General features: G+C 34.7%; 11 protein-coding genes, 5 long non-coding RNA genes and 1 other non-coding gene across 25 annotated transcripts; 5 read left to right on the forward strand and 12 right to left on the reverse strand.

Moving 5' to 3' along the window:
• Positions 1-2,449: 2,449 nt before the first annotated feature.
• LOC144566641 (small nucleolar RNA Z103) lies at positions 2,450-2,553 on the reverse strand. Its single transcript, XR_013515242.1, has one exon. It is a non-coding gene; the product is annotated as a small nucleolar RNA Z103 (small nucleolar RNA).
• Positions 2,554-3,521: 968 nt separating this feature from the next.
• LOC144557975 (uncharacterized) lies at positions 3,522-8,528 on the reverse strand. 2 transcript variants are annotated; one of them, XM_078306661.1, is made up of 11 exons: positions 8,345-8,523; positions 8,125-8,227; positions 7,684-7,971; positions 7,420-7,578; positions 7,004-7,144; positions 6,834-6,890; positions 6,016-6,154; positions 4,963-5,067; positions 4,395-4,594; positions 4,082-4,120; positions 3,522-3,888 (listed from the first exon to the last, which is right to left on the reverse strand). In XM_078306661.1, exons 1-11 carry the CDS (start codon positions 8,479-8,481, stop codon positions 3,778-3,780), a joined length of 1,479 nt encoding a protein of 492 aa, XP_078162787.1. In that variant the 5' UTR covers positions 8,482-8,523; the 3' UTR covers positions 3,522-3,777. The 2 variants fall into 2 exon arrangements, with proteins under 2 accessions (XP_078162787.1, XP_078162796.1); XM_078306670.1 differs by lacking the exon at positions 4,082-4,120 and having other exon boundaries at positions 3,569-3,888; positions 8,345-8,528.
• Positions 8,529-15,208: 6,680 nt separating this feature from the next.
• LOC144557989 (histidine acid phosphatase family protein) lies at positions 15,209-21,237 on the forward strand. Its single transcript, XM_078306677.1, has 11 exons — positions 15,209-15,384; positions 16,178-16,265; positions 16,768-17,064; positions 17,330-17,488; positions 18,159-18,299; positions 18,414-18,470; positions 18,824-18,962; positions 19,762-19,866; positions 20,272-20,471; positions 20,701-20,739; positions 20,888-21,237. The coding sequence occupies exons 1-11, from the start codon at positions 15,266-15,268 to the stop codon at positions 21,062-21,064; spliced, it is 1,521 nt and encodes a 506-aa protein (XP_078162803.1). The 5' UTR covers positions 15,209-15,265; the 3' UTR covers positions 21,065-21,237.
• Positions 21,238-23,343: 2,106 nt separating this feature from the next.
• LOC144557996 (putative xylan O-acetyltransferase 10) lies at positions 23,344-27,550 on the forward strand. 3 transcript variants are annotated; one of them, XM_078306688.1, is made up of 6 exons: positions 23,344-23,598; positions 23,873-24,107; positions 25,291-25,468; positions 25,609-25,808; positions 26,294-26,452; positions 27,050-27,550. In XM_078306688.1, exons 1-6 carry the CDS (start codon positions 23,415-23,417, stop codon positions 27,387-27,389), a joined length of 1,296 nt encoding a protein of 431 aa, XP_078162814.1. In that variant the 5' UTR covers positions 23,344-23,414; the 3' UTR covers positions 27,390-27,550. The 3 variants fall into 3 exon arrangements, with proteins under 3 accessions (XP_078162814.1, XP_078162821.1, XP_078162829.1); XM_078306695.1 differs by having other exon boundaries at positions 23,344-23,578; positions 23,871-24,107; XM_078306703.1 differs by having other exon boundaries at positions 23,344-23,572; positions 23,871-24,107.
• Positions 27,551-29,818: 2,268 nt separating this feature from the next.
• On the forward strand, positions 29,819-32,796 carry TBL34 (TRICHOME BIREFRINGENCE-LIKE 34). The gene is made up of 6 exons (XM_078315896.1): positions 29,819-29,953; positions 30,113-30,426; positions 30,664-30,835; positions 31,407-31,603; positions 31,745-31,903; positions 32,308-32,796. The coding sequence occupies exons 1-6, from the start codon at positions 29,906-29,908 to the stop codon at positions 32,651-32,653; spliced, it is 1,236 nt and encodes a 411-aa protein (XP_078172022.1). The 5' UTR covers positions 29,819-29,905; the 3' UTR covers positions 32,654-32,796.
• Positions 32,797-32,920: 124 nt separating this feature from the next.
• On the reverse strand, positions 32,921-35,420 carry LOC144566048 (uncharacterized). Its single transcript, XM_078315908.1, has 2 exons — positions 34,077-35,420; positions 32,921-33,723 (listed from the first exon to the last, which is right to left on the reverse strand). Exons 1-2 carry the CDS (start codon positions 34,931-34,933, stop codon positions 33,084-33,086), a joined length of 1,497 nt encoding a protein of 498 aa, XP_078172034.1. The 5' UTR covers positions 34,934-35,420; the 3' UTR covers positions 32,921-33,083.
• Positions 35,421-36,160: 740 nt separating this feature from the next.
• LOC144558016 (uncharacterized) lies at positions 36,161-39,658 on the reverse strand. Of its 3 annotated transcripts, none has more exons than XM_078306720.1 (2): positions 37,028-39,658; positions 36,161-36,387 (listed from the first exon to the last, which is right to left on the reverse strand). In XM_078306720.1, the coding sequence occupies exon 1, from the start codon at positions 39,625-39,627 to the stop codon at positions 37,222-37,224; it is 2,406 nt and encodes an 801-aa protein (XP_078162846.1). In that variant the 5' UTR covers positions 39,628-39,658; the 3' UTR covers positions 36,161-36,387; positions 37,028-37,221. The 3 variants fall into 3 exon arrangements, with proteins under 3 accessions (XP_078162846.1, XP_078162839.1, XP_078162855.1); XM_078306713.1 differs by having other exon boundaries at positions 36,924-39,658; XM_078306729.1 differs by lacking the exon at positions 36,161-36,387 and adding an exon at positions 36,419-36,848.
• A 1,329-nt stretch (positions 39,659-40,987) lies between these two features.
• Positions 40,988-42,306, forward strand: LOC144556724 (uncharacterized). Its single transcript, XM_078305170.1, has 3 exons — positions 40,988-41,305; positions 41,793-41,946; positions 42,061-42,306. The coding sequence occupies exons 1-3, from the start codon at positions 40,988-40,990 to the stop codon at positions 42,141-42,143; spliced, it is 555 nt and encodes a 184-aa protein (XP_078161296.1). The 3' UTR covers positions 42,144-42,306.
• Positions 42,307-42,692: 386 nt separating this feature from the next.
• Positions 42,693-43,572, reverse strand: LOC144566056 (uncharacterized). Its single transcript, XR_013515108.1, has 2 exons — positions 43,220-43,572; positions 42,693-42,885 (listed from the first exon to the last, which is right to left on the reverse strand). It is a non-coding gene; the product is annotated as an uncharacterized LOC144566056 (long non-coding RNA).
• Positions 43,573-46,860: 3,288 nt separating this feature from the next.
• LOC144566062 (CASP-like protein 4B3) lies at positions 46,861-48,944 on the forward strand. Its single transcript, XM_078315928.1, has 3 exons — positions 46,861-47,220; positions 47,557-47,692; positions 48,611-48,944. The coding sequence occupies exons 1-3, from the start codon at positions 46,973-46,975 to the stop codon at positions 48,800-48,802; spliced, it is 576 nt and encodes a 191-aa protein (XP_078172054.1). The 5' UTR covers positions 46,861-46,972; the 3' UTR covers positions 48,803-48,944.
• A 230-nt stretch (positions 48,945-49,174) lies between these two features.
• On the reverse strand, positions 49,175-58,820 carry LOC144558031 (uncharacterized). Of its 4 annotated transcripts, none has more exons than XM_078306754.1 (13): positions 58,533-58,820; positions 57,700-57,987; positions 57,225-57,357; positions 57,064-57,125; positions 55,857-56,671; positions 55,128-55,361; positions 54,778-54,957; positions 54,158-54,361; positions 52,520-53,674; positions 50,718-52,426; positions 50,253-50,339; positions 49,690-49,797; positions 49,175-49,469 (listed from the first exon to the last, which is right to left on the reverse strand). In XM_078306754.1, exons 1-13 carry the CDS (start codon positions 58,685-58,687, stop codon positions 49,419-49,421), a joined length of 5,181 nt encoding a protein of 1,726 aa, XP_078162880.1. In that variant the 5' UTR covers positions 58,688-58,820; the 3' UTR covers positions 49,175-49,418. The 4 variants fall into 4 exon arrangements, with proteins under 4 accessions (XP_078162880.1, XP_078162885.1, XP_078162873.1 ...); XM_078306759.1 differs by having other exon boundaries at positions 54,823-54,957; positions 58,533-58,813; XM_078306747.1 differs by having other exon boundaries at positions 50,718-53,674; positions 54,823-54,957; positions 58,533-58,813.
• Positions 58,821-82,152: 23,332 nt separating this feature from the next.
• LOC144566070 (uncharacterized) lies at positions 82,153-83,266 on the reverse strand. Its single transcript, XR_013515110.1, has 5 exons — positions 83,053-83,266; positions 82,891-82,939; positions 82,670-82,748; positions 82,451-82,552; positions 82,153-82,361 (listed from the first exon to the last, which is right to left on the reverse strand). It is a non-coding gene; the product is annotated as an uncharacterized LOC144566070 (long non-coding RNA).
• Positions 83,267-109,697: 26,431 nt separating this feature from the next.
• LOC144566076 (uncharacterized) lies at positions 109,698-110,484 on the reverse strand. Its single transcript, XR_013515112.1, has 3 exons — positions 110,462-110,484; positions 109,932-110,005; positions 109,698-109,839 (listed from the first exon to the last, which is right to left on the reverse strand). It is a non-coding gene; the product is annotated as an uncharacterized LOC144566076 (long non-coding RNA).
• A 530-nt stretch (positions 110,485-111,014) lies between these two features.
• LOC144566083 (uncharacterized) lies at positions 111,015-112,757 on the reverse strand. The gene is made up of 4 exons (XR_013515113.1): positions 112,490-112,757; positions 112,103-112,221; positions 111,589-111,752; positions 111,015-111,076 (listed from the first exon to the last, which is right to left on the reverse strand). It is a non-coding gene; the product is annotated as an uncharacterized LOC144566083 (long non-coding RNA).
• Positions 112,758-113,797: 1,040 nt separating this feature from the next.
• On the reverse strand, positions 113,798-116,854 carry LOC144556802 (uncharacterized). Its single transcript, XM_078305290.1, has 4 exons — positions 116,845-116,854; positions 115,660-115,863; positions 115,050-115,175; positions 113,798-114,243 (listed from the first exon to the last, which is right to left on the reverse strand). Exons 1-4 carry the CDS (start codon positions 116,852-116,854, stop codon positions 113,798-113,800), a joined length of 786 nt encoding a protein of 261 aa, XP_078161416.1.
• A 127-nt stretch (positions 116,855-116,981) lies between these two features.
• On the reverse strand, positions 116,982-118,290 carry LOC144566089 (uncharacterized). The gene is made up of 2 exons (XR_013515114.1): positions 117,475-118,290; positions 116,982-117,435 (listed from the first exon to the last, which is right to left on the reverse strand). It is a non-coding gene; the product is annotated as an uncharacterized LOC144566089 (long non-coding RNA).
• Positions 118,291-141,449: 23,159 nt separating this feature from the next.
• On the reverse strand, positions 141,450-143,353 carry LOC144556882 (receptor-like protein EIX2). Its single transcript, XM_078305409.1, has 3 exons — positions 141,986-143,353; positions 141,634-141,694; positions 141,450-141,520 (listed from the first exon to the last, which is right to left on the reverse strand). Exons 1-3 carry the CDS (start codon positions 143,351-143,353, stop codon positions 141,450-141,452), a joined length of 1,500 nt encoding a protein of 499 aa, XP_078161535.1.
• Positions 143,354-144,179: the final 826 nt, after the last annotated feature.

The following is a 144,179-nucleotide window of genomic DNA, read 5'->3' on the forward strand; positions in this document are numbered from 1 at the left end:
CTCCATCCAAACTTTTAAAAAAATAGTTGTGCATAAAGGTAAAGTTTTAAAACCTTAAATTATCTTTGAAATATACACTGAATTTCTAAAATGTACTCCATCCAATTTTTTTTCTGTTTTTTTTAACAGTGTCGTATAAATATTATTACGTGTTTATAATTCGACTTTTAAAATCTGAATAGTTCAATATCAAATAGTATATATATATATATATATAGAGTTAGGCTGGGGTGCTATGGATAGCATAGAGGCCTCTATGCTACGGCTCAATATTCGAGTTTTCAAAATCCAAACGGTCGATCCGAACCGTTCATCTTATTCTCCATATTAATATCTGCTTGGAGACCAAATTTTACATTTTTCTGAATTGTTTTACTATTTATTAAGTATTTTACAAAATTGTTGATCCAACGGTGGCTGCACAAAACAGTAAAACCGTTGGATTAGCGATTTTCAAAGTGGCTTACTAAATAGTAAAAAAATTCAGAAAATTATAAAATTTGGTCTCCAAGCAGATATTATTATGGAGAATAAGATGAACGGTTCGGATCGACCGTTTGGATTTTGAAAACTTGAATATTGAGCCGTAGCACGGGAGGCCACTATGCTATCCATAGCACCCCAGCCTAACTCTATATATATATATATATATATATATATATATATATATATATATATATATATATACATATACATAAAATTATCAAGTCACATTTTTATAATTCCTACATAAATAAAATTTATAACTTATATATAAAAATTATTCTTGCGAAAATTTGTATGTTTAATCGGCTAAGTACAAATGTATTTATTTATTTCTTTACACGAGTCATTTTATTTTATTTTCAAATTCTCCTTCTAATTATATAGTTTCATAATTTATTTATATCTCGAAATTTTTAGTTTACATTTTAAATTGATAATATATTTTCTAAACGTTCATTTTATTTTTAATAGGTTATATCAATTACTAATTATTTTAAAACAATGTTGCTTAAATTAATTACTTTAAATTGCATAAATTTAATTAATATATGTATATATAATATATTTACATATAATTATATATAACTTAGGTTTTTGTACAATATATTAAGTGTTTTAAAATTTGATATACATTATATATAATGTAAGGGTTGGGGGGAAATTTTTTTGAATTTTGAATTTTTTTTTTTAAAAAAAAGGTAGACGGGTATAGGGGTACGGGCACGAGTATGGTCGGGTACGGGTATGGTCGGGTATTTGCCCAAAAAAATGTGCCCGGCCCGTTTTTTGCCCGTACCTGTGTACCCGAGTACCCGACCTATACCCAGGCTCAGGCACGAGTACCCCGGGCACAGGGGTACGGACGGGCAGGGCAGGGCATGCCCTAGGCGGGCAAAATTAATCCTCTATATATATATATATATATATATAGCACTGTTTTTTAATCATTCATTCCGCACAATAAACGTTTATCATTTAAACCTTGAGTTTTATATATCACTCTCCAAACTCAAGCAAATGAACTCAATACGGTGGACATTTGGTGATTCATGATTCCTCCCAATTAAAAAAGGGAGAATTTCGACCCAGCCCGCTTGAACTCATGACTAGTATAAAAACAATCACTCTTGTACTAGTGTTATAGACCATTTGGTTTTGGTGCGCATGCTAATCAAGGGAGGGTACCATTTGGTGCACCTTCAGTTTCTCAGGAATAGTTAGAGCACTAAACTAGTTTTATGTACTATCTGAGGAACCGTTAATGATATCTATGGAGACAAGTTGATTTAAATAGTATTTATTTAATTGAAAATTAACTATGTGGTAACCAACAAAATTTCGGTTGTCATGAATAATAATATATCGCAAATTGCGAGCGTCACTTTTTCTGTTCGCCCGAGATTTTGAGTTAAAAAAAATGTCGTCCAATCTTTACTTTTATTTTCAGTTTACCCGAGGCCGAGATAGGTTTAGTTAATTTGTTCACAAGTATTTTATTTTCTATTGAACTTGTTATTTATAATTATTATTTAATTTAGTTAATTTAATTTTATTATTTTTATTTAGGGTTAATACATCTTGCAGCTAAATTTATAAATTAAATTTAATAACATTTTTTATAAAATTCAATTTTCATTTAGACCTTTAGCCTCCTTTCCACAATAATAACTTATATGCTAATATTTTTTTAACTGCATCTGAAAATTAGTCAGATTTGATTTTTTTTTAACAGTTGATACAAATTCAATGGCCGATCAGAAACCCAAAATTAATGAAAAGTCTGAAATAAAGGACTAAATTGTGACCTTTTAAGAAAGGTGGATTAAAGGTCACACCATCTTATAAAACGCTTTACAAGAAAAACAAACTTAAAAAAAAAGGTGCTCAGAAAACCAAGCATATCATCACTGGAAAGAAACAGAGAAATAGTAGAAATCTAGTAATAATAAGAGAAATTATTTGGATGGATCAGAAATCTGGCTTGGTCTACTCCTCGAATCGAGGAGAGAGAAAGGTCGCAGATTAATATCATAGTCGATCATTTGGGGAAAGGATCATCACTTCCATCCAAATTTTAATATTATTAAGAAAAAAAACACAGAGATGGAGATGGAGATGGTACGAATTTTATCCAGATCTGCAATTTGTCTTCAGATAAAAATTGGAAGAAAAACAAATGAGATGAGATCATAGATAGATAGTTGATTTAGCGTCGCTTCATACACGGCAGATACTGCGAATAATCCGACGGTAATCAGTATTTCGACGCACTTTAAAACAAAAACAAAAACAAAAACAAAAACAAAAATGAAAATGAAAGTGAAGAAATCACCGCCGACCTGGAACTTGAGAGAGCGAGAGAGAGAGAGAGGGGTTTTATATATAAAGGTAACCCTAGAGATGAGGCCATGAGGGAAAAGAAAAATAAATAAAGGTAACCCTAGAGAAAATTGGACGGCCGCGATGATGTGCTGCCCTGCCGATGAGAAGGGATTCGAAATTGGGCCTTGGGCAGCAGGGCCTGGAATGAAATTGGGCTTTCATTCCTTCATCCTTTCCTTTTTAAATATCATTTTATCGGTTTATTCATTATTCAATGTGTACGAGTCAATACGATCAATACAATCTTTGTTTTCTAGTTGGATGACAATATGACTAACAGCTATATCGTACCTAGAAAATCATTAATAAATATAAAATTATATATGATACCAATTCTTTTTTCTCTCTATATATAACTACATAATTTAATTATTATGCTTAAATATATTTATTTTATATTTCATAATTTATGATAAATTGATTTATATTATTTTATTTAATTAATATTTTATATTTTTTGAAATAATTGGATAAAATTAATTTTTTTATATTATCTGATATATATTAGATACATAATGTATCTAATATATGTTTAAATTGAATTATATATACTAACTGAGAAGCTGAACCTTGCTAGTAAATATCTTGTAAACATCCTAACTGACAAGATATAGATACAAGTAAGACTGATAAATGATAATTATTAATTTATTATCAAAATTAAGTTTTTCACTCTCCAGCGGCACTACACACGTACGGTACACACCATCTCTTATAATTAAACACATTATAGACAAACTACAATATTATTTTTACATATATGCTATATATATTCCAAAGAATATAATAGAATATTTGCAAAGATCTTGCCAGATCTTCATACGGTTTACTGGAATATCTATTTCAATAAGCTTTTCAGAACTCGGATTTCTCCTGCCAAGAGCAGATGAGCAGATGAGAAAAATCCACTCAGAACCAAGAGCGAGGTTTCGGCACCTCCACAACAACATCTCGTACCGCATTTTGAACATCACATATGTCGTCAAACTTGTGCTCCAGGAGGGGATCAACAACTCTCTCCTACATAAATTAACCAAATTCAAGGGTCATAAAAGCTCTTCTTGCACCAATCATCCAAATTTATATTTATATTAGAGAGAGAGCAAAAGGTCAGGTGTGTGGTGTTCGAAATGTCCTATGCACCACATATGCAGGGATCAAGCCGAGAGAAAAAAGTATAATGAAAACAAAATATACACATCACATAACGTACCTTAAATACTTCAAATGGACAGAAATCCGTGCCACAGGCCTTGCAAAATAATACAAAAATCCCAGCAGATATTAGATATGATAGAAAAATCATATTATCATATTATTAGAATCAACTGTAAACACATTTCCTCTCGACACTTCTGTTCCGATGAGCCTTTTACATATTTAATTCTCTCATCAAAATTTATTTTTCTTATCTTCCTGTAAACAGTAAAAGTTGTGTTGGAAAATCTGAGATCATACAACCAAATAACTGTAATAAGGGTGAAACTTTTGAAAACACTTTTGGCTGACTAGATTGTTGATCTCACCGGTAATGAAACAGGCACTTCATTGTGAAGAACTTGAACATGGTATGAGATGTTCTGGTCTGTTTGCCTGCTACTACACTGGTACAAAACGAGCATATTGTTCCCAGCAAAAGGTGAAATTAAACTGCCCCTCCAATTTCTCTTCTGAGGCGGCTTTGGAGGCAGGTCCAGAGGTTCTGCTCTTTGAATTTTCTCATACTCTGAATTGAAATAAAGATAGATAATAACTGCTCATTTGATATTAACTTATTCAGTGGTGAATCTCAATTTTTCTTGTCCCTTCCTATCTTCAGCCATAAATAAAGGTAGAACACATAAAAAGTTCAATCACATAGAATACCAGAAAACCATGAAAGGAACCTGTTTTCCACTACCGGATCACATGTCAATACCAGAAAACTAACCCCACTTATACATGTGCAACTACCGTACAAATAGCATGTACCCAAAACTAAAGTAGGTTCAGGCTGCCTAATTTGAAATGCTCAACAGGTCAGATTGGTTTTAGGTTTCTCATGGGGTGGGTTGGACAACACTATATTCAAGTCCAATAAAATGAGAATCTCACCATCTCTGTCAAGAAAGAGCCCAAGAAGGCAGCCGAAAGAAATGATTGTTCCTGCATGTGCAAACTGGAGCTGTGCTCTCTCATACATCCCACCTGGCTGGTTCTCTACATATGCATCAGTTTACAGAATTTGTTCAAATTCAACCATGAAACATATTAACCAAGTAAACTAGTAGTGGACCTTCCACATTTGTACCAACTTTGTCATAAAGCCCTGAATAATATACACGGAAACACTAAACATACAAAAAAACCAACACCAAGTCATACATAGGGAAAAAATTAATAAATAAGAGAGTACCGCCTCTAAAAGCCCTACCCCACTCCCCCACCCCCGAGTTCAGATCTAGTCAGGTGCCTGACTTGGTAGAATGAGATCTGGACAGTTTATTTTAATCTGGCACGAATCTCAAAGACCCCAGTGCATCTAAGGTAGACCCAAATTAAAAATTGCTTGGCTGGGATTATCTCAGGTAGATGTGATACCTGAGGGGATCCGCATTCGCATTCGCCTCCCCCTATCACGAGTTAACATGGTCAACAATCACTTTTGGAAGGAAATGACTACAATATTTTGGTAGTCTATTAAGTTAAGTTTTTTATCAAGTTTATTATTCAAGAGGTTTCCTTAGGATAGCCTATAGGCTATAGCCATAGCAGTTTTAACTAGATTAATCTCCTTTTGCATATAAAGTGCAGATATCAGCCAAACTTTTTTATTGGTCAAACTATATTCTTTTTGTGAAAGAGAAAGATGTGAAATGAAATATATATTCAGAAAAGCAACAATCAATTGTCTACTGCTGCAATGTGAATATGTGATGGACCATTTTCTTAACTCTTTATCTATTTTGCTGCAAAATTAAGAGAAACTTTAAATATGGCAAAACAGAATTTTAGGAACATTTTAGTCATTCTTTATTTGAAAAAATAATAGGCACTGTAATTGATATAAAAGTATCATTGAGTTTTGAGAACAGATGGGGGAGCTGCTGATTAAAATTCCAACATAGAAGGTAGGATCTAAAAATCAAAGAATAAAGGTACCGGTACCTTCATTAGCTTGGATAGCCTCTTGCATTCTCTGAAAAATGTCTCGTAGCAGAGGCACTCCCATCCAGTAATTTATGGATTTACCATAGCCTTTTAGTAGAAAAACCTCCAAGTCATCTGTCCACTCTAGCAGAAGAATCTTTCAAAGAAGAACAATTTGTGTCAAAATTGCAAAAACTAAATATATTTGTTAAGTTGTGATATTTAAGTAGTAGAAAAGCTGCATTGTTGCATGGATCAGCTTTTGATATTGAGGTGTTGGTATGTCACAATATAGTCAAGTCAACCAGAATTTGTAATTGATTTTTTTTTTCAATCAGTACTCGATCAATTTAATTGGGAAAATTCAATGGGTCACCTGACAAGGCATTTTTTTTATCATTAACTTAATAGAAGTAACTCCGTGTGTGTAGTTTCTACACAGCATGTCCCAAGCTAGGAAAAAGGAGGAGGGTTGGTGATAGGCTTGGCAAGCCAGTGGTAAAAAGACAACCTCTTTATGGAAATGAAACTCTCACGAATTGGGAAGGAGTAGTACTAGGATGGGTGACCTCCTGGGAAGCCCTTGTATTTCTGATTTCGGTTGGGTTTCATTTCTAGCCTACCCCAACTTGTTTGGGAATAAAGACTTTGGAGAAGAAGAAGAAGAAGATTATCTTAATAGAAGTGATTAGAGATCAACTTATAAAGAACTCAATACTGATATGGACACATAGGAGCAGCATAGCTTGTTACCTCTTTCTCAGAAGAAAATAATACTCAAATAAAAAAAAAAACAAAAAAAAATGAAGATATTAATGATTGGGCTTATGATGTACTTCTGTTTTGTTGAAAAGGCCACAAGCTTGATCAGTGATGTTCAACAAAGATGCTTGCTGCAAATGTAAAAAGTATTATTTGACAATCTGATAAGGAGAAATTCGAAAGAAGTTAAATCCAAATTGAAACACATAATACTAATGCAGCGCCAAATTGAAATATCAGTCACCTGCTTGCAGAGAAACCAAAGGGAGGCGACATCCTGCCTTTTGAAATCAAGATGGTGCCTAGAGATAAGTGCAGATGTAATGTCTTCAATGATCGGTGCTTTCAACTCCTCAACTTCAGGCTTTTCACTCTCCTTATAATCCTAATTGTTGGATTGTGTCAAAGAGAAATTGGATTAAACAACTTGGAGGTTTTTAAAGAAGACGATAATCCATAAAGTGACACGAAGAGGGAAAAAAAAACACTGAGTGTCACTGAATAAATTTATATTGTTAGCAAATTACTCCCTTTTAATGAACATGATACATTAACATACAGGGTTGGGTCTGGGTGGGTCAGCCAGATGGAAAGGCATTGCAAATTCATCAACACGTCACTTGCAAGGCTCTCAATAAAAAAAAGGAAAAAAATACATACCTTGTAAGTTGCACAAATTTGATTAAATCGGAGCAAGACGTCACTTGCAAGGCTCTCAGTAAGTACAGAAAAGGCACGATTGTGTCCCAGCCCAAGAGTGCCCTTTCCTGAAAATAGCCCTGTACCAAATGCCACCGCACTAGCTGCCGCCCTAGGAACCTTAATTTCATCCAGGCAGAAATTTAGAATGAATATTTTACAATATGTTTGTTCATTTATAAATAGAATTGTGTGAACAAGTAGGGTTGAGGAGTGTGACGTCACCTGAGTAGCCTTAATGGGGTAAATATGGGGGTGATAGTCCCAGCTAAAAATATCTGGGAATCGGTCTTTAACTCTGAGAGCGAGTCTGTACAACTCTTCTTCTCCCATGTCGGTGAGCTCTCCTCCCGTGACGCCTTTCCAGGGTGATTCCCATTTCTGAATCCAACCTGGGATTTTCGGTGCTTCGGAATCGGAGGTTGCCTCTTCAACGAGAGCTGCCAACCGGGTTGCCAGCCTGTCAACTTCCTTGATTCGTCTTTTGGTTGGAGAGCGGGTCCCATGCCTTGCCTGCCAAAAATTGAAAAAAATAATAATAATAAAATAAATGGGCATGTCATTGACATTAATGATTAATTACCCACATAAAATGGATGAAGAGATGGAACAATACTGGATTGCCTAAATGGCTAAAATGGATCGATGAAGAGATGGAAGAGTGACCAGAAGGTTCAAGTGGATTGGTTGACAGCCGTGTGGTATAGCACTAGCAGAAGAGGAAGAAGTAGTAGTAGTAGTACTAGTAGTATCTGTCGACATATCATATCTACAATTAATAAGAGATACAATCCTGTAAATATTAATTAATTAATTAATTAACAGTACCGTACGTTTAACCCCCAATTGACTAATTGAGAAAGAAAGAGAGATATATCATATATACCTGGTAACGGTGCAGAGGTGTCGTCGGACATCGAATGGCTTTACGGTTGCGTCAGCGGAGAAGAAACAGAGAGAGAGAGAGAGAAAAGAGAAGAGATACAAACTAAGGAGAGTAAGAGAGTGAACGGAGATGTCCATGTACGTACCTTACCGGACGTCTATCTTGCTCCAAAGATCCAATCCAATCGGCGCGGCGAGAGACTGAGAGAGGGTGGGAAGTGCTTATGGTGTAATTAATTAATAGTAATTAGTGATTGATGATCTGTGATCACTTAATTAATATCTATGACTAATGACTAATGACAGAGCGATCACGAAATTTGAGTTGCCAATCTTTAGGGGTCAACTCACGGGATTGCGCAGGGATGGTCCTACTCCTACTCCTAGCCTAGCCAGTGCCCAGTAGCCACTATTCATTTTACTCTGCTTCACCTATCACTATTCTCAAAACAAAATCACAATTCAATAAATACTCTGTCTCTCAGTAGCACGCATGCTCATACTCTCTTTTGTTTTAACTTATAAGTCGTCTACATAATTTCAAATCACTTCCTCTTCGGTTTCTAATGGGCCTTCGGCTTTGCCCCATCCACTATCCCATCAACTTTCAATTCATATCCCAAAACTCAACACACAAACTCAAATATAATTTATTATGTACAAAAACAAAATGCAATATGTTTTAGAGCTACCGTCAAGTTTAAATAAATTTTGTAATTACACAAACACTATAGTTGAAAAGGAAAATAAAATATCTGGATGGTGCAGAATTTTTTAAATCAATTGATTTTCTATCTATCTAAAAAAATAATAAAATATTTTCAAAAAATGTAAAATTTGGTCTCCAAACACATATTAATATGGAGAACAAGATGAACGGTTCGGATCGACCGTTAGGATTTTGAAAACTTGAATATTGAGTCATAACACGGTAGCCCTATATGCAACCCATAGCACCGTAGCCTTACCCTTTTAGCCGATTATGTTTGAATTTGATAACTTAATTAAAAGTCGTCGAAGAATATAAACAACTTATTTGATAACTTAATTCAAGCCTTTTTACTATTCACAGAAAAACAACAGTTTTCAAAATTGCTTAATAAATAGTAAAAAAATTCCAAAAAATGTAAAATTTGGTCTCCAAGCACATTTCAATATGGAGATCACATCTAACAGATTGAATCGGTCGTTTGGACTTTCAAAATAAAAATACGGCGTGAAGTAGAAACGCGTTTTACTTCGCAACTCACCGTAGCTCATCTCATATATATATATATATGAGGAGGAATCCAATTACATCTTTTTTGGTGACACCGGATTACACCCTATGTTTTCAAAGTCCAAATAGTCGATCCAAGCCGTTCAACATGATGGATATGTTAAAATGTGCTTGCTGATCAAATTTTACATTTTTTCTGAATTTTTTTACTATTTATTAAGATGGGTACAAAAATTCAATGGTCTAAATATAGCGATTTTGTTAAATACTTAATAAATAGTAAAAAAATTCAAAAAAATGTAAAATTTGATATGGAAGCACATTTTAACATATCCATCGTGTTGAACAATTTGGATCGACTGTTTGAAATTTGAAAACTTTAAAAATGAAGAGTGTAATTCGGTGTCACAAAAAAATATGTAATTGGATCCCTCCTCTCTCTCTCTATATATATATATATATATTAGAATTTAGAAGAATGTATCTCCATCCCATTATTAAGCATGTTGGGTGTCCGATCTGCCAACGGCTACGATTGAAAGGTGAAATTTCAAATTTAATCTCAGCCCTCCAATCACATAATTTGTCTTCTTTTGATTAAATACATGTGAATAATATGTAGAAGTCTAAATTTAGCTAAAAATATACTCTCCACACATACAGCCTCACAATGCATTACAATTAAAATTAAACAGACCCTGAAATTTAGTGATATAATTTTTTGTTTCCTTATTTGTTTCTTTCTTTATTTTTCCCTCTCCAATTGAACCGATTCCACCTTAAAAAAAGAAATCTAATAAAGCTGTGCATGTTCTAATAATTGAAATAAGGGAAGTTATCTTTGTATGGCTGACCGACATTTATTAAAAATCTGCATTCCAAATAAATTAACAACAATTTCAAAATATCTTCCAAATAGAAAGATTGAGACTCTTACTGTCACACCCCAAATCCACCGGGTCTGACAGCCTGCCGCGTGTATCTATCAGGTGTCACATATACACGCAAGGCAGTGGATCTTTTATATGCATTGCCAATATCCTCACTCGCTGTCTCCGTGTAATAAACCTGAAAAATAATCGGGAGGGTGGGGGTGAGAATAAATTCCCAGTGCGAAATTTGCCACAGTTTAGATTATTGGACTTGCAATCAGACTCTATTTTCAACAATGAAACCCAAACAATAACAATGCAAACAGATATATATATAAACATAAATAACAGAATGCCAGTGCTCGACAACAATTTATCAACCTGAAACACAGTTCACGGAATTTCCAAGATGAATTTCAAACACAACATATATTTTGGCTTAACTCAATTCAATAGGGCTTGTAGCAATTACAGATGTTCTTTCGAGCTGAACCATTATCAAACCCACATCTGTAGGGTTACAGACGCCTACAGATGGCCAACCAAGCTGGACCCTTTATCTGATACCCATCTGCAATCGCTTGGCTTAACAGTTTATTAAGGTCTGGTTTGAATCATATAAAGAAAATCCTCTCTGGAATCATTCCAATAGTCGTAATATTCAATTGACCTTTCAAATGCATTAACACGTAGGAGAATGCCACCGAGCCATAGACGTTACACATGTCACCCACGATTTCCAATCACATCTCATAACATAATCACCCTCCCTCGTCCCAACCGGTACTGGGAATATCGAGGGCCGTTCACCTAAGGCCATTTAGGATCTTGGGAATCCAAGTCAGCATACAGCCCGACTTGGCAAATTCATTGGATCCAAGTGCTTAACTTCGTAAATCCATTCACATACATATCAAATCAAATCGTGGTGACTTTCAATCAAATCAGATCATAATAGATCGACACAACCTACAACCATACCAGCATGCAAATCACTCAAGTCATATCAATTCGAGTTTAATTTGATTGGGCTATGCAAATGCTTTACACAATTCAATGATGCAATCAATGATATTCAACATGACAAACGAATACACAGTTTAATTCCTGAAAATAAAGTATCAAACAAGTCCAAGAATCCCGCACCTTATTATGACGAGCGTACCGCTTAATTTAAAGATCAAGCTTCTCGAATTGCCTCGCGAAATCTTGCTCGACTGAGCCTACACCTATATTATACGTTTACTTGGTTTAGTTCGGTTACATTATCACAACTTAAATTCCAAAAGCCGTCTTTCAATTCGTCAATTCTTTTATACCTTTCGGCTCATTTATAATCATTTTAATTCAAGTTCAATTCCAAAATTATATATATATGGTCGGCCCTTATATAAACTTTCACCTTATTACACTTTGGTCCATTGGACGTATCAATTATTTTATTCCAATTCAATTTAATTAAAGACTCATAATTTAGTAAAGGTTTACGCCTCTAATTAACAATTCACAATTTATTCCCAGTCCATTTATAACATTTCTAATGCATAGGCCGGCCATAGCCTCAAACAATTTACATCTTACAAGTTGGCCCCTTATTTTTATACAACTCATATAAGGCCTTATATTTTACAATTCATACCCCTTATTTTTATCAAAATTCCCAAGGCTTGTATTTTGCACGAAACAACCCTCAATTTCAATTTTTTTTACAGTGTTGGTCCCTGTCAAGTCAAGGGCTGGTACACACACAAAGTCAGCACCATAAAACCAGCAAAACAGAGACAAGCCACAGGTCAGATCAGAACAGGCACATCAGAAATTAATAACACGACTCAAGCCTCAAGTCAGCACCATTTACCGGGAAAATCAACAACCCGAGCAAATGTGTAATTAACTATAATCCCCTTTACAAAATCCTAACTACAATTCCCTTTAATTCATACAAATCACTATGGTCATATATTTTACAATTCCGACCATTAATAAAATCATTTTGCAATATAACCCCTTATACTTAATTTATTCGAGCAATTCGATCGAGTCGGGAAAATCAACAACCCGTACTCGAAAACTAGCAAATTCACATCCTACGACATTAATCGGTTCATCCAGACACAATTCAAGAAGTTTATAATTTAATTTAAAAATTAACCGAAAGAGAGGATGTCAAAGGAGAACGGTCGATTTCGAGGGTTTCGTCTCGCCTTGCAGCCGTCTAAAATCAGCGAGCACCACATGAAAGGGGCACTTCCAAGTACCGGGACAGCACCAATCGAGCACCGAGGCAGCACCTCTTAACCCTAATTCCTAGGGTTTCATGAGAGGGGAGGGGGAGGCAGAAACCGAGAGAGAGAGGGGGCGGGCTGGGGTTTCCTGAACCGAGAAGGAGAGAGAGGAGAGGGTGGGGTGGCGGCCGGTGGGGTAGCCGTGGCAGCGACGCAAGGGGGAGAGGCGGAGCCTCTGTTTTTGGGCGTAGAATTTCTGGCGGGTCAGGTGGGTCGGACCGAGAAGAGGAGGAGAGGGAGATGGGCTGGGGCGCGGCGTGGCTCGCTGGCGACGGAGGAGGGGAGGGGGCGGAGCCCCTCTGGTTTTGGCGTAACAGAGAGGGAAGGGGACGGGTTGGGTTGGAGGGGGGGCTCTGTCACGGTAGAGAAGGAGAGGAGAGGAGAGAAATAGAGATGGAGTGTTTAAATTGGCTGCTTTGAGATTAGTGCTAGATTAGATCCAATGGTTCACAATATATGAATTTCTAATATAGTTTCATTTAATTGATTCATGGTGCATTTACTTTGTAAAAATCGAGTCGAAGTTTCATAAAATTTTGCAATTAATTTCGCATGAATACTTCGTACTTTTATTTCTCTATTCGAAGATTCGAATCATTCGATATCAATTGTATATCTCCATATATATATTTTTATTTAATTAAACTTCCATAATTCATTAATAAACAAGAATTCTAAATTTCATAATTTATGTGTACAAATAATTCGTTCTCAATTTATATAATTTTTTTTATATTCCATTAAATCTCTAATTTTTATTATACGTAATTTCATACATTATTTATATTACGAAATTTTCAGTTTCGTTTTAGTCGGTCAGAAAATTTCTGAACGATCGTTAAGTTAATTAAACTTTTTATTTAAGCCAAATGATCAATTTAGAAATTTAATCAAGTTTTAAAATTTCGGAATGTAACACTTACTTTCAGTGTCATTGTCAAATGCGATGTTGTTCTCACAAATAAACACAAAATGCAATAGAGGAAGATATAGGATCCTATAATAACAAAGGCGCTTACCATGATCAGATTTATATTGGTACAAATCAGTAGAATGGCTTTTCATATCTCATCAATTAAACTGGATGCATACTTTTGAAAAATGTAGAAAAATAAAAATAAAGTGAAAACCATACAACCTAAAATAAATTAATTACTTCTAAAAACTTTAATTTAACAACATAAATTTGAACAGGATGTTTTAGGATGTCTGATAAATATTTTATTATTATTCTAACAATATAACTATAATCTTAAAAAAAATATACAACTCATTTAAATTAATCATAGTCAAAATTTAGTAAAAGTAAAACTTCCGTACACAATGAAATAAAATAAAAAATTAAAACTGTTTGAAAAATAAAAGTAACAAAACATTTTGAGTTTCTTTGTTAAATTGAAACTTGAGAATTTGAAATAATATGAAAAAATGTTGGAAACCAAAATAATTCCTTTATTTGCACTGACCAGTATCTTTCTTTAATCTCAATTTTTCAGCTTTATTAGTTTTCTTTTCGGAGAGAGATGACAGTATGGTCTCCAAAAAAAATATCTCTCACCTTTGATAAAACAAGAGCTCATTTAGCATTTATAATTTTATTATATATTTTTTTAATTGGAGCAATTAAAATCTACTTTTCATATTATTTTTTTGTTCATTTCAAAAATATTGAACTACATCTAAGAAGATCACACTAATAATGATACTTCAAGATTTTTTGTCATGTTATATTTGATTCATTTATTTTTAATTTGTTGTTATTTTTTTACTATTATTTATTATTTATCTCTTTTTTTTTGTGATTTGTGTTTTTCTTTATTTTGATTTATATATTTTCTTAAATCTGAATGAAATGTCATAAAAAAAGTTTCTTTATAGAGGAGGGATCAAGTTACAACACTTGAAAGTTACAACAAAGTTACAACATCTATTTTTTTCATTTTCAAAGTCCAAATCGTCGATCCAAACCGTTAGATATTCAATCTATATTAAAATGTGCTTGGAGACCAAATTTTACATTTTTTGAATTTTTTTTTTCTATTTATTAAGATGGGTACAAAATTGCTGTTTTTATTAAAATTCTGCACCATTAAAAAACAGCAATTTTGTATCCATCTTAATAAATAGAAAAAAAATTTCAAAAAATGTAAAATTTGGTATCCAAGCACATTTTAATATAGATTGAATATCTAACGGTTTGGATCGACGATTTGAACTTTGAAAATGAAAAAAAATAAATGTTGTAACTTTATTGTAACTTCCAAGTGTTGTAACTTGATCCCTCCTCTTCTTTATATTCTATCTAATTTTATGATATCCTGTTGCAACGTACGCTCACGGTACTAATAATAATATAATTAATAAAGACGCAATGTAACACAGATTCTAATCTTTAGAATTCATCAACCTCCATCTCCATGGCAGTGGCTCCATGCTATTGCTGCTAATTACCAAATAGCTAGTATTAGTATACCTTTTACTCGACTCTCTTCCTCTCCTCTCCGCTCCTCTCCTCTTCTCTCCTCTTTTGCTGATCGGATCGGAGCATGAAGATCGCCGTCTCCTCTCTTACTCTCCTTTGCATCTCTCTTCTTCTCTTCTCCGTTGACGCCTCTCCACCGTTAAACCCCTTCGACGTCCGCCGACACGTCTCCACCGTTACCAGGTCTCTCTCTCTCTCTCTCTCTCTCTCTCATCTCCTCCCCCTTTTGATTCTATTCTATTCTATTCTATTCATGAACAATAAGAATCGATTGATTTTCCCATATGCCACTACCATAACCAAAGATTTCATTCTTCTATTCCTATCTCACCTCATACCATTTCACTTTACATTTTTTTTTACCCCTAAATTCTCAATTGGGGTTAAACGTACGGTGTTAACATTTATACTAGGCTAGCCCAGCCCAGCCCATCCCAGCCCCTCCCAGCCCCACAATGATTCAACTTCTAGTGCTTAATCGCAATAACAATGGTTATCCTTTCTCTTTGTTGCCATCAACCCACAAACTTCATCATTCAAATTTTTTATTACTCTACTCCTAATTGAAAGGAATTAACACTAAATTCAAACTAATTCTAAAGTAGTAAAGATAAATCAGTAAAATGATAAAAGACGATATACTAGAAAGAAATATTTTGTTCATTCATTTTTCTCCATTCATTATTCATATGCCTTTACAAAAGATAATAAATACATATATCAATCTGCTTGGAGAAGAAGCTATATGTACTCTTCTTCTCAACTTCAAACATACTTGATCTCTCCATTACTTGTTTTATTTGCTCAAAACCAAAACAGATTCAGCCCTGTTCAGCTTCTATATTAGTACAAGGCATTGGTATTGAGATTGTAACATTTGTGTTATCAACAATGTTCCATGCTACAGTTTTTTCCTTCATAATCATTGGCCTTTTAGCTGTATTGGAAATAAGTTACTCTTATCTCTTCATTGTAGGTATGATGTGTCAAGAGATACTAGCAATGTTGCTTCTTTCTCTTCTGCAATACCAGATGGGTGCGAAGCAATCCACTTGAACCTTGTGGTTAGTCTTCCTTGATCCTTAACCTTTTTTTTACAATCTCAAAATCAGCTTTAGGCTCATTCTATAATTTGAACCAATCCAAGGTTTACCATAGGTTGTGGTGGTTGCAACTTGTATGTAATGAAACTAGCAACGATTGTGCAACCTGATTCTTTTTACCTACTTTCTGACAGAATGATGTATTATTGGTCAAGTTCTTGTTTTATTAATTCTTTTCTTTTTGTTTTTTGTGCTTTTGCTAGCTAATCGGCTAATTGTTAATAATTTTTTTAATTTGGCACAAGGATTTAGTTTGTGAAACGCTAAAATTAATCCTGGGTTTTTCCTTCTAAAATTTATACAGTACTTGGATGCCACTTTAGCCATTTAGGCAATACTCAAAGTATGCTCTGTCAAGAAGTTATAACGGTATTTTTCGATAAAAAAAGGGTTATAGTGGTACTTTTTTCCATGTGGGTAATGGCATGCCCATTTACTTTTTCCATTTTTGAATTTCTGACAGGCAAGGCATGGGACCCGTTCTCCAACCAAAAAGCGGATCAAGGAACTTGACAGGCTGGCAATCCGGTTGGCAACTCTTGTAGAGGAGGCAAACCATGAAGGCAGATTTGAAGCTCCCAAAATCCCGGGTTGGATTCGGGGATGGGAATCACCCTGGAAAGGCCGGGTGAAGGGAGGAGAGCTCATTGACTTGGGCGAAGAAGAGTTATACAGACTCTCGCTCAGAGTTAGGGACCGGTTCCCGGAGATATTTAGCAGGGACTATCACCCCGATCTTTACCCCATAAAGGCTACACAGGTGAGCACCTCCTCGAGCCAAATACTTGTTCAGAAAATTTCAAAATTAATTTCAGCTGTTTTCACAGATTCACCAGTATGTACCTGATTACAATGGTAAGTACGCCTATATATATGTATATATATTTGAATAATACTCCACACAAGCAACTATATAGCCCCAAACAAGCACATGTTAGCCATGAAGAGATGCGCAATAAAATATTTATACAAAAAAGAAAAACAAATTGTAAAATATTGTAACTTTGTGCATGGATGTAATGAAGGTTCCTAGGGCAGCAGCTAGTGCAGTGGCATTTGGTATAGGGTTATTTTTAGGAAAGGGCACTCTTGGGCCGGGAAAGCATCGTGCCTTTTCTGTGGTTAGTGAGAGCCGTGCAAGTGATTACAAACTCCGATTTCATGACAATTGTGCAACTTACAAGGTAAGTATTTTTTTTCCTTGTTTTTGTTATGTAGTTAGGTTAGTTCTATTAATTGTTGAACGGGCCTGGTTAAGATTGATCGAATGGATTAAGCTCTTGAGTTCATGTCAGGATTTCTCAACCTAGAGGTGGTTGGGTCTGGCCCAACCCATTCAGCAATTGACTTTAGTTTTGTGGACAAATGGTTTGAATTTGAAATATCCCAGTATTTTTCATTAGAAAACATGTAAAATAAGGAACTAGGTCCAGTATGCATGTATGAAGAAGAAGAACCAAATTTGATGAATTTGCAATGCGTTTCCATCTGGTTGACCCAACCCTGTATCATTAAAAAGGAGTTTTTTTTTTTTGTGGTACTGGATTTCTCAACAGTCTATAGTTTGTGGTGCTGGATTTCTCAACAGTGTTAGATGAATTTGATGGATCACGTGCACTCTATAGTTTATTGTGCTGGATTTCTCAACAGTCTAGATCATTATAAAGAAGTTTTTTTTTGTATATTTCATAGAATATTTGCCAACTGTATAAATTTATTCAGTGACACTGAGTGCGTTTGTTTCTCTTCATGCTACTTTGTGGGTTATCTGTCTTCTTTAAAAAGCCTCAAGTTGTTTAATCAAATTTCTCATTGACACAAGATAGATTCTTATAGCACCATCGAACATTTCAGAGTTATAGGGAGAGTCAAGAGCCTGAAGTTGAGAAGTTGAAAGAACCAATCATAGAGGAGATTACATCTGCACTTATCTCTAGGCATCATCTTAATTTCAAAAGGCAGGATGTCGCCTCCCTTTGGTTTCTCTGCAAGCAGGTGAATGATATTTCATTTTGGCGTTGCATTAGTATTATGTATTTCAATTTGACTTTAACTTCTTTCAAATTTATCCTTATCAGATTGTCAAATCATACTTTCTAACATTTGCAGCAAGCATCTTTGTTGGACATCACTGATCAAGCCTGTGGCCTTTTCAGCGAAACAGAAGTACATCATAAGCACTATCATTGATATTGTCATTTAGTTTGTTTTTGTTATTTAAGTATTATTTCATTCTGAGAAAGAGATAACAGGGTTTGGTGATGTCATGCGAATGTTGCTCCTATGTGTTCATACCAATATTGAGTTTTTATAAGTTGATTTCTGAGCATTTATATTAAGATTATGACAAGAAATTCCTTTGTCCGGTGGCCCATTGAATCTGCCCAATTAAATTGATTAAGTATCTAGGAGATGTGCTATTGACCTCAATATCAAAAGCTGATCCATGCAACAATGCAGACATTTTTCAGATTTTTAGTGTTTGCAAATTCGACATGCAAATTGTTTTTCTTTGTTAGATTCTTCTGCTTGAGTGGACAGATGACTTGGAGTTTTTTCTACTAAAAGGCTATGGTAAATCCATTAATTACTGGATGGGAGTGCCTCTGCTACGAGACATTTTTCAGACAATGCAAGAGGCTATCCAAGCTAATGAAGGTACCAGTACCTTTATTCTTTGATTTTTAGATCTTACCTTCTATGTTAAAAGTGATACCAGCAGCTCCACCACCTGTCCTCAAAACTCAATCATACATTTATATCAATGACACTGCCTATTTTTTTAAAAAAATGACTAAAATGTTCCTAAACTTTCTGTTTTGTCATATTTAAAGTTTTATTTTTAGTTTTCTGCAAAATAGATAATTAGTTAAGAAATTGTTCTATCATATTGCGGCAGTAGACAATTGATCGTTGCTTGTTTCGAATACTTATTTCATGTCACATCATTTTCTTTCACAAAAAGAAAATAATTTGACCAATGAAAAGGGATTTGGCTGATATCTGCACTTCATATACAAAGGAGAGATCAATCTAGTTTAAACTACTCTGGCTCTAGGTCATCCAAAGGATGCCCCTTGAATAATAAACTTGACAAAAGAATCAACTTAAAACAAAAATCCCTTAGTCATTTCCTTCAAAAAGTGATTATTGACTGTATTAACTGATGACAATAAAAAATTGAGTGGGGATATAGGTTTGGGGGAGGGGGGTTGGGCTTTTAGAAGCGTTACTCCCTTATATATATATATATATTTTTTTTTCCTCTTTAATTTTTTTTGTTTTTCTAGTGTTTCGTTGTATATTATTCAGGCCTTTATGACAATGTGGGTACAAATGTGAAAGGTTCAGTGGTATTTTGCTCAGTACATATCAGGCCTGTAATTTGTGAACTTGGTTAATATGTTTTGTTTCCTTGTTGAATTTTAACAATTTCTGTCAACTGTTGCATATGTAGAGAACCTGCCAGGTGGGATGTATGAGAGAGCACAGCTCCGGTTTGCACATGCAGAAACAATTGTTCCTTTCAGCTGCCTTCTTGGTCTCTTTCTTGAAGGAGATGGTGTGCTTCTCATTTTATTGGTTTTGAATAAATTGTTGTACAACTCACCCACCCCATCAGGGACCTAAGACCAACCTGACCCGTTGTGCATTTGAAATTAAGCAGCCTGAACCTACTTTAGGCAAAAAAAAATCTAAATTGTCAGAAAGAAACCTGAATCAACCTTCGTCCAGGTTTTAGGTACATGCTATTGGTACGGTAGTGGCACATTTATAAGTAGGGTCAGTTATGGTATTGACATGGGATCCGGTAGTGGGAAACAGGTTTCTTTCACGGTTTTCTGGTATTTTATATGATTTACATTTATTTATGGCTGAAGATAGGGAAAGAAAAGAAATTGAGATTTACTACAGAATAAGTTAATATCAAACAAGCAGTTATTCTCTATCTTTATTTCAATTGAAGAGTACGAGAAAATTCAAAGATCAGAATCGCTGGACCTGCCTCCAAAGCCACCTCAGAAGAGAAATTGGAGGGGCAGTTCAATTGCACCTTTTGCTGGGAACAATATACTCGTTTTGTACCAGTGTCGTAGCAAGCAAACAGACCAGAACATCTCATACCATGTTCAAATTCTTCACAATGAAGTGCCTGTTTCATTACCGGTGAGATCAACAATCTAGTCAGCCAAAAGTGTTTTCTAAAGTTTCTCCCTTATTATAGTAATTTGATTGTATGATCTCAGATTTTCCAATTAAATATGTAAAAGGCTCATCAGAACAGAAGTGTGGAGAGGAATTGTGTTTACAGTTGATTCTTAATATTCTATAATATGATTTTTATTTTTTATCATATCTATAATATGATTCTTATTATTCTATATTATTTGGTCAGGCCTGCGGCACAGAATTCTGTCCATTCGAAATATTTAAGGTACGCGACTTATTTTCTTCATTTTTAATAGTTCATTTCGAACCCCACTCATTCTGACCTTTGCTCTCTCTCTCCAATAGAAATAGAAATTTGGATGATTGGTGTGAAAATACCTTTATGGCCCTTTTAATTTTGTTAATTTATGTAGGAGAGAGTTGTTGATCCCCTCCTGAAGCACGAGTTTGACAACATATGTAGTGTTAAAAATGCGGTAGGAGATGTTGTGGAGGTGCTGAAACCTTGCTCTTGGTCATGTAAATTCTTCAACTTTCTGAGTGGATTTTTCTCATCTTCTCAACCTCAGCAAGAGAAATCTGAGCTCTGACAGCATGTTGATTAAATTGGAATACTTCCAATTTAAAGTTTTTGCAAATTTTGATTTTCCATGTTCAAGATTTTTTTATTTTTATTTTACTAGGAAGGTTGAATAGCGCTCGATGTGGTGAAAAACTTATGTTAACCAGGCACCATATATATTTTTTTCTCCTCTTTTCCTACTATATATATGTCCTTGTTTTTTAGTCATATTGTTCTGTACTGAAATATATGTCTAACCAATCCATGCCAGCTCATTATATGTACTGGGTTTTACAAGGCTGGAATAAAACAAAAATAACAAGAGCAATTAAAAAAGGAAATGAATCAAAGCCCAATATCATATCTCTTCACTATCATATGTTTGCCGTTGGTCGAACACATTAATTGTTTAACGATTCTGATCCATTACTTGTCATAATCTTCCACTGATCGATATTCAACTAAATCAAATTAAACAAATTTCAATACCTCTTTTTTTTTTTTATGTCTTATCGTATTTTATATTTTTGTTGTTAAAGTTCAAACTGTCGATCTAAATCACTAAAAATGATATTCATCTTAAAATCACTATCTTTTCTTCCAAACACTGGGTCTGATGACGCCAAAACATATAGCCTGATTAATTCATTTGTATTTGTATTTGTATTTTTATTTTTATTTAGCCTGATTAATTTCTTGATTCTAACTTGTATGATATGCTTCACTAATGAAAAAAAACACTCTCCTCAATTATTATTGAATTAAGCAATTAATGAATGGAGAAATTAAGTTGTAAGACAATTAATTAATTGTTAAAGATTTCTCAATGGAAAACCATGTGACCTAATTTGATGGAAATTAAGTAGTGAACATGATATATATATAGGATATAGCATAGCAATGGTCGCCAAACAAATTAAGATGACCACGTCCAATTATTATTATTATTAAATGAAAATGGTTGGAGAGTAGTCGGTCAATTAATAAGCAGTCAACAAATTAAATCATATCAAAATCAAACAAAGGAAGGGAGCCTCAACCTCAGCCTCCCATGCAATCAATCTGCAAATTAATTAAAAAAGGGAATTAATATACTTTACAACTCAATCTCTAATAATTTACTTGCAATGCCCAATATTAATTATTCTCTATTTTATTTTTAAAACAATAAATAAAACAAAATTAACAAAAAAATGAATTTTGTATTTTTATAAGAATATTAAATATTATGGTGTTTATGATAAAATTGAATATTTTAAATAATTATATGGGCACACGAGAAATTTTCCTCCTCTTTTTTTTTTTAATGGAAAAGCTGCTGAGTTTTATTGTAATCAAAAGACAAAAAATTCATTTACTTCAATTATTTGTTAAGGAAATACGGAGCCCCATTGGATTCTTGTTGCCGCGTGGCCACTATGCATGGCGACCCCCTCAAACCTCGTAATCCTTTTTAATTGTCCTTATTGAGTTTTGCTCTTGAAAATAAATTTTATAACTTCATATTTAACTTCTTCTTTTTTTAAAAAAAGGAAACAGGACATAATACTTGTAAGAGAATTATTAATAATTTTCTAAAAATGTATTTTTCTTGATCTATTTAGAATTTTTGAAAATTTAAAGATCGAAGTTATAAAATTGAACTTTAAAAAAAAAAAAAAACCTTTTTGAATAAAATTGAGAGCTGAAACCCTGTCATATATTGGTCTGAGTGGTGAGTGGTGAGTGCCTGAGTGGGGTCGTTTCACTGCCATCAAATGAAAACGCGTCATCACACTTTTCCCACTAGTGACTCAAATTCATCGGTTTTAGGAACCCCATAATCCTTTCTAGATTGACTGATGGTGCTATTTTGGAGCTTTACCTTTATCAAAATTGAAAATTGAAAAGCTCTTTGTATATTTGCTAAGTTTTTGTAATTAATGTAATAATAAGTAAGAAACTGCAAAATTGGTCAAAATGGGTTGTATGTTGTGATAAATTGATACTATCTGAAGGAGCGATGTGTAAATTGCACCGCACCTGTTGTAGTGTAACTAGTGTTGTGTTGGTCCGACAAAGACTGCTGAGATTTTCTCCCTGGCCCAGGCCCCTGGGCCAGGAGAGGAGAGGACCCATCCAAATCGGATGTTAATCGAACGGTCCTTGTACAAATTTTAAAATAAAAAAAAAATTGAGTTACTGTAGAGAATGGGACGACAAAGACCAAGTAAGACTGTCTTGGGAGTTGGGACCCCACCACTCTCACTGTCTTTTCTTCTCCATAACTCTCTCTTTCTCTCTTCCATATCTTGCTTTGCAACACTTGCCAGAAAGCATGCACCGCACCCCCTCTCCATTTCACATTCAAGAAGACAAGGAGAGAGAGAGAGAGAGAGATGAAAGCTCTTCTTCCCCTCCCCCTCCATAGAAGGAAGCGGAGTTACTTCCTCACCTTATCTTTCCTTACCTTCGCTACCCTTCTCTACTTTCAGGATTTCACTTGCCTCCTCCGCCATCCCTCCTCCTCCACACCACCCCTAAATCTAAATCTAAATCTAAATCTAAATCTAAATCTAAAAGGTAGCTTCCCTTCCCTTCCCTTCCAACAATTTAATTAATTTCTCTTCTACTTTATTTATTACCTTTTCAATTGTACTACTAGTAACTAGTAATTGTATTCAACTTACATTTCTTATTTCTTTTAATTATTGTTATATATTTTAAGACTTTAGCTATTTCGGTCTTTACAAATTGCGATCTATTCTATTTGGAAAGTTTTCTCAAACAATTTATCAATTAAATACTAGTAAGCTCAATTCAATATTAATTTAGATTTGATGTTTTTCATATATAGAAAAGGATGATTATGCGATCAATCTTCCATTCACCATTGAGAAGGGAAAGGGAAAGGGAAATAGTAGTTGTGACATCTTTGCGGGGCGATGGGTGTATGATGAGGTGGCACGCCCCTTCTATGCAGAGGAAGAGTGCCCGTACATTCAGCCTCAGCTGACATGTCAAACGCACGGCCGGCCTGACACAGGATATCAGCACTGGAGATGGCAACCTAATGTTTGCTCTCTTCCCAGGTACCTAGGCTACTACTACCTCTAATTGCAATCTCACGCAATTCAATTCAATTCAACTTTTATTATTCACCAAATAAATTAATTGTTACTTATGTGACAATTAATACTTTCATTGTTTGTAAGGCTATGCAGGATACCTTTCATTGCAAATTAAGGTATATTAAATTTTTTCAAGGTTTGGTATTTGGTAAAGCAGTTAGGCTATTTTTTCTTAAAATAAAGGTACATGATATAATTAATGGAAAGTTGGAAACAGATGGTTGATGAACCACTTTTTCACAGATGAAAAGCAAAGGTACATATTAAAATGATAGATAACCTAAGTTAATAAGAGCACGGCAGATACCTTTTTCTTTTCTGCTTGTGGGATCATGTCAAAGGACACATCATAAATTCTGTGATTTTTTACCTCATTATAATTTGCTTGATATTTTTTTGGTGGGCATGTTAGTCAGCTTGTTGGTTTCTGAATTTTGATGATAACTCTTTGTTGTCTGTATATCATATGCACTTCAATCACTTTTAAGTAATCTTTGTAGTTTGATTGAAACTTACAACTGACAAGCTATTAAATATACGCAATGCTAATGTCAAAGGCAGATGTTTTCTGCTAAAAAAAAATGTTTCCTCCATTATAACCTCTCTCTCTCTCTCTCTCTCTCTATATATATATATATGTAATTTTATTTGGTATGACTTTTTTAGATATGGAATGTCTTTAATTTATATGTTGCTATATGATGTATACTTCTGATTTAGTAATTCTCTTGTATGGAAAGCAAAATCTCATCTGTATACCCAATTACCCATAAATTATTGTTGCTTTTATTTGAATCAATATGGTAGGTACAAAGCGCAAATGTTTAAGTGATTATGTTGTTATTGCCTTTTGTGGTTCACATGGAACTTATAATCTGTGCCACACCAAAATTCCCAAACTCCACATTATTTTGTCTGACTCTTTGCAGCAATGTGGTCCTGTTCTGGCCCCACTTATTTATTAGCTGTTATATTACTCCTGAGTCCTGACCATATTTACCTTATCTTAACTAAAACCACCTCACAGGTTGGATCTTCTGTGGCCACCTCTTTGTTCTTGTGGAAATTAGAAGAATTTTAAATAATCTTGTAACACTTTGTCATATCATTTTACAAATTTGTGGCATCACCTTCAAATTGGCAGCTTCAACGCGACTTTAATGTGGGAAATGCTCCGAGGCAAGCGCTTGATGTATGTGGGGGATTCATTGAACCGAGGACAGTTTGTGTCCATGGTGTGCCTCCTGCACCGGGTCCTTCCAGAGGACGCAAAGTCCTGGGAAACCTTCAACGGAGACTCTCTCACTGTTTTCACAGCCAAGGTAATGTTGCGGTCCACACTCTTGAATTGATTACCTTTATAACCCTTCAAGTTCACTGATTTTCACTATACCCCAAAAAAGTCTAAAGGTTTGCTAAATGAAACTTATCTCAGATACTAAGATTAGTTCAATTCTTTCAGGAATACAATGCTTCAATCGAGTTCTATTGGGCTCCATTCTTGGTCGAGTCAAATTCGGACAATGCTGTTATTCACAGAGTCACGGATCGAATTGTTCGTGCTGGGTCAATCAATAAGCATGCAAAATATTGGAAAGGAGTTGATATTTTGGTGTTCAATACCTATCTATGGTGGATGACCGGAGCCAAGATGAAAATTATGTAATTCTTTCCCCCTTGAAGTTAATTTATGATTATTATTAATTAAATCACCCAGTAGATTTCTAAGTTACTTTGTTTTCTATTTTTTGTTTTTGTTTTTGTAACGTATTAAATAACTGTCTGAACATTTCATTTATCATCAAAGGGAACACCTTAAATAACCATCCGAAAAAGGGCGGAACTATTTGAGTCATTGCTATTGATTGCATGCTATTGAATAATTACTGAAACTTTGTTAGAATTCATTGTTGCATTTATTTAAGTTTGATTTTTGCTAAGGTGACACCCTTTGATTCAAATTGAAAGAAGAATCCTTCTGATTTTAAATGTGCATCTCTGTGTGCTCATGACCTATGTGCCCGACAATGCTTTGCCCCAATATTTCCTTGTAATTAGTTTTAATTTTGAAGGATTATCTTTGCACTAAGAAATACAAATAAGTAAATAACAATATCCATTCAAACTTTGTCCTTGCAAATTTTTAGGAGGGGATCATTTGAAAGTGAGACGAAGGACATAACAGAGATGGAGACCGAGGATGCATACAGATTGGCATTGGGGAGATTGGTGATGTGGTTGGAGAAGAATGTCGATCCAACCAAGACTCGTGTTTTCTTTGCCACCATGTCACCCTCTCACACAAGGTTAACTGAAACAATTTATTTTATGTATATTGAAGAGTGTTTTTTTATTTGATGAAAAGATTCAAGAGTTGAGTGAGGCTGCGATACTATGCATAGCGCATATTGGTCCGTACTATGGGTTAATATCTCAATTTTCAAAGTCCAAACCGTCGATTTAAACCGTTCAACACAATGTCCATGTAACTATGTATTTGTAGATCAAATTTTATATTTTTTAGAATATTTTCTTTCTGATAAATAGAAAATCACTTGATCTAAAGATGATTCTAAACCATTTAATAGTAGTAGTTTTCTACCTATCTAAAAAAATAGTAAAAATATTCTAAAAAATGTGAAATCTAGTCTGCAAGTACTAGTACATATTCATATGACGATCATGTCAGACGGTTCATATTAACTGTTTGAACTTTGGAAATGAAGATATTGATCCATAGTATGTACCAATCTGCACTATGCATAGTACCATAGTTTCTCTCTTGAAGAGTTTGCAAAAGACCAGAAACAATTTCAATTGTCTTTAATGATAATGAACACATATTAATAAACCTCGACCCAATTATTATTTTAATTTAATTTACCTGTGAATTTGCAATACAGGAGTGAAGATTGGGGAGGTGAGGCAGGTGGGAACTGCTACAACCAAACAACCCCAATCGACAACCCGACTTATTGGGGACCGAGCACAAGCAAGAGCATGATGCAAGTATTGAAGGAGATTTTTAGTGCTTCGAGAGTACCCGTGACTGTGCTTAACATTACACAACTCTCGGAGTACCGTAAGGACGCGCACACACAGATATACAAAAAACAATGGAATCCACTGACACCGGAGCAACTTGCTAATCCACGTAGCTATGCAGATTGCAACCATTGGTGCTTGCCCGGTCTTCAGGATACGTGGAATGAAGTTTTGTACGCCAAGTTATTCTTTCCTTGATAAAATAAAAGGTGGCACAAGTGTTTTATTTATTTCTTTTCTTTCCTTTCTTTAGCGTGTGTGTGTGTTTTGCTTTTGTTTTTTTTAGGTTTTTAAGTGTACCTCAAATTAATTTTCTGATCAATTGATATATATATAATATATGTATATTACAAGTGTTAGAGGCGTTGAAATGAAATGAAATGAAATGAAATGAATCAATATATAATATGTATTACATAACCTCGCTAGCTCTACAGTCTAGACTAGACTGACTCTAGATGGACAAGCGGAGAGGGAGAGTTCATGGGATATAAAATGGGTCTGAATTCAATTGACAGAATCTGCTCTCTCAGTCTCAATTCATGTTTTAAGGGCCCAAAATCTTCTGTAGCAGAAACAGAGCAGCATTCGGTGTAATGATTCTTCAACATCTACAAATTAAACACCAATTTAATTTCAAGTTCCAAGTCTTTAAGCAAATATAAAACCCATCTGAAATATAAAATATTAATGCATGTTACGCGCTGTACAAAACACAAAATAAGTAATTAAAAAAAAATATAATACTGATACATGAAACTTATGAAGGTCAATAAAATAATTAATCCAATTTAAAGTCAATTACGATGAATTACATCATTTGAAATCAGCTTGAAAGGTAGTTTGACATGCATGTTTGAATCAATATTTTAAACTGATAAGGGAACATCTGAAACTCTGAAATTGTAAAATTTATTTTATGAATCTAATTGTCTGATCGGAACATCTGAAGATTTGTCTGACTCTAAATAAAAGACAAGCGAATTTAACTAATTTAATTATTTTAATAAATTGGTCCTAATGGGCCCTAGCCCCTATGTTAGCCATAGAATTCACATCCTCTCCAATACCTGATAAGGGAATCTTTTACAATTACTAGATCTGAACCGTTATTTTTAACTTGGCACGAATCCTCTGCAATACCTCAGAGGATACAAACTCGTCTTCATAACCCTCCCACTTTCTCCTGATATCTGGACGCTCATAAAATTATGATGTATTTATATATAAAATTTATATAATTTTGAATTAATTTAGTATCTTTTTTTATAAATTATATAAATGCATATATTATTCATTATGTTTTGTCTGCTTCAGTTTATATTAATAATTAGTTTTAAAAATTATAAATCTTGTATGTCAATGCATGATTTATGAAGATATTTGGTTTCAATAATTTAAATTTGTTATTTAAAACTAATTTGATAGATTTTAGAATTAATTACCTCAAAAAAGAAACTTGATGAACCTTAATTAGAACCTTGATATATAATTTGTGGCAGATTAATTGTTACATCTCTCTACTGGCCCCGGTGTGACACTGTCATATATAATTCAATGAATAATATGCATCACAATTAATTATTAAATAAGCCACTTTCCAGTCTATGTGAAGCTTAAAAAAAAAACAATGATTACTTAAGTAGACCAGCAGATTCATTTCATTTTCCTAGCTGGAATGCGCAGAGATCTATACAAATCACGACAAATTAAAGAATACACACCAAACTTTCCTTACTTCTTATATATATATATATATATATATGTAATGTATAGTATACGCATCAGCCTATAGACATGTTACCTAATTAATTTGGTTTTGAAGATTTGCTCCCTTAATTTATATACAAAATAGAAATTAGAAATATGGGAAGTTTCAATCTTAGTACTGTGCTGATTTCCTTAATTAATTAATTATTACTTTTCCTAAAAATAAACAGGAATGAATGATATATATATATGAGTTAGGCTGGGGTGCTATGGATAGCATAGTGGCCTCTATGCTACGGCTCAATATTCGAGTTTTCAAAATCCAAACGGTCGATCCGAACCGTTCATCTTATTCTCCATATTAATATCTGCTTGGAGACCAAATTTTGTAATTTTCTGAATTTTTTTACTATTTATTAAGCCACTTTGAAAATCGCTAATCCAACGGTTTTACTGTTTTGTGCAGTCACCGTTGGATCAACAATTTTGTAAAATACTTAATAAATAGTAAAAAAATTCAGAAAAATGTAAAATTTGGTCTCCAAGCAGATATTAATATGGAGAATAAGATGAACGGTTCGGATCGACCGTTTGGATTTTGAAAACTCGAATATTGAGCCGTAGCATAGAGGCCACTATGCTATCCATAGCACCCAGCCTAACTCATATATATATATATATATATATAGCAATTATCAAATGCCCTCCCAATTGCTAGTAATTAAAGAAAGCACATCAATATATATATATCCAATGAGTGAATATTAATTAATTTCCTTTTTGAATACTCCTGCCTATCATATTTTGTAAGGATATATATATATCAGGTGATGGAGCAGCTTCAGATTGAATTCCCTTTTTATAAAAATTGTTTTGACACGAAGTTTAGGTACACCAGCTGATGCATTCAAAGTATTCAACAACCCTCACCTAAACTCAACCCTTCCACAGGAAGCAAAACCTTGGAAACCACCTAAATAGCCTGATTTATCAACCAATCAAATATGCCTACTTCAAAATTCAAATCTTCTCCCTTGCCTCTCAATTTAAAGGTTTGTTTGTTTGTTTGTTTTTCAGTATACTCTTCAAACCTACCATATATGCACAGATATATAACCACTATATGTGAATATGCATGTAATGTAATACAATAATGTCCTTAATTAATTAGCTTTAATATCTAACACTAATTCTTTTTTGTTCCTCCTAAGATGATGAAACTAAGAAATCAGTTCAATTCCCTAGTAGCATTCTTATTTGGCCTCTTAATATTCCTTGCTGCATCCTTTCGACTGCAAAATGGCAATTGGAAGGCCATTAATAATGCAATAACATCAAGAAAAGAAAATAAGGGAGACTGCGACTTCTTCTCTGGTCGTTGGGTCTATGATGACATGGAGTACCCGCTTTATAATGAGAGGCAATGCCGGTTCATGTCTGATCAATCGGCATGCATGAAGTTTGGAAGATCGGATTTGGTGTATCAGAAATGGAGATGGCAACCAGATGGGTGCAACCTTCCTAGGTACGTATATAATATATATATACATTGATCACATAAATATATTTTTCATTTTCACAACGAATTTCCTATCTCACATAAATCGACCTTCTTAGAGATCTTCACATGAATGCGAAAGTCAGCATTTTAAAATATATGCTTCTTGTTAGTACTGAATCCGAGTAAATGAGGGTGCTATATATTGTTTTTGGGTAATAGAAATGAGAATTCTCAGGTGAAGTTTTGCATGAATACAAGCAGATTCAATGGAAAAAAGTTGCTGGAGAAACTAAGAGGGAAGAGGATGGTATTTGTTGGAGATTCACTGAACAGAAACCAATGGATCTCCATGGTTTGCCTCCTTGATACCTCCACACATGGCTCCAACAACACCATGGAAACCCATAAAAACCTAATGTCCTTTAAGATCAAGGTATACTTAATTAATACATTATTAATTTGTATCTGTATATACACTAATCATAATCTTCTTCTTTTTTTCTTTTTTTAAATTGTTACCAAATGGTTACAACATATGGATAGATTGCCTTGCTCCTTCCATTTGTGAAATATAGAGTAATACACAAATAAAAAAGAGAGCAAAACTAGGGTGTGATGTGCTCACTAAGACGGGTTGGTGAGTACATCTCCAAAAGACTATCAGATTGACTTTGAACTACCAATTCAAATCATTGAAATTCAAGTACTTCGTGAGTGATGCATATACATGCAAAAATTTTAAAGTCTTGAATTAATTTAGTATATGATCAAGCGGTCAAAAAAATGATAAAAAATTAATACATAAAACAATTAAAAAATTAATACATCAATTGCACTCTTTTGGTGAGCACATCACACCCTAGTTTTGCTCAATATAAGAAAAGTAAAGAAGTTACTCAAAAGAGTTACTCTCTCAAAGAGAAATTTGTTTTCTTGGGAAAAGTTATAAGAAACAACTACTAGAATATGTTAAAACATGACAATGAAGTTGATAAATATGGCAGGATTACAATGCATCAGTTGATTTTTACTGGTCCCCACTGTTAGTGGAGTCAAACTCAGACCACCCAGTGCTCCACCGTGTGCCAGACAGAATTGTCAGAGCACATTCGATCGAAAAACATGCAAAACACTGGACTGATGCAGATATATTGGTTTTTAACACTTACCTTTGGTGGAGAAGGAGAAATATGAAGATCTTGTAAGTTCTTTTGTTCTGCATTTTACATTTGCTCAAGCATTCACTATCTATATATATATCTCAAACTATGTTAATTATTCAGTATAAGTTATTTTTAGTTCTTTATTTAAAATTGATTCGGTTAATTTTTTATGTTCCCAGGTGGGGCTCATTTGAAGAGGATGGTGGCGTCTACAAGGAGATTGAGAGTTTAAGGGGTTATGAGTTAGCGATTAAAGCTTGGTCTGATTGGCTTGAATTTCACATCAATCACACAAGGACCGAACTCTTCTTCATGAGCATGTCACCGACCCATTCATTGTAAGTATAGTAGGTTCATTCCAGCACTAGATCACAATGTGGACATATGCTGGTATTACCCATTTTATCATTTTCCCTAGTATGCACATAAATAGAAAACCCATGGAGGTTGAGAAAGCTTCAATTGAACAATAAAACCCCAGTTCACTGCAAATTTGCACCAGTTAAGCCGCAGCTCAGCAACATTTTGGTAATTTCATAACTCAATTTAACCTGATCAACTGAATTTTGCCCCAATTTACCTCAAACAAAGTTTTCAGAGAAATAGAAAAGTAAACCTATACTACTTATTTACATGCAAATCTTAGCAGAAGTTGGTACTTTTGGAGTGAGTACCAAATTTTTTCTGTGGTAACCAATAGAAAAATTCATGCAAATCTTAATCACACTTATATATTCTATAGAGGAGATGAATGGGGGACTGATAGTGGCCACAACTGCTACAATGAAACCTTACCGATATTACGAGATGGATACTGGGGTGAAGGATCCGACCCGAGATACATGCATGTGGTAGAAACCACTATTCAAGATCTAAAACAAAAGGGTGTGAATGTGAAATTCTTAAATATCACACAGCTGTCGGAGTACCGTAAAGACGCACACCCTTCCATATACAGGAAGCAGTGGGACCCACTGACAGAGGAATCACTGAAGGATCCGAGTAGCTACGCTGATTGCATACACTGGTGCCTTCCTGGTGTTCCTGACATATGGAATCAGATATTGTATGCAAATATTTTTCCATGAACATAAAAGATTTTGGTTTTCTTTCTTTTTAACCAGTTTTTTAACTTTTTTTTTCCACTGAAATTATTCAATTGTAAGATAATGTTAACGCATAGGTGGAAAATTAAGGAGTATGAGAATAAATCAAGGCAATGACTTTTTTTTATATCTGTGCAGCAAACAGACTGGTAACATAGTGTGATATTGTAGGAAACTGGATATGACTTGTGAGAAGAGAGAGGCAAAGCTTGTACTATAGATAGCTTCAAATACTAAAGACTCATATTCTTTATATGGTGAAAACTTCACATTTGCACATAAGAACAAAGAAAATAATCTCCAAATCTATATGCCATTCGAAATACACACTATGAATTTATTCAAACAATTATGACATACAATTTTTCATCTTCTTCAATTAACCTAAGGTTTTAAAATTAACTAATTAGCCTCACTTTTCTACAGTGAGATACACTAATTCTTTAAATTCTAAGAATCTAGTCTCACTATAATGCGTCCTTCGCTTGTTCGGCCAATATGTCAACCAAATCTTCCCTTTTATCTCCCACTCCATAGTCTTTCCTATAACTGCTGCTCCTACTTTCCAACAAACATTCTCCCCATACTCATCTTCGGCAAATATGACACCTCCTTCCCTTGTAAACGGCCGGTGCGCACTGGTATACCTGTTTTGAAACCACGATTTTGGCTTGAACAATGCACATTTCGGTGGTTTCGACGAAAATACTTCTCTCCCGTTGACACCATCATGCAGAATCCAGTTGAGAATTGCACTGTCACCATACACCGACTGTTCAAATTTCCAAGGCTTTAGGCTTAATACTATGGTTTCTTGTGATGATATGGAGAGTCCGATGGATCTTGGGGGCTCAAAGGTGCTTTCCATTGTTTTTGATATGCCGACCTCGTGGGCAGGATTGTCTGTGGATTTGCTCACTGTGACTGAGAGTATGTCAGATTGGAGCAGAGGAGTGAGTTGCAAGCAAATGCGGGACGGGAAGTGTTTTTCATCAGAGCCATAGCCTTGCTTTTCCATCAAGGTTTCAGATACCAACCTGATCAGATTACACCTAAGAAAGAGATACATGTGTGAGTCTGAGATCAATTGATGAAATAGAGTTTACAAGGTTGAGTTTGTGTGAAGTATATTTTAATTAAATAGAGTTGTTCACGAATATTGGTTAGATGTATAAGCGAACCATAACCATTGTATTACGATTAGTACTAGCTTGTGCTACTCTTTCAGCAATTTGAGTGATAAAAAAAAATAAAAAAAGTTAATTACGGTTCGGGTGCCTGTGAACCTAAAAAATTATAGTTTGCAATAGTTGACGAGTTAAGATTCTTGAAGCATTTCAGACCTATTGCACAGAACTAGTAGAACTCAAAAAGGTGATTAATTAAGTAATAGTTCTGTACCAACCTTATGTTATCCACATTCACGTTTATATCGATCCAATCCTCCTTGAATTTCAACTTGTACTGAAATTGAATTACACTCTCAAATTGTTGGTAGTTGAGAGAGAATTGCAGCCTTGTGTCCTTGGTGCTACTGCTAGTAAATTCTGTGGCCATCAGAACCATAGGATAATACAATTGAACTTTCCATAGATTACTAGGTGAAATAGCATAGGAGAACAAAGGAGAACATGTCGATGTCATCAACTCTTCATTGCCCAAAGCCTTCAACTCAAGTATCCAATTTGTAAACCCTAGGTTTAATGACCTCATCCATTGCTCCTCAATGTTTGATCCTAAAACCCGCATGAGTTTCTTTGATGCTTCCCTCATTTTTGTAGTCGCCAAGCAAACTCTAATTGTTTCCACAAAACTGCGCCTAGGATCAAGTGGGGCTTCATATACACAAACTAGGAAAGCAAGGGTGAGGAATGCAATGTCAAATGCATCTGCGAAACTCTCGCATGCATCCAATGCAATTGTTCTCAAGGTATATTTGTTCTGATGGCCGTACTTGAGTACAGCAGATACTATGTTGAAGAAAAACTTTCGCATAATTTCTTCATCGATTCGATGGCCATTCAATCGGAAGGAGTTGGAGGTCCAAAGTGAGGTCGGCATATGGCTGGTAGAAAAGATGGAGAAAGAGAGGTTTGATGGTAGGTGTAGTTTGGGGGGTTTGTTGATGACTAGGGTTAGTGAATGGTTTCCTTCTAGAGAGGTACATATCTGGAGTGAGAGAGAATTTGAATACCATTGGTGGATTGGTGGGAGGGTTGTGATCCATTCCCAGATGTCAGGTACAAGGGAATTAGTAGCCATTTGTAATGAGGTTGTGATCCACTGCTACGTATTGAATTGATGGATATATATATATACATAGAAAATACTAATTATCTAGATAGTGTTAGTACTTGGTAGAGAATAAAAGTTGTTGTTATCAATTAGAAGTGTAATTTCTATATAGTGCAAACTTTTATAGCGTGACTGAATCATGTTAATGTTATAAACGGTTGAGATCAAGGAAAGTTGAAGACTCGCTATCATAGTCTAGTGGTGTTTTGCCTTACTCCTTGAGAGAGAAAAATTGACTAGATACTGGATGTAATCTGATCTCCTCCAGTCACAGAAACAACTCGATCCTCTCCCATTCTGACATGCAAAAAAGATGTATCTGATTGAAATGGAGGGGGAATGAAATCGGCACATAATACGGCGGAATCCAGTTCTGGCAAAGAAATTGATCTCAGATTCTCACTTTCGTACCAGATAGAGCTCCAGATCATCAAAGCTTGTGGGGTTGTTCAACTAAACATGACATTAGCCAACATTCCTTTTGAGTTTCTTCAAAGAAGATAAGTTGCATATTCTTTTAGGAAGGCACCAATGAGACCTTTATTCCAACCAACATTCCTTTGAGTTTCTTCAAAGAAGATAAGTGGCATATTCTATTAGAAAGGCACTAATGAGACCTTTATTCCAACCAACATTCCTTGGCGTAGTTACTAACCATTCTTATATGACAAAATGGTGCTTCACTTGGAAAGTTAGAAAGTAGTCAATTTATCAAAGCATAATACCTTTTAGAATGGTAAAAAGTGATAATTTGTATATAAGAACAAGGAACTGAAAACAGCAGTTCAGTCATTTCAGGTTTATAAATAGTCATGACTTGTGAACCCCATTTGAACTATCACTTGGCTAAACAGTACCACTCAAGTTTTTATACTGGTTAAATTACTCATGTCTCTAAGAATGGAAGATCAGAGAGAAGTAGCCACACGATGGCCTTATTTTAGTTTCATAAAACTAAATGTTAGAAATTCAATTAAACCTACAAAAACCAAGCAAAAACATTTAAAAATTTAGAAAGGGACGCAATCGCATCTCAAAAGAGACTGTAACCCTCACTAAAAGCTTGTGTAGGTGAATTTTTAGTGGGGCTAGGGTAGTAACAGTGCACTCAATTGTTCAAATTAGTAAGGTAAATTATCAAACAATACACACAGAACAACAGGGGGGAGAAGAAAAAAAATCAATCCAACAAGGTGAAATCAACATCTTAACTACATAGTTCGAATCAAAATCTGTTGTGTTTATACATTTGTGTTATTCAAATGAAAAAAAAAAGACAGTAAAAGAAAACAAAAAGAGATTACATTTACAGGTGTAAAGAAAAACAAATACCATCAAATTGTTGCTACTGGTGCAATTCATAACCTCCTCTATACTAGTAATGCCTCAGTCATTACCTTCACTGTTCTCTCTCTCTTGACCTGAATACATACAGCAATAAACAGTTGGCACACCTCAAGTAATTCAATATTTCTTTACAAGTTTGTCTACCATGTACTTTCTTTTATTTTGCTTAATGCTTAGCACTGCAGCTAATTTTTTTTTTCTTTTCAGGAATGACTGTTCATACAATAGTGAAAAAGGTTATGTAAACCCTAAAAAAGAAGCCTACGAATGAACTGGCTGGTACAGTTGTATTTAGTTTTGGTCTACAAGCTAATTATAAGTGGGAGAGGAGGGGTTCTGATGGGCATCCAACCAAAATCCGCCCGATGCCTGGTTTAAGCCGTCCAATCCGCATTGAGATTCACGCAGAAAGTTTGATTCACAGGACGACTTAGACTGGGCATCAGACAGATTTCGGTTTGATGCCCATTGGAAAACCCCCGCTCCCATTATAAGTACCTCCAGTAGGTAATACTCTGATGAATTTGGCAATCTTCTGAAAAAATGTCAAGAAAAGCAAAAGAAGAAACTAAGAAAATAAATACTAGGAAAAAGGAATTACATTACTAACCTTAAAGTAATGCCAACAACAGGTGAGCTGTTAAGACTTAAGACTCAATTTCTCACCATGCAATCCCATCAACATAAATAAGTTTAACAATGTTTAACTTGGACCTGGATTTATAGATCTGAACCTGACCACCTGAGCAGATATACCTCACCAAAAATGATCCAGTAAGCTCACTGTCGCATTTCCAGATCTTGCACTTTACACAGATCAAGTAGCATTCTGAATTCATTTATGGATCAAGCCCGATTTGGCTCGTAACAAATTTCAACCCATCAGCAAAAGGTTGTAGGATCTAGGGTCAAGGGCCAAAACTCTGATTAGAAAAGCCTTCTTGTTCGGTGGATGAGACCTCATGCTTCCAGGGTTTAGTAATTCCATGAACCAAAGTTGTATAAGAGACCTCGTCCAATACAAACCCCCTCTCAGACAATACCTCGAGAATCTTGTCCGAGTTGTCTGAAACACCATTTTCACAATAACCTAAAATCAAACTATTATAAGTAATATTATCTGGCACCACACCACTCTCTACCATCTCACTAAAAATTGCATTTGCCTCTTCATTCTTTCCGATTTTAGAGTAACCATGAATAAGCACGGTGTAAGTGATCTTATTTGGAGCAATCCCATTTGTGCACATTTCATCGAATAACTTACGGGCTTCAACCATTTGTCCCATTTTACAACAGCCAGTAATAATGGTAGTATAACTTACCACATCTGGCTCTAACCCATTGTCCCTCATATTCCCCAAAATACCCCTGGCCTCTTCCAAACGGCCAAGAATGCAAAACCCATTCATTAGTGTGCAATAAGTCACCTTGGTTGGTACAATTCCTTTACACTTCATATCATCAAATAGTTCTGTAGCCTTCCAGACATTACCTTCTCTGCAATATCCTCCAATAATCAAATTGTATATAATACCATTCGGTTTTAGCCCCAAATCAATCAACTCTTGCAAATAAATCAGAGCCTGGTTTACATCCTTCATTTTGCAATAACCATGTATGATTGTACCAAATACCACAATATCCACGGGTAACCGTGAAGTTTTCATCTCGTTCAAAACCCGTACTGCCGCCTCCATCTGACCCAAATTGCAATATCCAAAAATCAGAGAATTATATGTGTAACTGTCTGGTTTAAACCCTTGTTTAATCATGTCATCACAAAGTTGCATCCCTTGGTCCACTTTGCCCTCTTTACAACAGCCGTATATTAGAGTATTATATGTCACCTTATCCAAAACCAAATTTTTGTCTATCATTTCTCTTAACACAGCAACTGCCTCTTTCATATCTCTCAATTTACAAAGGCCGTGAATCAATGCATTAGAGGTCTCAACATTAACCCCAAAACCTCGCTCTAGTAAATCTAACCACACAGCTTTTGCCTCCTTCCACATCCCCTTTTTACAAAGTGACCTTACAAATGTAGTCATGAGAGAATCATTCGGCTTCAATTTCCTAGACACCATTTCGCTAAATAGTCTTAAAGCTGAGTCCAATCGAGAAGCCCTTGCAACAAGCCAAAATATCATGGTATTAAATAAGCCCACATGTATAATCATTCTCTTTGATAACATCACCTCAAAAAGTCGTTCAGCTTGGTCGAAATTGCCTTCCTTGCACAATCCCTTTACAATAGAGTTGTAAGTAATTGAATTTGGTGTCATTTTCTTAGAAGACATTTCATCGATTAACTCCATTGCATACCTGCAATTACCTACTCTGCAATGCCATCCAATTAAAGTGTTGTATACAAACTCATTTGGTGTAATACCCATTGCTTGCATTTCCTTTAAAAGAGCATCTACACCTTCAAACCTATTAACCTTAACCAATCCATTGATTAAGATCCCATAAGTGACTACATCAGGTTTTAATTTTCTCTTAATTATCTCCTCCTTGTACCTAAATGCCTCATGAAGGCTCCCTTTCTTGCATAGGCCATCTATAAGCATATTATAAGCAATAATTGATGGTGGAACACCGACCTTTTCCATTTCCAAGAGAAGCGCAATTGCCTCCTGTAGCTCTCCTTCCTTACACCTCAAGTGAATCAAAGGGGCGTAAGAATAGGAATTCGGAGCAACCCATTTGCGCATTTCGTCGAGCACCTCACGTGCAGCGGCAAAATGACCACCTTGAGCCATATTATCCAGAAGAAAATTACAAGTTTTGAGAGTCGGGCATAGCCCATGAGAAAGGAATATTCTAAAAGCCTCCAGAGGGAGGGTTGATCTTGATGGTGAAATCTTAAAATTGAAGCAACAGACATGGATGAGCGTGTCGACAGCAGGTGAAAAGGGGGAGGTTTCGGAAGGCACCGTATGAGCGACAGCATGGACCAGGTCCAGGGAAGAGAAAGGAGGAGTGTTGGATGGGTCAAGGAGGCGCACAAGAAGAAGGCGGGCGGAATTGGTTCGGTTGAAGTGGAGGAGGGAATGGAGGAGTAAGGCATAAGGTCGAGGGTTGGGGTTGGGATCGGGGGTTTGGCGCTGGAAAGAGAGGGAGAAAATGAGGGAGTCAAGGTGGAGAGAAGGGAGGCGGGAGACGGAGGAGGGATCAGAGAGGAGAGCGGAGATGTCTTTAACGGCGGAGGAGGCGGAGGAGAGGGATCGGAGAAGAGAGTAAGAGAAAGGATTGCGGCGGCGGAGGCGGAGGTGGAGAAGAGAGGGTCGTGGCCTCATGGCGGCCATTTCCTAAAGAGAGAGAGAGAGAGAGAGTCACACAGAATGACAGAAGCAAGAAAGAAAGGTATCGTTTCAGTTGGGCTGTGTGGCTGGGCCCACTTGTCGGAAGGAAAACATTTCGCAGACTTCTTTTTTTTATTCATCCTTCAAACATTTCCTAATTAGATGTGCGGCTCAGAGTAGTGTGGCAAAAATGGCATCACGAACAACGTGTGTGTCCATTACATACTGTAATTCACGTGTTTATTGTCGTAACCATTCATGTGTCATGACAACTCCTTGATATTTTGATCACAGTACGAAATGATACGAGACCATAATCACAATGTATTATTCGACTCTAGCCACTCTAGCTAAGGACCCACTGAAAGTGAAACTATTAGATTTCAATAGATGTAATCATAATCTAGCGATGAATCTTAATCTCACCACCAAACCAAAGCAAAATCTATTTAGGCTCCACAAAAATATTTGCTTGTAGGTTCCGAGTATATATTGTATTTTACGCACACCTCCACGGATTTGCGGTGACAAGTTTCATGTTTCGTGTTAAGATATGAGTAGAGTTTTTTTAGCCATGAATTAATTTTATAATCTTAATAAATGTTGAAACAAATTCAAATTTTTAAAATTTGACAGTTCGAATGTTATTGATACATTATTTGCATTATACACATAAAAAATAATAAACTTTCGTGTGTATGTCACAGTTCATCCAATTATTTGAAACTATAACGGTCTACATTATAAGACGTGATAATATAAAATGACTTTCAAATTGCATAAATTCAGGCAAACACTTTTTTTTTCTAAAAAAAAAGAGACAAAAATTAGGTTTTGGTCATTAAACTTTTTTTAGAAAAAAAAACAAATGGGTCCCTGAATAATCATTTGCAGTAAATTGGTCCTTCAAACGTTTTCAAAAAAATTCAAGTTGGTGTCAGGACTTTCAATTGCATCGAATGAGTCCTTTAGGGCCTGTTCGGCTGTACTCTGAAGATTATTGTTCACGTGGGAAAATGAAAATTCACTCGGACTGAATTTTTTTTTCCACGTGAACAGTAATTTTCAGTTCAAAATTTTTGATTCCCGTACCCATTCCTATTCCCACTAGTGCAACCGAACAGGTCCTTAAATTGTATATGGCTAATATAACTTATATTAGTGTCATTTCAGTCTATATAACACAAACTCCAAAACCTATCAAATTAATATATATATATATATATATATATATATAGAGTAAGGCTACTCTACTTTGCAAAGCAAAGAGGCTCTTGTGCTTTGCATTTTGGTTCGTTAGATCTCCTTCATGATTCGTGCAATATCAATCAGATCAGATCAGTGAATTTTCGCTGGAAATTAAATGGAGGTGGAACTGGACCCTCCAGTTATAATCTTTCGACCCCTCTTTCTTCCTCTCGACCTCTCCCTTTCTTTCTCACACGACCAGCGGCAACCACCAACAAAACCCCACGCCTTCTCTCACCCGACTCAGCGGCGACCAGCGAAACCCCCGCGGCTCTCCTCTCCTTCTTCCACGCGACTCCCTCTCCTTCCCCCGAGGCCCGCAAATGGTGTTCCAGCGCCACCTAGGGTTTCGACGCCGGCGATTTCAAACCCTACTCTTTCGGCGCCACCGATCGGAAGAGGAAACCTCAGCCCGACTATTTCGCAACACAGAGTAAGAAATATTTATATTGTCGTGAAAATATTCCAGAGTAAATGCAGCAGGTGTTTTATGCATGAGTCAGTAGTAAGATCATACCAATGGGGACATGTAGTTTTAGTTTGCACAATCATGAAATTTTCTATTAAGATCTAATGTAGCTTGAAATTTTATATTTTAATTTCTCTGTGTTGTTTGTGTTTGTTTGGCTCTGTATGTATACTTGTATTTTTTGTAGTAAAGACTCTTTTCAAATTGGACGGAACGATATACATGGTTACTTTTGTCTTTATTGATCGTACGTAGATTTGGAGTTATAGTAAAATAACTGAAGTTGGTTGATTTTCAATTTGGAATGAAAAAGTACTTGTCCTGATTGATGCTGGATTTGCAGTAGTACATTATAATTAATTAAGCTAAATTTTCTGATCTTGGTTCTTAATCTTAGTGTAACAAGCACCTCCAGTATACAGTTAATTGTTTTCTCATATTCTAAATGTAGAAGTTGCACTTTGCAAAGCACTCAAAGTCAATCTTGTCTGTTATATGCCGATCACCCATGACACGAGCAGTGAACTCTGTTGCATGCCCTGCCTTTGTGTTTTCGAGACAACTAGAAGCTGCTACTTGTTTGTTCTACGACATTCATCATACAGGCATGTGCCACCTCAGATCGGAAGAAGTATTTAATTAAGATAGTACTTAATTGAGGTATTTAGATCGCTTCATAATGTTTGCATTTCTAAATTCAATTTCTTTTTTTTTGTCAGGAGCTACTGTCATAGAAGAAACAACAATTGGGTCAAGCACAAGAACTGTTTACAATTGGGTGGATAATAAGGGTTTTGTTTAATGTAGTAGCTAGTGCTTGCTTTTTTTATGACATGGTACTGTGTTGTTTTGGAAATGTTGAATGTGAGACTTAATGTGAGAATTTATGCTGGAAATTTATGTTGAAAATGTACTATTTTGCCCAAGTTTGTTTAAATATTTATATGAAATTTATGTTGGCAATTTATGTGAGCACTCATTCTTCTTCATCAAGTCAGAATACAAATTTTAGCTTTCATACTGCCCTATAAATGGTTTTGCTTTCAATCCGATAAATTTGTGCATATACATATTGGCTTTCAAAATTTGAATAAATTTACTTGCTCAGTGTGAAGCTTGTCAAAAGCACTTATTATTTCATCTTTACTCCAAGTTATACATATAACATGTTTCTATTTCTTTGCATAAACATTATAAGGAATTACAACCCTTATCTCATTATAAAAAGGAAAAGAAACAAAAAGAAGTAAAATGCATACACTTATATATATCATCAGCATTCAATTTCCCATAACAATTTTTTCATATAATAATTTGGTCAACAAGAGTTGTTCTAAAGGACAATATAGCATTATCTTTCAAAACAACAAATAGAATCCAGACTTAACATAATCTTTATATGAAGTTCTATCATCCTTATAAATTGCACATGTCGCAAATATACATAATGAAGTAACAAAAAATGGATAAATTTAATGGAGACATTTCAGTAGCCCTTATTCGCTCTTGTAATGACACCTTGTGAGGATTAATCTCCACTATAACTGCACATTAAAAAACAAACCACGAATCAAACTGCTACTGTACATCTGTAATGCTTCCCGAGCAACAACATGTGTTTTTACTATGGTCAAACCGGTACTGTACCAGTACCATGTTTTGCATCAGGTACCAAACTGGTCCCGTACACCAAATAGATTAATTTCAAGAAAATCTACATGTGACATATTATGCAATTGAAAACATGAGTGGTCACTGATTCATACAGTGCAAATCACACTCACTTAGTGACTTCATTCAAATTACAAAAAGAGAGTAAAATTAATTCAAGCCACACAGTGCCACTGAAAATTGACACTTCAAAATAAAGTGGAGTACAATTTTCCGATCGGTGGCGCCGAAAGAGTAGGGTTTGAAATCGCTGGCGTCGAAACCCTAGGTGGCGCTGGAACACCATTTGCGGGCCTCGGGGGAAGGAGAGGGAGTCGCGTGGAAGAAGGAGAGGAGAGCCGCGGGGGTTTCGCTGGTCGCCGCTGAGTCGGGTGAGAGAAGGCGTGGGGTTTTGTTGGTGGTTGCCGCTGGTCGTGTGAGAAAGAAAGGGAGAGGTCGAGAGGAAGAAAGAGGGGTCGAAAGATTATAACTGGAGGGTCCAGTTCCACCTCCATTTAATTTCCAGCGAAAATTCACTGATCTGATTGATATTGCACGAATCTTGAAGGAGATCTAACGAACCAAAATGCAAAGCACAAGAGCCTCTTTGCTTTGCAAAGTAGAGTAGCCTTACTCATATATATATATATATATATATATATATATATATATATATATATATATAGAGGAGGGATCCACTGCCTCAATTTTTTCCTGCCTCCATTAAACCTCCAAATCTAAGCCGTATATCAACCAACTTAATCAACGGTATGGATTAGAAGACTCATCAGCGAAAGAAATCTTCATTTCACCTCCAGTTTTTTCTTTCTTGCTTTTTCACTTGCCCTCCCGACCTTCCCTCCAGTCCTCGCATCCCCTCATCAGCGCACCTTCGTACCCACCCTCCGGCGACGCTCCGTGCCAGCCCAGCGCCCCTCCCCGGCCTCTATTCTTAATCCCGATCTCTATCCCAAAGAAAAAGAAAAAAAATAATCCTTAACCGCCTTCGTTGTTGGCCCCTCCTCCGACATCAAATTACAACTTAATATAAATTGCAACCTACCCTGAGAATTAGCAAAGGAAAGTGAATTCATTACAAACTGGTATCCTGCTCCCACTTGTAGGCCTGTAATGAAACACCAGTATACCAAGAATCAATTAAGTAAATTTCTTTTCACAACTAAAAAACTATACCTGGAATCTAAATACACATGTTAGAACTCAGAAATGATTAGGGAAAGATAGGTTTATGTAATACGACTCTTTTAAAACAATGCAAAAGTCACAGTAACAGCACAATCTTTTAAAACAATTCAAAAACACATGTATGACCATTGCTTAAGGGAAAAAAAAAAAAAGCTAAGCACGACAGGGAAAAATTTGCAAAATTGGTGTTTTGATTACAGCTTTGTGATACAGTCAATGGCTGTTTTGGTGTTTTGAATGCAAGCTTGCTTCCAGAATTACCAGTATAAGCAAGTAGGTCTACTCCCACCCTTTTAGCTCAGTCTGTGAGTTTTTTTTTTAACCCATACTAGACTTACCAGTATAAGCAAGTAGGTCCAGGTCATCATATTCTTTGTACCTTCTTAAAATTATATTACCTCTAACTCCAAGTTAATGTATATTGACATCACAATTTAATTACGACAACATTTAACAAAATTAGTGAGAACGAGAGAGAGAAGTGCTTACCATAAATGGAGAGAAGATTTGAAAGGGTAAGGGAGACGGCTGGAGCGCTCCTTGTTTTCACGTGCGAGCTTAGACACGGCATAGAGTACTACTAGAGTAGTACGGAGGGGCATTGCCGTCGCAGGGGCAAAGGGAGGGGGCAAAGAGGGGCGAGAATCAGCAGTTGGTGGGGAGGGCAAGTGAAAACGCGCTGGGCTGGCGCGGAGCGTCGTCGCCGGAGGGTGGGCACGGAGGTGCGCCGATGAGAGGATGGGCGGACTGGAGTAAGGTTGAGAGGTCAAGTGAAAAAAGCGAGGAAAAAAAAATTGGAGGCGAAATGAAAGAATTTTTCGCTAATGAGCCTTTCAATCCAAACCGTTGATTAAGTTGGTTGATATACGGCTTAAATTTGGAGGTTCAATGGAGGCACGAAAAATTGAGGCAGTGGATCCCTCCTCATATATATATATATATACAGAGAGAGAGAGAGATGGGCTATGGTGCATTGCAATGAATGGAGGTGTTTGTGCATTGGATCATAAATCTAAAATTCAAAATTCAAATGGCTGATCCAAACCGTTCATCTTGTTCTCCATATTAATATGTGCTTGGAAACCAAATTTTACATTTTTCTGAATTTTTTTACTATTTATTAAGTATTTTACAAAATTGTTGATCCAACGGTGGCTTAACAAAACAGTAAAATCAGCAGCCACCGTTGGATCAACAATTTTATAAAATACTTAATAAATAGTAAAAAAAATCAGAAAAATGTAAAATTTGGTCTCCAAGCACACATTAATATGGAGAACAAGATGAATGGTTTGGATCGGTCATTTGGATTTTGAATTTTAGATTTATGGTCCAATGCACAAACCCCTCCATGCATTACAATACACCATAGCCCATCTCTCTCTCTCTCTCTCTGTATATATATATATATATATATATATATATATAGAGAGAGAGAGAGAAGTTGGCTACTCTACTTACATAAGCATATGAGAGTATATGCTTATAACTCATTTTTTCGTTTTCAAAATCCAAAAAGTCGATCTGAACCGTTAGATGTGATCTCTATATTGAAATGTGCTTGGAAACCAAATTTTATATATTTTTTAATTTTTTTACTATTTATTAAGCCACTTTGAAAATCGTTGATTCAACAGTGAGTTTACAAAACAGTAAAATCAGAACCCACCGTTGGATCAGCAATTTTCAAAGTGGCTTAATAAATAGTAAAAAAATTCAGAAAAATGTGAAATTTGGTTTCCAAGCACATTTCAATATAGAGATCACATCTAACGGTTCAAATTGACTTTTTGAATTTTGAAAACGAAAAAATGAGTTATAAGCATATACCCTCATATGCTTATGTAAGTAGAGTAGCCAACCTCAATTTTATATATATATATATATAGAGAGAGAGAGAGAGAGAGAGAGTGTGTGACTAATGTGCATTCAAATGTATATAGGCCGAAATATATACGGTCCAAATTCGACTTTTCAAAATTCAAACGGTCGATCCGAACCGTTCATCTTGTTCTCCATATTAATATGTGCTTGGAGACCAAATTTTACATTTTTCTGATTTTTTTTACTATTTATTAAGTATTTTACAAAATTGTTAATCCAATGGTGGCTTAACAAAACAGTAAAATCAGCAGTCACCGTTGGATCAACAATTTTGTAAAATACTTAATAAATAGTAAAAAAAATTCAGAAAAATGTAAAATTTGGTCTCCAAGCACATATTAATATGGAAAACAAGATGAACGGTTCGGATCGATCATTTGGATTTTGAAAAGTTGAATTTGGACCGTATATATTTCGGCCCATATACATTCGAATGCACATTAGTCACACACTCTCTCTCTATGTATATATATATATATTTTTTTTTTTTTACAAGCAGTCATAATGAAAAAAAAACCCAGTATGATATAAGTGAAACCTTGGGGATGAAAATGGACTTGAGAAAACGGCTCTCCACCTTCCTTTGATTTGTCTGACACTGGATACAAACATGCCTCTCCTCTTCCCTTGTATTATTTATATACAATCTATCTTTTCATTATGACGAACATTTTGGTAAGCAACGTGTCATTCTCACTCATTTGAATAGTCTAGAATATCATTATTTTTTTGAAACTATTTAAATAGCACTATTTTATTATTATTCTATTTTTAAGCAAAGACTTAATTGGATTACAACTCACGCCAACTCCCCTCCTCTCCCCCTTCCGTCTCCAACAAACAACAAAACCTCCCTTCCAAGGAACCATTTTTGCTCGTAACAAATTAACAATGACGACACCGGAAGTACCGGTCACGACACACCCGCTGGGAGTTACCGATGGAGGCAGCAATGTCCACTCAACCGGCAATGCCATCAAATTGACCATGGGGAATTTTTATAGAGATGATGCATTGCTTGGAAAAGGTATTGTGGTGTTGAGGCTCTTGGGTTGGCTATTCTCTCTCCTCTCTCTAATTATCATGGCATCTAACAAGCATGGTGATGGCAAGAACTTTGATCAATATGAGGAATACAGGTTAATTGTTTCCCTCTTTTTACCATTTTTTTTTCTCAAATTGATAATTTCTTTGCGACTTATGTAATGACTAGTTGGTTATAAAATTTAAAGCAAGATGAGAATTGAGACTATAAAAATGTAATTATTCTCCTCTATTATGATTTACCAAAGTAAGATATTTTTTTTCTTCTAAATAGCGTATATTATTCTTTCTAGATATTTTTTAATACAATAAATTGCTGAAAGTTGTGTTCATAACATATTCATAAACTGTAATAAAAAAAATACAACACAGCAGAATAAATTGATGTTACAAATCTTCTTCTTAATTAAAAATCGTTTTGCCTATTTTAGGTATTGTTTGGCTGTTGCTATCCTTGCATTTTTGTACACCATGGGGCAGACTGCTCTGAAATTTTATGAATCACATAAAAATAAAGGCATGTTGCCGAGAAAGACAGCGTCGCTTCTCGACTTTGCAGGAGATCAGGTAGATTTAAATTTGAGTGAGTATATGCCTCTATGCTACTATGCATAGCACGGATTGGTCCGTAATATGGAGCAATATTTTTGTTTTCTAAATTCTAACAATTGATCAGAACCATTTAATATTATACCCATATGGGGATCATGTTAAACAGTTTGGATTGATAATTAGGATTTTGAAAACGAAAATATTGATCCGTATTACAGACTAATCTGTGCTATGCATGGTACCATAGACTCACTCTTTAAATTTTATGTATATCCCTCAAAATTGTAGCTTATTACAAGTACATATTGTACCTTACAAGGTCTGACATTAATGAGAAATAAAGGAAAATGAAACTGGTATTCTTCTATGAGGAGGGTTCAAATGCACCACCCTATCCTTTTTCTCCGTTTTCAAAGTTCGAATAGTCAATCCGAACCGTTAGATGCGATTTATATATTAAGATGTGCTTGGAGACCAAATTTTACATTTTTTGGAATTTTTTTACTAGTTATTAAGCCACTTTGAAAATCGCTGATCCAATGGTCCAGAAAATGTAAAATCAGCGATTTTCAAAGTGGCTTAAAAATAGTAAACAAATTCCAAAAAATGTAAAATTTGGTCTCCAAGCACATCTTAATATATAGATCGCATCTAACGGTTCGGATTGACTATTTAGACTTTAAAAACGGAGAAAAAGGATTTGAAAGATAAGGTGCATTTGAGTGCACAAAAATTTGGGTGCATTTGAACCCTCCTCTTCTTCTATATGTTTCATAATGAAATTATCTTGAAAAAATCTCTTTTTATATGAAAATATAATGATATGACAATCAAGAAAACAAAAATATATGACAATCAAGAGAGTAGTAGGGGAAAAAACCTGTTCATGTCTGGTATGGGACGAGTAAATAGACCTCTGAAAAAACCATGCAGGTGATAGCCTACCTTCTGATATCAGGCATGTCAGCAGGGACACCACTTACAGATTACATGAGAAAAGGATCCGATAACCTGTTTACAGACTCATCAGCAGCATCCATTAGCATGGCTTTCTTTGCATTTCTGGCCATTGCTCTCTCAGCTCTCATCTCCGGGTACAAGCTTTCCCAACAATTTCTGGACTAATTTAGTTAGATTCATTTTACCACCACCACCCCCCCCACTATTGTATTCATAGATTTATTGGCTTGTGTGTAAATAATATGCCTTTCCTATATTAGTTAATGAAATATATATACTCTACTTCCACAAAGAATGTTTGAATACTTGATATTCTGTTCTTCAATAGGAGCTGTGAAAAAATAAAAAATATACGTCTTAATATTAATATTGTGAGAGCTCTTTTTGGCATCCTCTAATACTCGAGAGGACCACTAGAAGCACACACATTTAAACAGAAAGGATCCAAATAAAGAGATTAGAATACACGTTGCAACAAATAAGGGGAGCTGATGGGGAGCTTTCATGATACAAATAACTTGTTAGGTTTCGTCATAGAAAAAGTAAAAGTAAAATAGAACATGTAATGAAAGATACTCTATAATTACATACAGCTAATACAACTTGGCCTCTTTGAGGCCCAGACTAACTGTAGAGGCTCACAGTAATAACACTTGCTATAATTAGATACATCTTAACAAAAATGAATTAAAAAGTAGTACGATGAAATGATACATATTTCACAAACAAAGATTACCCTTACAGATGTCATCGGACCTCTCTCCGAATGAAGAAATGCGACTTATGCATCACTCCAACTATCTCCATCTTCTTCGTCACTTCCGACAAAAGCCTATACCGCAAAATACAAGGTCATAAATAAAGGTTCAAGCATCTCTTACTATCCTAGTGGCACAATACAAAGTACTTCTTAAGAAATCAATGGTGTCAGCACAATCGTTGCTGTACCCGTGTAGAATCAAAGCTACCTTTGTGTGCCTCGGTGACTTATGTGTTGTCTGCTAAAAGATTAAATAAAGAGGAGAAATGAATATAACTAATAAGAAGCCAACCTGACGAATAGCATTTGCTTTCTCCACAATAGCAGCTACTTTGAGATTCGTTTGTGGTGCCTTGATAGACGTAATTTTTGGAGCATCTACTGGTCTTAGGCTGAAGGACTAAAAAAAATTAAACAGAACAAGAAACTTACATCACAATGTAAAAATCAACAGTTAGATAACAGATTAACAAGCTACACAAATAAAGTGTAGATACAGATAATTTGAGCTTTTAGCTTTTTTATTTGTTTAATGAAAAATATAGTAGACTTTTAGCAAGGACTACAACATGTATTACTCCAGTTTCTTTGGTCAACATATCAGATTTTACCAGCCCTAATATACATTGCACTTTCTGTCAGCATAGTATAAGCCAGCTGGCAAGGTATACGTAAAATTGACCCCAATTAAGATGCCTTTTATGTCTTGTTTTCCGTGCTTGAAAAAAAAAACCCCAAAGGCTTAGTTTTAGGAATATGGCAAAAGCAATCTTAATTAAGGCAATGCACCATGCTTAGTTTTATGTAGGCTTGACTGAGTGGGAGTGTGAGCATGCATGCTGTGAAGTTAAATACCTTATTTCTTATCTGCTCTAGCAAAGAATTTCTTTCCTCAGCTTTTGACTTATCGTCAGGCTTAACCAACTCAGATACCTTCCTCATCTGTCAGTTTTGAAATTTGAAATATCATATCATGAACTACGAAAAGAAATTATATACTTTCTTGTGTATTCATATGCATTATTAACTACCATTAAAAATTTAATATAGTATAATATTTCTTCTTTTAAAATCACAATTTGAGTCCAAATTGCACATTTAGGGGTTACTTTGGGGGTAGTAATGGATATTTAAACTTGATACTTATTCAATTGCAAATTGATAAATAATTAAGGTTCAATTGAACAATTGATGGCACTGAAAACTTCAATTGAACTTATGTTAGGGCTTAATGAATATTTGGATGAATTTTCGGCCAAACTAGCACTGTTAAGCACAAAATCAGTCTTAGTCATAGAGATCTTAACAATAAAATATTACCGTGCTTCTATCATGAGCAGCAACAGCATCCATTAATGGATTACGAGGCATGTTACGGATTGAATGATGCTTCCTACCCAATCTCTCATCTTCAATTGATGGGCCGATGCCATATTGGGCCCACAAGTTGTCTTCCAGTGGCATTAAATAACCAGGTTGATGTGCTTGTACCAGACTAGGTCCAGTAGTCCATGCTGAAACAGGCAAAAACGGGTGCTGTGCATCGGGCCAAGCATACTGAAGTGCCCTCATTTCAGGCCCAGCTAACCCCAGATCAGCACTGGACCCATTATTATACTCCACATTTTCCACATTGGCCCCTGAAAAAGGGACTGATGCCAAATTAGGGTTTGCAAGTTCATGCTGAAATGAGAGGGGTGGTAGGTCGGACAAACTCATAACCCGTGATTTCTCTCCCTCTATTCTTCCAGAATCATCAAGATTAGCAATTGGTGGTGCCTCCATGCTTCTCATTTGCAAGGATAGGTTCTGGTTCGTTTCATCAACAGATTTGGATGAATGCCCATTTGACGGCAAGGAAGTGCCTTTTAAGAGCTTCCCTCCCATTCTCCACCCAAGAGGAGGAAGAGGCGGTGGCTTATGCTCAGATGCCAGAGAATACGCACTGAGTATGTCTACTTCGCTCTCTTTGGTCTCAACTGATACATCAGCGAGAGCATTGTTTGCAAGAACCTCATGTGATTCTATACTCTTGTTACCACTCAAAATGTTGTCGGGTTTCAAGTTGGAACCCTCTTGTGGTACCATTTGGTCTTGGTCGATAGAGGAAGAAGGAAAGTAGGATTCTGCAAGCATGATTTTGTTTGGATCAACTGCCCCAGGTTCACTGGTACCATTATGCAAGGTCTCAATAGCAATCTGATTGATATCTTCTTGCAATTTCTCCTGATTATCGTGTAAATTGGTACATGACACTGGTTTATTCAGATGACGTTCATTGAAAACGTCATCTGATAGATTCTCACTGGGGTTTGCATCATAGAGTGGGTTGTCTAGAGAAATAGTACAGGATTGAATATTGTTCCGCTTTTCAGCTGTAGAAACCAAATCAGCATACCCAATACTTCCATTGTGAAATTCTTCGTATTTCCTGCTTGGAGGAGTATCTGGCTCATGGCAACCTGAATTGGTAGCTTCTTGTAATATTTCACGGACATGATCCACAGGAGGAGTTGGTGCTCCAGTATCAGCACTCTCTTCTTCTACAGACACCTCATTATCTGTCTTGCGCTCATTTTGCAGTAGTTCATGAACATGGCCCACAGAAGGTATAGGTACATCAATGTTGCGATTATTTTCTTCATTCAATTCAAAAATTTCAACAGGCGCCACATTATTCACCAGAGAAGATGTTGGTGCATGACCTTCATCACTATCTTTTTCATTAATTTTCAAAGCTTCAATAAGCACCTCGCTTTTCACCGCCAAGGGTATTGATACACTACCTTCAGCAATACCTTCTGGTTTTAGTTGTGAAGTTTCAACAGGTACCTCAGTATTCACAGCAGAGGATGTTGATACATCACCTTCAGCACCATCTTTTTCATTAATTTTCAAAGAATCAACAAGTACCTCGGCTTTCAGTGCAAAGGGTTGTGGTACACCACCTTCGGCATTACCTTCTTCATTTAATTCCGTAGTTTTAATAAGTACCTCATTATTCACCACAGAGGATGTTGGTACACCACCTTCAGCACTATCGTTTTCATTATATTTCAAAGCTTCAACAAGTTCCTCGTTTTTCAGTGCAAAGGGTGTTGGCACGTTACTTTTGGCATTACCTTCTTCATTTAATTTTAAAATTTCAACAAGTGCCTCATTAGTCACCACAGGGGATGTTGGTACGCCACCTTCAGCACTATCTTTTTCATCATTAATTAATGCTTCAACAAGTACCTCATTTTTCACCGTAAATGATACTGGTGCACTATCTTCGCCATTATCTTCTTCATCTAATTTTAAAATTTCAACAAGTGCCTCATTATTTACCTTGCCCTCTTCAAAAATTTCCTGAGATTTAGTCTGTAAATCCTCTTCCAACAGTTCATTAACTTCAACAAACGTACTTACTGCATCATCATGAGCAAAACCATCCTCCACGGGTAATATCTCCTCACAATCACTATCAACCTTATTAGCATCACACGTGTAACACAGTTCCGAATCCTGCTCAGGCACTTGATGGTCACCAACTTCATAGTGCAGAGAAGTATCTGAAGAACCTAATGCAACATCTGTCTGAAGAACTGCACTGTTCTGAACTAAAGATGTAACAGTTTGTGGTTTACCAAATTCTGGTTCAAACTTTCCTTCACGAGGCGAACCCGTGAGTTCCCAGAGGAAATCGACTGGATTTGTACCTTCCTCTTTTGCCCCTGCTTTAAAATCTCCTGCCCATTCACATTCTTCATTCAGTGAAAAGGGTGCTGATTTTTCGGTGCACAAAGGGCTTTCTGCATATTCCTCGAGAGAACCATTGCCATTTATGGAAAGCTCATGCAACTTGCTAGAATCATTCTTCTCACAGTTAGTGTTTAAAGATCCATCAGATGATTCATGGTTGACCAGTAGAACAGTGCTTTCATCTTTATACAGGTATTGTTGGTCATCATCAGATTCATTGAATTGATTGATCTGGGTTCCAACCTCACAGTGATGCAGAGTTTCGTTTCTGTACGTTTCATCTGTAGTTTCTCCAAGATCAAGTAAACCTTCATCAGGTTCAATGAAATTATCCATGTGATATTGAAGATATGAACCCTGGATTGTAGTTTCCCCTGGAATATTGATAAGTGAGTGAGGCTCACTTGAAGAAGCCTCTAAATCTTGAATTGATGCACTTCTGCTATTATTGTCCATATAATCATCTGATGTTATTGTTGTTGGATCCTTGTTGGGTTGGATTCTAATTTCATGAAGAGCTTCCAAATCTAACCCTACAGCAAATAACAATAATACATAGTAAAACAAATGAACATTTTTGCATACAACACATATTTCTCATATTATTGAGTTACACACATCACCCTTGTTAATGCAAATAACACCAAGCCACTAAAACTGTGGTTCAGCAAAAAAAAAAAAATGAACACATCACCTAAAAATGTTTATTCTAACTTTAAAAAGGCTGTTCTGCTTGATTTATATTGATTTTTGCTCATGGAAAACAAGAGTTGATAAAGCTGACAGGATATTGAAAAAAAAAATTATATGAACCTCAACCATTACACCGAGCTAATGTTTGGGTGTTACTTGCAAGAACAACAAAAAATTGCAATATGCTGATGTTAAATATGAAAAATCAGGGTGTTATTTGCAAAGTCCACAACCAATTCGGTGCTATTTTCGGGAGATCCCAAGCAAAAAAGATAGAAAGCACACTTTTTTGCTTATATCATCAACTCTGCATAGCAATTTACCTGGCATATGTGTGCTTAAATCAGTAGCATCTTCAGTTGGGAGAGAGGTTGTGCTACCAGATAGAATTTCCTCCTCATTTGATAATAGAGAACCTTCACCGTTAAAAACATCCTCCAATTTATCACTTCTTTCATGTTGAAGTCTCTCATTAGGGTCACCAAAATTGTCTTTAAAAAAATCTTGTGTAATTTCTTCAGCATGAACTGGGCCATACAGAGGTAAATTGTTAAGCTCAATAAAGATATGTTAAATCGAGGTGGTGCTTGCAAAAGACAAGCCAAAAAAGACCTTTTATTATCAAACAGAAGTAAAAAAAAAAAAAAATCAGAAAATAGAAATTGGTCAAGGGTTGCCACATCACAGGTTTCATTACTATTTTAGCAGGCACACAACAGTACAGGGATGTACTGGCAGAGTAGTACATATCTAAAATCCATTTTAAGGGGCTTAGATAATCAATTAACATTTTATGCAGTTAGCTACGCTACTAATGAGCACCAATGGTCGCACATGCAGATCCAACTTGACCCACACTCACATAACAGAGATAGATAAGTTGTCTATTATGGTTTAAGCTTCTCATATTTTCTTAAGAAGCACTTAGTTAACTAGAAAATACCATCTAATGGGTCTTCTGCGATGACATAATTATGAGCATCTTTACCACCATGAGAGAAGATATCCTGAGAGATACTTTCATCTTTTCTGGTTGACATCAAGTATTCTTCCAAATTCAGAATGTCCTCAGAAATATTCCTCAATTCAACTTGTGAAACCTCAACAGGATCTTCATGTCGCTCTGCAAATTAAAAATAAAGAACCAAATTTTAGTAATGGACTTGAAGGCAATTCAAGTATGCTGACATGCAAATTAATGAACAAACCCAAGATACTTCAAAGCCAAAAGAGAGGAAATGAAGTTCTGACACAAGAGGTACTTCAAACTGTGAATGATTCATCTTAGGTTACCTTGAAGTCCTTCGAGACCTGTAGAGCTTCTATTAGTAACAGCATAATTATTCACTTCATGAGAACCCAACGAATCCTCAAGAATGGGTGTTTCTTCAAGGGACTTGATTTCTTGCGAATTTAAAATTACATCAGATACGTCTGATGTGTCATGAGAAGCATCAATGGGCACGTCCATATTTTCCAGATGAGAATTTGTTTGTTCCTGATGATTGCCAGTCTGAGTAGGCAAGCCTACAAATTAAATGAATTGATTATCAAGAAAGGAAATATGTATTTATAATGAAGCAAAGAGGAAAACTTTTACTTTTGTGGTGTAAGAGAAATTAAAATTAATTTGCAGCTAAATTTAGAACTTTTATCCAGCTGAATTATATCAGATACAACTTAACCCTCACTTGTCCTCAATTTACAAAACTCCCACCAATATTCACAATAGTGCAATTTGCGGGGGCGGGACAAAAAAGCAACTCAAGAAATGTATTTCTCCTTTTAAAAGTACAAAAGCAGACCATCAGTCAAATGAGTTCAGGCAGGTCCTGGCACACATAAGTTTACAGGACAAATGAAATAGAATAAAAAACCAACATCACAATCTTGCAACAGATGTCAAGTGCCAGTCTTTACCAGATATAAGTTTCATAGCTTTATTTTCCACCTTCAAGAAACAAATAGTATTGATACTTGGCTTTATATAATCATAAAAACAAACTAGTACAGTACACTTACATACTAAATCTTCAACATGCAATCGAGACTCATCGACCGTACTGGTATTCTCTAGAGCACGTAGCTCATTTTCAATATCACCAGCCGGCACCTTTGATTCATCCATTAAATTATTTCCATGTAATATAGAAAGCTGTTCTGTCTTGTGGACCCCATCTGAGTGCAAACTGGATGTAGAACTAACATCCATGAGATCATCATTGTCAAAGAACTCTGTTGCTTCCCCAAATTCAATTTCTCCATTTAATTCTAAACTCTTGTCTGTACCAACCAACCCTCCGACTGAATCTGAGACCAAATTTCCATGCACCCTTTCCTTTTGAGAAGAACTAACATTATCAGATTTGGGTTTAGTCTCATTGTCCGTTTCCACCTCCGATTCTATGATGTTAAGAGCATCCACAAAATTCTCATGTTCACTAGCCACATCATCAGAATCGGTCATAGTCTTTTCGTAAGTTTGCCTCGAAGAAAAGGTTTCAATGCCAATTTGAATTTGCTCTGATCCCGAAGAAGCTTCATTCTGCTCCTGAATTGGGTATACTTTATGCATCTTTTGTGCTTCATGTTCAGTCTCAAACGAGACTTGAACAGATGCCTGGTTGCTTAAGCCATTTGATTCTGGTTTAATGTTTGCCTGCCTTATAGAATCTTCTAGAATGATTTTCTTTTGAGATTCTATAAGTTCAAGAAGATGTAAATGGTAGATTTTTCTGGCATTATTATCTGAGTTCCGCAAATGCCGAGACTTCAATTTCACTACTCGAGATAAAAGGGCTTTGCCAGAAGATTGGTTTTCTGATGAAGGTGGAGACCTAGATATGATTTATAAAAAAGCAATCAGAAGATTGGTAACTATTTTATTGCTTAAAACGAACTTCTGAAAGATGCCATAAGCATCTGTGAATCGTTTTGAAGATTTGGGTAATTGAGGCTTAAAGACTTGTGGTCAGACCAAAAGCTCAATCAAAGGTGATGTAAAAGCACACAGTACCGTATCTGTAATGACTAAGCTCACATATTTGCTACCATTAACACCCATAAACAAACCCATTGGCAAAAAAATTATGGATGTACCATTACTACCATTAATTATCAATTCTTGATATAATAATTCAGATTAAAAACAGCAAACAGTTGATTTACGAACTTAATATTTCCTTTTGTGAAACTTCTACTAATAAAAATAAACATAAAACCCACTCACTCTGAGCTAGATATTAGTAATGATTCAAGTGTCTCTCCCTTCTTCCATCGAATTGCTTTCTTCTGAAAGGGGAAGCAAATTGGAACATTACTTTTATAGTCGAGAGAATTTTTGTGCAATTAGGATATTGTAAAATTCCTTTGTCAACTATAATCTTGTACCTTGATTTTACGGGGTTTCCTTTCTCTAAGGGCATCATCTGCTTCAATTGAACAAGAGGAAGCAAGTTCCGTTTTGAAAAATGATGGATCAGTGTATCTTTTCAAGCATGCACCAGCACCAGCTACATCAAATCTAAATCACCAAGAAGAAAGTTGTCATAAATACGATGAAGATTTAAGGTGCCCAATTTAGGAAGTTATATTAACTGGCATAGATTATTACTTAGGAAATTTCACAATTGGTACGGCTTCTTATTTATTTTATTTGTGCTGTTTTGCTTAACTGTGAACATCGAGATGCCATAATTAAGGCACTAAATCACAATTTGGGTTCATAAGGCACAACAGGTGCAACTTGGAGCTTACTGCACTGCTAAAGGTAAGTACTTGTCAAGGGTACCATTACAAATATCACTGCTTACTATTTAAATGCTACACAGATAATTAATCTAATGCAGGATTAGCAAATAAGTACTTGTCAAGGGTAAATAGCCGTGGTGGACCATGGCATTCTTCGTAAGAGTCCATAACAAAACGGGGCATATCTCCTCTTGTTATGAGATTTTGATCAATTTGAACATTGGTGTGCCATTGAATTCCTTCATTTTGTGTGACATTTGGAAGGCTAATTTGAGAAATAAGAGCATCCTCAAGTGATGGGAACTCAGCCTCGAGCTGGTGCAGACGAAGTGTGAGCCCATGCCCTCTTGAAGCCATTGCCATGACTTCTTCGTGCAAGTCGTGAAATATCTCTGCCGCAAATCTATTTTTAAGAAAATTGAGACGAGAGGAAATGATCCATCCATTGAAAAGAATAAACAAATTAGTAAATCCTGTGTGATACATAATTAAATTGTACTACCATATTAGTGGTAGCACGGACAAGTGCAGTTTCTGTATGAATTATGTAAGGGAGTTGGTAACTGTTTAGATGTTGAAGTTTCACCACTGTTGGAGCTCCAGTTGAACTTAATTAATTAATTAATGTTAGTTAAATTAAAAATTAAAATAGACTAAAGCAGCCATGCCCATGCCATGCCATGTTGTGAGAACCCCAACTAATCCCATTCAACATGTTACCACTTACCAGACTTTGGAGAAATACATTGATACATACATACATACATACATACATACCAGCTGGTATTTGGATTTAATGGGTAGGTCAAGGTGTATTTTAAATGGAATTTATTTTCTGAAATAATTAGCGCTAAATAAATCCGAAAATGCACGAGAAGAGAAGAAAATTGTAAAAGCATAAAATGAAAGAAAACCCTAAGAAATGAAATAGGCGAATACAGTACTCACTCGGCAAGATCTCCAAGCTGGCGCAAGAGACCGACGAGACCAGCCATGGCGACGCCCTCAAGCAACGCCTCTGGGTCGTCCTTCTCGGCCGCTCCATATAGCTCCGGATCCGATAACCCGTATTCGTTCCTAATTTGGTACCTGACCATCGGCATCTCTCTCTCTCTCTCTTTCTGCGCCTAGAGAGGAGGAGGGATTTGAGGAAGCTTTGATTGATTTGATTTTATAATTGATTTAAGGAAAGAGAGTGAAAAGTGTGAATATGCAGTGACACACAAGTGACGAAGAACAAGGAGAAGAAGAGTACTGTGTGTGTCTGTGTCTGTCACGGGTAGTCAATTACCTTAAAAATTAATTTATATCCCTAAAGTAACTCACATTTTGAAATTAGATCTGGACCGTCCGATCTGCATCTCGATGCACGCACGAGTAGTGAAGTGTGCCGTGCCTTTCAGTTCTCTGTTAGTCTGTCTGTTATAATAAAATTTTGGATTACTCTAGAGATGAGAAGAATTGAGGCAAGGTCCTCTACAATTAAATAAAGAAAGCTCTATCCTAAATTTATATTTGGCGTAAAAAAGAAAGAATTGTAGAATTGTAGAATTGTAGAATTGTAGAGGAAGGGAGATGGAATATAAGGAGTTGACGGTGGGGACCTGAAGCACCACCGTTGGGCGTTGGCGTTGGCACTTGGCAGTTAATAATAAATAATAATGGAATGGAGATGTTGGGGGCCAAGAGAACTCATTGCTCGTGTATTTGAGTTTGAGGCAGCGTAACGTAACGTAACGTAACGCTTAATTAATTAATGCTCTCCTTTAGTGGTAGTCGACTCGGCATTTCCATTTCCATTTCCATTTCCATTTCCACCATTTCTTGTGGCGCACGCGCAATTAATGACTAATGAGTCATTAATTAGTTAATAACCTGCATGTTTTTACATGTACATATATGTAGGATCTAATTCTAATGACAAACCCGGCCTCTTCTTCTTGCTCTTCTTTTCTCTCTTAATTTGCACATTAATTAATTAATTAATTGTTTCTTCATGTTCATGTAATCTATTTAATTGTTTCTATTTAATATATATAATTCAGCTCAAGCCTCAAGCGCTAGCTATAATTAAGCAATATTCATTTTATTTTAAAGGATAAATAGCTGGAAATTAAAACATTCCAAACAGAATACATGGCACTTCATAGTTCAATTTATATATTAAGATAATTTCAAGTACATAAATACATACATATATAACATGCAGTAAGTGTACTGTACAAGAATGCATACACCAAAATTAAATTAAAATCGCATAAATTATATATAGTGATCATCAATCATGTCATATATATTCATAATATATATATGTGTGTGTGTGTGTGTGTGTGTGCATGTGTGTTTCTGTTATTTACGGGCATTTGTAGCGATTGCCGTGAGTCTTCATGTCAGCATAACAAGGGCATTCCTCCTTGTTACCACTGGTACCACTTGGTACGCATTTGCACCTCTCACAACATGTACCACAAGCCCTATGGCACATCTTTGGCTTCCAACTCTTGCTGCACCGAACCTCGCACTTAGCTTTGCAATCTATATATATATATTTATTCACAATATTAAGGAACTTTAAAAAAAAAAAAAAATGTATATATTATATAAGAAATCAAAGTCGACAATTAATTAATTAAATTTGAATAAAATCTCGATCACCTATCGCCTCAACTCCTTGCATCGGTTGCTCAATTACATTCATCTGAACAAAACAAAAGGACTGAGAAAAGAAGAAAATCATAGATATCCATTTTTTATTTTATTTTTAATAGACACAGATGGATGGATCGAACTGACCTCAATAAGGACTAAGAAAAGAAGAAAAGCAAACAAAAAATTGCTCTTTGCCATGGTGATGGTGGTATTGGTAGGGAACTGTGCAAAGCATTATATATAAAATACAACAAATTAAAGGATAATTTTAGCGTACATCCAAATCCAACACATGCATGATGCATCTTATGTAACGGTTAATTAATAGTATAATTAACTAAGGGTTGAAATTTTTCCAACGAATAAATAAACTAACTTTCTTTTTTTACCAACAAATTAATTAATTAAAACAACACAATTGAATAATTGGATGTTTTGACTGTGCTTTTAATTTCATCAGCTAGCTAGCGTGTCACGTTAGGAGTAGGACCTAATTAATTCATCCACGTGCGGTGCTTTGGGTTCTCTTCTCTTCTCAAAGCCTCAAACCCATCAAGCATTCAAGCTAAAGCTAGCTAGGCCCAAAACACGGCTGCTTTCGGAAAGCAGACAACGTACGTCTTCCCTACTTAAAACATATTGGATGGTCAAGATTTATTAACTCAAAACATTCCCTTTTGAGTTAATGCAGAGGATACCAATTCCACAAATAGGGTTTAGGGTTCATCGGTTCAGTTCGGTTAAAACCGAAATAAATTAGGCAAATCAAAATTTTATTCGATTTTCAAAATTGAAATCGAACTGTCCTCATTAAACTTATAAACTTATTACAATCGAACCGAAGTAAATTTCAGTTTGTTCGGTTAAACCGAACAAACCAAAGTATATTAATTTGTATCACAATCAAGATTCTTTTAAAATTTATATTATATATTTATATTAATTATCAATATGATAAATATTGAAGAATTGAGGTAAAAACTAAGTGACAACTAATCTAAGTGTAGCACTGCAACAAATATAAAATATCGGTTGTGTAGATGAATTTTGTGGTTTTTGAATCCCGGTTTGCCGTCATTTGCTGCCATGCCTTCATTTTTTTCTTTTCTTTTTTATTTGTGTAGATGAATTTGTATGATCAGTAGATGCAGTGGGTCATCATCATGAACTATGGCCGTCGATTAATTGAAATTGAAATTGAACACTTGCTTGCTTGACGTTTAATTGTATACATATTTATTTTTGTGCTTCAGTACTTAATTATTTCATTTTTAACAATTACATGAAACAATTTTTTTTCTTCTTTCTCATTTTAAACATGCATCTACAATATTACAATTTCCTTAAATATATGCCCAGATAAATTAATTTTGACAAAATATATATATATATATATATATATATATATATATATTCAAATAGCTACATCATTCTAAAACAAATAAGATTACAAATATACTAAATTACCTTTAAATGACTTCCTACAGCTCGAAATTATTTTCAAGATGACGAGAACGCTGTATGAAATATGATATTATAAATTTTAGAAGGTGATATTTATAATTTTATGGTTTTCGAAGAATAATACACCCCAAATTTGTCCTTAACAATATCATTCATTTGTATGTGAGGTGGTTAAACAATATTTTTTTTACTTAACTTGTTGAAGTATTTTTTTTTTGTTTTTTGTTTTTTGTTTTTGCCTCAATTAGAAACATAAATGTTATGATCTAAATAAATTATGTATCAACGAAATAAAAGCGATATTGATATCTTTATTCTCCAAAGAAAAAACAAAGAAAAAAGTACTACTTGGGATAATATATTTTTTTGGGGAATTTCATGTATACCCCTAAAAAATCTCAAAACTACGTATCCCCCCTCTAAAAGTCATAAAATATGTACTTGGGATAGTATAGTATTGATAATACTTTTCTTGGAGAATTTCATTTGTACCCCTAAAAAACCTCAAAATATGTATAGTATTGATAAAATATGTACGTCGTTTTCTGTGATTCGTGATTGATATGTCCTTTATGGCGGTCACACCCTTTTAGCCTACAATATTTTCTCATCTTAATTTCTCAAAGTTGGTTGTTTTGGTTTGTATACAAGGAACAGGCCACAATAATAATACTTAATGGCCAACCATGACGGACTTGAAAATTTAACTAGACATACGAACATATATATAAATTCATGAAATGAAGAATAAGCTCCTAGAAATTATATCTGATTAGCTAAGTCTAACACTTATATATATGCACTTGACTTGGGTCAGCCTCATCTTTGAGAACAACTAATTATTCAATAAACAAATTTATTCGTCACAACACCCAGAATATAGTCATTTCACTTGCAAATGAGGTCCAAATTTTCCAATTTTTGCAAATGCATTCAGAAGATACTGAGATATTTTCATAACATAAGAGGAAGACCTACCTTTTGAGATATTTTCATAACATAAGAGGAGGAATTTTTTTTATAAATCATAATTAATTAAATTAATTTTAGCAAAGCAGCATGATTATTTTTTTTTTTGCAAAAATCATAAAGACCGAATCTCCAATTCGGCCTTCAAATTTACTTTTTAGAGAGACCGAATTGGGGATTCGGTCTCCACATTTTCCACTGTTTCTTCCCCTGTTTCGGCCATGTTTCGGCTTTTTTCGAACACTCTGTATTTCTATGATTATGTTTCAGCCATGTTTCTGCCAGTGACAGCCCTTGTTTCTTCCAGGAACAATCTGTTTCGGCCAGGGACAGCCCCTGTTTCAAAATAAAGGGAGACCGAATCTCCAATTCAGTCCAGAAAAAAGTAAAATGTAGAGACCGAATTTGGAATTCGGTCTATATAGTTTTTGTAAAAAAAAAGTAATCATGCTGCTTTGCTAAAATTAATTTAATTAATTATGATTTATAAAAAAAATTCGAAGAGAAGACTTACCTTGTAACCTCAACTTTCCAAGAATGAGTATGAGACCCTCAGCCTGGGGTGAGTAAATTGCTCGTAACTCGCTCATTAAAAGCTCGCTTAAATTCGCTCATTTATTCGCTCATTTAAACTCGCTCATTTATTCGCTCATTTAAACTCGCTCATTTACTTAATGAGTGAGCATGAGCATGACTCAACTCGCTCATAACTCGCTCATTAAGAATTTGTCACATCTAATCACTGCCACATTTAATCATGTGTAATTCTGTGTAACATCAACCTTGCCTCATTAAGATTGATAGATAGTGAGCTGACTGGGGTGATTAATGAGCGAGCATGAGCGAGTTAGGGTATGCTCATGCTCGCTCATTAAGTAAATGAGCGAGTTTAAATGAGCGGATAAATGAGCGAGTTGTAAATGAGCGAGTTTTTAATGAGCGAGTTATGAGCGGCTCCTGATTTCTTGGGAAAATAAAAGAATGTGTGACTTGTTTAACACGCTAGCTTCTCCTGATTTCTTGGAAGAAGATTTTGTTTTCACTTTATTACCGCTAGTCTACGCATTAAAGTCATTTATCAGTCACCTAAATATTTTAAACTAAATCTCTAAACAATCAAATCCGACATAATTAAACAAACAAACAAAATCAAAACTACATCTCTCAAAAAATTTCAACCAAGGTTCCAACGGTGTTTTTTTAATAAATTAAGCAGACTAATTTTATAGGTCATCTTTCTAAGTGATTCGATTTCGATACATCTTAGTAAATCACTAATAAATCTACAAAAGCACCAATGTTCACTAGTGGAGAACACACAATTACTGTCACCTAATTTAGCCGACACTAATACTTTAGTATCGGACATTTTGAAATAACTGACACTAATAATATTACTGTCGGCTGATTAACTTAGGCGACACTAATAACTAAGCATTACTGTCGGATCGTAATAATTAGCCGATAGTAAAAGTTAGTGTCGGGTTTTTATAATTAGCCGACATTAATGCTTAGTTATTAGTGTCGGCTAATAAGAGATAACCGACACTAATAAATTACTGTCGGCTCTTTATAATAAACCGACAGTAATACTAATTTATTAATGTCGGCTAATTATAAAAACCCGACAGTAAGTAAAAAAACCGACACTAATAAATCATTTATAGCTAGGTTTTTTTTCTGATGAACTCACCCAGCCACTTTTTGACGAACTCACCAGCCTTGCTGAGCTCCCTCTCCACTGAAATCTCTCTACGCGAAACACGGTATTTTCTAAACACTGATATCCCAGCCACAACCAAACATTGTGTAAAAGATTAAAGTTGGCCCATCCTACGTACGTACTCCAAAAAAAAGGAATTTGCAAGTGCCAGCATGATTGAACTGTGTTAGGACAGCATTTAATTGATTTAATAAATTGAACTGTGCCAGAATTTGCACAAGGTTAGCTGTATCAAATAGCTTGTTATGCACAAGCCTTCTGAATTTCAGCAATCACCTGATTCGCAGTGTCAGAATCAAACAATTTTGAACCGTTCAGCAATCATGCACCTGATTCAACTTTAATCTTCTAAACCTTGCACTTTCCTCATATTTTAACATCCGATAAATTTTTATATCAATTTTGAACCATTCCGCTATTAACAAAAACATTAATTTTAGAATTTGTGTGATTATCACTGATAATTGAATTTCTATGATGATTGAATAAAAATATACGTATTGTTTGTTTTTCAGGAAATATATAATAGTCATCTTGCTACAATTTTGAGGGATTTGGTGCCACGATCTCTTCATGTCACTCGATTTGGCATCAAAAAAAATTGTAAGTACAATATGAAACTTAGAGTGAGTCTATGGTACTATGCATATCACGGGTTGTTACCGTGCTACGGCTCTATATTCGAGTTTTCAAATCCTAACAGTCGATCCGAACTGTTCACCTTGTTCTCCATATTTATATGTGTTTGGAGACCAAATTTTACATTTTTTGAAATTTTTTTACTATTTTTTTGGATATTTAGAAAATCACTTGATCTGAAAATTCTGGACCATAAAAAAACAGTGATTTTCAATAAATTTAAAAAATTACTAAAAAAATTTCAAAAAATGTAAAATTTGGTCTCCAAACACATATTAATATGGAGAACAAGATGAACAGTTCGGATCGACCGTTAGGATTTGAAAACTCGAATATAGAGCTGTAGCACGGTAACAACCCGTGATATGCATAGTACCATAGACTCACTCTGAAACTTATGTTTATTTTTGTTCATGGATGTGTACTATGATAAATGTATGTAGTTAGTTAAATTTATGCATAGTTGGTAGGTATCGTGCTAAAGTATTGTCTTATGAGCCATAACCGAATTATTAATGCCTTTAGGTCATGATACCCGTTCAAAATTAATCCAATAGGGATTAATTTTGAATAGTCCCCGTTCTGGGACTGCTCTTTGAATATTTTGTCTCAATTAGGATGTGAACACGCGTTAGTCGCGTTTTAGTATTTAAGAAAATTTCGGCAGCATTTCCTCGAATTAGTTCCCCGGATACTCGGGGAACTAAGGGGAAATGCTGCCGAAATTTTCTTAAATACTAAAACGCGACTAACACGTGTTCACTATAGAGACAAAGTATTCAAAGAGTGGGATAGGATTGTAAACCGGCCCTATATAAGCCCTAAATTTAACATTTGACCCTAAATATGTACTTAATTGTGTTTTATTATAATTGCAGATGGACCGCAGTTGGATGTATGGAGCATCACGTGTTTCAGATGAATATTTGACTGGTATTGATGAATTTATAAAAGTTGCTATGGAAGACATGACAAATAATGGAAATGTGAAGATGGCGTGTCCTTGTCGTGATTGTAACAATAACCAGAAATGGTCTAACATCGTCCAAGTGAGGAATCATTTAATCCGCCGTGGGTTCAAAGACATTCTTAGAAAATCTCAACCGTTCAAAGACATTCTACACGAATCTCAAAGCTAAAACAATACTGGCCCCTGCGCGGCGCACCAATTCTCACTTACAAAACCCCGGAGGGGACAAAGGGTTTTTCAAAACCCCGTCGCTCTCTCCCGCCGCCAGAGAGAAAACCCTCTATCTACTCCGGCGCAGTGGTACCGACAATGTAATCCGCGTAAGTGCTTCTCTTTAGCCATTTTTTTCTCCTCCCGTTTTTATTGTGAATTTGGAATCGATGATGATCGGGTGTTAAAAAGGATTAGATGTGTGACAGAAGAAGAATCATTTTCTCTGAGGTTTGAGAAGCGGTAGAACCAAGAGGGTTGTACTCCGGTGCCAGGCCACAAATTGGAGTCTCAAGCTGAAGTTTCAGTTCTAGAACCCGGGACACACCTTGCTGATTCTGAGAGCTGATGTTCTGGTATGTACAGTTTTTGTGTTTCTGGTTTGATTTCTGTTTTTCTTACTGATTCTGGTACTAGACTGTTTCAGATCAGGCTTTTGGACTAGACTGGTTCAGATCAGACTGATTCTGGTACAGTTCAGGCTTTGGACTAGTATTCAGTGCTGGTTTGGTTTTTGATAGAATTCTGGCATTGCTGCTTTGATTTTAGATTTCATTCTTCTTGTTCTTATTCTTATATTATCAAATAAAAAGAGTGGCCCCTAACTATATGTGCCTAGATAAACCACTCCCTTCCTAGTCAGTACAAAAGCATTGGTACACCATTGGTAGAATTTGGTACCTTTTAGCTGGTACAGACCTGTCTAGAAGCTGAGATTCATGATTCTTGAAATCTAGGAAATGACAAGTAAATTTGTGCATCACTGGCTAGGTCTAAATATCATTTTATCAATTAATAGGCTAATGTTTATTTTTAACTATTGCTCAAATTAATAGGCTAATGTATCAATATATTGCTCAAATTAATGTTTTTGTTATAGTTAGTTACTGTAACTATTGTGCTATAGGTTTAAAAGTATTTAGATGGGCTATAAAGTTAATATTGATGTAATAAATGATCCATATAAGGTTTAGTGTGAAAATAGCTTTCATGAACAAGACAATAAATTAATAAAAAAAAAATAGAGCATCTAAAGCTTTTTAGCGGCCAACCTTCTAAATATCTATGTAATTTTGAATTACAGAGAGGATAGTTGGAGGCGGCAGTGATTTATGGTCGAGCTCACCTTGCTAAATACACATCGCCAGCTAGCTCCAGTCCATTAATTAACATCCGGCTGATCAATGCTGGTTTCTTAAAAGGTACACATTTAATTTATATAATTAATATATAAATAAACCTAGCTCTTATGACAAAATTAGTTCGAGATAGGAAAAGGAAAAGGAAAATGAAAAGGAAAAGGGACCAACTTTTGAGCACTCCAATTTCTGAAACAGCAAAAAATTTCTGATTTACTTCTTACTTCCTATATTCTGATTTACTTCTTTCTAAACAGCAAAAAATTTCTGAAATCTGTGAATTTTCAAGGACATTCAATTCTTATCATGTCAAGTGGTGGTGGTGATAGTGAGTCTGCTTCGACCAAAAAGAAAGGACGAGGTCCTTCGAATATTAAAGGCGTGATTAATAGGTCCAATAAGGAGTTGAAATTTGATACACTTGGGAGGGCTATTATGAATGACGAAACAACACCTTTTAGTACGCAACTTGGGATTTCAGTGAGAGCCCACGTTCCTATAAAATACCGACAGTGGCGTGACGTACCAGGTCGTATAAAGAAAACTGTTTGGCAAGAGCTACAGGTAAATAACATTAACCTACTTAATTATGTAGACCTGCTTTGTTCTGTTGATTGTGTGATTGCCTCTGACCTGCTGCCTTGCTTCTGTGCTGTTTTCGTTGTTTCTGTTCTGGTTCTGTTCTGTTCTGGCTGTTTCTGTTTCTGTTCTGTTTCTGGTTTCTGGTTCTATTCTGGTTCTGTTCTATTCTGGTTCTGTTTCTGATTTGGTACAGATTTGTACAGATGTTCTATTCTGGTTCTGATTTCTATTCTGGTGGTGAATGTTTTCTATTCGATCGGCTGAGTCCTACCTTCAAGAGTCTACGTGATCGGTTTGTTGAGCATGTAGGCAACGTATTCCACATCGATCCGCCAATGGACCTTTTCCATAGCGAGGACCTCATTTCTGTTCATGCAGACGATTTGAAGGCTTTGATTACACCAGCGACAATGCTCACTGGACCAATTATTCAGATCTTTATGATGTGAGTTAATAGTTGTAATAGTGCAAAAATTTGCTACTTGTAATTCAAATTTACTAATAATGACATTTCTGCCCTTATTTGTAGGTATGCGCATAAATACTACAAGGATGAATATCCGAATGAGCTCGTTGGTTTCATTGACCCTGCAAAAACATGTGGCCATTTTGTGGGTGGTGATGATCGCGATAGACAATTTGTCGAGGAATACCTAACAACAGCATTGAAAGAATACAGAGACAAAAAAATTATATTCTTACCATATCATGAGGGGTTAGTTCTCTCTCTCTCTATTTATATAATTTCTTCAATTTCTTTCATTTCGTAGAAATTAAAAATTATAGCATGTTTTACATAAATATGCAGTATACATTGGATATTGATTGTGCTGATGCCAAGAGCGAGCACGTTTTACGTGTTTGATTCCTTGGGTAGCCCGAAAAAAGTTTACAAGATCTTCAAAGCGCTTGAGGGGTAGGTTTTTCATATACTGCTAAGTTGAATTGTAAATCATGCTCTCTTTTTTCTTTTTTCCGATTCCATAAGGTTTGGACTTGCAAATCATGTTATCTTGCATTAGAGGACTAGACTCGGATTATTTTTAACCAGGCTTTCGAACTTATGCGCTCTCACAATTGAATTCTTTTCTAACAGTCCATTCCTAACGGATTCATGTATCGGAGGACCTGGAAAAACTAGGTGGAAGCGTTCAAATGTTAAGGTAATAGTAATTAATTAATTCAGATTTGTTCAATGGAAAAGAGATGATGTGAATAATTCATATCTTTTGACGTCATATATGTTTGTATCATTCGACATTTTGGATAGTGTCCTAATTTGAAATTTTTTAATGCAGTGCCCACAACAAGTTGGAGATTGGGAATGTGGATATTATGTCATGTTATTCGTGTATGACATAATAACTCGATTCCTTGATATTTTTCCGAACCTCACGGTATGTATATTTTTTTTGGCAAAGGTATATGCATAATTAATTTATCTTACGCCAAAAATATGAAATTTTGATCTTTTATCATTTGTCGCTACAAAATGCAGGATTTTTCCAAAGAGTATAACGGAGTAAACATCGAATACATACGAACAATGTGGGGTAAATATTTTTTTAGAGAAGTATTAGACGGGAAAAGTAAAACAATTTAGGACGTGTTGTTTAAACATGCTTAACTTAGATGTTTAATTTAGGATGTGTTGTTTTGTATTATTTGGTGAACTTTGTACGTAATTTAGGATGTGTTGTTTTGTATTAATTATTTGGTGAACTTTCTAATTTAGGATGTCTTATTTGATCTCTTTATATAGGCCAGCAAAAATATATGGTAGCTGGCCAAATAACAGATTTTATATTTTTTATTATTTTTTAACAATTAGTGTCGGTTTTTAATTATTTAGCCGACACTAATTAGTATTAGTATCGGGTAATAATTTAAAGACCGACAGTAATAACAATTAGTGTCGGCTAATAACTAAAACGCCGACAGTAATGACTATTAGTGTCGGCTAATTATCGCTAACAAGTTTTAAGTGTCGGTCTAAACTATTAGTGTCGGCCCATTAATTAAAAGCCGACAGTAATGCGTATTAGTGTCGGATTTTAATTAATTAGCCGACACTAATAGTTATTTAGTGTCGGTTAATTATTTAATAGACGACACTAATACGCATTACTGTCGGCTTTTAATAAACAGCCGACAGTAATTCCTATACATTTAATGTCGGTCATTTAGAAGTATTAGTATCAGCCCGATTAGTGTCGCCTAATATCCGATACTAATACCTATAAACATCCGACACTAATTCCAAGTTCTCCACTAGTGGTTGCAGTTTTTAATTTATAATTTATTTGGATTATATATTAATCAGAATTTGTTTTAGATTGGAAAGATAAGCTAGTTTTATTGAAATATAGAAAGAGAAAAACAGAAAAGTACTTTGATTTTTTCATGCATAGCAGGATCTGTATAACTTTTACCACTGATTTTTTGGGCCATTAGAATAGGAACATCTATATATATATACATATATAGATGCAAATTAAGGACTTCATAAAAAGACAGACTCCATAGAAACTTAATTAGAAGTGAATATGGAAATTAAAGTGGGTACATTTAAAATTATGATCTGGTTAGGGTTGGGCCATTAGACTCCAATACTCCATATATATATATATATATAGGCTGTGGCTAATTTGCTGCCGGCAGTGCTGCCGCTGTTTTTTTTATTTTTTGATGTCCAAACAATAAATCCAAACCGTTAGATGTTTAATCTATATTATAATCTACTTGGAGACCAAATTTTACATTTTTTGGAATTTTTTTACTATATATTAAGCTGGTTTGAAAACCGCTGATTTCAATGCTGCAGAAATTTACTGAAATCAGCGGTTTTCAAACCAGCTTAATATATAGTAAAAAAATTCCAAAAAATGTAAAATTTGGTCTCCAAATAGATTATAATATAGATTAAACATCTAACGGTTTGGATTTGTTGTTTGGACATCACACGGCTAAATATAGCCCCTGCAGCACATCTGCTGAAATGCTGCCAGCAGCAATTTAGACAGACGCTATATATATATATATATGTATGTAGATGCGTGTGCAACAGGGGGTTATGTAGTTTTTCTTCTATTTTCTTTTGTTCTTATCAGGACGTTGCGAAAATTTATTGACGGGACTACTGAAATACTTGTTGCTCTTGTTGACTTCAATTTAACAAACTCAATATAATATATAATATACAATGAACAACACTTGTATATAACTAATTAAGGTGATTAAATTAATGGAACCAACTCATTGTTAAAAGGAAGAGATAGTAATTTTTGGGCCAATTGATAGATCAATAGCACATATTAATTGGTCCGTATTTTAGATCAATAGCATATGGTCTTGATTATGCACACTCCACAATATATCTCCACTCAGTATTTTTTTTATTATTGTTTGGTAAAGTGCCTATTATGAATTAAATAAGACAATATGCAAGGTGAATATTGGGCCCCCAAACAAATTAAGCCCATAATTAGGTCCAATAAAATTTTAAGCAGTGCTCACTAATTGTTAGTAAAAACTTCATTTTCAATTTCATAGGATCGATGATCCGTTAAACACCATTTGGCTCAAGCAAATTGCCAACACCTAATTTCGTTAGTCCCAAATAAATTTATTCCTTGTAATTTAGTACAACAATAAATTTATTATGCGTTTGTTTTTTATTTTTATTGCAAGAACTTCAGTGAAATAATGAATTTCTCTTGGGTCATTACCATAGAAGGAAAAATCGGTATTGGTATCGGGATCGGTCCTGGCCTATACCGATTTCGAATCGGTGTATCGGTCGGTACCGGCCGATTTGGCTCGAAAAATAGAACTTTTTGGCCACAAGCTTGTTTTACAATATAAAAATAGGAAAAAAATTGATAATAAAAATAATTTGTCAATAATTTATGTTTAGATAAATGATTACAATCAAATAATCCACTAATACAATATAATACAAGCATAAAACTATAAACACACTATTTCACTGCCAGAAATTATGTTGTGCTGACTGGATCACTTCATCGTCGTCTATATTATGATAAAAATGGAGATATTATTATCCGGAACCAAAAAAGAAGACATTGTAGACCTAAATGAAGGATTGTTAATATCGTCATATCCATATGCATATGGTGGCTGATTATACCCCCCACTAAACCCTATGTACTCGACATCTCATCATAAGAACTAACATTTTGACGTCTTGTTAGTTCGTTAATATTTTTAAATCGCGTTTCTCTTAGTTCAATTCTTGAGGTAGGGCCCCGTGGTTGTTCTCTGTGCTGATTAATCATGAGTTTTCCTCTATTTAATCACGGGTTCTCCACTATTTAATCACGGGTACACAATGGATGTGCATAGTTCATTCTGTTTAAGTCGAATAATGACCAATATCATACCAGAATGGCAGAAATTGGACGAAAAACGCAGAATCCGCAGTATCGGGCTAGTATCGGATCGGTCACGGCCGATACCGATACTTCCTTCTCCCCGGGAAACCATAGAGGGGAAGGAATTCTCTTATGTAATCCCAATGAAGCCGATCAAAAGCTTTCGCTAGATTCACCTTCAAGCAAAATTCCGAGTTCTTATAATATTTTTGTTTAAAAGAGTGAAGCACCTCCTTGAAGAGAATCACATTCTCAGAGATATCAGTGATGAGAGATGAAAGCGCATTGAGAGTCAGAGATCAGTGATGAGATGAAAGGTCTCATTCGGTTTGACAGAATTTTAGAGATAGCTTGTACGTAGGTCACATTATAGACAGAAATTGGCCTGAAATGGGAGACTTGCGATGCACTCTCGGTTTTGATTATTGAGATCAAATTAGATCTAGCTACAAGTGAACTCTTTGAGCCTCTTTGAAAAAAAGCTGTTACTTCGGCCCTAATAGCTGGCCCAAAATCCTTCCACCTATCTTGCAGCAATTTCCCATTGAACCCGTTTTGGTATTCTAAATATGTCAAATATGTTTACATGTTTCAAAAGCAAACAAATATAAAAATTAGCATATTTTTTCCAAATTGAGATAACCAATTGATCTTTGAAAAAACTTGTATGATTACATGATAACTAGAAATATAGAATTAATGTTAAAAAAATTACCTCATATTTGACATATTTAGAGGATCAGAACATGCCAAACTATATATTTGTCAGCTTCTGATCAGCCTATTCACATAAGAAAACAAATACCTGTTTATGTTACAAATGAAATACTTGAATCCCCATATCTTCAAATCAAACGAAAGACATGGTATTAATTTATACTCACAGCGAGAAAATTTTCATTAAAAACCTCCAAACGATAGTTTTCTTATATTCGGCCGAATATATTATTCCGCATATTATCTATTCAGCCGAATATTTTCAAATAGAGAATAAGAATCCGAATAAAAACAGAATATGAACCGAATATTTTCGAATAGAGAATAATAATCTGAATAAGAATCGAATAAGTTATAATTTCATTTATTTAAATTTGAACTTATATTTTATTTATGCTTATTTGTAGTTTTGTAATTTGTACTGTGGATTGTTAACTTATTCTAACTTGTGTTATGTTTTATTTATGTTTATTTGTAATGTTTATCTATGTTTATTAGAGTTAATGCCTATGATTTTTCATTTGAAAATCCGAATATCCGGCCGCATACTGTATATTCAATATTCGGTGACTTTCCGAATATCGAATAAGAACCGAATATTAAAACACTGCTCCAAACGATAACATATAAGTCACCTGTGAGACAATTTAAGAAAAATGTAAAACAACAAACACGAAAACCAAATATTGCAACTTTTAGAATTCACATCTAAAGAAAACAATAAATTTCAAAATGAAAACCTTGTCTTTTCACTAGTGGAAAACTTAGAATTAGTGTCGGCTGTTTATGGGTATTAGTGTCGGACATTGGGTGACACTAATGGAGCTGATACTAATACTTTGTAAATGACCGACACTAAAAGTAAGGCATTAGTGTCGGCTATTTAATAAAAAGCCCACACTAAATGTTTTTTTTAAAAAAAAAATTAATATTTTGCCAGCATCTCCACTAGGCTTTCTATCTCTGATTTCTTTGCAGATTTAATCAGAGTACAAATAGCTAATAAACAAACTATCAAAAATTCTTAAATTATCTTAACAAATCTCTGGAACTGTACCAGTATAGTTTTTACAAACCAAATATACCTGACAGTACGCAAATCAGCCCCTAAACTTTACCAAAACAGCCTGACACTAAGCAAATCAGCAAACTATATGTCTGTCATATTGTCGTACAAAACAATTATAAAATACCTTTGGATATATGCCATGTTCATTCTGGGGACAGTTCTTGCTCAAGTGCCCTGATTGTTTGCAGATAAAGCAGCTCGAAAATTTTGTACCACCTAGAAATAGACCATTGCATCATTACACAGCAATCAAACCTCTTAATAATAACAATTTTAACACAAACCTTATTTCTCTCCCACTGTCCTTCTTGGGGCAGAGCTTGGTGTCGCCAGATAGAGGGGCGGAGGTGCAATGCGCCTGGTGTCGCGAGAGAGAGAGGCTGAGGTGCGATGCCTGGTGTAGTCACTCAGAGTGGGCACGAGAGAGAGAGACGGAGAGGGAACCCTAAGTGAGCGGCGCAAAATGAGAGAGAGAGATGGAGAGGTAATTTATTCGCGTAGGAATGGAGGGAAGGAGAATTTGACTTATTAGTGTCGGCTGTTTATAAAGAGCTGGCACTAATAACTGACAATTAGTGTCAGTTTTTTATAAACAGCCCACACTAAAGTATTAGTGTCGGGACGAGCCAGCTCGGTCGTTAACGAGCTATTTAATATACATAGTTTAATAGTTTAATCGGATCCGTTCACTTCAGATTGGGGATATTATGGTCTATGGATGTTATAGCCAATATTATGGCAATTGCACTTTGGACTGTGTTTAAGTTGATTGGTAATTTTGTATGGAATGTGTGTGAATTAATTATAAGAAATTAAGTTACTTTATATGAATTTGTTTGATTTGGTATGCATGAATTTAATCTGTAAATATGTTTGTATGAATTTAAAATTTTGATATATTTGTATGTATGAATTTAGCTGTAAAGTTAATTTATATTAGTTGATTTGTATAATTACAATTTAATTAAGAGTATTCCTCAGTAATTAGTCATATAAATATTATTTTATTTTAGTTATAATTAATAAGATGTGTTATGAAAATTTAAGATATAGCAGAAAATAAAATATACAAATTTATAAATCTGCCAAGCTAGTAACAAGCTAGGTCGGCTCGCTCGAACAAGCCACGAGTCGGTCTTGAGCAATAATTTTAGCTCGGAACCTAAAATCAGATTTTAATATTATAATTTAATTAATTCGTACAAGATAGAGTAAATTAAATTAATATAAGACTTTTAGACGCTACGATATGTGTTTTCCTTTCCACCAACCAATGCATTAATTTTATCTGTACGAACTACTTAATTAATTAAACTTCTCAACCTGTACGTGCCTGTGATGAGAAATCGAAAAGAAAGGATCAAGTACATGAATTAATTAAGACCAAAGTGAATGACAATCAATGTATACAATTAATATCGATGTATTTAATTATATGATATAGATTTATTATTAAATTAATATTAACAAATCAATGCGATTAGGTTTACCTGGACTGGACTGGAGAGAATAAAATCTTTAATTTCCAGAAACAAACTCCTGGCCCTATATCTTGTTAAAGGAGCTCCTAGCTAGCGCTTTTTTCAAGAGACGATTACGGTCCGCATGTATGTTAAATTGTTTCTATATAAGGGTGGCAAAAAAGCTCGTAGCTTGTGGCTCGATCGTAATTCGCATCTGACTCGCTTGCTAATAATTTGCTTGTTATTGGACTGAATTGTTAATGAGCCAGCTGACTACTAACTCAGTCCAGAATTAACGAGTTCAAGCTGAGGCCTAGCTTGCTCGCCAGCTAGATCGGCTAGGCATTAATTTATAAATTTGTATGCATTTTGTGTGCATTTTATACTGTATAGCTCAGTTCAGCTCGATCCAAAAAGTTTGTAGAATTTATTTTCTTCTTAAAAAAAGATCTAGACAGAGTCAGCTCATCAGCTCGCGAGCTAGCTCAGGCTGACTTGTCATGAGTTCAAGCTTAGGTTTTAACTCGGATGCTCTAGATTTAGCTCGCTAGATTATAGCTCGGTCCATAATTAACAAGCCGAGCTAGGGCCTAACTTGGACCGAGCTAGCTCGTTGACACCCTTATTTCTATACATAGTTGCAGAGAATAAGGATTCATGCTATGTGATGTGATACATTTCAGGAAATCTAATAGTTACTTGCAATTTTCTTTTTTAAGGGATCCCATATATGATCATGATCCCATCCCCCATCTTTTTTGCAGGGCTGAAAAGTAACTAGCCATTTCTTCCTTATAAATTATATATGCATACTAAACAATGAGCATACCGAATTAAAAAAAAAAATGAAGCTATATATGATCTTCAAGTTTTGAAATTAATCAAAATTGAATGGAGTTCAACAATCATAAAATGCGTTAGTAGGATAATTCATTTCCACTGTTTATTCCTTTGAGATGAATATCAACATGTCTTGGATTACAGTTTAAATCGGATACCAAGTAAACCAAATATTAGCAAGTTTCTTTTTGGTGTTAGTATTAACACGATTCATATCTTTGTTTTTAAAATTCTATTGAATTATAGTAACAGGATTCATATTTGTTAGGTAGTTGGAAAATCACTCCTCTTGGATGGTCCAGAAATTTTTTGTTTCTAATTGCCTAAAAAGATAGTAAAAATATTTCAAAAAATATAAAAGTTGATCTTTAATTATATTTTCATATGGTAGTAATGTTGAACGGTTTAGATATTTAAACTTTGATAATGGAGATATGAAATCAATTCACATACCAATCCGCACATTGCAATGTACTAAAGATCGATATTGAGATTCTTTTTTTTACTTACACATTTCGCTATATTGGGAAACTTTACAAACTAATACTTTCGAAAAAAATCAAACAAAATACCCTCTCTAATTTTGTTGACAGAATACCGCCCTCTCTCTCTCAATTAATGTTACCCTTAATTATTTTATTTATTTAAACAAAGAACATGCAATTACCAAAATTTACTAATTAGTTTGTGAAATTACTATTAAAAAACTAATATTCACGGTGCATTTTTTAAAAGTATATATACAAAAACATCTAGTTATATCTAGTATCAATACATTTTTTTTTATATATTTTCGTTAAAGTCTACCCACTGTTCAAACTAAAAAGAGAATAAAAAATTATATTAAATATCAAGTTTTACATAATTTTTAAATTAAAAGATGTTGATGCAAAAAAAAAAAAACTGAGAAATTACTTACTTTTATTCCCAATCTAAAAAAAAATTATAATTAATATATAATCCAAATAAATTCTAAATAAAAACTGGAACATTGGTGCTTTTGTAGATTTATTAGTGAGTTACTAAGATTGTATCGAAATCGAATAACTTAGAAACATGGCCTATAAAAATTAGTCTGCTTAATTTATTGAAAAAACAGCGCTGAAAACATTGGTTGAAATATTTTGAGATATGTAGTTGTGATTTTGTTTGTTTGTTTGTTTAATTATGTCGGATTTGATTGTGTAGAGATTTAGTTTACAATATTTAGGTGACTGATAAATGACTTTAATGCATAGACTAGCGGTAATAAAGCGAAAACAAAATCTTCTCCCAAGAAATCAAGAGAAGGTAGCGTGTTAAATAAGTCACACATTCTTTTCTTTTCCCAAGAAATCAAGAGCAGACTTGTTAAGAGAGAGCTAAGCCTAAGGATCTCGTACTCATTCCTGGGATGGGAAGTTGAGGTCACAAGGCAATTAAGTCTTCTCTTCTCTTGTGAAAATATCTCAAAGGGTTAGTATTCCTTTGGATGTGTGCACAATAAAAATGAGGCAGCTGCAATTCTTTGAGGGTACGGGGTAGGCTCAGTTAAAACGAGTTGTTAATTAGTCATTTCACATTCCGTTCAATTTCACTTTCAGTCATAGTAACAAGATTCGCGTTTAATTTGCAAATAAAATGTTTTCAGGAGATTTCTACACTAAACATCAAACTATTTGATTAACCAAACCTTTGACCGAATAAAATGCAAATTTTACGAATAAAACACGAATTTTACAAATTATTCGTGTTTTTTTAAAGATTATTCACGATATTTAAAGAAATTTCATTTTTGTGGGCCACTGTAAGTGCCCAGTAGGCCACGAGTCTCCTCTTGAAAAGATGACTCATTGAGGGCGGCGTGTTCGGATGTCAAATTCCTACAGGAAATTTTATGGGTTTTGGGATGTTCCTGTTATTCCCATTTGAGGGTGTTCGGCAGACCATTTTTTTACCCAAATTTTTTCTGAGGGAATAACCCACTCTTCCCATTTCAATGCATTTTTGGGCCTCAAAATTCCCGACCTCAGAGTGCATTTTTTTGTTCCCATCTACTCCATCTCCGCTGGCATGGACCCCCTAATTAAAATATTCTCTCTTTCTCCACGTGACACATGAATTTTTGACTCTCCTCTCTCCTCTCCTCTCTCCTCTCTCCTTTTTCCATCATGTTCATGGGAGATGGGTATATATAAATGATGCCTCTTCTTCTTCAAAATTGATTGTGGGACTAACCAAATTGTGGAACCGGATTTTTTTTCTTTTTTGCAATTGCTAAATTTATAAGTTGTTTGTAAAACAAATCACAAACTGTTAAAACTTTGTTCGGTGAATGTTTATTTTTTTAAATGATTTTAATTGTTGTTTTCTTATTTTTTAATTATATATTTTTAGTGTTTGTTTGTTTTCAAATTGGTTGTTTATATATTTTAAGTGTTTATTTGTTTAAAAATGTTTAATATTTTTAAATGTTTTTAAATATTTATTTTTTGTAAATGTTTCTAATTGTTATTTTCTTATTTTTTTCAAGATTTACATATTTTCTTATTTTATATGTACCCATTTTAGGAATAATTTTTATTAGATATGTTTCATCTATTTAATATTATTATTTAATCAAATTTATTTAATTACATTATTATAATTTTATTAATAAAAATAATTGTATAATTTAAAAAAAAAAGCAAACGAAAATATTGTATTAATCGTCCACAATTTTATTTAATTTCATTAATATAATTTTTTTTAAAAATATGTTTATCAAATGTTACAATTTACAACTCATTAAAATATTAAATTTATAGTATATTATTGGTCTAAATAAATAGATGGTGGCACGGAAAAAAATTTCCATTGTAATTTTATATTGAATTATTTTCTTATATTAAGTTAACTTTAATATAATTTGTTAAAATCAATACAGAACATAATGCTATACTATTCACAAAAAATCATTTATAACTAAACTAAACTAAAACAATCAAATAAATATACATATTTTAAAATAAATAAAGATTTCCCACAATTAATCCCATGATACAAACGAACACTTATTTTCTCATATTCTCATAATTAATCCCGTGCATTCCGTACCTGTGGATTCCCACTTTTTCAAAAGTGAATTCTCATTCTCATTCCTATTCTCATTCCGTAATCCCGTGACATCCGAACACGCCCTGAACCTGTTCAAATTGTACCTATTCTTATGCATCCCAACCTCCAATCAGAGGCGGAACTAGAAAATAGAGATTGGGAGGGGTTGAAAAATCAAATATAGTGTAATATCATTTTATAAAGGGGGCTAAAAGATATTAATGCATATAAAAATTACAAAATTTAATGGACCAAACTATAAATTTTCAAACTATAGGGGGTGCTTAGCACCCTTTCCCCACCACTATGTTCCGCCCCTGCCTTTTATTATAGGAACTTTAGCGCTCTCATCATATTTTTTCTTTCATGTGGGACTAGGCTTGCGCAAGAAGCAATAGAAACTGGACAAGGTTTTTGCTCCAATTTTTCAAGACATTTATATTTTTTTTCATGAGTTGGCAGAAGCTGCCAAGTAAAATTTTATTATACAAAAGTAAATAATTACACGCTGCATTGGTTTAGGGGGATTTATATCCTACACACACTGCCATCCTTCAAGGCTTTTATATTGATAGCCTAATTTCATAGAAAAGGAAGTTCAAATTCTAAAACTTTTATGTCCACATAATTCATATGGTTTAAATTCCAAATAAAACTATTTGTTAATTGATTAAGAAAATAAATTATCCACTACTCCATATATATTCAATGGTTACTGCTTTTGTAGTGATGTAAAACATCTCATCAAATGTTTTAAATTGTCTTTTTTTTTTCTTTTTTTGGGAATTAAGATTTCTGATCTGAACATAATGTATAATTTCCGAATTATATCCGAATTATACTCGACTCATGAACTTTTGACCTCACCGAACTGAACTCGAATAATTCATTTGTCACTATGCTTCCAGTTGCCTCATTCATTTATGTGGACCTCCGGACTCATCTAAGCTAGTTGTGAGCCCTCCTGTCTGTGATGGTTGGTTAAGGTGGGTGCTACCCATAGCATAGAGGGCCTCCGTGCAACGGCTCAATATTTGAGTTTTTTAAATTCTAATGGTCGATCCGAACCGTTCAACATGATATCCGTATGAATATGTACTTGCAAGCCAAATTTTACATTTTTTAGAATTTTTTTTACTATTTGTTTAGATAGGTAGAAAATCATTTGATCTGAATTTTCTTAAATTTTTGCAAAAGATATTTTTGTTAAACAAAATTGAATCTAAATAAACGAATTATTTTGGTAAATTTGTGTTTCCCTCTCTGTCAAAATTTTTTATTTGACCCTCTGCCAAAAATTTAACTCTTCTCTCTTTCTTGCTGAGTACCAAAATCTCAAAATTTCATTTTCCCAAACCTAGCCACCACCTCCGCTGCCCACTCTCTAGCGGACCAACTGTTTTTGTCCAATCAGGTAATAAGGCAGTAATTAATTTCAAAAATTACTAGTTTTATATTTTTTTGGTTTAGCACTGTTGGTTAGCATTTGAATTGAAGACTAACCAAACATAAACTCTTGGTTGAAACATTTTATCAAATAGCAAGAAAGCATGACAATTTTGAACCATTTTGATTCAGGCATTTCATCAAATTAATCAATATATAGTTCTATTGTAGGAATATGGCCAGTATCGCTGAGATAAATCAGTGAGATATCGAAATTGTTTATGATTCAGTTTAGAGAAAGCACAAGCATCTCATATATATACATGTCAAGAAGGTTTTAGGGGTTTCGCTGCAAAAATTAACTGAAGAGCAAGCATCACTATTGGCTGGTATGTAGTTATACACACATGCTCATACTCTCTGAAATTGCAATTTGTCTCAGTTGACTTTCATGAGCAAATTACCTTGATATTGGGTAATTTCTTTATGTACTGTTTTTTTAGAAAACAGAAAATGACTTGATAATTTGAATAATATTGACTCAAGTTATATTAGACATGATATTTTTAACTTAAAAGAATGCTGGCTCCTTAGGCATGATATTATGTTAACAAAGAATGCTGGCTCCTTATATCTACACAACTCAAATCCCTTATTCCCTGTCAAATTCTAACTACATGAACTGCTCCCAATATTTACCTTTTCATTTGCTTCTGATATTTATTTTAGAATCGCATAAAGCACAATAACTGTAGATGTAATTAAAATTCGTATATACTGGTTTTTGATACTTAGACAAGTTAACTTCCTTGATGTCTCTTTTCTTTCAACTAAAATCCCTTAATGATAAATTGTCAGGTACTGAATTGATTGGTACAATTTCAAAACACTTCTAGATATGCAAAATATTAACATCTTTATCAGATATATGAATTTGTCGTGAAATTCTCTGCTTAACCAGACAACATCAAACGTGGAAAAGGAACCAGGAAATTCATGTATGAGTCCCAATAAGAGAAGCATGATCTCGCATATTCCAAATAGGAGTTATTTGTATTGTGTTTTTATTTTCTTATTTGAATACCTGTGTCCTGTGAAGACTCTTAACCTTTCTATGACTAAGTTGACAATGCATTATCGAATTTTATTTGTTGCTCTCTTGATAGGTTGATAGTTTACCTTGACCAACTACTCAAGTTAGCACGAGAAAAGATAAGGAACATAGCATTGCTAGTTTTGGTAAACTTGTCTTTTTGTTTACTGGGAATAACAGGAACAATGCCATCAAAATCAATGCCATCAAGTTGTGATTTGACATCCGAACATCCGAACATCCAAAAACATCCCAAAACAATGCCATCAACTCATTGTTTACTGGCTTCTTTCAATTAGATTTGCAGTTTAGTTACCTTCAAAATCAATGCCATCAAGTTGTGCTTCTCAGCTCAGCTGCCGCGGACTCCTCCCTTCAAATATTCCCCCAGCTTCCTTCAAAATGTCACAATAAAAGCCCTTAAATTAAAATGCAACAAAAAGTGAATTCAATTGAATGGGATGATAAAACAGAAATAACTAACAAGTCACGGCCAATTCAGCTTTAGTTGACTTCTACGGGTCAGGTATATGAAACTGCACTTCTAATGGGAAGCAAGCACACAAGCCAGCAATTCCTTAGTTATCTAATGCAATAGAAAGAAGGTAAAAAAAAGTAAACAACAATAATTGAAACGTACCTTAAATAAAATATGACAAGAATAATACCTGAATCAAACCAAACAGATTTGCAGTTTAGTTACCTTCAAAATCAATGACATCAAGTTGTGCTTCTCAGCTCAGTTGCCCCGGACTCCTCCCTTCAAATATCCCCTCAGCTCCCTTCAAAATGCCACAAGAAAAGCCCTTAAATTAAAATACAACAAAAAGTGAAATCAGTTGCATGGGATGATAAAGCAGAAATAGTTAACAAGTCACGGCCAAGTCAGCTTTGGCTGACTTCTACCGGTCCGGTACACGAAACTGCACATCTCATGGGAAGCAAGCACGTAAGCCAGAAACTCCTCAGCTATCTAATGCAATTGAAAGAAAAAAAAAGTAAACAACAATAATTGAAACGTACCTTCCATAAAATATGGGAAGAAGAATACCTAAATCAAACCAAACAGATTTGCAGTTTAGTTACCTTCAAAATCAATGACATCAAGTTGTGCTTCTCAGTTCAGCTGCTGCGGACTCCTCCCTTCAAATATTCCCCCAGCTTCCTTCGAAATGCCACAAGAAAAGCCCTTAAATTAAAATACAACAAAAATTAAATTCAGTTGCATGGGATGATAAAACAGAAATAACTAAGAGGTCACGGCCAAGTCAGCTTTGGTTGACTTCTACCGATCAGGTTCACGAAACTGCACATCTAATGGAAATCAAGCACACAAGCCAGCAACTCCTCAGCTAACTATTGCAATAGAAATAACGTAGAAAATAGTAAACAACAATAATTGAAACGTACCTTGCATAAATTCTGGCAAGAAGAATACCTGAATCAAACCAAACATATTTGCAGTTTAGTTACCTTCAAAATCAATGCCATCAAGTTGTGCTTCTCAGCTCAGCTGGCGCGGACTCCTCCCTTCAAATATCCCCTCAGCTCACTTCAAAATGCCACAAGAAAAACCCTTAAATTAAAATACAACAAAAAGTGAATTCAGTTACACAGGATGATAAAACAGAAATAACTAAAAAGTCATGGCCAAGTCAGCTTTGGCTGACTTCTACCGGTCAGGTACACGAAACTGCACATCTAAGGGAAGGAAGCACACATGCCAGCAATTCCTCAGCTATCTAATGCAATAGAGAAAAGGTAAAAAAAAAGTAAACTACAATAATTGAAACTTACCTTTCATAAAATATGACAAGAATAATACCTGAATCAAACCAAACAGATTTGCAGTTTAGTTACCTTACAAATCAATGCCATCAAGTTGTATATCTCACCTCAGCTACCGCGGACTCCTCCCTTTAAATATTCCCCCAGCTTCATTCAAAATTCCACAAGAAAAGCCCTTAAATTAAAATACGACAAAAAGTGAAATCAGTTGCATAGAATGATAAAACAAAAATAACTAACAAGTCACGGCCAAGTCAGCTTTGCCTGACTTCTACCGGTCAGGTACACGAAACTGCACATCTAATGGGAAGGAAGCACACATGCCTACAATTCCTCAGCTATCAATTGCAATAGAGAAAAGGCAAAAAAAAGTAAACAACAATAATTGAAACGTACCTTTCAAAAAATATGGCAGGAAGAATACCTGATTTAAACCAAACAGTTTGCAGTTTAGTTACCTTCAAAATCAATGTCATCAAGTTGTGCTTCTCAGCTCAGCAGCCGTGGACTCCTCCCTTTAAATATTCGCTCAGCTTATTTCAAAATTCCACAAGAAAAACCCATAAACTCAAATACAACAAAAAGTGAAATCAGTTGAGTGGGATAAAAAAACAGAAATAACTAACAGGTCACGGCCAAGTCAACTTTAGTTGACTTCTACGGGTCAGGTACACGAAACTGCACATCTAATGAGAAGCAAGCACACAGGCCACCAATTCCTAACCTATCTAATGCAATAGAAAGAAGGTACAAAAAAGTAAACAACAATAATTGAAACGTACCTTTCATAAACTCTGACAAGAAGAATACCTGAATCAAACCAAACAGATTTGCAGTTTAGTGACCTTCAAAATCAATGCCATCAAGTTGTGCTTCTCAGCTCACGTACCGCGGACACCTCCCTTGAAATATTCCCTCTGTTTCCTTCAAAATTCCGCAAGAAATGCCCTTAAATTAAAATACAACAAAAAGTGAAATCAGTTGCATGGGATGATAAAACATAAATAACTAACAAGTCACGGCCAAGTCAGCTTTGGCTGACTTCTACCGGTCAGGTTCACGAAACCACACATCTAATGGGAAGCAAGCACACAAGACAGCAACTACTCAGCTATCTAGTGCAATAGAAAGAAGGTACAAAAAAGTGAACAACAATAATTGAAACGTACCTTTCATAAACTCTGACAAGAAGAATACCTGAATCAAACCAAACAGATTTGCAGTTTAGTTACTTTCAAAATCAATCCCATCAAGTTGTGCTTCTCAGCTCAGTTGCCGCGGACTCCTCCTTTCCAATACTCGCTCAGATTCCTCCAAAATTCCACAAGAAATGCCCTTAAATTAAAATACAACAAAAAGTGAAATCAGTTGCATGCGATGATAAAACATAAATAACTAACAAGTCACGTCCAAGTCAACTTTAGCTGACTTCTACGGGTCAGGTACCCGAAACTGCACATCTAATGAGAAGCAAGCACACAGGCCACCAATTCCTAAGCTATATAATGCAATAGAAAGAAGGTACAAAAAAGTAAACAACAATAATTGAAACGTACCTTTCATAAACCCTGACAAGAAAAATACTTGAATCAAACCAAACAGATTTGCAGTTTAGTTACCTTCAAAATAAATGTCATCAAGTTGTGCTTTTCAGGTCCCGTGCCGCGGACTCCTCCATTAAAATATTCCCTCTGTTTCCTTCAAAATTCCACGAGAAATGCGCTTAAATTAAAATACAACAAAAAGTGAAATCAGTTGCATGGGATCATAAAACATAAATAACTAACAAGTCACGGCCAAGTCAGCTTCGACTGACTTCTACCGGTCAGGTTCACGAAACCGCACATCTAATGGGAAGCAAGCACACAAGACAGCAACTACTCAACTATCTAGTGCAATAGAAAGAAGGTACAAAAAAGTAAACAACAATAATTGAAACGTACCTTTCATAAAATCTGACAAGAAGAATACCTGAATCAAACCAAAAAGATTTGCAGTTTAGTTACCTTCAAAATGAATGCCATCAAGTTGTACTTCTCAGCTCAGCTGCCGCGGACTCCTCCTTCCAATATACTCACTCAGATTCCTTCAAAATTCCACAAGAAAAGCCCTTAAACTAAAATTCAACAAAAAGTGAAATCAGTTGAATGGCACGATAAAACAGAAATAACTAACAAGTCACGGCCAAGTCAAATTTAGTTGACTTCTACGGGTCAGGTACCCGAAATTGCACATCTAATGAGAAGCAAGCACACAGGCCACCAATTCCTAAGCTATCTAGTGCAATAGAAAGAAGGTACAAAAAAGTAAACAACAATAATTGAAACGTACCTTTCATAAACTCTGACAAGAAAAATAACTGAATCAAACCAAACAGATTTGCAGTTTAGTTACCTTCAAAATGAATGCCATCATGTGGTGCTTCTCAGCTCAGCTGACGCGGACTCCTCCTTTCCAATACTCGCTCAGATTCCTTTAAAATTCCACAAGAAAAGTCCTTAAACTGAAATACAGTAAAACGTGAAATCAGTTGAATGGGAAGATAAAACAGAAATAACTAACAAGTCACGGCCAAGTCAACTTTAGTTGACTTCTACGGGTCAGGTACCCGAAACTGCACATCTAATGAGAAGCAAGCACACAGGACACCAATTCCTAAGCTATCTAATGCAATAGAAAGAAGGTACAAAAAAGTAAACAACAATAATTGAAACGTACCTTTCATAAAATCTGGCAAGAAGAATACCTGAATCAAACCAAAAAGATTTGCAGTTTAGTTACCTTCAAAATGAATGTCATCAAGTTGTACTTCTCAGCTCAGCTGCCGCGGACTCCTCCTTCCAATATACTCGCTCAGATTCCTTCAAAATTCCACAAGAAAAGCCCTTAAACTGAAATACAACAAAACGTGAAATCAGTTGAATGGGACGATAAAACAGAAATAACTAACAGGTCACGGCCAAGTCAACTTTAGTTGACTTCTACGGGTCAGGTACCCGAAACTGCACATCTAATGAGAAGCAAGCACACAGGACACCAATTCCTAAGCTATCTAAAGCAATAGAAAGAAGGTACAAAAAAGTAAACAACAATAATTGAAACGTACCTTTCATAAACTCTGACAAGAAGAATACCTGAATCAAACCAAACAGATTTGCAGTTTAGTTACCTTCAAAATCAATGCCATCAAGTTGTGCTTCTCAGCTCAGCTGCCGCGGACTCCTCCCTTCGAATACTCACTCAGATTCCTTCAAAATTCCACAAGAAAAGCCCTTAAACTAAAATTCAACAAAAAGTGAAATCAGTTGAATGGCACGATAAAACAGAAATAACTAACAAGTCACGGCCAAGTCAAATTTAGTTGACTTCTACGGGTCAGGTACCCGAAATTGCACATCTAATGAGAAGCAAGCACACAGGCCACCAATTCCTAAGCTATCTAGTGCAATAGAAAGAAGGTACAAAAAAGTAAACAACAATAATTGAAACGTACCTTTCATAAACTCTGACAAGAAAAATAACTGAATCAAACCAAACAGATTTGCAGTTTAGTTACCTTCAAAATGAATGCCATCATGTGGTGCTTCTCAGCTCAGCTGACGCGGACTCCTCCTTTCCAATACTCGCTCAGATTCCTTTAAAATTCCACAAGAAAAGTCCTTAAACTGAAATACAGCAAAACGTGAAATCAGTTGAATGGGAAGATAAAACAGAAATAACTAACAAGTCACGGCCAAGTCAACTTTAGTTGACTTCTACGGGTCAGGTACCCGAAACTGCACATCTAATGAGAAGCAAGCACACAGGACACCAATTCCTAAGCTATCTAATGCAATAGAAAGAAGGTACAAAAAAGTAAACAACAATAATTGAAACGTACCTTTCATAAAATCTGGCAAGAAGAATACCTGAATCAAACCAAAAAGATTTGCAGTTTAGTTACCTTCAAAATGAATGTCATCAAGTTGTACTTCTCAGCTCAGCTGCCGCGGACTCCTCCTTCCAATATACTCGCTCAGATTCCTTCAAAATTCCACGAGAAAAGCCCTTAAACTGAAATACAACAAAACGTGAAATCAGTTGAATGGGATGATAAAACAGAAATAACTAACAGGTCACGGCCAAGTCAACTTTAGTTGACTTCTACGGGTCATGTACCCGAAACTGCACATCTAATGAGAAGCAAGCACACAGGACACCAATTCCTAAGCTATCTAATGCAATAGAAAGAAGGTACAAAAAAGTAAGCCACAATAATTGAAACGTACCTTTCATAAACTCTTACAAGAAGAATACCTGAATCAAACCAAACAGATTTGCAGTTTAGTTACCTTCAAAATCAATGTCATCAAGTTGTGCTTCTCAGCTCAGCTGCCGCGGACTCCTCCATTCCAATACTCGCTCAGATTCCTTTAAAATTCCACAAGAAAAGCCCTTAAACTGAAATACAACAAAAAGTGAAATCAGTTGAATGGGACGATAAAACAGAAATAACTAACAAGTCACGGCCAAGTCAACTTTAGTTGTCTTCTACGGGTCAGGTACCCGAAACTGCACATCTAATGAGAAGCAAGCACACAGGCCACCAATTCCTAAGCTATCTAATGCAATAGAAAGAAGGTACAAAAAAGTAAACAACAATAATTGAAACGTACCTTTCATAAAATCTGGCAAGAAGAATACCTGAATCAAACCAAAAAGATTTGCAGTTTAGTTACCTTCAAAATGAATGTCATCAAGTTGTACTTCTCAGCTCAGCTGCCGCGGACTCCTCCTTCCAATATACTCGCTCAGATTCCTTCAAAATTCCACAAGAAAAGCCCTTAAACTGAAATACAACAAAACGTGAAATCAGTTGAATGGGACGATAAAACAGAAATAACTAACAGGTCACGGCCAAGTCAACTTTAGTTGACTTCTACGGGTCAGGTACCCGAAACTGCACATCTAATGAGAAGCAAGCACACAGGACACCAATTCCTAAGCTATCTAAAGCAATAGAAAGAAGGTACAAAAAAGTAAACAACAATAATTGAAACGTACCTTTCATAAACTCTGAAAAGAAGAATACCTGAATCAAACCAAACAGATTTGCAGTTTAGTTACCTTCAAAATCAATGCCATCAAGTTGTGCTTCTCAGCTCAGCTGCCGCGGACTCCTCCCTTCGAATACTCACTCAGATTCCTTCAAAATTCCACAAGAAAAGCCCTTAAACTAAAATTCAACAAAAAGTGAAATCAGTTGAATGGCACGATAAAACAGAAATAACTAACAAGTCACGGCCAAGTCAAATTTAGTTGACTTCTACGGGTCAGGTACCCGAAATTGCACATCTAATGAGAAGCAAGCACACAGGCCACCAATTCCTAAGCTATCTAGTGCAATAGAAAGAAGGTACAAAAAAGTAAACAACAATAATTGAAACGTACCTTTCATAAACTCTGACAAGAAAAATAACTGAATCAAACCAAACAGATTTGCAGTTTAGTTACCTTCAAAATGAATGCCATCATGTGGTGCTTCTCAGCTCAGCTGACGCGGACTCCTCCTTTCCAATACTCGCTCAGATTCCTTTAAAATTCCACAAGAAAAGTCCTTAAACTGAAATACAGTAAAACGTGAAATCAGTTGAATGGGAAGATAAAACAGAAATAACTAACAAGTCACGGCCAAGTCAACTTTAGTTGACTTCTACGGGTCAGGTACCCGAAACTGCACATCTAATGAGAAGCAAGCACACAGGACACCAATTCCTAAGCTATCTAATGCAATAGAAAGAAGGTACAAAAAAGTAAACAACAATAATTGAAACGTACCTTTCATAAAATCTGGCAAGAAGAATACCTGAATCAAACCAAAAAGATTTGCAGTTTAGTTACCTTCAAAATGAATGTCATCAAGTTGTACTTCTCAGCTCAGCTGCCGCGGACTCCTCCTTCCAATATACTCGCTCAGATTCCTTCAAAATTCCACAAGAAAAGCCCTTAAACTGAAATACAACAAAACGTGAAATCAGTTGAATGGGACGATAAAACAGAAATAACTAACAGGTCACGGCCAAGTCAACTTTAGTTGACTTCTACGGGTCAGGTACCCGAAACTGCACATCTAATGAGAAGCAAGCACACAGGACACCAATTCCTAAGCTATCTAAAGCAATAGAAAGAAGGTACAAAAAAGTAAACAACAATAATTGAAACGTACCTTTCATAAACTCTGACAAGAAGAATACCTGAATCAAACCAAACAGATTTGCAGTTTAGTTACCTTCAAAATCAATGCCATCAAGTTGTGCTTCTCAGCTCAGCTGCCGCGGACTCCTCCCTTCGAATACTCACTCAGATTCCTTCAAAATTCCACAAGAAAAGCCCTTAAACTAAAATTCAACAAAAAGTGAAATCAGTTGAATGGCACGATAAAACAGAAATAACTAACAAGTCACGGCCAAGTCAAATTTAGTTGACTTCTACGGGTCAGGTACCCGAAATTGCACATCTAATGAGAAGCAAGCACACAGGCCACCAATTCCTAAGCTATCTAGTGCAATAGAAAGAAGGTACAAAAAAGTAAACAACAATAATTGAAACGTACCTTTCATAAACTCTGACAAGAAAAATAACTGAATCAAACCAAACAGATTTGCAGTTTAGTTACCTTCAAAATGAATGCCATCATGTGGTGCTTCTCAGCTCAGCTGACGCGGACTCCTCCTTTCCAATACTCGCTCAGATTCCTTTAAAATTCCACAAGAAAAGTCCTTAAACTGAAATACAGTAAAACGTGAAATCAGTTGAATGGGAAGATAAAACAGAAATAACTAACAAGTCACGGCCAAGTCAACTTTAGTTGACTTCTACGGGTCAGGTACCCGAAACTGCACATCTAATGAGAAGCAAGCACACAGGACACCAATTCCTAAGCTATCAAATGCAATAGAAAGAAGGTACAAAAAAGTAAACAACAATAATTGAAACGTACCTTTCATAAAATCTGGCAAGAAGAATACCTGAATCAAACCAAAAAGATTTGCAGTTTAGTTACCTTCAAAATGAATGTCATCAAGTTGTACTTCTCAGCTCAGCTGCCGCGGACTCCTCCTTCCAATATACTCGCTCAGATTCCTTCAAAATTCCACGAGAAAAGCCCTTAAACTGAAATACAACAAAACGTGAAATCAGTTGAATGGGATGATAAAACAGAAATAACTAACAAGTCACGGCCAAGTCAACTTTAGTTGACTTCTACGGGTCAGGTACCCGAAACTGCACATCTAATGAGAAGCAAGCACACAGGACACCAATTCCTAAGCTATCTAATGCAATAGAAAGAAGGTACAAAAAAGTAAACAACAATAATTGAAACGTACCTTTCATAAAATCTGGCAAGAAGAATACCTGAATCAAACCAAAAAGATTTGCAGTTTAGTTACCTTCAAAATGAATGTCATCAAGTTGTACTTCTCAGCTCAGCTGCCGCGGACTCCTCCTTCCAATATACTCGCTCAGATTCCTTCAAAATTCCACAAGAAAAGCCCTTAAACTGAAATACAACAAAACGTGAAATCAGTTGAATGGGACGATAAAACAGAAATAACTAACAGGTCACGGCCAAGTCAACTTTAGTTGACTTCTACGGGTCAGGTACCCGAAACTGCACATCTAATGAGAAGCAAGCACACAGGACACCAATTCCTAAGCTATCTAAAGCAATAGAAAGAAGGTACAAAAAAGTAAACAACAATAATTGAAACGTACCTTTCATAAACTCTGACAAGAAGAATACCTGAATCAAACCAAACAGATTTGCAGTTTAGTTACCTTCAAAATCAATGCCATCAAGTTGTGCTTCTCAGCTCAGCTGCCGCGGACTCCTCCCTTCGAATACTCACTCAGATTCCTTCAAAATTCCACAAGAAAAGCCCTTAAACTAAAATTCAACAAAAAGTGAAATCAGTTGAATGGCACGATAAAACAGAAATAACTAACAAGTCACGGCCAAGTCAAATTTAGTTGACTTCTACGGGTCAGGTACCCGAAATTGCACATCTAATGAGAAGCAAGCACACAGGCCACCAATTCCTAAGCTATCTAGTGCAATAGAAAGAAGGTACAAAAAAGTAAACAACAATAATTGAAACGTACCTTTCATAAACTCTGACAAGAAAAATAACTGAATCAAACCAAACAGATTTGCAGTTTAGTTACCTTCAAAATGAATGCCATCATGTGGTGCTTCTCAGCTCAGCTGACGCGGACTCCTCCTTTCCAATACTCGCTCAGATTCCTTTAAAATTCCACAAGAAAAGTCCTTAAACTGAAATACAGTAAAACGTGAAATCAGTTGAATGGGAAGATAAAACAGAAATAACTAACAAGTCACGGCCAAGTCAACTTTAGTTGACTTCTACGGGTCAGGTACCCGAAACTGCACATCTAATGAGAAGCAAGCACACAGGACACCAATTCCTAAGCTATCTAATGCAATAGAAAGAAGGTACAAAAAAGTAAACAACAATAATTGAAACGTACCTTTCATAAAATCTGGCAAGAAGAATACCTGAATCAAACCAAAAAGATTTGCAGTTTAGTTACCTTCAAAATGAATGTCATCAAGTTGTACTTCTCAGCTCAGCTGCCGCGGACTCCTCCTTCCAATATACTCGCTCAGATTCCTTCAAAATTCCACAAGAAAAGCCCTTAAACTGAAATACAACAAAACGTGAAATCAGTTGAATGGGACGATAAAACAGAAATAACTAACAGGTCACGGCCAAGTCAACTTTAGTTGACTTCTACGGGTCAGGTACCCGAAACTGCACATCTAATGAGAAGCAAGCACACAGGACACCAATTCCTAAGCTATCTAAAGCAATAGAAAGAAGGTACAAAAAAGTAAACAACAATAATTGAAACGTACCTTTCATAAACTCTGACAAGAAGAATACCTGAATCAAACCAAACAGATTTGCAGTTTAGTTACCTTCAAAATCAATGCCATCAAGTTGTGCTTCTCAGCTCAGCTGCCGCGGACTCCTCCCTTCGAATACTCACTCAGATTCCTTCAAAATTCCACAAGAAAAGCCCTTAAACTAAAATTCAACAAAAAGTGAAATCAGTTGAATGGCACGATAAAACAGAAATAACTAACAAGTCACGGCCAAGTCAAATTTAGTTGACTTCTACGGGTCAGGTACCCGAAATTGCACATCTAATGAGAAGCAAGCACACAGGCCACCAATTCCTAAGCTATCTAGTGCAATAGAAAGAAGGTACAAAAAAGTAAACAACAATAATTGAAACGTACCTTTCATAAACTCTGACAAGAAAAATAACTGAATCAAACCAAACAGATTTGCAGTTTAGTTACCTTCAAAATGAATGCCATCATGTGGTGCTTCTCAGCTCAGCTGACGCGGACTCCTCCTTTCCAATACTCGCTCAGATTCCTTTAAAATTCCACAAGAAAAGTCCTTAAACTGAAATACAGTAAAACGTGAAATCAGTTGAATGGGAAGATAAAACAGAAATAACTAACAAGTCACGGCCAAGTCAACTTTAGTTGACTTCTACGGGTCAGGTACCCGAAACTGCACATCTAATGAGAAGCAAGCACACAGGACACCAATTCCTAAGCTATCAAATGCAATAGAAAGAAGGTACAAAAAAGTAAACAACAATAATTGAAACGTACCTTTCATAAAATCTGGCAAGAAGAATACCTGAATCAAACCAAAAAGATTTGCAGTTTAGTTACCTTCAAAATGAATGTCATCAAGTTGTACTTCTCAGCTCAGCTGCCGCGGACTCCTCCTTCCAATATACTCGCTCAGATTCCTTCAAAATTCCACAAGAAAAGCCCTTAAACTGAAATACAACAAAACGTGAAATCAGTTGAATGGGACGATAAAACAGAAATAACTAACAGGTCACGGCCAAGTCAACTTTAGTTGACTTCTACGGGTCAGGTACCCGAAACTGCACATCTAATGAGAAGCAAGCACACAGGACACCAATTCCTAAGCTATCTAAAGCAATAGAAAGAAGGTACAAAAAAGTAAACAACAATAATTGAAACGTACCTTTCATAAACTCTGACAAGAAGAATACCTGAATCAAACCAAACAGATTTGCAGTTTAGTTACCTTCAAAATCAATGCCATCAAGTTGTGCTTCTCAGCTCAGCTGCCGCGGACTCCTCCCTTCGAATACTCACTCAGATTCCTTCAAAATTCCACAAGAAAAGCCCTTAAACTAAAATTCAACAAAAAGTGAAATCAGTTGAATGGCACGATAAAACAGAAATAACTAACAAGTCACGGCCAAGTCAAATTTAGTTGACTTCTACGGGTCAGGTACCCGAAATTGCACATCTAATGAGAAGCAAGCACACAGGCCACCAATTCCTAAGCTATCTAGTGCAATAGAAAGAAGGTACAAAAAAGTAAACAACAATAATTGAAACGTACCTTTCATAAACTCTGACAAGAAAAATAACTGAATCAAACCAAACAGATTTGCAGTTTAGTTACCTTCAAAATGAATGCCATCATGTGGTGCTTCTCAGCTCAGCTGACGCGGACTCCTCCTTTCCAATACTCGCTCAGATTCCTTTAAAATTCCACAAGAAAAGTCCTTAAACTGAAATACAGCAAAACGTGAAATCAGTTGAATGGGAAGATAAAACAGAAATAACTAACAAGTCACGGCCAAGTCAACTTTAGTTGACTTCTACGGGTCAGGTACCCGAAACTGCACATCTAATGAGAAGCAAGCACACAGGACACCAATTCCTAAGCTATCTAATGCAATAGAAAGAAGGTACAAAAAAGTAAACAACAATAATTGAAACGTACCTTTCATAAAATCTGGCAAGAAGAATACCTGAATCAAACCAAAAAGATTTGCAGTTTAGTTACCTTCAAAATGAATGTCATCAAGTTGTACTTCTCAGCTCAGCTGCCGCGGACTCCTCCTTCCAATATACTCGCTCAGATTCCTTCAAAATTCCACGAGAAAAGCCCTTAAACTGAAATACAACAAAACGTGAAATCAGTTGAATGGGATGATAAAACAGAAATAACTAACAGGTCACGGCCAAGTCAACTTTAGTTGACTTCTACGGGTCATGTACCCGAAACTGCACATCTAATGAGAAGCAAGCACACAGGACACCAATTCCTAAGCTATCTAATGCAATAGAAAGAAGGTACAAAAAAGTAAGCCACAATAATTGAAACGTACCTTTCATAAACTCTTACAAGAAGAATACCTGAATCAAACCAAACAGATTTGCAGTTTAGTTACCTTCAAAATCAATGTCATCAAGTTGTGCTTCTCAGCTCAGCTGCCGCGGACTCCTCCATTCCAATACTCGCTCAGATTCCTTTAAAATTCCACAAGAAAAGCCCTTAAACTGAAATACAACAAAAAGTGAAATCAGTTGAATGGGACGATAAAACAGAAATAACTAACAAGTCACGGCCAAGTCAACTTTAGTTGTCTTCTACGGGTCAGGTACCCGAAACTGCACATCTAATGAGAAGCAAGCACACAGGCCACCAATTCCTAAGCTATCTAATGCAATAGAAAGAAGGTACAAAAAAGTAAACAACAATAATTGAAACGTACCTTTCATAAAATCTGGCAAGAAGAATACCTGAATCAAACCAAAAAGATTTGCAGTTTAGTTACCTTCAAAATGAATGTCATCAAGTTGTACTTCTCAGCTCAGCTGCCGCGGACTCCTCCTTCCAATATACTCGCTCAGATTCCTTCAAAATTCCACAAGAAAAGCCCTTAAACTGAAATACAACAAAACGTGAAATCAGTTGAATGGGACGATAAAACAGAAATAACTAACAGGTCACGGCCAAGTCAACTTTAGTTGACTTCTACGGGTCAGGTACCCGAAACTGCACATCTAATGAGAAGCAAGCACACAGGACACCAATTCCTAAGCTATCTAAAGCAATAGAAAGAAGGTACAAAAAAGTAAACAACAATAATTGAAACGTACCTTTCATAAACTCTGAAAAGAAGAATACCTGAATCAAACCAAACAGATTTGCAGTTTAGTTACCTTCAAAATCAATGCCATCAAGTTGTGCTTCTCAGCTCAGCTGCCGCGGACTCCTCCCTTCGAATACTCACTCAGATTCCTTCAAAATTCCACAAGAAAAGCCCTTAAACTAAAATTCAACAAAAAGTGAAATCAGTTGAATGGCACGATAAAACAGAAATAACTAACAAGTCACGGCCAAGTCAAATTTAGTTGACTTCTACGGGTCAGGTACCCGAAATTGCACATCTAATGAGAAGCAAGCACACAGGCCACCAATTCCTAAGCTATCTAGTGCAATAGAAAGAAGGTACAAAAAAGTAAACAACAATAATTGAAACGTACCTTTCATAAACTCTGACAAGAAAAATAACTGAATCAAACCAAACAGATTTGCAGTTTAGTTACCTTCAAAATGAATGCCATCATGTGGTGCTTCTCAGCTCAGCTGACGCGGACTCCTCCTTTCCAATACTCGCTCAGATTCCTTTAAAATTCCACAAGAAAAGTCCTTAAACTGAAATACAGTAAAACGTGAAATCAGTTGAATGGGAAGATAAAACAGAAATAACTAACAAGTCACGGCCAAGTCAACTTTAGTTGACTTCTACGGGTCAGGTACCCGAAACTGCACATCTAATGAGAAGCAAGCACACAGGACACCAATTCCTAAGCTATCTAATGCAATAGAAAGAAGGTACAAAAAAGTAAACAACAATAATTGAAACGTACCTTTCATAAAATCTGGCAAGAAGAATACCTGAATCAAACCAAAAAGATTTGCAGTTTAGTTACCTTCAAAATGAATGTCATCAAGTTGTACTTCTCAGCTCAGCTGCCGCGGACTCCTCCTTCCAATATACTCGCTCAGATTCCTTCAAAATTCCACAAGAAAAGCCCTTAAACTGAAATACAACAAAACGTGAAATCAGTTGAATGGGACGATAAAACAGAAATAACTAACAGGTCACGGCCAAGTCAACTTTAGTTGACTTCTACGGGTCAGGTACCCGAAACTGCACATCTAATGAGAAGCAAGCACACAGGACACCAATTCCTAAGCTATCTAAAGCAATAGAAAGAAGGTACAAAAAAGTAAACAACAATAATTGAAACGTACCTTTCATAAACTCTGAAAAGAAGAATACCTGAATCAAACCAAACAGATTTGCAGTTTAGTTACCTTCAAAATCAATGCCATCAAGTTGTGCTTCTCAGCTCAGCTGCCGCGGACTCCTCCCTTCGAATACTCACTCAGATTCCTTCAAAATTCCACAAGAAAAGCCCTTAAACTAAAATTCAACAAAAAGTGAAATCAGTTGAATGGCACGATAAAACAGAAATAACTAACAAGTCACGGCCAAGTCAAATTTAGTTGACTTCTACGGGTCAGGTACCCGAAATTGCACATCTAATGAGAAGCAAGCACACAGGCCACCAATTCCTAAGCTATCTAGTGCAATAGAAAGAAGGTACAAAAAAGTAAACAATAATAATTGAAACGTACCTTTCATAAACTCTGACAAGAAAAATAACTGAATCAAACCAAACAGATTTGCAGTTTAGTTACCTTCAAAATGAATGCCATCATGTGGTGCTTCTCAGCTCAGCTGACGCGGACTCCTCCTTTCCAATACTCGCTCAGATTCCTTTAAAATTCCACAAGAAAAGTCCTTAAACTGAAATACAGTAAAACGTGAAATCAGTTGAATGGGAAGATAAAACAGAAATAACTAACAAGTCACGGCCAAGTCAACTTTAGTTGACTTCTACGGGTCAGGTACCCGAAACTGCACATCTAATGAGAAGCAAGCACACAGGACACCAATTCCTAAGCTATCTAATGCAATAGAAAGAAGGTACAAAAAAGTAAACAACAATAATTGAAACGTACCTTTCATAAAATCTGGCAAGAAGAATACCTGAATCAAACCAAAAAGATTTGCAGTTTAGTTACCTTCAAAATGAATGTCATCAAGTTGTACTTCTCAGCTCAGCTGCCGCGGACTCCTCCTTCCAATATACTCGCTCAGATTCCTTCAAAATTCCACAAGAAAAGCCCTTAAACTGAAATACAACAAAACGTGAAATCAGTTGAATGGGACGATAAAACAGAAATAACTAACAGGTCACGGCCAAGTCAACTTTAGTTGACTTCTACGGGTCAGGTACCCGAAACTGCACATCTAATGAGAAGCAAGCACACAGGACACCAATTCCTAAGCTATCTAAAGCAATAGAAAGAAGGTACAAAAAAGTAAACAACAATAATTGAAACGTACCTTTCATAAACTCTGACAAGAAGAATACCTGAATCAAACCAAACAGATTTGCAGTTTAGTTACCTTCAAAATCAATGCCATCAAGTTGTGCTTCTCAGCTCAGCTGCCGCGGACTCCTCCCTTCGAATACTCACTCAGATTCCTTCAAAATTCCACAAGAAAAGCCCTTAAACTAAAATTCAACAAAAAGTGAAATCAGTTGAATGGCACGATAAAACAGAAATAACTAACAAGTCACGGCCAAGTCAAATTTAGTTGACTTCTACGGGTCAGGTACCCGAAATTGCACATCTAATGAGAAGCAAGCACACAGGCCACCAATTCCTAAGCTATCTAGTGCAATAGAAAGAAGGTACAAAAAAGTAAACAACAATAATTGAAACGTACCTTTCATAAACTCTGACAAGAAAAATAACTGAATCAAACCAAACAGATTTGCAGTTTAGTTACCTTCAAAATGAATGCCATCATGTGGTGCTTCTCAGCTCAGCTGACGCGGACTCCTCCTTTCCAATACTCGCTCAGATTCCTTTAAAATTCCACAAGAAAAGTCCTTAAACTGAAATACAGTAAAACGTGAAATCAGTTGAATGGGAAGATAAAACAGAAATAACTAACAAGTCACGGCCAAGTCAACTTTAGTTGACTTCTACGGGTCAGGTACCCGAAACTGCACATCTAATGAGAAGCAAGCACACAGGACACCAATTCCTAAGCTATCTAATGCAATAGAAAGAAGGTACAAAAAAGTAAACAACAATAATTGAAACGTACCTTTCATAAAATCTGGCAAGAAGAATACCTGAATCAAACCAAAAAGATTTGCAGTTTAGTTACCTTCAAAATGAATGTCATCAAGTTGTACTTCTCAGCTCAGCTGCCGCGGACTCCTCCTTCCAATATACTCGCTCAGATTCCTTCAAAATTCCACAAGAAAAGCCCTTAAACTGAAATACAACAAAACGTGAAATCAGTTGAATGGGACGATAAAACAGAAATAACTAACAGGTCACGGCCAAGTCAACTTTAGTTGACTTCTACGGGTCAGGTACCCGAAACTGCACATCTAATGAGAAGCAAGCACACAGGACACCAATTCCTAAGCTATCTAAAGCAATAGAAAGAAGGTACAAAAAAGTAAACAACAATAATTGAAACGTACCTTTCATAAACTCTGAAAAGAAGAATACCTGAATCAAACCAAACAGATTTGCAGTTTAGTTACCTTCAAAATCAATGCCATCAAGTTGTGCTTCTCAGCTCAGCTGCCGCGGACTCCTCCCTTCGAATACTCACTCAGATTCCTTCAAAATTCCACAAGAAAAGCCCTTAAACTAAAATTCAACAAAAAGTGAAATCAGTTGAATGGCACGATAAAACAGAAATAACTAACAAGTCACGGCCAAGTCAAATTTAGTTGACTTCTACGGGTCAGGTACCCGAAATTGCACATCTAATGAGAAGCAAGCACACAGGCCACCAATTCCTAAGCTATCTAGTGCAATAGAAAGAAGGTACAAAAAAGTAAATAACAATAATTGAAACGTACCTTTCATAAACTCTGACAAGAAAAATAACTGAATCAAACCAAACAGATTTGCAGTTTAGTTACCTTCAAAATGAATGCCATCATGTGGTGCTTCTCAGCTCAGCTGACGCGGACTCCTCCTTTCCAATACTCGCTCAGATTCCTTTAAAATTCCACAAGAAAAGTCCTTAAACTGAAATACAGTAAAACGTGAAATCAGTTGAATGGGAAGATAAAACAGAAATAACTAACAAGTCACGGCCAAGTCAACTTTAGTTGACTTCTACGGGTCAGGTACCCGAAACTGCACATCTAATGAGAAGCAAGCACACAGGACACCAATTCCTAAGCTATCTAATGCAATAGAAAGAAGGTACAAAAAAGTAAACAACAATAATTGAAACGTACCTTTCATAAAATCTGGCAAGAAGAATACCTGAATCAAACCAAAAAGATTTGCAGTTTAGTTACCTTCAAAATGAATGTCATCAAGTTGTACTTCTCAGCTCAGCTGCCGCGGACTCCTCCTTCCAATATACTCGCTCAGATTCCTTCAAAATTCCACAAGAAAAGCCCTTAAACTGAAATACAACAAAACGTGAAATCAGTTGAATGGGACGATAAAACAGAAATAACTAACAGGTCACGGCCAAGTCAACTTTAGTTGACTTCTACGGGTCAGGTACCCGAAACTGCACATCTAATGAGAAGCAAGCACACAGGACACCAATTCCTAAGCTATCTAAAGCAATAGAAAGAAGGTACAAAAAAGTAAACAACAATAATTGAAACGTACCTTTCATAAACTCTGACAAGAAGAATACCTGAATCAAACCAAACAGATTTGCAGTTTAGTTACCTTCAAAATCAATGCCATCAAGTTGTGCTTCTCAGCTCAGCTGCCGCGGACTCCTCCCTTCGAATACTCACTCAGATTCCTTCAAAATTCCACAAGAAAAGCCCTTAAACTAAAATTCAACAAAAAGTGAAATCAGTTGAATGGCACGATAAAACAGAAATAACTAACAAGTCACGGCCAAGTCAAATTTAGTTGACTTCTACGGGTCAGGTACCCGAAATTGCACATCTAATGAGAAGCAAGCACACAGGCCACCAATTCCTAAGCTATCTAGTGCAATAGAAAGAAGGTACAAAAAAGTAAACAACAATAATTGAAACGTACCTTTCATAAACTCTGACAAGAAAAATAACTGAATCAAACCAAACAGATTTGCAGTTTAGTTACCTTCAAAATGAATGCCATCATGTGGTGCTTCTCAGCTCAGCTGACGCGGACTCCTCCTTTCCAATACTCGCTCAGATTCCTTTAAAATTCCACAAGAAAAGTCCTTAAACTGAAATACAGCAAAACGTGAAATCAGTTGAATGGGAAGATAAAACAGAAATAACTAACAAGTCACGGCCAAGTCAACTTTAGTTGACTTCTACGGGTCAGGTACCCGAAACTGCACATCTAATGAGAAGCAAGCACACAGGACACCAATTCCTAAGCTATCTAATGCAATAGAAAGAAGGTACAAAAAAGTAAACAACAATAATTGAAACGTACCTTTCATAAAATCTGGCAAGAAGAATACCTGAATCAAACCAAAAAGATTTGCAGTTTAGTTACCTTCAAAATGAATGTCATCAAGTTGTACTTCTCAGCTCAGCTGCCGCGGACTCCTCCTTCCAATATACTCGCTCAGATTCCTTCAAAATTCCACGAGAAAAGCCCTTAAACTGAAATACAACAAAACGTGAAATCAGTTGAATGTGATGATAAAACAGAAATAACTAACAGGTCACGGCCAAGTCAACTTTAGTTGACTTCTACGGGTCATGTACCCGAAACTGCACATCTAATGAGAAGCAAGCACACAGGACACCAATTCCTAAGCTATCTAATGCAATAGAAAGAAGGTACAAAAAAGTAAGCCACAATAATTGAAACGTACCTTTCATAAACTCTTACAAGAAGAATACCTGAATCAAACCAAACAGATTTGCAGTTTAGTTACCTTCAAAATCAATGTCATCAAGTTGTGCTTCTCAGCTCAGCTGCCGCGGACTCCTCCATTCCAATACTCGCTCAGATTCCTTTAAAATTCCACAAGAAAAGCCCTTAAACTGAAATACAACAAAAAGTGAAATCAGTTGAATGGGACGATAAAACAGAAATAACTAACAAGTCACGGCCAAGTCAACTTTAGTTGTCTTCTACGGGTCAGGTACCCGAAACTGCACATCTAATGAGAAGCAAGCACACAGGCCACCAATTCCTAAGCTATCTAATGCAATAGAAAGAAGGTACAAAAAAGTAAACAACAATAATTGAAACGTACCTTTCATAAAATCTGGCAAGAAGAATACCTGAATCAAACCAAAAAGATTTGCAGTTTAGTTACCTTCAAAATGAATGTCATCAAGTTGTACTTCTCAGCTCAGCTGCCGCGGACTCCTCCTTCCAATATACTCGCTCAGATTCCTTCAAAATTCCACAAGAAAAGCCCTTAAACTGAAATACAACAAAACGTGAAATCAGTTGAATGGGATGATAAAACAGAAATAACTAACAGGTCACGGCCAAGTCAACTTTAGTTGACTTCTACGGGTCAGGTACCCGAAACTGCACATCTAATGAGAAGCAAGCACACAGGACACCAATTCCTAAGCTATCTAATGCAATAGAAAGAAGGTACAAAAAAGTAAGCCACAATAATTGAAACGTACCTTTCATAAACTCTTACAAGAAGAATACCTGAATCAAACCAAACAGATTTGCAGTTTAGTTACCTTCAAAATCAATGTCATCAAGTTGTGCTTCTCAGCTCAGCTGCCGCGGACTCCTCCCTTCCAATACTCGCTCAGATTCCTTTAAAATTCCACAAGAAAGACCTTAACCTGAAATACAACAAAAAGTGAAATCAGTTGAATGGGACGATAAAACAGAAATAACTAACAAGTCACGGCCAAGTCAACTTTAGTTGTCTTCTACGGGTCAGGTACCCGAAACTGCACATCTAATGAGAAGCAAGCACACAGGCCACCAATTCCTAAGCTATCTAATGCAATAGAAAGAAGGTACAAAAAAGTAAACAACAATAATTGAAACGTACCTTTCATAAACTCTGACAAGAAGAATACCTGAATCAAACCAAACAGATTTGCAGTTTAGTTACCTTCAAAATCAATGCCATCAAGTTGTGCTTCTCAGCTCAGCTGCCGCGGACTCTTCCCTTCGAATACTCACTCAGATTCCTTCAAAATTCCACAAGAAAAGCCCTTAAACTAAAATACAACAAAAAGTGAAATCAGTTGAATGGCACGATAAAACAGAAATAAATAACAAGTCACGGCCAAGTCAAATTTAGTTGACTTCTACGGGTCAGGTACCCAAAAGTGCACATCTAATGAGAAGCAAGCACACAGGCCACCAATTCCTAAGCTATCTAGTGCAATAGAAAGAAGGTACAAAAAAGTAAACAACAATAATTGAAACGTACCTTTCATAAACTCTGACAAGAAAAATAACTGAATCAAACCAAACAGATTTGCAGTTTAGTTACCTTCAAAATGAATGCCATCATGTTGTGCTTCTCAGCTCAGCTGACGCGGACTCCTCCGTTCCAATACTCGCTCAGATTCCTTTAAAATTCCACAAGAAAAGTCCTTAAACTGAAATACAGCAAAACGTGAAATCAGTTGAATGGGAAGATAAAACAGAAATAACTAACAAGTCACGGCCAAGTCAACTTTAGTTGACTTCTACGGGTCAGGTACCCGAAACTGCACATCTAATGAGAAGCAAGCACACAGGACACCAATTCCTAAGCTATCTAATGCAATAGAAAGAAGGTACAAAAAAGTAAGCCACAATAATTGAAACGTACCTTTCATAAACTCTTACGAGAAGAATACCTGAATCAAACCAAACAGATTTGCAGTTTAGTTACCTTCAAAATCTATGTCATCAAGTTGTGCTTCTCAGCTCAGCTGCAGCGGACTCCACCATTCCAATACTCAATCAGATTCCTTTAAAATTCCACAAGAAAACCCCTTAAACTGAAATACACAAAAAAGTGAAATCAGTTGAATGGGACGATAAAACAGAAATAACTAACAAGTCACGGCCAAGTCAACTTTAGTTGACTTCTACGGGTCAGGTACCCGAAACTGCACATCTAATGAGAAGCAAGCACACAGGACACCAATTCCTAAGCTATCTAATGCAATAGAAAGAAGGTACAAAAAAGTAAGCCACAATAATTGAAACGTACCTTTCATAAACTCTGACAAGAAGAATACCTGAATCAAACCAAACAGATTTGCAGTTTAGTTACCTTCAAAATCAATGCCATCAAGTTGTGCTTCTCAGCTCAGCTGCCGCGGACTCCTCCCTTCCAATACTCGCTCAGATTCCTTCATAATTCCACAAGAAAAGCCCTTAAACTGAAATACAACAAAAAGTGAAATCAGTTGAATGGGACGATAAAACAGAAATAACTAACAAGTCACGGCCAAGTCAACTTTAGTTGACTTCTACGGTTCAGGTACACGAAACTGCACATCTAATGAGAAGCAAGCACACAGGCCACCAATTCCTAAGCTATCTAATGCAATAGAAAGAAGGTACAAAAAAGTAAACAACAATAATTGAAACGTACATTTCATAAACTCTGACAAGAAGAATACCTGAATCAAACCAAACAGATTTGCAGTTTAGTTACCTTCAAAATCAATGCCATCAAGTTGTGCTTCTCAGCTCGGCTAACGCGGACTCCTCCCTTCCAATACTCGCTCAGATTCCTTCAAAATTCCACAAGAAAAGCCCTTAAACTGAAATACAACAAAAAGTGAAATCAGTTGAATGGGACGATAAAACAGAAATAACTAACAAGTCACGGCCAAGTCTACTTTAGTTGACTTCTACGGGTCAGGTACCCGAAACTGCACATCTAATGAGAAGCAAGCACACAGGACACCAATTCCATAGCTATCTAATGCAATAGAAAGAAGGTACAAAAAAGTAAGCCACAATAATTGAAACGTACCTTTCATAAACTCTTACAAGAAGAATACCTGAATCAAACCAAACAAATTTGCAGTTTAGTTACCTTCAAAATCTATGTCATCAAGTTGTGCTTCTCAGCTCAGCTGCAGCGGACTCCACCCTTCCAATACTCGCTCAGATTCCTTTAAAATTCCACAAGAAAACCCCTTAAACTGAAATACACAAAAAAGTGAAATCAGTTGAATGGGACGATAAAACAAAAATAACTAACAAGTCACGGCCAAGTCAACTTTAGTTGACTTCTACGGGCCAGGTACACGAAACTGCACATCTAATGAGAAGCAAGCACACAGGCCACCAATTCCTAAGCTATCTAATGCAATAGAAAGAAGGTACAAAAAAGTAAGCCACAATAATTGAAACGTAAATTTCATAAACTCTGACAAGAAGAATACCTGAATCAAACCAAACAGATTTGCAGTTTAGTTACCTTCAAAATCAATGCCATCAAGTTGTGCTTCTCAGCTCGGCTGACGCGGACTCCTCCCTTCCAATACTCGCTCAGATTCCTTCAAAATTCCACAAGAAAAGCCCTTAAACTGAAATACAACAAAAAGTGAAATCAGTTGAATGGGACGATAAAACAGGAAATAACTAACAAGTCACGGCCAAGTCAAATTTAGTTGACTTCTACGGTTCAGGTACACGAAACTGCACATCTAATGAGAAGCAAGCACACAGGCCACCAATTCCTAAGCTATCTAATGCAATAGAAAGAAGGTACAAAAAAGTAAGCCACAATAATTGAAACGTAAATTTCATAAACTCTGACAAGAAGAATACCTGAATCAAACCAAACAGATTTGCAGTTTAGTTACCTTCAAAATCAATGCCATCAAGTTGTGCTTCTCAGCTCGGCTGCCGCGGACTCCTCCCTTCCAATACTCGCTCAGATTCCTTCAAAATTCCACAAGAAAAGCCCTTAAACTGAAATACAACAAAAAGTGAAATCAGTTGAATGGGACGATAAAACAGAAATAACTAACAAGTCACGGCCAAGTCAACTTTAGTTGACTTCTACGGGTCAGGTACCCGAAACTACATATCTAATGAGATGCAAGCACTCAGGCCACCAATTCCTAAGCTATCTAATGCAATAGAAAGAAGGTAAAAAAAAGTAAACAACAATAATTGAAACGTACCTTTCATAAACTCTGCCAAGAAAAATAACTGAATCAAACCAAACAGATTTGCAGTTTAGTTACCTTCAAAATGAATGCCATCATGTTGTGCTTCTCAGCTCAGCTGACGCGGACTCCTCCGTTCCAATACTCGCTCAGATTCCTTTAAAATTCCACAAGAAAAGTCCTTAAACTGAAATACAGCAAAACGTGAAATCAGTTGAATGGGAAGATAAAACAGAAATAACTAACAAGTCACGGCCAAGTCAACTTTAGTTGACTTCTACGGGTCAGGTACCCGAAACTGCACATCTAATGAGAAGCAAGCACACAGGACACCAATTCCTAAGCTATCTAATGCAATAGAAAGAAGGTACAAAAAAGTAAGCCACAATAATTGAAACGTACCTTTCATAAACTCTTACGAGAAGAATACCTGAATCAAACCAAACAGATTTGCAGTTTAGTTACCTTCAAAATCTATGTCATCAAGTTGTGCTTCTCAGCTCAGCTGCAGCGGACTCCACCCTTCCAATACTCGCTCAGATTCCTTTAAAATTCCACAAGAAAACCCCTTAAACTGAAATACACAAAAAAGTGAAATCAGTTGAATGGGACGATAAAACAGAAATAACTAACAAGTCACGGCCAAGTCAACTTTAGTTGACTTCTACGGGTCAGGTACCCGAAACTGCACATCTAATGAGAAGCAAGCACACAGGACACCAATTCCTAAGCTATCTAATGCAATAGAAAGAAGGTACAAAAAAGTAAGCCACAATAATTGAAACGTACCTTTCATAAACTCTGACAAGAAGAATACCTGAATCAAACCAAACAGATTTGCAGTTTAGTTACCTTCAAAATCAATGCCATCAAGTTGTGCTTCTCAGCTCAGCTGCCGCGGACTCCTCCCTTCCAATACTCGCTCAGATTCCTTCATAATTCCACAAGAAAAGCCCTTAAACTGAAATACAACAAAAAGTGAAATCAGTTGAATGGGACGATAAAACAGGAAATAACTAACAAGTCACGGCCAAGTCAACTTTAGTTGACTTCTACGGTTCAGGTACACGAAACTGCACATCTAATGAGAAGCAAGCACACAGGCCACCAATTCCTAAGCTATCTAATGCAATAGAAAGAAGGTACAAAAAAGTAAGCCACAATAATTGAAACGTAAATTTCATAAACTCTGACGAGAAGAATACCTGAATCAAACCAAACAGATTTGCAGTTTAGTTACCTTCAAAATCAATGCCATCAAGTTGTGCTTCTCAGCTCGGCTGCCGCGGACTCCTCCCTTCCAATACTCGCTCAGATTCCTTCAAAATTCCACAAGAAAAGCCCTTAAACTGAAATACAACAAAAAGTGAAATCAGTTGAATGGGACGATAAAACAGAAATAACTAACAAGTCACGGCCAAGTCAACTTTAGTTGACTTCTACGGGTCAGGTACCCGAAACTGCACATCTAATGAGAAGCAAGCACACAGGACACCAATTCCTTAGCTATCTAATGCAATAGAAAGAAGGTACAAAAAAGTAAGCCACAATAATTGAAACGTACCTTTCATAAACTCTTACAAGAAGAATACCTGAATCAAACCAAACAGATTTGCAGTTTAGTTACCTTCAAAATCAATGCCATCAAGTTGTGCTTCTCAGCTCAGCTGCCGCGGACTCCTCCCTTCGAAATATTTCATCTGCTTTCTTCAAAATTCCGCAAGAAATGCCCTTAAATTAAAATACAACAAAAAGTGAAATCAGTTGCATGGGATGATAAAAAAGAAATAACTAACAAGTCACGGCCAAGTCAACTTTAGTTGACTTCTACGGGTCAGGTACACGAAACTGCAAATCTAATGGGAAGGAAGCACACATGCCAGCAATTCCTCAGCTATCTAATGCAATAGAGAGAAGTCAAAAAAAATAAACAACAATAATTGAAACGTACCTTTTATAAAATATGGATAGAAGAATATCTGAATTAAACCAAACAGATTTGCAGTTTAGTTACCTTCAAAATCAATGCCATCAAGTTGTGCTTCTCAGCTCAGCTGCCGCGGACTCCTTTTAAAATATTCGCTCAGCTTCTTTCAAAATTTCACAAGAAAAGCCTTTAAACTAAAATATAACAAAAAGTGAAATCAGTTGAGTGGGATGATAAAACAGAAATAACTAACAGGTCACGACCAAGTCAACTTTAGTTGACTTCTACGAGTGAGGTACACGAAACTGCATATCTAATGAGAAGCAAGCACACAGGCCAGCAATTCCTAAGATATCTAATGCAATAGAAAGAAAGTAAAAAAAAGTAAACAACAATAATTGAAACGTACCTTTTATAAACTCTGACAAGAAGAATACCTGAATCAAACCAAACAGATTTGCAGTTTAGTTACCTTCAAAATTAATGCCATCAAGTTGTGTTTCTCAGCTCAGCTGCCGCGGACTCCACCTTTCCAATACTCGCTCAGATTCCTTCAAAATTCCACAAGAAAAGCCCTAAAACTGAAATGCAACAAAACGTGAAATCAGTTGAATGGGATGATAAAACAGAAATAACTAACAAGTCACGGCCAAGTCAACTTTAGTTGACTTCTACGGGTCAGGTACCCGAAACTGCACATCTAATGAGAAGCAAGCACACAGGCCACCAATTCCTAAGCTATCTACTGCAATAGAAAGAAGGTACAAAAAAGTAAACAAAAATAATTGAAATGTACCTTTCATAAACTCTAACAAGAAGAATACCTGAATCAAACCAAACAGATTTGCAGTTTAGTTACCTTCAAAATCAATCCCATCAAGTTGTGCTTCTCATCTCACGTGCCGCGGACTCCTCCCTTGAAATATTCCCTCTGCTTCCTTCAAAATTCTGCAAGAAATGCCCTTAAATTAAAATACAACAAAAAGTGAAATCAGTTGCATGTGATGATAAAACAGAAATAACTAACAAGTCACGGCCAAGTCAACTTTAGTTGACTTCTACGGGTCAGGTACACGAAACTGCACATCTAATGAGAAGCAAGCACACAGGCCACCAATTCTTAAGCTATCTAATGCAATAGAAAGAAGGTACAAAAAAGTAAACAACAATAATTGAAACGTAACTTTCATAAACTCTGACAAGAAGAATACCTGAATCAAACCAAACAGATTTGCAGTTTAGTTACCTTCAAAATCAATGCCATCAAGTTGTGCTTCTCAGCTCAGCTGCCGCGGACTCCTCCCTTCCAATACTCGCTCAGATTCCTTCAAAATTACACAAGAAAAGCCCTTAAACTGAAATACAACAAAAAGTGAAATCAGTTGAATGGGATGATAAAACAGAAATAACTAACAGGTCACGGCCAAGTCAACTTTAGGTGACTTCTACCGGTCAGGTACACGAAACTGCACATCTAATGAGAAGCAAGCACACAGGCCACCAATTCCTAAGCTATCTAATGCAATAGAAAGAAGGTACAAAAAAGTAAACAACAATAATTGAAACGTACCTTTCATAAACTCTGACAAGAAGAATACCTGAATCAAACCAATCAGATTTGCAGTTTAGTTACTTTTAAAATCAATGCAATCAAGTTGTGCTTCTCAGCTCACGTGCCGCGGACTCCTCCCTTGAAATATTCCCTCAACTTCCTTAAAAATGACACAAGAAAAACCCTTTAATTAAAATACAACAAAAAGTGAATTCAGTTGCATGAGATGATAAAACAGAAATAACTAACAAATCACGGTCAAGTCAGCTTTAGCTGACTTCTACCGGTCAGGTGCACGAAACTGCACATCTAATGGGAAGCAAGCACACAGGCCAGTAATTCCTTAGCTATCTAATACAATAGAAATAATGTAAATAAAAGTAAACAACATGGCATATAATTAATGTAGTAATGATACTTGAGTAACCTAGAATTATATGATACAAGAAAATTACAAATCAATGTATACCTGGAAGATGACCAACTTCGCATCATATCTCTGTCCCATTTTTTTAAATATTGAGCCAAAAGAGCAATCTGCTGAATCAGAAAAAAAATATTTACTTGACTTAAAAGGAAAAAAAAATGCTTCCCCGACTTGCAAACTAAAACTAATACAAATGACGTACCACTCGAGAAGAGATGACATTCAATTGACAAGGCCTATTCAAGGTAATCAACTTCACATTGGCAAATTCTTCACCTAGTATAACATACGGATAGCAATTAGAGCAATTAGAAGTTAATCACATTGAATCATAGGGTGCAACCTAAATTGAGTTGTCGAATTTACATTTGTTTTATCGCTTCTTGAATTTATATTTGAATCATACGGTGCAATTAGAGCAAATTCTATTCGTTTTATCACTTATTGGCTGATATTTATTTAGCATAGGGTGCAAATAATCTAAATTGAGTTGTTGAATTTAAATTGATTTATACTATGTAAAAGTGCCAAAATTTTGAGTCAGTAATAATTTCTAATTACTAGTAAATGAAAATACAATATAATGTACCTTACTCTATGGTCATAGGTTCAGATTGAAGACTGAAAAGATTAGTTGTTCAAGCTATTAAACAAATTTATAGAAGTTATTAAAATATTTATAAAATTAGCATTTGTTGAAAAAAAAATATAAAACATAAACTTTATCTTTACCTGAAATCTCAATGTCCTTTATAACAAGTACAAATATTTAAAAAATATATTAATTACCTAAGAGAAGTATGGGAAAGAGATAAGATAAAAAGGATCAGTACAAATTCCAATAGCAAATTAGTTCTAAAAGGAAGCAAAACCGATTGTGAAATGTATCTGTACCAGCCAATTTTTTTTTACCTAATTGAACTACACTTAACAGAATTTGTTCAAAAATCTTACTAACTAGATGCATGCCTCGCTTTGCTTCGGTATCGGGTGTTGAGGCGAAAAAGAAAAATAAAAGATAGTTAGAAAGCGAGAACAATTGTACTGAGATATAACTAAAACTATATCACAAAGTATTAGATTATTATGCTACCTGAGATAAATTAACATCAACTTATCAGTTGTGTTTGGAATTGGAAGATGGATAAGCACTATGCTATATTGCTATGAGATAGCATGCTAACTTTTGTTACTATACTGCCAAACACAACTATTTTGTACAATGTTTTATCAAAAATGATTTCAAGTGTTTTGAACACAACAATATTTCTAATTAACAAAATATGTGAAATTGTTTGTATGATGATACAATATTCACTTTCTTCTCTTGCTTTGCTCCTTTTACTGCTGTAAAATGGAGAAATAAACGTGTTAGTTTGTTTTGTGGAGTGCAAGTAATGTAACAGGATATTTGGATTTTAGCATGCTTTTAATATTTGTATAAAATGTGTTTGTTTCCTTTTTATGCCTTGGTTGCGGAAGTACAACAAATGTTGAATAAGTGTGTACGAATATAGTGAACTATCATATCATTATGCTAATGGTGTTGCTATTGCTTTGGCTAAGCAAAATGCAAAGTAAAAATGGTACCATAGTTTGAAGGTTATTTCTGTCAACAAAAATTTCACAGAAAGCATTATGTTTTTACAATTAATATCAAATTTCATTTCAGTGAATGTCAAAAGAAAAGTGCCATGAAGGAAATTGGTTCACATTTTTTTTTTTAAATAAATAATTGGTGCATGTAAGAACATAAATTCCTATTTGGCCTATTTTCATTTTAAGAAAACATAAGAGTGAAGAAAGGGAAATAAACCAGAGAGTTGTATTTTAAACAAAATGAATATAAGCAAGCATACCTTGTAGTTTGCTGTACTTGATCAGATATCAAATGGCTTTCTGGTGGTCTATTAAATAGATAAACTTTCTGATTGCCCCCCTGTTGGAAAGAGAATTGTCACGGAGGAAGTTGGTTGATGTTCTTTCTTTTCCATGTATCAAAGAAAAGAGTGTATGCCATTTCCTATTTCGAATTCAAAAAGTCTTCAGTTAGTCATGAAAGATATGTCTAATCTGGTTTAACATAGACTTGCCCAGTATAGACTTGTTACACATAAACCCCTATGTGGGCTATATTTTATTTTTTAAGTATAAGAATAAAAAAGGGAAATAAATTAAAACATTTGTTTGATTTGTTTATAGCAGTCCTATGCTCCATTTCCTTGTGTTCCTATTGTGGTCTACAATGTTTTGTTGCTTTGTTCTGTAGGCTCTCTATCGAATCGGGTATTACAACGAACAGTTAATGTGCAAGGAGTAAGAAATTTCAATAAATGAATAAAGTGCATAAGAAAATGAAAGAAAAACAATTACCTAAGTGACCTCTTGAACCGCCATTAACCCAAAATAAAAAGGCCTAACCTACCCAACTGGTCCAATTGCAAATAGGGCAAGGCACAGAGTTGGAAATTGTAACTTTGCAGGCGAATGACCTCGCATGGAAAAAGCATAAGAGAAGAAAAAAATTTTGAGCATAATCAATGAAACCCTAAATTGGGCGACATAAGAGAGGCAAACAATAAGAAACAAAAATACCTTAAGATAGAATAGCAATATAGAGGAGAGAAAATTGCACAATGGTTCAACTGCTAGCAGTAGTGAACAACTGGCCTAAGCGACTCTTGTGGAAGCAATATTGTAAACCATGATCCTAATCAGCTGATTAAAAAAAAATGCAACAATAGATTTCAGAAATCTTACCAATAGAGCAAGTAAAGGTCAGCGAGAACACGACTATGCTGAAGGAGAAGAGAGGTAGACCTTTGGAATTGTTGGGCTAGCGAGAGTGTCGATGACTAAGCTGAAGGACGAGAGAAGTAAAGCTTTAGTAAATAACAGAAATCAAAAGAATAATATTCAAGATCATTAGATTAGAAAATCACATCAGACCAGTCAACATCATACCAGGTTTAAGATTGAATGTTCGAGATTCTGAAAATGTAGGAATAATACAATATTGTTATAAATAGATGTGCAACAGAAGGAAAAGGTCCACTAATTGAATGTTAAATTAAAATAAAATTATCCTCTCAAGTTTCAAACATTTCATCTGACCTACCCATTCTGCTTGTTTTACATTTCATCATTTTTGGTACTTCTCTATGCATGTCCTTTAAAAAATCGATAATTAGACAGTGTTTTTCATTGCTTAAGGTTATATACGCTGGTATGGTCCTCAAAGCAGGATAACAAAAAAGCAGTACATTCATGGTGCAAAAAAAATGAAAAAAAAAGAAAAAATTGGATATTTACCCCAATGGTACAGGCCCAACGCACAGTGTGAAACATGACATAGCAGGCATCTGAAATAATAACATTAGATCATGTCATAAAATTGGTACAGTGATATTATGAAATTTTGGTCCTGTCGACTAGATCTCCAAATAACTAACTCTATCAAATAGTATAAATTCAATGGAAAGTCTCTTACCTTTTGAATTGCTCTCATCATCAACTTTGCTTGATTGTGCAATGGATGCCTTCATTTTTAGCTCAACAAAGGAGATTGGTAAACTCTCCAACAGAGACGAATCAAGGAGGTTGCTAGCAAGGGACCAGACCCCACCTACCCTATATTGTTCAATCAGAAGAGGTTAACTGCACATGTCACCCCTCAATTGGTTGTTGTGCTTGTTTTCAGCTCTTTTCACCTGGACAGTCAAGGCACAGATCATGAGAGATTTTTTAAATTGTTCAAACAAAGGAAACCTTTTTACCCCTGGCCTGATATAGACAGTGGTGCAGCCCCAAGTGTATTATTCTTATTCCAAACCCGTCCTGACAAACATTGTAGCTATCTGCACCATTTGTACATTTCTAGCTTTCTCATTTTATAAAATTTAACATTTTTGCAAATTAAAGAAGATTCAGTTTGTTTATACTTCTCTGCTTGTTAGTGACACTCTCGAGAAACAACATGTGCTTTACAGCTTTTTTCTAGAAGTGAATCTATGCTACACTATATAATTACCATATGTACATGCATTAAGGTATGTAGTATTATTAGAATTATGACATCATTAACAAAATTCTGAGCATAATACCATAATTCAACTTCTCTCTTCCATGCGGAATACCAGATTGAGCATAATAGATGCATTCCACCTTTGGAACCTCATACTGGATGTTGATACCAGATTGAGCATTTAAACTTTCCCTGCGCACAGTGTCATGCAACTGGTGTAATAAAAAGGTATGTAGTACAGTTGGGCTTTCAAGCCAATCAGCCCAGGAATCTGGAAAATCTGCAAGATTACTTAAATTGGGCATATTATTCATTAGTTTGGCTATGGCAACTTTATTGATAAACCCGGGATGGGTTTTATATGGACCCTCTTCATAGGTCTGATCAGTGGGTGTTGTTGGAGTGCTTTCTCTTGACATAGAGCCAGTGGATGTGCTGGGTGATGCTGGTCCAATACGAAACAAGTGTATATCCTTATCTAGATCCATTTCTGCACAAGGAGAAAGAACAATCAATTAGTAAAACATGTTCAAAATTACAGGTTTAAAGAGATATTCAGCATGCAAGATTAACAAAAGATTTTCGGAAGATACCAAAAAGAGAAAGATCAGTTTTGGCTTCATGCAGCACACATACTATAGAATAAAAACATTGCTGCATAGGGTTAGTGTGCTGCATGAAGCAAAAACTACTCCGTTAAAAATTTTACCCGAAAAAACCCTGCTTCATTATGAAATCTTGGTTCGTTCAAGATTTTCAAGAATTAAGGAAATGAAGAGAGAAACAAACTATAAGATTTTAGAAAGAGAAATGGAATTTGTATTTCCTTTTTGAATGAATTTACATGTGTCTCTGTCTGCTATTTATAGCATATTACAATCCCTCTTAACCTCTGTACTAACCTTGATTACAACTCCTAGCTCTGGTTTACATAGTAAAAAAGAAAGATATCTATAGAGTTGTATATTATTTTTTCAGTAAAAGTTCCATATAACCAGAATTGCAGCTCTCTGCAATAATTCCTAGGAATGCTGAACAAGGATATATAGATTCCGATATATAGAAGTAAATGACCATTAATTACAAGGATATATTTGATCTTTTGATAGTGATTTTCAGCTTTCAGCACCATTATAACAAAAACTTATCATGCATTAGTAAATGAGAGAAAGAAAAACAAAGATTTCCAAAAGATACCAAAAGAGAAAGAACAAAAAAAAAAAACTGCTTCATTATGAAATCTTGGTTCGTACAAGATTCAAGAATTAAGGAAACAAAAAGGAGAGATGAACATACCATAGCTCCTGAGCGTATCAGGATTACTGAGGATACGACCAGTGTGAATCAAACATTGCTCATCAGAGGGTATGCCGGTCTGGTCGACTAATGCCTGCTTCAACTGTTCGACCGTCTGATCAAGCTCTGTTTGTATGGAAATTTTGTTAATGATGTCAGAAATGAGCATAATACCAGATTGAATGTATAATTACCATAATACAGCTTTTTTATATAATTTTGTTAATGATGTCAGAATTCCTTTTCTCTATCAACTATGTAGGGCTTAAGGTCAGTATATCAATGAAATCTTCTTCAATTTAGAATTTTCATATGAGAAAGTTGTTTTTATCTAGTTTTGAATGAGATTTAGTGAGAAAAATGATAAGAGCATCAAGTGAAAAGGAGAGAATAAAAACAGAAATAAACATGGAATTAATAGGAAGCTTTTATATCAATATCAGCAATGTTACCGCTTACCACCGTGACTATTATTTCGACTAGCTTAACAAATAGACCGGTTTATACGGTTCTACATCAATATCAGCTTAACAACTGAACTAATTTCTAAGAGATGGAGAGAGAGAGAGATCAGCTCCTGCCAACATTTTCAAAGAGAGAGAGAGGATACCTACTGTGGAGGAGATGAGTGAAGGGAGCTCGGAGGCGGCGGTGGAGCGGAGGCAGAGGATGGGACCACCGGAGAGGAGGAAGAGAGAACGCGGAGAGAGGAGAGCATGGCCTTTGGACAGATCGGTGGAGGAAAGGGGTTGTGATTTGGTCCGATTTGGGAAAGAGAGTTCGGGATTGAAGGACAGGAGACAAGATTCGAGAGCTGCTCCAAGCGGAGGAAGAAGACACTATTTATTTTACTGTAGCACGCCATCAACTATTAAGTATATAGAATAGATTTCCTTTCCATTTACAGAAAAAGATCTCAAAAGATGGCGATATCTCAAAAACAGAATATTTGTTATAAATGATGTGGATTCGATTTAATTTGATCTGGCGTGTAGAGCAAGCCACCAACATCAGCTCAGTTTTATTTCACTAACAAACGGAATTCAGTAAAAATGTGTATCGTTTGTAAAATAAAATTTATAAATGTAAGCTCACGTGCCAGCTATGTATCCGAAATTTTTGTTCATATCATTTAATAAAAAAAACATCTTTGAAATTGAGGAATTCCAAAAATATCCAGACTGCCAATTCAATCTGCGGCACTATTCTTAGAGAGCACAGGTTGAATTAGAGGCCTCCAAAAACCCTAAATATCATTATATTACAATATATTTTTGAATTTTTAGAGGGGCCTCCAATTAAATTTGCAGCCCTGTCCGAATGGGACCGCAGATTGAATTGGTGGCCCGGGTATTTTTATAATTCTCCAAAAAATGTGGTTTTTTGGTTAATTTGTTTTTTTGGAATATAGTATAACTAAAAATTTCGGTGCATAATTGCTTTAAGAAAAATATAATAATCATCTTAAATTCATCTTTTTCATATCATATACATACCATAAAAGCTTCAGACGGTCATTATTATGGCATCGTGTATATATATATATATATATATATATATTCATAATCACATTGTGTAGTTTCTATTATCATTCTTACTCTGATTTTTTTTTACCACGATCACCTCAGGCACATTCTTCTTTTTTTAAATATCAAAATAAAAGACACCCTCACAAAGATTTTCATTCATTTTCAAAGTTCAATTAATGACGTAGAAAATATAAATAATAGTAAATTAGAAAGAAAATATGATAATTAAGTTTAGTGGATTGTTAGTATATATATATATATATCACCTGAGCACATATCCTGTTTATAAGTGGATCATTGAATACTCTTTTTGTCTAATTAATAAAATATTAATGAATATTTTATGTTGATTATTACCGCGTCTATTTACCATAACAATATACGTAACATAAGGCATGGATCTTTTTATGCATTGCCAATAGCATCCATTATTTTTGCCACATCCCAATTTATTTACAATAATTATCTGACATTTTTATAGTGGATGATGCTAGAGATATATTCTCTGCACCCTGTCAGATATAATAAACCCAAATCTCATACCTTTAGGTGGCCTTGCTGTCAAATATTACCCGGAAGCGCTCTTTATCTTCGTATAATAAACCTGTAACCCACAAGGGGAAACGAGTGAGAAATAATAAATTATTTCTCAGTGCTGATTGCCACTCAGATTATTGGATTCGAAGGAAATCCATATTCAGAATGAAATCACCGCACTAGAAACAAATAGTTCATTTCATAATGACGAATGCAAATGCTCAATAACAGTATCCAATTGAATAACAAAAATTATATAAATAAATCAGAACTCTAAGAATCTTATCAGAATAAATGGTTTGGGTCAAAATCTTTTAATACTTTAAGTATGGTAACGTTTGAGACCTAATCTTTATAACCACTAAGTCTGGTAACGTTTGGTTTCTTAACTTTATAATTTCTAGTCTGGTAACACTGATAGATACTATAACATGTATCTGTCGTGTCATGGCTTATACCGTTCTAACTATCCCGACACCTGATTAACAGAAACAATACGGAATCAATATCATAATATTGTCATTATCGGAAAGAAAATCAATGATAAGACAGTTACCACAGTTCATTAGTCTTACAGTCACAATTCACATTTATTCAATATCCCCTATCCAACCGGTACTGGATTCAGTTGGGGCCATTCACCATATGCGCATAAGGGTCCTGGAGTAAAGTCTAGTAGCTAGCTAGACTTTACGTATAATAATCATTTTTCTCCACTATATGGAGGTTCAAGGATTTCAGTATTCAATATTTATTCAATTCAATCACTGTGGTCTCAATCAATCATTTGCAATAAAAATCAACCAATCGATAAACAATATCAACATGACAGTCAACAGGCTTACCTGTAATTCAGTTTCAGTTGTATTGGGCTATGCATATGATGCAACAGTTCAATCAATGCAGTCAATCAAATATTCAAAATGCACAGCGAGTTACGATTTAATTCCTAGTTATGAATCTCAGACTAATCCAATAACCTCGCACCTGATATCGCAGGGCAATAGATGAGGTCGCTAACAGTTTGTTCTTCCTGATCATTTTGTCTTATCAGTCTTTCTCATAATTATGCCTACGTTAACAGTAATATACACATTCTAATCAATACTTATATTTATTTTCAATATCATACGGTAACATGTAATATCAGTTAAATTCTTATACATGTAATTAGACATTTTATAAACCATCCCAACCCATTTTAAATGCTCATTATTTATTTAAATTCAATTTCAGATCAACATTTCACCTCTATCCCAATCGAATAATACGGTCCAATTTATTTTCCTTTATTTTTCAGATATAGCCTAATTTAAATTAAGCCGCATAATTTACCTTTATATAAAGTCTAATTTTCTAAACTAAGTAATAAGACCAAGCCTATTACTTTAATTATCTACTATTTTTCTCAATTCAAAATTCCAAGAGACTATGCTAAACATATTTGTGCTCTGCCTGAGATCAGGCATACAATTCAATTTCACTTAATTCAACCTTAAATCGAAACTATAGACAACCATTTTTCATTTTAGTCCTTCTGACATAATCAAATTACGTATGCATATTTAACCGATAATATCAGTTGGGTCTAGGTTTTCAATAACAACAGTTCTATTCTAGTTGAAATCTCTGAAACAGACGATTCCCAGTATTTCCAGTCCATTAAAAATAATTTCAGTATCTAGACCCCATATTCCAGTTAAATATGCTATCATAATCCGATTACCCAATCAAAATCCAATTTAATCATTCAAATTGAAAACACAGATTATAGAGAAATTCGATTACCTTATAGCAATCAGTACAGAAATCCAATTCGAGTTACCACGGCTATTCAGAATCAACGCGACGTAGTCGGAATTCCAATCGAATATATAATCAAATAAGAATTTTTATCAAGATATCTCTTTTCCCTTTTTAGATCTTCCTCTTTTCTCTTTCTTTTTCTTCCATTTTTCCTTTTCTTTGTTTTTTTTTCGGTTTAATCTGATCCCCTCTGTAATTGAATTAAAATCAATTAGAGAGGATAACACCGTGGGGGCACACCCATGGACCGCGTGGTAGCTGGCAATTGTGCCACGTTGGTCTTCGTTTCTTTCTTCTTCTTTTTTATTTAAAGTTACCTTTTTACATTTTAAACCCATATGTTTTCTTATTTTACATTTAAGTCCAAAATAATTTCAAGAAAATAAAATATTAAATTTATCGGGTGTTATAATGGGCTTTCAGAGAATAAAGCTTGTTGAGACGACTGGGAGACAAAGAGATGAAGAGAGGAGACAAATTTCTGATCGGACCAATTAAGGAAAGGAAATGGTTAGGGATTGAGGGTATTTTTGGAATATACGAAAATACTCAACATATTATGTTTATTTTTAATTACAAATGTATAATAATATGGTATTTGTGGCAATTTTCTTAATAAATGTGATTTGAAGTGGTATATAGCAAAAGGAAAATTTTGGGATGGCATTTTTCTAAATTCATCATTTTGGGGTGGCATGGAACTTATTTTCCCTTAAACAAAATATATACATGCAATGAAAACTCAAATTTAGGTATTATTTAATACGCATAGCCAGAATTTTTTATCATGGTTAAGCAAAAAAAAATATTGGTGCAACTAGCGGGTTTCAGACAATCATAATTTAAGTTTAAAAATAGACAAAATTTTCTTTAGAGTTAATCAACAATTCGATTATATATAAAACTGCCTAATCTGATTGATTGTGGCTCCGCCATTGATTTATCCCATTAAAGTTTCCTAAATTGCGTAAATTCTCTAAAAATAGTACTACAAGCATAAGCACTACTTCGTAACACTTATTTAATATTTCTCTTGTAATTGCCTTTACAGATACCCCAATATAAAAAATAAAAAAAAGCGCAAGTCAATTTGGGTTCAAATATATATATATTTTTTTAGTTATTCACAGGAAAAAAATGTTAAATGTAAATTGTTGGAACTTTTAAATCACTTCTGCATGGAAAATACGACTTTTGAATTGGCTTTGTGTTGGCATATATCATCTTTGTATTTTTGCCTAATTTGTTTATAAATGGTACTCGACAAAATTTGACCTTGGCGAACAATATGTAGCATCATAGTTTCATTACACCTTTTTAAAAAAAAAATAATAATTATTATTATTATTATATACTACACTTGAATCCCTGTCCCCCACGGTACCTGAGGTATAATTTAGAAAAATAGACAGTTCAGATTAATTCAAGCGGATCAAATTCATTCCAGTGTCTATGAAGACTGTAGAGATTCATGCCAAGTAAAAATAACGGTCTGGATTTAACACTTGCACCTCATGTACCTGAGGTGATACCGATTCGTACGGTACACCTTTTTTTTTAATCTTTTTAGGTGAGATTTATATTTTGGTTTGTTTTGTTCTATATTTTCGTGTGAGAAGGGCAGTACCGAATCTTTTTTTTTTTTGTAAAAACAAAAAATCAATTTTTTTCTATAATTTTTTTTATTTAATTATGAAAGATGAACAAAAATTGTGATGAGTTGGGCACTAGATGTAAACACTAAACACAGAAGGAGAAAGGTCTTTCTGAGATGGTGGGTCCCACCTTAGGCAAGCAAATTTAACCTTTTATTTTATTTTATTTCCTTTTTCTTCTTTCTTCCGGTAATTCGATTTGATGTCTGATTTGATTTCGTTGAATAAGATTTATGCTTTTAATTTAATACACAATTCGCAATGCAACCAATAAACACTGTTTTAAAATTTTAATGAACGACCATGGTAGAGAGGGTTCATCAACTATTGTCAGATATAAAAGTTAACCAAATTTTTAGCAACTTTAATTTCAAAATTTATTGAATTGTTTTCAAACAAGGATCTGAATCTGCTGAAATCTGGGACCAGTGAACAACAATCCGAATTCAGCCGTCGAACTGTTTCGAGATGCGTGTAAGGAAAATCCTATTGTTTCGAGATGTGTTCTCGAAAAAAATTCGATGGCAGGATTCGGATTGCAGGGGTTTCAAGTCATCAGTTCAAACACACAATAATGATTAATTACATAAAATTTTCACGTTAAGGGAGTCAGTTTTACAATACTCATATGATTTTACTCTAAACTAAACCGTTGAAACAGATCTCCTTTAGAAATGCTATATTTTTATGAACATTTTATAAATTATAAATTAAATTTATTATAAAATGAAGCTGTTAAAAAAAGAATTATAATTTATTTTCCATACATTCATTTTTTGAACGTGATTTTATACTAATTTAATTCGAAAATTTATAATTTTTGTGTAAACAGGGGCAAATAGAGTAAGAAGCTATGGGATCAATTGACCCCTTGTATTTTTTATTTTTTGAAATCATATATAATTTTCTATATAATACTATAAAATTGATCAGTACAAAAATTTTATATGATTAATTTACATTTAAATTTGACCCTCATTCTTTGGACATCTGACTCGGCCCTAATATAAATACATAACTCGATAAAACCTATTTAAATTGATCGTTTAAAATCATTTTAATAGATTTGAAACTAAATTCCTCAAGAATTCTTTATGATTTCAAAAATATCTTAGATCTACTCGTTTGTAATTCTGACGCATGCTACATGCACAATTTAAATTGGAATTTAACAGGGAGAGAGCCCAACAGCTTTCATGGATGCATAATTGGTTGACCACGTGGGGATAGCAAAAGCAAATAGGTAAAATGAACTACATGCATGTATTTAATATTTGAGGAGGGATCTACTTGTAATGTTTTTGGTGACGTCATATTATACTTTGTATTTTTTAAGTTTTCAAAGTTCGAACAGTCGATGCAAATCATTCAACATGATAGATATATTAAAATATGTTTGCAGATCAAATTTTACATTTTTTTTTCTATTTATTAAGTATTTCATAAAATCGTTGTTTTCAGACCATTGAATTTTTGTACCCATCTTAATAAATAGTAAAAATAAATAAATAAAATGTAAAATTTGATCTGCAAGCACATTTTAATATATCTATCATGTTGAACAGTTTGGATTGACTGTTTGGACTTTGAAAATATAGGGTATAATCCGCTGTCACTAAAAAACGGTGTAAGTGGATCCCTCCTCTTAATATTTATAAAATTAATTATTACTTAAATTAGAAAATAAAATTGTAAATGTGTTTATTATTTGTAAAATAATTTTGAGCGAATTTGAAAATATTAGGTTTCTATCAAACAATTTAAGTTTTTTTTGAGAGTAGAGGATTAAATAAAATTTCAAATAGATTCGATCTGATACACATCCTCCATCCGAATAATTAAAAACATGTCAACTATTTTTAATTTTAATTTAAATAATATTATTTATTGAATAAATAAAACCATTTCAAAAGTTGAACAAGAAACAACATTATGCTATCCGTTTGTCACATGCCAGCTATGTATCCGTTTGTCACATGTTCAGCCCACATTTATAAATTTCGTTGAGATTTTTTTTTAATTTCAGTAAGGATTTTCACAAATAATATATTAAATCAGATAAAATTTTAGTATTAATAACAGGCACTGAAAATGCTTATAGATCAAATGGATCTACTAAATTATTGATTTTATGCGAATAACGAAGTTGTAAATTTTATTATTATTAATAATTGTCATCAAATATACTTGCAAATATATTCTAATAGATAACGCCTACAAAGCACTTTCCAAACTATTATTAAAATCTCTAGCAAACACTTTCTGATATATACTTGTCCATAAAGCAAACTTCTGATTTCAATTCATTATTAAAAGAAACACAACATCTAGAAATATAGTTAATATAGACTAGAGCTTTTAATTTGAGACATTTCATTATCTTTAAAATAAAATAGTAAATAAAAACACAAATTCAATCAATACCCATGTTTCGTTATTATACTTTTTTTTATACCAAGAGAATAATATAATATATAATATAAGGCTGAAATCCTAATAAAACGGCCTAATTTTTATTTAATTAGTTAATTAAAAAAACATAATAATAATAATAAAATAAATGAGTTAGTTTAAGACATATTATTTAATGTTCGGATACGGATATAGATACATATAGATATGGATACTTTTAAATGCCAATTCAGATAATTTAATTTTTCACATTTGCGAATATCAATCCGCGAAGCTATTAGTAGAAATTAATGTGTTGTCGCTAGGCGCTAGCTACCCTCCGACGATTCGTTTTGTTTAATTTATTCCTTCTCTTACGCTACCCTCTGATCGATGATTCATGATTCTACTGCACAAGGCATTAATTAATTGTATTCACTGTGTCCTCCTTAATTAATTACACCATGTACATCAAAATCCCAAACACCTAAAGCCTGACACTAATTAGAACCCAACCCACAATATTACTTCTACTGCACAAGGCATTAATTATGATCGATCGAGCCACCTAATTAATTCTACTGCGCAGTTGGTTAATTTGTTTGGACATGATCGGGTGGTTAATTGTCTTGTCTACCGCAAGTCCCTCACTAAGAAGAAATTAAGAGAAGTAGACATATATATATATATATATATATGCAGTTGATATATATATATCTCTCTCTCTCTCTCTCTCTCTATATATATATATGCAATATTTTTGTACGTATTAGCATATTTGGAGAACTAAGTCCAAGAGATAACTCATGAATTTATGTACGTGTGTATTTGGTGGGCCAATTGGATGCATGCTACTTTTAATGCATGTACGTAGTCCCTAGCTAAGTGTGTGTGTGTGTGTGTGTACCCTACCCAGATTCCTCAAATTCTCTTCTGGGGCATTAATTGTGCAGGTTGAGCATGCAACGTAACGAACAGTTATTAATTTAATTTCAAGAAGATTGACCAATATCTATCACATTCACATTCACATTCACATGTTGTCCGCATTCTGTCTGAATCTTGTATTAATTTGAGTCAGTTTGACCACATCTGAGCTTAATTGGGAGCTCATTTTTTTACTTGAGATTTCTATCTTACCTGTCATATATTATATATACACACCACCAGACAAATTAATTAAAGAGTTTGAATATATATATGGGAGCACAAATCAAATCCATCATCTCTTTATATTTATATTTATATTTATATTTATGCTAGCTAGGTTTTGCAATTGAAAAGCAAAGCTATCAATAAAACAGAGTTGGAGAATATATATTTCGGCCTTATGAAATGCATTAATTATTTGTATTAGGATCAGTGTCAATTCATGATCTAGCCCAACGGATTAATTGATATATTAATTCTGATATGATTTCTTTATACACTACATAATAGATTACTGATCATATATAAGTTTAATTTTGACGATGATGGTTTGGCTACCATATATATATAATATATGACCACATCCCCTTCCCACATATATATATAAAAAAAATATTTAGGGCATTTGTTTTGGAAGTTGCACAATCTGTTCAATATCTCAAATGGATCGATCTAAATCTTTGTCTTAATTAATTTTCAATTCACAAAGTTTTAAATTTGTTTGAACTAGGTCAATAGTCTTTTAATTTGTGGAAAAATTAATTACACCTAGTTTACCACCTTTAATTTGCTATTATATATTGTTAGGTAGTAAAATGACCACCAATGACATATATATATAGAGAGAGGTTGGCTACTCTACTTCCATAAGCATATGAGGGTGTATGCTTATAAGTCATTTTTTTTAAAATTAAAAAAGTCGATCTAAATCGTTAGATGTGATCTCTATATTGAAATATGCTTGGAGACCAAATTTTACATTTTTCTGAATTTTTTTACTATTTATTAAGTTACTTTGAAAATCGCTGATTCAACGGTGGCTTCTGATTTTACTATTTTGTTAAGCCACTATTGAATCAACAATTTTCAAAATAAATTAATAAATAGTAAAAATATTCAAAAAAATATAAAATTTGGTCTCACTTACTAGAGGTAGAGGGACGGTCTCTTATTGGGAAATGTGTCAGTGAAATTATTCTTTTATTAATAAGCGGTGAACAAAGGATACAGAAAAAAGATACGACAAAATATCGAATACGCATCCTCTGAGGTACCTCATATCTCTTGTTAATTTTTAGAAAAATTGCAACCGTTCAAATACGTTCTGCACGAATCTCTACACTTAAATGATACTGGCTACCTACGTTATCCCCAAATAGGAACCGGTCACGTCGGTCACACAAAATAAATATCAAATATCTCAGAGGATACGCACTCGAGGATACTTTGGGAATATTTTAATTAAATATCCATCTTTATACAAGTGTTATACTGTTTGATAAATAGCTGATGATATTTTTAAGACAGTACACTACAAATATTTATGGAGTATATATTTTGATTAGTAAATATAAATATTACTAAAGAACAAAGTATTTTATTTCAAATAGTAAAGCAACACACAGTATCATGAAACTTTTGATAAATTAATCAAATAATGTGAATTTATCTTTATATGACAACAAATATTATAAATTAAATTGAAATTAAAAGAGAATAATTGAATCTTTAAAGAATGTTTGAAGAGTGTATGAGATTAAACTTATCAATTGAATTACTCTTAAATTTTCAAAATTTCTACATGGATTAAGATTTTATTAACAAACTTTTGATTTGTTTTGTTATGTTATGTCATAATGCAAATGTACTGGGAGCGTCTCAATTACAACGATCATAAAGAAATTAAAAACAGTTATAAACTAATATATGGAAATTAAGTTGGTTTTAATTTATAAATTTGAACATCAATGAAATGAAATTTTAGTGTCTTTTATATTAGTCTCTCTCTTATATTTTACTTTTAAAATAAAAACGATTATTTTCGCAACATGTCAATTAGAATATGTTTGCCTTAAAAAAACTTTATTTTCTAGCAATTGTTGTACATCCCAAAAATAAAAATAGAATATGCCACCTTGAATTGAAAATTGGAAATAAGACACTGTTATACACATTAGCTGAGGGAGGTGCGCCAAGTGGCGAAGAATGAAATTGCAATAATGTAAATTAGTTTTATTACATAAGATTCATCATGCTTGTTTTAATTCTTATAGGTGCAAAACTAGAAACAGGTGCCACATGCATGCAATCATTTTGTATTAAACTATTAACCACACAACAATTGCAATTTACCCATAAATATGTGCCACATGCATCTAATGACCGCTTAGTGAATTTCAACATATCTTAAAATCTTTGTGCATGTAGAACGATTGGAGTATACGTACGTAGTACGTACTCTCTTTTAGGTTTATTATCATTATTTTTTACTTTGGTTCGTTGCACAAATTAAATCAGCAAGCAACGTTTTTATTATTGAAGAAAATTAAACAACGTTGGTAAAAATAAATCCAACTGTAGAATATTTTTTATTTTAACTGTGTTCCAAGTAATACACAAATCTTCTTTAATTTGATGTAAATATGTTTTGGACTTATTTTATCGAATTCGCATTCTCTCAGTCAAATATCTCAAAAGTTGAAATAAGTTGTGCACGAATCTCAACCACTCCTTTACGCTATCCCCGAGTAGGCACCGTACACACTACACACTGGTCACTCAAAAGTTAAAAAGTTGAGGTATCTAATTGAGAGGATACGCACTTTTTTTTTTCTTCATCTCAGTAGCTTTGGTTCATATATAGTTGCAAATATTTTATCATTGAATAATAAGTTGTTCTTAAAAATATTGGAGAATGAGCGCGTCAAAATAATTTAATTTTCAGCATCTTGTTATGTTTCAATTTTTACTTGAAACGTAAGTACACATGATTTGTCGCAAAAATATAGTGTTTGGTGACAAATTAATGATTAATCTCAAATTAAACCCCACTTTGAGAAAACAAAATTACCTTCTTCAAGAATGGGAGCGAACGACCAAGGGCATAATTGACAAATTTCTTACCAACATGCAATCAATTTCAATTTTCAGCTGAGTTATAGCCTTATAGGTCATCAAGAGGTGTTGTGAAATAGCGACCATTCAGGGTCATAATTGGAAATAAAGAGTTTCATACTCAAATAAAATCTCCTTGTCTCGCTACCAATTCTCAATCTGAGAACCATCGAGCGACTTCACATGAAAATAGTGCCTGTTATATTAATTGTCCTCATTTCTTAAATTTCACATGATCTCCAGTACATTCCTCTCCAACCCACAGATCCTTCTTGATCATGTCAAATCCATAAATATAAAACATTGAACTAGATTCAAAATATCTGAAATCTCAAGGCATAGAACAGTGACAGTGACACAAGTTCTATGCCTTAAATTGATGCCGCTGCTTCAAGCAGAGATGCTAGCTTCCTAAAAGTAAAACTAAATCATTTAATTGGAAATAAACAAAAGTCCTTTTGAAAGCAAATAAAATGTAAGCTATCTTCAAAATGGGACCTTGCAATAAGAAACCAAAAAAAAAAAAAAATAGACCTGACAAATAATGCCCAATATTTGAACATAGACCAGCAGTTTTCGTATTGGCAAGTGGCAACTGATAACCAAGCTCCTTTGACATTTTTGTAAATATTGACAGCAGTATTGGCAAGTGGCAACTGATAACCAAGCTCCTTTGAAATTAAGTGGCAACTTTCTCTAGACACTTATTTGAGAATCATAAATTAAGAATAATTTATACACAGAATTTACTCATTTTCATTTTTTTTTCAAAGTTTAATATTACGAAGCAAGTAAACATGGACCAATTAACATCATAAAATGCTATAATAGCTAATTTCGTCAATTAATGACTGAATTTTTAAATATATGAAAATAGTTAGCAGACACCTAATAAACCCAAAAAAATATGTCACAAAACCTATGTTACAAGAGCTGGTACCAAACCTAATAACTACAAAATAAGAGCTGGTACCAAACCTATGTTACAAGCATCCAAAATAACTACAGATATAATCACAATACTAGAAACCATTACTAAAGCACAAAAGAAAGTTCTCCAATAGAAAGTTAAAAACAACAGTGTAATCCAGTAAGAATTCATAATGGTATCAGAATCGTAGTCTCACCTCCATCCGTGTCTTTGTTGCATGTTAGAGTATCGGTATCGGCTTTCTTGACATAAAAAAACTATATGCAAATGATCATATACAAATACAGGAAAATGGTACTTAACAAGCAGCATCCAAGAGATCACAAAAACAAAAATCTATGCTTAAATCAGCCACATCCTTACCTAGTTCATCTAATAGCAATAAATAAATTTTACAAGGTTATAATTGGGATTTGGGAGTTATCATGACTCTAGCAAATGTAAATTCACCTAAAGACTACTACATATTACAACAAAAGAGAGTTCCTCAGAACTAAAATGAATTTTTTTTTTTTAAAGAAATAAAATTAAAATTGACAGAAGACGAGAAACAAGTAATATCACATCCATAATCTTAAGTGAAACTAAATTAGTGCCAGTCATTGCTTTTGCTATGCAAACAACACATACTGCCCTCTGAGAGAGAGAAGGTCACTGACATCAGGTCTATATTCTAAATAAATAACAGGACCCTTAATTTCTATATTCTGTGTAATACCAAATACAGACTTTCCAAATTAGATGTGTCAGAGTCAGAGGGAAAGTAGAGAAGTGCTTCCTAGAGAAAGATATCCTTGAGAGAAACATTTCAAACTGATCATATTAACCTATATACTGTTGTTACATCCCTAATATGTCATTACATAGATATTTGTAATTACTAATTTGGAAGCAAAGGCAACCTCATGCAATCATATCTGATGTGTAAATAGTACAAAACAGAGAAGAACTTGCAACCAAATTTTGACAATCTAGAAAGTAAATAAAAAAAAATAATGTGCTATGTTATATGAAAATGGCAGCTGTAGCCTGTAAGGCTAAGTGAGGAGAAAAAATTTAACAGAAAGCTTGAAAAAATAAGGATACTGAAATCAAAGTTTTCTGCTGATGAGTTTTCTGTTGATGAGATATGTTATGTGCATGTAATGGGTAATAGCTTACCACTGATTTTGGTGGTTAATTTCATTTGTACCAGTGATTTTGGTGCTTAATTTCATTTGTACCAGTGAGCAGGCAATGTCGCACAGTCGCAACGGAGAAATCTGCCCAGCCGCAATGGAGATTACATTTCTAACTGTTCAAACGCTGCTGTGTAATTTCCTTCTTTCTGAACCTCCAATTGAGGGAAATGCAAGAGTTGAAAAATTAGCACAAATTAGCAAATCTGAAAGATTTGGTAAGGACTTGCGGAGGAGAATACAAATTGATGTTGGAATTAGGAAAAATCTTACCAGGCGAGTACAGCAGGGACCACCGAAGTTGGAGGCGCGGATCTATTCTAAACCGAACAGCGGTTACTGTAGGAGGAGAAGGGAGGTGGAGAAGTGGAAGAGGGGACTAACGAATTGGAGTCGCTGTCTCCAAGGTAGAGAAGCGGTGGGGAGAGGTGGAGGCCAAGCAACGATCGACAACGACGAACTGATTAGTGCGACTCCTCTCTCTTCTCTCTTGCTCTCTCGCTCCCTTGAGCTGTTAATCTCCTTTTTCTCTCCCTCTCTCTCTCAGCTCTCTCTCAGCTAGAAATGCTAGAAATGGAATGATATGCAAAATGCAAACCGACTATATTAGTATATTAATATTTTCTTTCCATTTTGAGAAAAGGATCTCAAAAGATGGCGATATATCAAAAACAGAATATCATGTAGAGCAAGCCACATACATCAGCTCCAGGCCTTGCGTGTAGAGCACGCCACATACATCAGCTCACTTTTATTTTACTAACCCTACCACTTTTATAAATTTCGTTGAGATTTTTTTTAATTTCAGTAAAAATTTTCACAAATAATATATTAAAGCGGATAAAATTTTACTATTAATGACATGCACTGAAAATGCTTATAGTTCAAATGGATCTTCTAAATTATTGATTTTACGCGAATAACGAAGTTGTAAATTTTTTATTATTAATAATTGTCATCAAATATACTTGCAAATATATTATAATAGATAACGTCTACAAAGCAATTTCCAAACTATTATTAAAATCTCTAGCAAACACTTTTCAATATATGCTTGTCCATAAAGCAAACTTCTAATTTCAATTCATTATTAAAAAAACACAACAATTTAATAATGAAAGAAAATCATATTTTGCTACCAAAAATAATCAATAACCATTCTGAAATTTTATGAAGTGGATTTAGTTACATTATTTTCATTTTTCATAAACTTTATAAGTCAATTTGTGCTCAATAACCATTACTTTTTATAAATTATAGCAATGAAATTTTCATTGGATCAGTGCCTTTATTTTCATTTTTTTAAATATGTAACTAAATATATTGCCTTTATTTTTCAATATAGACAAAAATTTTATATTATACCAAAGTCAATTTGTGCTTGCATAATTTTTTCTCTTAAATTTAGTATTTGAGGCCTAAAAAATTTACTTAAAATTTTGCTTTATACCAAATTTAATAATGTAATGTGACTAAAAGGCAACATTTTATGTGGAAAATATAAATTCGAAAGGATTCTTTGTAAATTATTAAAGTTGAAAATTTTGAGTCGAACCTTTATTTTTATTTTTTTAAATCTACTTTTGTACTCAATCATTTTCTTTTAACTTATTTCTTTTTTGGCTTAACGTAATTAATATGTACCTAATTTCACAATTTGTATTGTTCTAATCATAATTTAGCCACATCACACCTAACATAATCAAAGGCGATCAAATAACAAACTAATAGCTATTTTGAAACTTTATTAAATAGAAAAAAAAAAAAGGGGTATGAAATAGCAGTTGACAATTATAATTTTGTTTTTCAATCCTCCTTGGGCCTTGGCAGCATGTGAATTCACTTTCACCCAGAAAGGCAGGAAGCCCACTCCACTGCTCAGCAATTGAAATAAGACATGGAAAGCATGAAATTAACAATTTAATATAGCTAATAGTATAGTCAGGGGCTAATGTATAACTTTTATAAGAATAGAGTAAGAAATTATTTAATCGGATTTAAATAGCTAACTGAATTGAGCTTAAATCATCGAGTCGATCGGGCTCAAACCCATTATATTAAAAATAAATCTCAATTTTCTAATCAAATCATGATAAGTAATCAAATCTATTTTAAATAACTAATCAAATTATGGTTAAACTTAAATTAAAACCAACTCTCCAATTTATAATCAAGTATGTGCTCACGGAGATGGAGAGGAGTTATCGAGCTGTGTTGAGCAAGTCAACTAAGCGAAGGACCAAAGGAGCGCCTGATGGCATGAGGTCCTAAGCATATGAGCAAAAATTGCAGCGGTGGTGGAGGAGGCGATGCATCTCCAACATGAATTAGCTAACAGAGTCAAAACAAAGGAAATCACGAACGGAGCTATGAGAAGATAAAGAAAATCACGATGGTAGGTTGCACTTTTTTTTCAGCTACGCAAATTTTAAACAAAATAGATTGTGCATTATTTAATTTCTAAACGAAATGGACTCACCTGTACAAAGTTTTTTTTGGTTTTTTTTTAAAGCAGCATTTGAGATTGAACTCAGCTCGATCATAGTAGAGCAAACTTATTTTCAGAATACGATAAATCTAAAAACTCTTATCTGTAAATTGAATTTTAGAATCTAAGATAGAACAACTACCTAATATAATTGATAATGAATACAAGATAGAACAATTACCTAAGTATAATGAGGATAGAACAACTACCTGAGTTTAATGATTGATAATTGGATGGCTGGAGATTCAATTGCTAGTATATGTTCTTCTATGCAACGAGACATTGTTACATTATAAAACTCTTCAAATCGTACACTGTCAGAATTGGAAATACATTGTCCAATTTTCATAAAATTAGAATTGGTATAAATTTTATGAAATTGTCATAAAAACATTAAATTTTAATGGTAGCAAAACATGTTTGGTCAATTGTAGTCCAAGTGTGTGGTAGTTGAAACTGAAATAACGTCAGAGGCTCGTATTGAGAAGAGTAAGCATTAGCTTCAGAATTTTTTTCTGAGTAAAATTAATTTGCTTATTTCTATAAAAAAATGAAAATAAACCTTATCAATTCAATATTTCTATAAAATATGTAGATGTGTAAAAAAATATTCAATTCCAATAGGTTAGTTTGTGAGGGCAAATAATTTATTTTTCTACCTGTGAGGCTGTGACACATACAAGCATGTGCCTAAATGTTACTGTGTATGTGTCACACATAAATAAATGAATTATTTGCCCTTACAAGACGGTCAATTAATAGACTGAATATTTTTATTACACATTTTAAGTTTTTATATTTTTTTTATAAAAGAGTAAAATTAGAAACTTTATAAACTTAAAATGAGTTTTAATAAAAATAAAAAAAAATAACAACTTAGATTTTTTTTGTAAGTTTCTAAAATTTTAAATTTAAAAGGATAAATATTATATATAAATTTTAAAAGCAGAAATATGTAATTTTAAAATTGTGAAGGGTATAGATAAAATTCTTTCTTTTTTTAAAAAAAAGAAAGAAAATAAAATGCAGGCAATTTCGCTAAATTTCACTCCCTTTGACAATATATGAATTAAGTTAAGGAAAAAAATGATCGACAATTTTTTTTTTTGAAAATAATATAGAAAAAGGATCGAAGCCCGAAATTTGAGTATCTAACTAAAACAAACCCCGTTAGATCGTCTCAGAGATAATACAAACCAAAAAATTTCTGAATGTCAAGGAAATCTAATATTACCAGTGGATAATGAAGCTTCACTTGCTGAAAGTGCTTTGTCAACCGGAATTAATATTACCTGAGTTAACTCAAATTTTGAGTTTAGATAAATCCTGACCGTCCACCGATCTGTTTTAGCACGCATATTAATTATTAAAGGAGCCCATCAGATCATGCTGTCACGCATATTAAATAATTATTAATGGTAGAGCTCAACCAAAATGAATGGGTGATTTTAATTTTTATTGCAATATTAGAACTTTATCCCTAATCGGGTTATCAGTCATAACACTACTGAACCCGCTACAGATTGTAACAGACTACCAACTACAAGGCAAGGAAAATGGGAGAACTTAATTATTAGTAGCCGATCGATCCGGCGGCTGGACCAAATTAAAATTAAATGGGCAAATAAAAATAATATATAGCAAATGTTTCTTAGTCTTATCACGGGAAAAGTGTTTACGCACGAGGCGAATCGGAGATGTTATATTATTTCACGATACAGCGCTAGCTGACTAGTGACTACTTCAAAGATTTTTCATCTCATTGACTGCATCACACAAAATAATTTGGTGCAAACAACTTTAAAAGTATATCGGATCCATTTCAAAGTTCAAATGCCGAATTCAAACTGTTGAAATTCATGTATTTTATGAGTGATGCATGTACATGCAAAAATTTGAAAGTTTCAAGTTTATTTGCTACAATATCAAGCGGTCAAAGAAATTAACATTTTTATTAATTTATAAGTTGTTGTATATATATATATATACTGGTTTCTCTAGCTTTCATTCAGAATGACTTCAAAGATCCGAGCTCCGCTGCTCCTAGGGAGCTCTGCACAGAAGAAAAAAAAATGATTCAGAAGGTGAAAACAAAGACAGTGGTTTGAGAGTCGATTTGTGGCCGGTTGCTCCACCCCGTCTCTCCATCTGCCCCCCTCGTCTGCCCGGTTCATCTTGCTTCGTCTCAATTGAGCAGATGGCTCCGTTTAAGGGTTCTGCCGCTTATTGTCTTTTTCGTTCGTCTCGACTCTCCGGGTTCGATTGAGGGTTTGTGAATCCATTCCACCCCGTATTACTTACTATATCTATATGTGAATAAGGTATGTGTTTTTTGGTTGTTTGTTGATGATGAGTTGTCTCCTTCATTCTCTCTTTCTTCTTCTTCCTCCTCTCTGAGTGGTGACTGTCCTGGTCCGGTTAATTCAGTTTCTGATTCCGGTTTGATTCAGTTCTATCTCGGCTGAGTGGTGACTGTCCTGGTTCGGTTTGATTCAGTGCCTTCTTCTTCCTACTCTCTGAGTGGTGACTGTCCCGATCCGATTTGATTCAGTGCCTCTCAGTTGTGAATTCCTCTGGGCGGCATCGAATTCGGAAAGAAGAAGACGTTTCGTCCTCAAGGAAGGGCTCGACGCGGCGTTGTCCGCGAGCTATGCAACTCGAAAAAATTACTGCTGTGTCTACATTATCATAGAAGAAAATCGGAAGGCCCGCCTACTTGCTATTCGGGCGCGAATAGTCCAATTCATATTCTCTGACTTCACGTATCTTTTATTTTCTAATACAACAAATTAGATGATTGTACAAGTAGCTCAATGTATAGGCTTTAATGCTTTTTAATTTAAATGAAAGAAACCTATGTAATAGCTACTTTGTAAATCATTGGATCAATGCAATCGCCTACAGCTTTCAACCAAAAAAAAAAGAAAAAAAAAATGACTTCAAAGATCCCGTTAGTCAAATTTTCACATCTTGTGAGGACTTGTGGATAAAAGTAGATATACAATGCTGATTATTCGATCGTATGGGAATTTTCGTCCCTGACCAGTTCTCGCTATTAAGTTTTAATTTTATTGCTGTCAATGCCACTTGCGAACGACATAAAATTTGATTATTATTAGACAAATAGGTAGTAAAGCACCTGACAACTAAATTCGCTGTACCAAAATGTGTAATTTGACTGAGAAACAAGATCAAAGCATGAATTTTAAGTTTGAATAATTAAGTTATGATCTTTCATTAACAAACAATTTTAACTAATGAGGTTTTAAAAATCCATCTTTTAATATAATGATAAAAGACAATATTTTATGTGTAGTAGATCACAAATTTAAAAATTCGGTTGAAAAATTCTTTGTAAATATTAAATAATTGGATGGCTCGACCTCCAATTCTATTATCACAAAGACAAAAACAGAGATAACAATTTAATGCATGAATCAAGTTGTCTCGTTATACCTATCAAACACATGTCTTATTCGTAAAAATGGAATCTATACATAAACATATTACCATAAAAATGGAATCTAAATTATCTTTCAATCAGATTAGACATGATAATTAACATCTAAACCCTAAACCCCAAAAGGTCTTTTCAATCCAAGTTTACAGAAGCTTAATTATTTGATCAAACTATTATTACTGGCATAATTGATTTCAATCAACAAGCTTATATAAGTACACTTAAAACTGAAGACAATATATATGGTTGATAATTGATTCTGAAAAAATGACATACCAAGGGTTTGCTTCCTTGCTCTGTGGGGAGTGGTGATTGACAGCCAGCCAGTATTCTTGCACGATCCCATCAGTTTTTATTCCTCTTGATGTCTTACCAATGTCTTTTTCATGTCAACTGATGTGGTACTATCCAGTCGCCTTCAAATAGTCTTCTGTACGCATTGTTAAGAGAATGCAGTGCAGCATGTAGAGAGAAAGAGATCCATTTCACTAATTTCTTTTCTTGACGGATGGATATAGAGATCATTTTAATCCCCGCTGATTCAACATTTAGTTACTCAGGTAAAGAAACTAAAAGCGGATCTTACCTTACAGGAATTTGTACTTGAGCGATGAGTGAGTGTCTTTGCCTTTGCCTTCCCTTCAATAAAATCAGATTTGATAGATCTAGCTAATATTAGCCGGTGCCTGTTCGGGATGATAGAGGGGACAGTATTATTTGTGCTTTGAGATTCGTGCCAAGGTAAAAAAAATTCCAATCTTAAGCTGTCCAATTTAATTGCCAGTGTTATCATAACCGGACCGGACCGATGGTTTAATCGGAAAAAACCGGATCCGATCACCTGTTCAGTTTGATTCTTTGAAAAGACCGTTTCTGCTGTCATACCGCTGAAAATCGGTTTAACCAGCCTAGTTTTATCATTAGTAATTTTTTTTATTTTATAGAATCGTTTTCTAAATCATTTAAAATACACACTTGACATAAAACTTGTGTACCAATACAATGTAATTATTTTTTTCTAAAACAAACATATTTTTGTTTCTTGCTAGACCTTGGCCTAAGAGAAAATGGTTTGTGTATTTGAGGAATGGGATAAGGTCGTCCTTTCAGACTGAAAAATTATGTACAATACGGATCCACTTTAAATTAATTGTGGTCGCTGCTCTATTATCTAACCTTTAACTATTGCTATGTTATTTATTTATTTTCTATTTGGGAAGACCTTTATTTATATTGGTCTCTCTAATTTAGCGCATGAAGTTCTTTTTTTTATTGTTTAATGTTAAAGTAAGTTTGTTTTCACTCACAGCCAATTCTCCATTAAATTAAATTAAATTATATTATTATGTAAAGGTCAAGCGGCAAGCAAGCCCAACCTAGAGTTTTGGGCTATTTTGACTTTATTTTAGCCTACTAAAGATAATTAACTTCTTAATTATTATTTTCTATTTATCACATTAAAAAAGCTCTAGTTAGTAGCTAGTTATTTTCTATGGTGCATTGCAATGCATAAGTCCCTTGTGTATTGGACTATAAATCATCGATTCAAAGTTCAAATAACCGATCTAAGCCGTTCATCTTATTCTCCATATTAATATGTGCTTGGAGACCAAATTTTACATTTTTTTTGAATTTTTTTACTATTTTTTTAGATTTATTGAAAATTTGAAAATCTGGGTGAACAGTAAAAACAGTAAAAATTTCTGGACCATCAGATCAGCGATTTTCAAAGTGGCTTAATAAATAGTAAAAAAATTTCAAAAAATGTAAAATTTGCTCTCCAAGCACATATTACTATGGAGAACAAGATGAACGGTTTGGATCGGTCATTTGAACTTTGAATCGATTATTTATGATTCAATGCACAAGAGGGGCCTATGCATTGCAATGCACAATAGCCCATCTCTCTCTCTCTCTCTATATATACCAAGTTAATCATAATAGTATACTAACTTATGTTATGTACAACCAAATTCATTCTTTTTTTTTCTCGTTCCCAACCACCTAAAAAAATAAAGAAAGAAAACATTTCGCATATGTATCATATAATTTATGCTAATTTTTCAGAATGAAATTTGCATATCAGTGGCAAAAAAGAAAAGAAAATGCATATCAAGTTCTCGTGATGTAGACTTTATACTAAAAGGATAAATTATAAATTAGATGTATCTCTCTCGTCATCTTGTTTTTCTCGTGTACTGGTAGAGAAAGAAATCTGTTGTATTCCTTGGGAATATTAGAAACCTGTTATTCCGATCCTAACCGTACAAATTCATCCATGTGCGGATCTCAATGACATAAGTTTTTTTGCACGAATTTTAACGAAAATCAATAATTGTAATTAGAATAATTGGTTGCTGTTATTCGGAATAATGGCAGATTTATTTCTGAATTAATTGTATGGAGGTATTTGCGCCAAGAAAAGAAGAAAAACAACAATGAAATGAAGTGCATATGTATACTTGTTCTATAGCTAAAGATCCTCTTGCTCTATCTGATTTTAGAATTTGAAATCTTTTTAATTTGGCTGATAAAATTAATACGTAAGCAATTTGCCAATAGCGACCCCACGCATAATATATAATTTATAGTCAAACACAACACAGTAATAACCGCATACAACCGGATGTGCAACCAATAACATATATATTATAACATTTAACATTAATTATAACAATTGTTATTTAATTCAGAATCCATATTAATTATATGTGGAGCCAAATATAAGTTTCCGTGTTTTGTCACGGTTTTATATATTTTTGTAATTTCAAATGCGGTGATTAATTATAATCGGAAACATTAATGACTGTAATTTGGGGTGATTAATTATAATCGGAAACATTAATGATTGTAATTTGGGGGATCAGGGGGATTCATATCACCTAAAGTAACTCAAATTTTGAGTTTAGATCAGGAGTCCAATTTTGAGTTTAATCACAGAACAAAAAATTTTAGTTGCATTTCTAGTTCCAAATTAATTCACATGTTGGTTTCTTAAACAAGGAATAATGACATATCCGACATGAGCGAATCCATTCTTTGTTTGTTAGAAGATTATGGACTATATATCCTAAAACAACGATTCGGCATCTGTCATTCTATCTGAAAGATAATAAAAAAATTCAAACAAATATAATATTTAGTCTTCAAGTATATTTTAATACGGAGATCATGTTGAGCGATTCAAGACTGTTTGTACTATAAAAAACGGTAATAAGAATGTGAGGCACAATAGAGGCATGAAAGACACTTTCATGAACCAAATATACATGCAACACTGTAATGAGTGAGGTGTGAATAAAGTGTGAATTAACATTTGATTCAATGAATAATTCTTATGTTTATTTAATTATCTTCTTAATTTTTTTTTTTTTGTGCTCCATTCTGAATGACATTCAATATTTGTTATCGTGTCCTTTTTCATTCTTTTATTTTCTTTTCCCTCCACAATTATGCTTTCAATGAGAAATTCACTATTCAAATTCATATCTTTGGAAAAAATAAATTACAGCAGTTCTATATATATGTCACGTTTCGATTTACACTTTTCAATATTAATTACATCAATAACAAAGGAATAACTTCAGCCTTTCTAACAGCAGACAATGTGACTCAAGCAATTAGTTTCCATTTCGGGTCTAAAACTGACACCCAAACCCAAACTGGTACACCTATATATGTATCAGTCCATACCAACATAATGATTTCAAGAAATTATTAAAGGTTCTCACTAATTTGTAAAAACTGGTATTATACTGAATTTTAATATGAAGGGTATTAAGTACCACCTTTAGGCTACATATATATAGCACACTCAGTCAAAAACTCACCAAATTACCCTTTATTTGAGTAGCACTTTCTTATTTTGTTATTTTTTCTTATTCGTTGTCTATTTTTGTAAAACAATTAAACCTTTACTTGCTATGCAAAAAAAAAACTATATATATATATATATATAAAGTCTGCCACACCAAACAACAAATCATGGTAGTCTTTAATTCCTACAATAAAAACTCTCACTTGTACACTAATTTGTTCTAGCAGTTTTGATTGTTTTGAAACACAATGGAAACTTCAAACCAGTGACTCAAAAGACGCAAGAAAGCAGCTATGCGTAGAGCATCGATCAATCCGAAAAGCCAGAACAAGGTAATAAATTAATTTCCATATCAATATAATACTGCATGTCATGCAAGACTTCATGTATCACACGATCAAAAGCACTGTTATCTAATCTTTGCTGTCAGTTTGCACAGCCCATCTATTAAAAAAAAGTAAAAAACTAACACCCATTCTCATTTTTCTCAGCGATGAGGAAAGCAGGGCATGCAAGAGAAGAAAGATTAGCTGCATCATTCCCGTACAGACAGTTTAACATATTAATTTGTCAATTGTAAATAATATTATTTTATCTAGTACGTGTATTCATGAAGTCACCTAGAATCATTTTGTTAAAACACTATAAAAAAATGAAGAGTAAAGATTCTTAATTAATATAATATTATTTATATATATATATATATATATTTTAAATTTAGATGTTAAGTTGTGTTTCCGCTTTTGTTAGGCCGGGCGTATATGAGTTCTGTAATTAATCAAGATAAATGAAGAGAGAGAAATCAATCAAATGATTAGTAATAAGTGTTAATTTGACATGATATAACTATAAAATCTTAAAAATCCAATTCTTATTAACTTGTCTTGTCTTGATTACACGTTTGAAGGCTCCTGATTTAATTAATTATTTCCTTATTGTTTTGTCATTAGTTTTCACTCATAATCACTCTCTACCTGCCCATACCATATTATAAAGATAAATTAATTTCAATGGGATAAAACTATAACTTTCAAGAGTAATTTATCCGAAGCCGGTAGAATATTATCATCAATTATATTACGAGAAAAAAATTCGTTGGATTTTTTTCTTCTAAATTCTTCTTATTTTATAAAGACAACTTGTAGCGGGCTCCTTTTGGGCTATTTGGGCCTGACAAAACCCTACATGTAAACTTTTAATGGACACAATATGTTAATACACTGAATTTCCACATGCTCATTTATCTTTCTTAATTTAATATACGTTTGTCTTAATGAGCCTACACGAAGTAGTGTCGGTACTATATATTTATATTTTGACAGTTCAAATTTGCAAGAACTAGCTACAGCCTACAGAACAGAAAGTCGTGACAGTTTTTTTTTTTTTAATTAACATATATTGATGTAATAGCAGATCAACATATATAAACTGTCAACATTAATTGGGTTACATTAATTTTAAACGGAAAAATCTAAATAATATGTCTTAATTAATTTCTCATTTTCGTCAACAAATTAAATATAATAGGAGTAGCTATAGGGTGAACAGTCAGATAACCACTAATAAACTATTTTGAGACAGTCAATTAATTTTGCCATCTTAATTAAAATTGTCAACAATTAACTTTTCCGTCAAACAATGTATATGTCATATGTATAAACAATTAATTCAAATTGAAAAAGAGATTGGGCCTCAAATTCTGTTAGAAATTGAAAAAGAGATTGGGCCTCAAACAATGTATATGTATATACCCAATGCTTGTTCAGTCGAGGCTAAAAATCACAGGAACCAGTGGAGACTGGAGATGCAATGCAAGCATTTGTTTAATCTTCAATTCAGAATAGATATATATATATATAATAGATGTTTAGGCCTAAACTAATGGCTAATTTTGCAAACAGCAAACCCAAGAATCCTTTCATTTCATTTGCTCCATCTTGCAAATGCGTGCGTTCTCCGTCTTATAATTATATAATTTGGTAGTCACTAATGTTAGCTGTTTGCTACTATTGATATCATATCAAAACTGTTTGCACTTAAGGTGTTCGACGGAATGCCTAAGTGACTAATGTTAGCTGTTTACTGCTATCGATACCAAAATTATTGCACTTAAGGTGTTGACGAATTGCCTAAGTGACTAATGTTAGCTGTTTACTGCTATTAATATCGAAACTCTTTTCACTTAAGGTGTTCGTAAGTGACTAATGTTAGCTGTTTACTGCTATCGATACCAAAATTATTGCACTTAAGGTGTTGACGAATTGCCTAAGTGACTAATGTTAGCTGTTTACTTCTATCGATGACAAAACTCTTTGCACTTATGGTGTTCGACAAATTGCCTAAGTGACTAATGTTAGCTGTTTACTGCTATTAATATCGAAACTCTTTTCACTTAAGGTGTTCGTAAGTGACTAATGTTAGCTGTTTACTGCTATTAATATCGAAACTCTTTTCACTTAAGGTGTTCGTAAGTGACTAATGTTAGCTGTTTACTGCTAATGATAACAAAAATGTTTGCAGTTATGATTTTTGATGAAATGCCCAAGTGGTTAATGTTAGCTGGTCTACTCATACTTGCAGCTTTCTGCAAAGGCTACAGGTGAAGAGATAATTGAGAAAAATGACGACCATAGATCTGTGAGAGCATAACCCAAGTTCAATCAACCATGAAAGGTATTGTAGCCTGTAAGGTGAAAAATGTGAATCACCAAACATGTAACACTTATGCAAATTAGTTCTTTAAGAAACAATTGTCATATCTTCCAGCAACTCCAATCTGTAATATTCTATGAACTTGCTTATGCAAAACCTGCTCTTAAGTTCATTGCATTAAAGCATAGCATAAGTGAATAATGCTTTCATAATTCAAGTTATACATACACATACCAAAGTAAAATTAGCAAACTACAACTAACAGGTTCCTTTCATTTAGGCACACAAAATTAAAAACATTATAATAGCAAAACACAAAGGACAAGCACAAATGGAAAACAAACATGGATAAGAAGAACATTTATTACACTATAATTACCACTATCATACCTCGCCTTTCAAGTCTCCAAGCTCATTTTTTCGCATATTGCTTGAATGTAGATGTTACCAAGATGAACAGCAGCACTGAGACCACCACAAAGCATCCAACCACAAACCCAAACTCAATAAAGAAGTACAACCACTTCTCGACATGACTGACATGCCTTGAATTGTTGTTGTTGTCAGAAGAAGTCTCACCGTCGACACAACTGTTCTCTAGTGGTGGCCCACAGAGATATGGGTTGCCGGTGTAGATGGATGAGGCATTGAGTTTATGCAGATAATACTTGGTTGGTATACTTCCGGATAGGTTATTGTAAGAAAGGTCGATTACTTTTACAGAATTTAAACCAGAGATACTTGGTGGGATTGATCCTGAAAGATTATTCAAGTGAAGGTCAAGAGACTGCAGAGATCTCATCCTCTTGATTTCTGCCGGGATCTCTCCGATCAAGTGGTTGTGAGATAAGTTCAGATTAACTAATCCTATAAGAGCTGTTATATTCCTCGGTATCTCACCTGTTAGATAGTTATTTGATAAATCAATACCTGTCGGCAAATGCAGATAATCAGACTCAAAGAGTTCCTCTGTTCTCTGAAACAAAGGATCTGATGGTTCATCTGCATCATGTTTCAATGAACTCATACCACTAAATGTACCCAAATTTTCTGGGAGTGGCCCCGAGAGGTTGTTGTCAGCGAGATCTAACACACGAAGTTTCTTAAGCATTGCCAGTTTTGAGTGGATATTACCTGAAAGTAAATTGGAATGCATCCTTAGAAATATCAATTCACTCAAGTTTTCACCTATCCATTGTGGTATTTCCCCATGAAAATTGTTGTCACCAAGATCGAGGTATTCTAATCCTCTGCAGAATTTCAAGGAAGGAAACCCTCCTGTCAAACTATTGTTGTGAAGATCAATCTCTTGTAGGAAATTTGAACAATTCAGGGAGCTCAGTGTAGTACCAGTACCAGAGGGATTATTATTTACACGATCTATTGCTTGGGTGTTATATGTTCCACAATTTGAAATAAAACCAGATATATTATTGCTTGAAAGGTCAAGTATTCTCAAAGAAGGGAATCTACAAAGAGGAAATTTTATTGTACCACTAATGAGATTGTTTGACAGATAGAGTTCTGTTAGTTGCGGAGCTTCAAATGAATCTGGGAATTGTGCAAGTGTGTTATTAGAAAGATCATAAAAGGAGATGCTATATGGTGGTGGTGGAACTTCTCCACAAAGCTGGTTACCCCCCAAAGATAAAACCTCAAGTTTTGGCAAATTATTTAAACGGGCATCGGTTAAAGAACCTGTGAATGAATTGACAGAAAGATCAACTTCAATAAGGTTAGTGAGGTTCCAAAAACTGTCGGGCATAGGACCACTGAGTTTGTTTCCACATAAGTCGAGATACTTTAAGCTGGGCATCTCCCTTGCCAATCCCGATAAATTTCCCGTTAAATGGGTATCATAGAATATCAACCCTTCCAATTTCCTCCTAGTCTCACGGGAAAATTGACTTAATTAACACTTCTCCAATATCAATAGGTTCACCATTGAGAATACACGATAAATGTACATAGGTTAGTTTGGTCAGATTATTGAGTGGTGGTATTTTACTATTTTGCCTTCCAATGCACTGCAACCCAGTACGAGTTTACTGAGAGATGTTAAATTTCCTAAGGCAATAGGAAATGATCCCACAAAATGACACTCCTAAAGGTTGAGATCTGATAGACTGTGTAAACTGAATATCCAATCTGGTATGGTAGTGTTGAAATTCTGAGTGGAAATATGGAGTACTCTGAGAGAGGTGAAATTCACAAAAGGGAGCAATTGAGGAATATGGGTAAGACTGTTGTTTTCCAAAATCAACACCTCAAGTGCTGGTAGTTTGTTCAAAGATTGTACCCATTCTTTTGAATTTTGGAGATTAACTTGAGACATGTCAAGATGCGTCAGAGATTGAAGATGAGATAACCACGATATATCGGTTGAATCCGTTAACCCATTGTTGTTGCTTAGGTCAAGGTACTGTAATAAATCTAGACATGTTTCCTAGTTGTATATAATTATTATATACGATCAAGTGAAGTGATTATAATTAAAAATTATTTTTGGATATCACAGTAAAAGAAATATATATATTGTCATTAAGTATGGTTCATATGTGATATAATTTATACAACAAAGTTAGCATTCAATCAATCAAATCAAATGCCATATGCGGTGCCGAGTCACAAGTATATATAGT

This window comes from Carex rostrata, chromosome 1 (genome assembly GCF_964058835.1).
Source record: "Carex rostrata chromosome 1, lpCarRost1.2, whole genome shotgun sequence".
NCBI classification, from domain to species: Eukaryota; Viridiplantae; Streptophyta; class Magnoliopsida; order Poales; family Cyperaceae; genus Carex; species Carex rostrata.

Coding starts and splice junctions, on each gene's coding strand:
- LOC144566048 (XM_078315908.1), bottom strand. CDS start 34,933: ATGGCTACTAATTCCCTTGTACCTGACATCTGGGAATGGATCACAACC. Junction 33,724..34,076: donor GTGAATGTGGATAACATAAG/GTTGGTACAGAA, acceptor TCTCTTTCTTAG/GTGTAATCTGATCAGGTTGG.
- LOC144558016 (XM_078306720.1), bottom strand. CDS start 39,627: ATGGCCGCCATGAGGCCACGACCCTCTCTTCTCCACCTCCGCCTCCGC.
- LOC144556882 (XM_078305409.1), bottom strand. CDS start 143,353: ATGCCCAGCTTAAAGTATCTCGACTTATGTGGAAACAAACTCAGTGGT. Junction 141,695..141,985: donor CAGTGCTGCTGTTCATCTTG/GTAACATCTACA, acceptor ACTTAAGAGCAG/GTTTTGCATAAGCAAGTTCA. Junction 141,521..141,633: donor TGCTGGAAGATATGACAATT/GTTTCTTAAAGA, acceptor ATGCTCTCACAG/ATCTATGGTCGTCATTTTTC.
- LOC144557975 (XM_078306661.1), bottom strand. CDS start 8,481: ATGGACATCTCCGTTCACTCTCTTACTCTCCTTAGTTTGTATCTCTTC. Junction 7,579..7,683: donor ACCCCATTAAGGCTACTCAG/GTGACGTCACAC, acceptor GATGAAATTAAG/GTTCCTAGGGCGGCAGCTAG. Junction 6,891..7,003: donor TTTGGTTTCTCTGCAAGCAG/GTGACTGATATT, acceptor TTACATTTGCAG/CAAGCATCTTTGTTGAACAT.
- LOC144557989 (XM_078306677.1), top strand. CDS start 15,266: ATGAAGATCGCCGTCTCCTCTCTTACTCTCCTTTGCATCTCTCTTCTT. Junction 17,065..17,329: donor ACCCCATAAAGGCTACACAG/GTGAGCACCTCC, acceptor GATGTAATGAAG/GTTCCTAGGGCAGCAGCTAG. Junction 18,300..18,413: donor TTTGGTTTCTCTGCAAGCAG/GTGAATGATATT, acceptor TAACATTTGCAG/CAAGCATCTTTGTTGGACAT.
- LOC144557996 (XM_078306688.1), top strand. CDS start 23,415: ATGAAAGCTCTTCTTCCCCTCCCCCTCCATAGAAGGAAGCGGAGTTAC. Junction 24,108..25,290: donor AATGTTTGCTCTCTTCCCAG/GTACCTAGGCTA, acceptor TCAAATTGGCAG/CTTCAACGCGACTTTAATGT. Junction 26,453..27,049: donor ATGTCACCCTCTCACACAAG/GTTAACTGAAAC, acceptor TTTGCAATACAG/GAGTGAAGATTGGGGAGGTG.
- LOC144558031 (XM_078306740.1), bottom strand. CDS start 58,687: ATGCCGATGGTCAGGTACCAAATTAGGAACGAATACGGGTTATCGGAT. Junction 55,362..55,856: donor GCATGTTGAAGATTTAGTAT/GTAAGTGTACTG, acceptor TTTAATTTGTAG/GCTTGCCTACTCAGACTGGC. Junction 49,470..49,689: donor AAGCAAATGCTATTCGTCAG/GTTGGCTTCTTA, acceptor TTTGCGGTATAG/GCTTTTGTCGGAAGTGACGA.
- LOC144556724 (XM_078305170.1), top strand. CDS start 40,988: ATGGAGGTGGAACTGGACCCTCCAGTTATAATCTTTCGACCCCTCTTT. Junction 41,306..41,792: donor CGACTATTTCGCAACACAGA/GTAAGAAATATT, acceptor TTCTAAATGTAG/AAGTTGCACTTTGCAAAGCA. Junction 41,947..42,060: donor CTACGACATTCATCATACAG/GCATGTGCCACC, acceptor TTTTTTTGTCAG/GAGCTACTGTCATAGAAGAA.
- LOC144556802 (XM_078305290.1), bottom strand. Junction 115,176..115,659: donor ACTCATCTCCTCCACAGTAG/GTATCCTCTCTC, acceptor CCATACAAACAG/AGCTTGATCAGACGGTCGAA. Junction 114,244..115,049: donor TGATACGCTCAGGAGCTATG/GTATGTTCATCT, acceptor CTCCTTGTGCAG/AAATGGATCTAGATAAGGAT.
- LOC144566062 (XM_078315928.1), top strand. CDS start 46,973: ATGACGACACCGGAAGTACCGGTCACGACACACCCGCTGGGAGTTACC. Junction 47,221..47,556: donor GATCAATATGAGGAATACAG/GTTAATTGTTTC, acceptor TGCCTATTTTAG/GTATTGTTTGGCTGTTGCTA. Junction 47,693..48,610: donor TCGACTTTGCAGGAGATCAG/GTAGATTTAAAT, acceptor AAAACCATGCAG/GTGATAGCCTACCTTCTGAT.
- TBL34 (XM_078315896.1), top strand. CDS start 29,906: ATGCCTACTTCAAAATTCAAATCTTCTCCCTTGCCTCTCAATTTAAAG. Junction 29,954..30,112: donor CCTTGCCTCTCAATTTAAAG/GTTTGTTTGTTT, acceptor GTTCCTCCTAAG/ATGATGAAACTAAGAAATCA. Junction 30,427..30,663: donor GATGGGTGCAACCTTCCTAG/GTACGTATATAA, acceptor GAATACAAGCAG/ATTCAATGGAAAAAAGTTGC.